Here is a 121896-nt window from a genome sequence, read left to right as displayed (position 1 = left end):
TTACTACTTCACGACTTTTCAGTTTCAGGGACTATTTATTATCGTCTTCCCCACTCCAACAACCCACTCACCCTCCTGGCCCCCATCCTCCCAATATAACCATATAATAATTTGGTTAGAGCAACAGTCGGTGTTTACATTATTACCACCAGGTAAACACTATTCCCATGTGTTTACACTATAAGCTATGGGATGTACTATGATTTCTTTTCATGCATAAATTTTTATTTTCCCTGGAGTTAATAATCATCCTCCCTCACCCCAATTCACTTAGTATTCTTTGTACTCAATGCCAAACTCTTCCAGTTGTTGAAATCTCCCCTCAATACCTTTAGATGATGTTCTACCAATTTCATTTTCTTGAAGCAATCTTTCCTGGAGCTTCCTGACCTAACTGGATTTAGGCTGGGTGCCCTCTAGGCCTGTTGTGTTTAATCTAGCAATCTCTCCTCACCAACATCCTGGGGCATTCTCTACACCTCTCTCCTGAGTCAGATTCCTCTTTCCTGTTGTCAGCCTTTTGCTTGGTTTACAAACTTATTTTGGTGAAACACATCCTCCAGTAGCCTGTAAAGTACATGAAAAAAATTTTTTGATCAAAGATCATTTAAGTGACAGAAACTTTTTTTTTTTTTAACTTTCAAACTTGATTGATAGTTTGGTTGGATATAAAATTTTAAGTTGTGGGTAATTTTCTTTTTCTTTTTTTTTCTTTTGGCCTTGCCACTCAGCATGTGGGATCCTAGTTCCCCGACCAGGGATCAAACCTGTGCCCCCTGCAGTAGAAGCGCAGAGTTTCAACCAATGGATCGCCAGGGAAGTCCCAAGTTGTGGGTAATATTCCTGCAGAATTTTGAAAGCATTGCTTAAGTGTCCTCTCACTTCCTCTGCTTCTGTTGAGACATTCAAGCCATTTTAATTCCTGACCTAATCCCTCTCCCTTTGGTGAGATCTCTTTGTCTTCCGTGTTCTGAATTATAATGATTTGTCTTGATATGGGTCGTTTATTTTCATCCATTATGTCAGGTGCTCAATGGGCCCTTTTAATTTGGAAGTGCATGTCCCTCAGTTTTGGAAAAGTTTCTTCAAGTATTTATTTGATCATTTCCTCCACTCCATTTTCTCTGTTTTCTGTTTTTGTTTTTTCCTAGAACTTGGTTTCTTCATTTATGAAACAGCGAGAGTGATACCAACCTCAGACGACCATTGTAAGAGTTAACAGACATAGCATTTAACAGGTTCAGCAGGGTGCTCCCTACATGGCAAAGCTCAAGAAAATGGTGACCACTGACCATTATTTTTATGGACATGAAGATGCTTTGTATCCTGTTAAGTACTTGGTGGGCATCACCTTTTGGACAGCCCAGCATCTAAATCCCCCCTTCCTCCATTGAGTGAAGGCCTCTCCTTGCTATCCCTGTCCCCTGGTCCCTGGTGGCTGTCATGACCAACTGCATGCTCCTGCATGCCCTCCTTATTTTGGCAGCAGGGACTAAGGCAGCACCAGACCCACTGGCACAGTGCCTCGGATCCTAATCAGACCCAACTGGCTCTCTGCTGCCATTCGCCCTTGGGCTTTGCCCATTTTCTCATTGTGGGTTTCCAGCCTTCGTGATGATTCTGTGAGCTGCCTGATATGTTTCCAAAAACAAAACAAAACAAAACTTTTCCACATCATTAGCAGGATTTGGTTTCTATTTCTTGTTACCAGGAACTCTGCTGAATAAACCTGATGCCAAAGGCAAAGCAAGTTATCAAAACAAGGGTAATGAAGTTTGAAACACCAATGGGACTAGGAAACAAAGTGGTCCCACCTGCTCTCCTGGTTAATCTCATGTGTTAAGAACAGGCAACTTGTGAAAAGTGAAAACAAACGGTCAACAAAAAGTTGAGCCTCAGGAGAAGACAAAGAACTCCGAATTAAAATAGGTATCATTTTCTCCTGTCCTACTAGCAAATGCACCTACATACAGGGGTGTGTGTGTGCGTGTGTGTGTGTGTGTGTGTGTGTAATTAAAGTGTAATAGGGACTTCCCTGGTGGTGCAGTGGATAAGAATCCGCCTGCCAATGCAGAAGACACGGGTTCAATCCCTGGTCCGGGAAGGTCCCACATGCCGCGGAGAAACTAAGCCCGTGCACCACAACTACTGAAGCCCGCGCACCTACAGCCCATGCTCTGAGACAAGAGAAGCCACCACAGTGAGAAGCCCGTGCACTGCAATGTGGAGTAGCCCCTGCTCGCTGCAACTAGAGAAAGCCCACGCGCAGCAACGAAGACCCAATGCAGCCAAAAATAAACAAAATTAAATCTTTAAAAAAAACCCCCAAAACAAAACAAAAATAAAAGTGTAATAGCGGCTGTGGGCAGGGGAGCAAAGTGTCCCACCCACGTCACAGACAGTGCTAGCCCGCCAGTCCCAAGGGAGTCTAAACAAGGGTTGTGACCTCACCAGTGGAGAAACACTTTAAAGATCACTTCCCACTGCCTTGAACAGTTTTGCTATAGGACAAGATGGGGAACAGTAATCACTACCATGTGCATGGATTTGTTGGGAAGTACGACTTGGCTATGCCTTTAAAAAAATTGTGATAAAATATACATAACATAAATTTACCATTTTAACCATCTTTAAGGGTACGGTTCAGTGGCATTCCGTACATTGACGTTGTTGTGCAGCCGATCTCCAGAACCCTTTCAATCTTGCAAAACTGAAACTCTGCATCCATTAGACAATAATTCCTCATTTCCCCCTCCCCTCAAGCCCTGACTACCATAATTGTACTTTCTGTCTCTATGAATTTGACTGCTCTAGGTACATCCTATAAGCAGAAATCATACAGTATTTGTCTTATTGCGACTGGCTTATTTCACTTAGCATAATGTTCTCAATGTTCATCCCTGTTGAGGCATATGTCAGAATTTCCTTTCTCTTTTTTTTTCTCCAGTTTTATTGATTTAATGGACACACAGCACTGTATAAGATTAAGGTGTACAGAATAATGATTTGACTTACATACATGATGAAATGATTTCCTCTATAAGTTTAGTAAACGTCCATCATCTCATATAGACACAAAATTAAAGAAATAGAAATTATTTTCCTTGTGATGAGAACTCAGGATTTACTCTTAACAACTTCCATATATAACATACAGCAGTGTTAATTATCTTTATCATGTTGTACATGACATCCCTAGTACTTAGTTATCTTATAACTGGAAGTTTGTAACTTTTGACCACCTTTATCCAATTCTCTTTCCCCCCACCCTCTGCCTCTGATAACCACAAGTCTGATCTCTTTCTCTATGAGTTTGTTTGTTCTTGAAGCATAATTGGCCTACAACACTATGTTAGTTCTTGGTATACAATATAGTGATTCCATATTTCAATGCATTTCAAAATAATCACCATGATGTCTAGTTGTCCTCTGTCACTATACAAAGTTATAACATTGTTATCGACTATATTCCCTACACTGTACACTTCATACCCATGACTCATTTATTTTGTAACTGGAAATTTGTACCTCTTCATTTCCCTCACCTTTTTCTCTCCTCCCCCAACCCCCCTCTCCTCTGGCAACCACCTATTTGTTTTCTGTATCTATGACTCCATTTCTGTTTTGTTACATTTGTTCATTTGTTTCTGTTCTTATTTTTTTAATATTTATTTATTTATTTAGCTGCACCTGGTCTTAGTTGCAGCACGCGGGACCTTCGTTGCAGCTTGCCGGATCTTTAGTTGCGGCATTCGGGAACTAGTTCCCTGACCGGGGATCAAACTCGGGTCCCCTGCATTGGGAGCACCGAGTCTTAACCACTGGACCACCAAGGAAGTCCCTGTTTTTAGTTTCCACATATAAGTGAAATCATACAGTATCTGTCTTTCTTTGACTTATTTCACTTAGCATAATACCCTCTGGGTCCATCTATGTTGTTGCAAATGGCAAGATTTCGTTCTTTTTATGGATGAGCAGTATTCCATTGTATCTGATATACCACATCTTTATCCATTCATCCATCAGTGGGCACTTGGGTTCCTTCCACCTTTTGGCTATTGTGAATAAAGCTGCTATGAATGTGATCACACAAATATCTGTTAATTCATAGCCTGGGTGTCAACTCAGGTCATCTTCCTTTGAGACTTCAATAAAATCAACTTGAGGTACACCTACAGCCCTTCACCCCTAAAAGAAAAAAGAATGGACGCCTTCCTTGATGTTGTCACGGTACCTAGGAGCCCCCTCCTGCCTTCCAGAGACCACAATGACGCTATTTTTGGAGTGCGAGGTGCTGTACTAGGTGCTAGGTGCTTCACAGCTCTTACCTCTTTTTAGTACTGACGGCAGCCCCACGAGGTGGACGAGGACCGCTTCTGACCCATTTGGGCCTTTTTACAAATTAGGTCTAGATGCTCATTCTTCCTGGCAGATCCATAGCTCAGCAAGCAGAGCAGGATCTAGATGGAAGTGTCCACTTGGGTCTTCGGCATGGCCCCCTTGTGCCAACCACAGCCAATTATATATACAACACAACTATATATGAGGGCCCTGAGGCAGGTACAGTGGGTAACTGGGTAACCTGGGTTTATGGATGAGGAAAGTGAAGCATGGAGGTGAAGGGGTTTGCCTGAGGTCATAGGGAGCCAAGGCAAGCTTAGAGCAGAATGAGGCCTGCTTTAAAATGTAGACTTTATTTAGGTATGATGAGGCCAGCAGATCAGGAGACGATTGTCACTGAAAAGATAGTATATGTACAGCATGGTGACTATTCTTCATAACACTGCATTGCATACTTAAAAGTTGCTAAGAGGGAATTCCCTGGTGGTCCAGTGGTTAGGACTCCACGATTCCATTGCTGGGGGTTCAGGTTTGATCCCTGGTCAGGGAATTAAGATCTCACAAGCTGCGTGGCGTGGCCAAAAAGAAAAAAAGTTGCTAAGGGAGTAGACCTTAAGAGTTCTCATCACGAGAAAAAAAATTTTTTTGGTAACTATGTATGGTGACAGATGTTAACCAGACTTATTGTGGTGATCATTTTGCATACACAGTCATCCCTCGATATTTCCTGGGGATTGGTTCCAGGACCCCTGAGGATACCTAAATCCACGGATGCTCAAGTCCCGTATATAAAATGGCGTAGCATTTGCATATAACCTACACATATCCTCCCGTATACTTTATTTTTTATTTATTTATTTATTTATTTATTTATTTGGGCTGCGTTGCGTCTTCGTTGCTGTGCGCGGACTTTCTCTAGTTGTGGTGAGCGGGGGCTACTCTTTGTTGCCGTGCACCGACTTCTCATTGCGGTGGCTTCTCTTGTTGCGGCGCGTGGGCTCTAGGCGGGCAGGCTTCAGTAGTTGTGGCATGTAGCTCAGTAGTTGTGGCTCGCGGGCTCTAGAGCGCAGGCTCAGGAGTTGTGGTGCATGGGCTTAGTTGCTCCTCGGCATGTGGGATCTTCCGGGATCGGGGCTCGAACCTGTGTCCCCTGCATTGGCAGGCGGATTCTTAACCACTGGGCCATCAGGGAAGCCCCTACCGTATACTTTAAATCATCTGTAGATTACTTATAATACCTAATACAATGTAAATGTCATGTAAATAGTCATAAATACAATGTAAATGCAATGTAAATAATTGCTGGTGCAGCAAATTCAAGTTCTGCTCTTTGGACCTTTCTGGAATTGTTTTGTGTGTGAATATTTTTGATCCACGGTTGGTTGAATCCATGGTTGCTGAACCCTTGGATACAGAGGGCAGACTGCATACAAGTATTGAATCATTATGTTGTACACCTGAAACTAATATAATGTTACACGTCAGTTAAACCTCAATTAAAAAAAAAAGAAAGAAAAGATAGTATATTACTCACAGTTCCCAAGAGGAGGGGGAACACTATGCAGGGTCACGCCAGGAAGCACCAGGGTCAGTCAGTCAGGAGGCAGGAGGGGAGAGGGAACATGGGCAAGAGCCTTTATTGTGGTTTCTGCAGGAAACACAGGTGAGACAAGTATGCAGCCATAGGACTGACTAGTTTGAATAATTTCAGTGGGCTCTGGGGCATAGGGCTGCCCCTAGTTGTCTGATACCTGGTTCTGGGATGACTAGGACAGGGAAATAGTCACCTAGAGTGTGAGAGTTTGTAAGGTCTTGATAAAGAGGATGGTTGGTGTATGGGCTCTGTCTGAATTGACTAGTTTGCATATAGAAGGTGTACTCACTGGAGAGCCCTTTACTATCTTTCGGAATTGGCTACTCCTGAGAAGCACAGTCTCTTCAGGGTCAGCATAGGCCCCAAGATGTCAAAGCATCAGAATAAGAAGAGATGCTTCCTACAAGGCTGATGCCCAGGTTCTTAATCACTTTGCCTTCCCTCCTTAATACCTTCTCTCATTGATGACTTGAAATTTTACCTTTTTTTCCTTTTGGCTGTGGAACTCTTTCTCCAAATGAAATCTTGAGGCTGTCCAGTTTATTAAAGACTGCTACTCTGATGCTGACAGATGGTAATTAGACTTATTGTGATCATTTCATAATGTATAAAAATATCGAATCATTAGGTTGTACACCTGAAACAAATACATTGTAAGTCAATTATATTTCAATTAAAAAAGAATGCCGCTGTGGCTGGTGGGCAGGGGTAGGAGGGCACAATATTAAGCCCCCGGTAGTTTGCACCTGCTCATTTCGGAGGCAGCCTAGAGGCCCTGCTGGCCCCTCTTATACAGAGCAGAAGGGGTGAGAGGAGGCTGGCCAGGAGGCAGGTCCTAGAGTGGCCACTAAGGCTGTGTGACCTTGGGGTAGTATTTCCCTCTCACATTCATTCATTCATTCATTCATTTATTTATTATTTAGTTGTACCACACAGCTTGCCGGATCTTAGTTCCCCGACCAGGGATTGAACCCGGGGCCATGGCAGTGAAAGCGCCGAGTCCTAACCACTGGACTGCCAGGGAAGTCCATCTCACTCTCTTTTTTAAAACAGCTTTATTGAGATATCATTCACACACCTTACAATTTATCCATTTAAAGTATACAATTAAGTGGCTTTTAGAATATTTAGAGTTGTGCATCTATCACCACAATCGATTTTAGAACATTTTCACCACCCCATAAAGAAACCTCATACCCATTAGCAGTCACCATCCAACCTTCCTATCCCCCCAGCCATAGGCAACCACTGATTTATTTTCTGTCTTTATAGATTTCCCTATTCTGGACATTTCATATAAATAGGATCACTTAATATGTGGTCGTGTGTGATCCTTTGTGAGAGGTTTCTTTCACGTAGTGTAATGTGTTTGAGGATCATCCACATTGTACCATGTGTCAGTACTTCATTCCTTTTTGTGGCAGAATAATACTCCACTATGAGTATGGCACATTTTGTTTATCTGTTCATCCACTGATGGACATCTGGGTTCTTCCCACTTTTTGTCTATTACAGATAATGCTGCCATGAACATTCATGTACAAGTTTTTGTGTTAAAATATTCTTGAATTCTCTTGGGGATATACCTAGGCATGGAATTGCTGAGTCATGTGGTAAACCTATGTTTAACCTTTTGAGCAACTACCAGACTTGTTTTCCAAAGTGGCTTGTTATGGACTGAATGTTTGCCTGACCCCCACAGTGCATATGTCGAAGCCTTAACATATTAGAAGGTGGAGCCTTTGGGACATAATTAGGTTTAGATGAGGTCATGAGGGTGGTGCCCCCATGATGGGATTAGTGTCCTTTTAAGAAGAGGAATAGATACCAGAGCTTCCTCTCTCTACCATGTGAGGACTCAGCAAGAAGGTGGTTGTCTGCAAATCAGCATGACGACCCTTACGAGGAACTGAATATGCTAGCACCTTGATCTAGGACTTACCAGTGTCCAGAACTGTGAGAAATGAATGTCTGTTGCCTAAGCCATACAGCCTGTGGGTTTTTGTTGTAGCAGCTCAAGCTAAGACACAGCTGAACCATTTTACAGCTGTGTATGAAGTTTCCAATTTCCCCACCAGCAGTGTATGAAGGTTCCAATTTCTCAGCTTCACAAACACTTGTTACTCTTCGTCTTTTTGACTGTAGTCATCTTAATGGGTGTGCGGAGGGATCTCACAGTTTGGGTTTGCATTTCCCTGGTGGCTCGCCTTCCCTCTCATGAGCCACACCCTCCTCCTTTGCTAAGACAGGATCTAGAGGTTCTTCAAAAGTCCTTCTGGGGATTTCCCTGGCGGTCCAGTGGTTAAGACACTGCGCTTCCACGGTAGGGGGTGTGGGTTCAATCCCTGGTTGGGGAACTAAGATCCCCCATGCTGTGCAGCACGGCCAAAAAAAAGTAAATAAATTTAAAAATATTAAAAAAAACCCAAGTCCTTCTGGCTTGACATTCTGAGTTCTTTATGTGTTTCCCTTAGAACCCTGAAGATCCACTGCTGTGGGTGGGATTAGAGAGTGGGGTGAGGGAGAGGAAAAGGAAGAGACAGGCTGGGATAAGAGCGCTTAGAAATCCTTCTAAAGAGCCATGGTCACAGGATGCCAGAGGTAGCAGCACGTTTGCCTTCATCCAGTCCAAAGTGCCAAGCTATTTTATAGGTGAGGAAAGTGAGGTCCCGAGGGGTGACAGTTACCTAAAGGTGCTCAGCATGTCAGTGGCAGATCAGAGAATCCAGACTTGCTTAGGGGTGCTGGAGAGCCCTGGGTTTGATTCCCACTGATCTGCGTGACTGTGGGCCACTTTCTGAAGCACAGTTTCCCCATCTGTGTAATGGGGGTAATACCTACTTTATGAAGTTGTTTTGAGGATATAATATATATATATATATATATATTTTTTTTTTAACCCAGATTGGGACTTGAACCCATGGTCTTTTTTTTTTTTTTTTTTTTTTAGTTAATTTATCTATTTAATTTTGGCTGTGTTGGGTCTTCGTTTCTGTGCGAGAGCTTCCTCTAGTTGCGGCAAGCGGGGGCCACTCTTCATCACGGTGCGCGGGCCTCTCATTGTTGCAGCCTCTCTTGTTGCGGAGCACAAGCTCCAGACGCACAGGCTCAGTAGTTGTGGCTCACGGGCCTAGTTGCTCCGCGGCATGTGGGATCTTCCCAGACCAGGGCTTGAACCCGTGTCCCCTGCATTAGCAGGCAGATTCTCAACCACTGCGCCATCAGGGAAGCCCAAGGATATAATATATTTAACATAGTAAATACTCTGTAAATAACTTATTTAATTTTGGAATTTTTTTTTTTTAAAGTAAGTTTCGTTAACATCCATCACCTTACATCATTGCAATTTTTTTTCTTGTGATGAGAACTTTTATTTTTTTTTGAGATTAACTTTATTATACAACATTACCAAACTGTTATTATTATTTTTTGTTAATTAATTAATTTATTTTTGGCTGCGTTGGGTCTTTGTTGCTGCGCGCAGGCTTTCTCTCTAGTTGCGGCGAGCGGGGGCTACTCTTCGTTGCGGAGCACGGGCTTCTCACTGCAGTGGCTTCTTTTTGTTGTGGAGCATGGGCTCTAGGCGCACGGGCTCAGTAATTGTGGCTCGTGGGCTCTAGAGTGCAGGCTCAGTAGTTGTGGTGCACGGGCTTAATTGCTCTGCGGCATGTGGGATCTTCCAGGACGAGGGCTTGAACCCCTGTCCCCTGAATTGGCAGGCGGATTCTTAACCAGTGCGCCACCAGGGAAGTCCCTAATTTTGGAATATTTAATATCTACATACCTATAATAAAAGAAATTCAAACAGTATACAAAAGAACATACAGTGAAAAATCTCTCTCCTCCACCCCCTTCTTGGGAGCCACCACTTTTACTAGTTTCCTGTCTTTTCTTTCAGATATATTCTGTGCATACAATAGAAGTTATTTACCACACGGGTCCCTTAGGGTCGGTGGAGATCATTAACTTGCTGCTTTTTTAAGCTGGTCTTTCCCACCCTGGCCCTTCACCCCCCCTTCTCCTGCCAGCACACAGAACTGTGGGGCTCCCTTATTTGTCCAGCTCCCCTTTCCCAAGCCCCATCCACCTGGTAATGATTTCCTAGAGAGTCTCCCAGGGGTCTCCATGGGGACGTTTCCTGCTCCAATCTCCATGGCAACTCTTCAGGTTGCCATGGTGACACTTAAGTGATTATTTGGAGACCCTTAAATAAATCACCCACGGTGGTATATGCTAGAAGCATTTGGCTCCGGCTCTTATGTTTGGGGCCAGGCTTGGGGCCCAGGCCTGCAAGCAGAAATGGGAGGAGGGGAGGAGGCGGTGGTCCGGGCCCCTCGCCCTTGGTTCTAGCGCTACGAGAGGGCCTCCCTCAGCAAAGGTGGACTTGAGCCTTTGGGAAGTGGTGCAAGGACAAGCAGCAGTCAGGCTCCTGCAGTCCCTGAATAGATCCTGCAGCAAGCAGGAGATGCTTAACGGGACTGGGGGCTCAGGACGAGAGGCAGCTGCGAGGAAGCTGGAAAGTGACGGAGCAGGGATTCAAGTCCACGCCTGCTGGGCTCCAAGCCCCTCACTCCCTGACTCTACTGAGAGGGAATTTCAGATTGGATCCACCCCACTTATTCAAAGAATATTTTTAGGGAATTCCCTGGCGGTCCAGTGGTTAGGATTCTGTACTTCCACTACTGGGGGCACAGGTTCTATCCCTGGTTGGGGAACTAAGATCCCACATGCTGAGCGGCACGGCCAAAAAACAACAACAACAACAAAAAACCACAATATTTTTAAAGCACCTACTACATGCCAGGTACTGTGCTAAGCATTGAGGTTACAGCAGTGAATAAAACAAACAAAAATACCTGTCCTTCTGGAGCTTACATTCTACTGGGGGAGATATAATTAGCAAAATAATTAACTCTGTAGGCTAAACGGTGGTTTAAGCGCAGGGTTAGGGAAGGGGGCTAGAGAGTGCCAGGATAAGCGGTGGCATGCACCGCCACAAGGGCTGGGGCTCCTGGGGCCCAGCTCTTGGGACAGCGGTCTTGGGACAATTCGCCCAGGGGACTAAGAGTGAGGTGTGAGAAGAACTGGCGAAGACTGGAGGCTCCATCAGTTGTGACCGGCTCCTTCCATGTGTTCTGGCAGCACAGTTAACAGTTGAGTCTTCCAGTTTCCTGGATTCCTCAGAAGACGCATTAAAGCAGACAGGCATGGCTGAGGGTTTAACGTCCATTTTACAGACTGGGGAACTGAGACCAAAAGGAGGAAGCAGCGTGCCTAAGGCAGTGCTGCTAATGGCAGGCAGAGTGAGGACTACAGCTTGAGTCTTGGATAGTCCAGGAGTATTTCTGCTGGACCAATGGATTTATCAGCAAACCTGCAAATTCGTACCTACCCTGAGTACTGTTTTACAGAAAACTGAAAAAACCGCTTGTCTTGAGCGCCTGGGAGACTGGTGGAGTCTATCTGGGGAGTCCGGTTTATTTTATTTCTAATGTCAACCTCAAGTGCTATGTGATGGCCCGTTCTTCAGCGGTGGTGCAGACGGAAGGGCGCAGTGGCGTGATTCTTCTCACTCCTGGCTTCCCCTCAAGGAAATGGAGAAGTTTGGAAGCACAGGTCCAAGGCACACAGTGTACAGAGTGCATACCAAGTGTTACTCTGTGCCAGCAAGCTTCCTAAGGAGGTGGTGAGAGGAGTCCTTCTACACTAGCCTCTCTCTGACTTCTCTGAGTGTAGATTATCCACCTTTAAATAGGCCTTGGGAACAATTCCCTGGCGGTCCAGTCGTTAGGACTCTGTGCTTTCAATGCTGAGGGCACGGGTTCAATTCCTGGTCGGGGAACTAAGATCCCATAAGCTGTGTGGTGCGGCCAAAAAAAAAAAAAAAAATAGGCCTTGGGTTTGGGGCCAGGTTCAGAGGCAACAGAAAATGATTTCAGGCCAGTTTAAGCCTCAAGAGGTATTCACTGCAAGTTCCTCGGGCAGTGAGTAGAGGAGCCGAGTGGGCAGCTTCAGGAGGGACAGGAGGCCGTGGGCACTCTCTGGGGCCTGGCCTCAGCTCAGACCCCAGGTCAGAGCTCCTGGAGATGATGTGGCTGGTCTCCCACTGGCGGCCCTTGGAGGGCCAGACTCCCTCCTTCCACAGGCCTTCCTGCGCACTGGCCCCTCTGCCTGGGAACGCTCATACCCTTGCTCTGCTCATCCTTCAGGAATCAGCTTTGTCACTGCTCACAGAGGCCTCCTCTTCCTTCTCCATCACTGCAGCTGTCTCCTCTTAGCGCGGTTTGTAATTGTCCATTTGTTTACTGTCTTGTCCAGACTGCTTTTCAATCTGAATACAGTATCCCCTAACCTCATGTGGGCTCTGAGAACTTGAAACTTGAGATGTGCTGTTAAGAGTAAAACATACACTGGATTTTGAAAACTTAGTATGAAGAGTGTAAAATACCTCATTCATAATTTTTATATCGATTGCATGTTGAAATATTGTGGATATGTTGAATTATGTAGATTATTAAAATTAAGTTCACAATTTAAAAAATGTGGATACTAGAAAATTTTAACTTACATATGTGGCTTCTAGTATATTTCTGTTGGATAGTGATGTGACTACATTAATTCCGTAAGGAAAGGAGCCATGGAAGTGTTCACCACTTAATACCCTGCACCTGGTACTGGGGCCAGGACATAGTAGGCGAGCAATAAACAGTGTTATTTATTGAATGAACGCTTGACCGTTACATTTTCCATCAGTCTAGAGACATCTTGAACAGTCTACTAAGGAATGTGATCTAATTTAAATGTCAGATTTTTTTTTTTTTAATATTTATTTATTTGGTTGCCTTGGTTCTTAGTTGCAGCACACGGGATCTTTGTTGCCGCGTGCAGGATCTTTAGTTGCGGCATGTGAACTCTTAGTTGCAGCATGTGGGACTAGTTCCCTGACCAAGGATCTGAACCTAGGCCCCCTGCTACTGGACCACCAGGGAAGTCCCTTAAATGTCAGATTATTAAACAACAACAAAAACTCAGGCATAAAATTTGCAAGAAAGGGAAAAGAAAGGGGAGAGTGAAGGGCCGGCGGGGGGGTGGGGGGGCTGTCTCAGTCCCTTTTGAAGAGGAAGAGGTTCCATGGTTGCACCCCCCAGCAACATTCCAGTTCTGAGGGGTTTAGGGAAATTTCCCAACTTTTGTCAAGCAAAACAAAAAGTCCTGATACTCCACAGGCAGACACAATTGTTGCCCACTTCTGCTCCTCTCCATGCTTTTTGCTAACAGAAGCCCCTACATGGCCACCCAAAACCCAAAGACCATCTTCCAGCCTCCTTGGGAACTCGGTTTGGCTAGTTCCAGCTGAGGGGATGTAAACAGAAATGCCAAGTTAACTTCTGGGAACTTTCCTTCAAGGGAAGTGCTACGCTTCTTCCCCCTTTTCTTCTGGCTCTAACGCCTGGTGCTCAAGCAGCCACCTTGGACCATGAGGAATGAGGGCTGGGCCGTATCCTAGGGCTGGTGGAAGGGGAGGTTGGGAGGGGCCTGGGTCCCCCACAGCTTTGTGAAACTGCTATATCAATCCTGGAATGCCCTCTGTGGTCTTTTTATGTCAGAAAAGAAAATCCTAGGTATTTAAGGCAGTGTTAACTTTTTTTTTTTGGCCGCGCCGTGCGGCACGTGGGATCTCAGTTCCCTGACCAAGGATGGAACCCGCACCCCCTGCAGTGGAAATGCAGAGTCTTAACCACCGGACTGCCAGGGAAGTCCCAAGGCTGTGTTAACTTAGATTTCTTGTCAACTTATCCTGATAACGATGTCCTCCTCCCTGAATATCTGGTGCCTACTTGATTTATGTTTATATAACTGGAAGGGATCACTCAGCTATTTTCAGGACAGGACACTCATCACTTTCCAGAACAAAGTCCGCTCCGAGATGACTTGATTCCTTTACCATCAGATATTGATTTAAAAAGAAAAAAAAGGGCAATACCTAAGTACTTAAGTACCTAAGTACAACATTAGAAAGGAGTGGAAAGTAAGTCACCTCATGCCTCTACCCTTCAGTCTTCCAGTTTCTATCCCCAGAAGTGGCCATTATTACCAATTTCTTAATATATTCTTTGCTGATGATTTTTCAATGGCAACCTCTCTTTTAAAGAGAGGGACACCCTGTTATACAATACACCTATGTAAATAAATATGTCAATATCCACATCTCTGTATAAAAAGTCTGAGTTATTTTGGACTTACTACCCACAACCCTTCAAATGAGATCACATTTACTTCATGGCCTAAATGAAAATGTTCAAGCCCTCAGCCACATGACTGCTAAATGTCTGTTCCCTTCCCTAGCCTTCTTTGTCCCTCGTGTGAAATACTTCCCAGGAACTGACTGAGCAGAGAGTGAGCCAGGAGTTATGTCTAGGGAGACCCTATTTCCAAGGCCGCAAAAGACAGCTCCATCTGAGTGAATTAAAAAGGGTCAGAGGACTGGGTTTTACTTGTGAATTCGCAAATCATATTTTTCAGTAAAAATAGTGATAGTCACCATAATTGCAAACATACTTAATGAGCATGTTCTCTGTGCCAGGCACTGTACTAAGACCTTATATGCATAATCATGTTGAAACTCACAATGACCCTATAAGTTAGGTACCAATAAACGGCATTCCTATCTTATAAATGAGTGAGGCAAAGAGGTTAAGTCATTAGCTCAAGGCCACCAGATAAAAAGGGGAAATTTTGATTTGAATTCCGACAGTCTGAACCCAGGCTCTTAACCACAAGACGACCCGGACGACCTGATCAGATGGTAAACCCCATGCATGCAGGGACTTTCTCTGAGGGCTCAGGACACCACCTGGCACAGAACGAAAGCGTAATATCCACTTATTAACTTTATGTTGGTGGTGGGATAAGGATAGCTGCATCCTTTCCCAGTTAACTACAGGCTCGCGTCCTCTGCTCAGGGAACACCCTCCAGAATCCAGGCCCAAGGGAAGGCCAAATGGGGCATGGAGGGCCTATATAAAAGGGTTGGAACCTGGGGGCTGTGCTGGCTCAGAGGGACCATTCTCTGCCCTGGTGAGGCCTGAGGTACTGAGCCTGCCCAAAGGAGCCAGGCCCTCAATTCTGCATTTTTTTTTTTTTTTTAATTGGAGTATAGTTGCTTTACACTGTTGTGTCAGCTTCTGCTGTACAGCAAAGTGAATCAGCCATATATATATATCTCCTGTTTTCTGTATTTCCTTCCCATTTAGGTCACCACAGAGCACCGAGTAGAGTTCCCTGTGTTATACAGTAGATTCTCATTAGTTATCTATTTTATACGTAGTTATCAATAGTGTATATAGTTATCAATAGTGTATATATGTCAATCCCAATCTCCCAATTCATCCCACACCCCCTTCTCTACATCTGTTTCTGCTTTGCAAATAAGATCTTTACCATTTTTCTAGAGTCCACATATATGCATTAATATACGATAATTTTCTCTTACTTCACTCTGTATGACAGTCTCTAGGTCCATCCACGTCTCTGCAAATTGCACAATTTCATTCATTTTTATGGCTGAGTAATATTCCGTTGTGTATAGGCACCCCATTTTCTTTATCCATTCATCTGTTGATGGACATTTAGGTTGTTTCCATGTCCTGGCTATTGTAAATAGTGCTGCAATGGACATTGGGGAGCATATATCATTTTGAACTATGGTTTTCTCTAGAAATATGTCCACTAGTGGGGTTGCTAGGTCATACGGAATTTTGCAGCTTTAACCCTACCCTGTGCTGGACACATTTTTATCAAGTTTGCTCCACCCGCTTCTGCTGAAGAATTCTTTTTAGATGCATTAGTATCAGATTTACCTGTTTTGTCTACTGCTGTACTTTTAGTACCTATGACAAGACTCTGGACACAGCAGGCCTTTACTAGTCGAATGAATGAAAGAACAGTTAAGCTAGACACCTGATCCTGGCCAGGTGGCATCTCCAGGGCACGGGTGTGGGGGTCACTTTGCTGTGTCCCACTGGGTTTGAATTAGCTACACTGGGGTGGGGGAAGCGCTGGGTGCTCACTGCTTACCTCTAGAGGTGGGCTTGTGGCGGGAATATTATCTTGGGAGTTACAGCTCACATGTATCCCAATCACCCTGTTTCACAACCCACAGGGATGAACTGCTACACTTTTTTGTATAACAAGTTTTCTTCTTTTGAGTTTTGGTAGAAAAAGAGAGTTCTGCCAAGAGACAACAAAAATTCAAGAAAAATCATCATTCCACATAGTGTCAGATTCAATCAGACATGAATCAATGTGAATACAAATGGATAAACCCTGAAATAGAAACACAGCACTGTAATTTATTTAACTCTGACACAGACTCTGAAAGACTCCAGAATGTCTCTTCCGCCCCCAAAGTCCTGAACAAAGTGGGGAGAATGGGGGGGTAGGGGGTGGGGACCGTAACTGAGTCAGTCGCTCTTTTGAGCCCCTGGTACGAAGGATGGAAAAAGGGTCAAGAACTGGACAGATCACCAGTCAGAAACATGTGTCTGCTAATGGATGAGACGGAATTTAAATGTGTTTTTCTTATTTCTTCCAAACAGGCCACAATAAAATCCTAACCTTCTATTGAGCTCACTCTTGAGAATACACTGCTATCTGGTGTTTGAGTTCGGTGCTTGCACAAAGTCCGAGGCCAGGGCAGGGCGGATGATCACATTAGGGAGAATTTTAACTCCCACCCCTGGGACGCACAGTGGGGAACCTGGAGTAGGGTTTACTGGCCAGCGCTGCCTATGGGCCCAGCAGGGCTGGCAGTACCACGAGGAGGGTATCTCACTCCTCACTGGGGGTGTGCCCCTTCCTGGAACCGCGTGCTGCTCTGAACCCGAGCCCGGGCCTGCAGCCACTGCAATTACAGGTCTCACGCAGGGAGTCAGGGAGTGCTCGCCGAGGCAGGAGGAGGCTCCTGGCGGTGCTGCCTTTATTTTTTTATTTAAAAACATTTTTTTGGCCACCCACAACGGGTGGCATGCGGGATCTTAGTTCCCCGACCAGGGATGGAACCCATGCCCCCTGCAATGGAAAGCACAGAGTCCTAACTACTGGACTGCCAGGGAAGTCCCAGTGCCGCCTTTATTACTCACAGCAGCACATGGATGCCACGGTCCCTCCCCCCCACTTCACGTATGTGTCACACAGAGCAAGGTGGGCACTGGTGTTCCCTCCCGCCACCCAATTCCACCCTCCCTGGCCCTTGCGTGGATTCCAGCAGTCCTGGATCTGATCAGCTGTGGCTTACTTCCCAGGAAGCCAGCCGTGTGGCTCTGTGGCTCTTGGCAGGTTGGGTGAGAGAAGCAGAATCCGTGGTGAGGCTTCATGGGGCAACCCTGAGTAAGCGTGTTAATGCACTCAACACTTTGTCTTCAACCAGGCCACCTTAGTTCAGAGATGTGGGGGGGCCTGAATGTGAAAAATGGCCTTTTTTCACATCACTGGCACCCTAAGAGAAACCTGTAGGTTAACCTCATGGGCGTGGGGATCAAACTAATTTTAACAGAATTTAAGCCTGAGCATTGACGAAAAGTCACTCAGGTCAGGAATTCCTAACTCAAAATCACATCAGTATGGGAGGGAAAGCACTCATCCCAAACACAGACCCAAGAACCAAGGGTTAACGCTAAGTGCCTTAGTGGCACTAACTCAGAACCTGGGGAGTCAACTAGGGAATGACCAAAGAAGGTAAGTACATTATACTGCTTGAATTCTCTGACTCTCCCCTACTTTTTCTTTTACCACATCCATCTCTTTAATCATCCAAACCATCTTCTTGCTCAACAGATGCCCATCTCTTTGGTTTGTGTTGTTTCTTCCAGTGGCTTGATACACTGAGATGAACAGGCTGTCATTTCAGAAGCAGACCTTCCTTCTCAAGTGCATGGAGCCAGAAAGCAGGGTCAAAGCCCCACTTTTCACTATTGTCTCACTTCCAACCAAGCAGCCTTGGTTTTCCAAGGCCTCATGGGAGGGAAGGAAGAGCCAGAGCGATAAACTTGGCTCTGGGCAGGGAAGGAAGGAGGAAAGGATCCATGGAGCGTTCTCCAGAGGGAGTAGATCTGCAGCTGCCGCAGTTCCTTCTCCGTGGCCCTGGGCCAATCCCCAGGAGCAAATTCAGCACAAAGAACCACCGTCTCCAGAAGCAAACCCCTGTGCTCTCTGGAAGACAAGCTACACACATTTCTTTCCTATGTCGCACAAAACCCCCTCATAAGCCTTGAAAAACCCACCAGTCATGGTGCAGTCACTGGCAGAAGCCCAAGCAGGCAGTTAAACACAGGTTTTCCTGGGATGCCCTGTTGGTTATCTCCTCATAGCCCGACGTGTGCTTTCTACTGTCACAGATCTCCTCTTTGAGGAGCCTGCTGTGCTACCTGGGGTGCGTCCCCAACCCTAGCTGGCACCCACCCCTGTGCAGGCCTTCGCCCTTCCTGTCTGGGTGAACGCTTCAGCCCCGAGAGCTGGTGTCTGCTTGCACCCTCCGGGAGGACCCTCTCCCGCCACTCCCCTGGGACACCTTCTAGGCCCCCGGCTCTGCAACTGCCCCGCGTGCTCTTCGGCCGCAGGTGGCAGGGCACACATGCAGATTCCGCAGGAGGGTGTGGATGCCGCCCAGGCGGTGTGTGGGCCTGGACCAGCTTCACTCCTCCTCTCTGTGTACACGACAGTCCCCACCTCAGCAGGCCCCGCACTCCAGCGAGGCGTCTCCAGGCCACGAAGGATGGGTGTGCCTCTTGTCATGAGGTTCAGCCCCGACTATGGGGGTCGGAAGTAGACAAAAAGAGGGTAGCTGGGAGGTCTGCAAAAGATGTTTCAGAGCAGCGCGGCCTCACGACAGTTTCAGCTCAGTTACAAATCCTACACGGTCCCATTTGCTTAACCAGTTTTTCCAGTGACGCTTCAAAGCTGGCTTTCTTGATTTCTATAGCTTCTTGGTTTCAAAAGGAAAACCAAAATAACAATAAAAACTCCAAATTCTTCAAAGTGGACAAATAAATAATAGTAACAATATTTACATTAGTATGTCACACTTGGAGATGGCAGCATGACTGGGGAACGGAAGAACCGAGAATGTGCCCTGGCCCTGGGGCTTAGACCTGGCTCCCGATCAGGGTGGGACACCTCTCTGAGTGGATGGAGGGGCAGGTGAGGTGGGAACGAGCAAAGATGCTGGGCTGGGGGCTCCTCGCAAGTCCAGGGAGGTGGAGTGGACAGGAGGTGCTGAGCTGTCCCTAGATTAATTAGGTTTCAAACAAACAGACAAATCCCGGTTCTCCCCAGCAACCACTGTGCTGTGGTCTGGGTCACTGGGTGAGCGGCTCCTAGGATGCCGGGGGCCTTCTCTGACTGCCAGCATGGTGGGGACGGCAGGGCCTCGGTCCTGGGGAGCACAAAGCTCACGAGTCAGCTGCTGGCCTCCAGCCCCTTTCCAGACGACAAGGAGCCGAGGTCAGGAACGGTCCCCTCTTCCCTGGACTATGTGACAAGGGGGATGTGGAATTCGCTTGTGTCGAAGATCAGGGGCCTCCTGGGAGGGCTTGGGTCCCTGTCAGCCTTGTGGAGCAGCTTGAAGAGCCCGGTTCCAATGTTCATGGGGATCCCCATGATGATGCATTCAGACACCCCTGAAACCAACCAGAAAGGAGGTTAGAGGGCTTCTCGACACACGGGTAGGTTTTCAGGACAGAGAGACTACTGACTTGGGAGTAGTTAACTGGGCTCGGAGTCCCAGCCCCACTACACATCGACGGACTGAATCCGGGCTGCTCGTTTCACGCCTCATCTATAGATGCTGAAGGCGTGGCATGGCGCTCCTGGACGGGTTGGGGGAATTCCAGCGAAGGGCAGTGCCCGCCCACAGCCCCGCTGCTGGCTCAGAGGTTTCTCCATCTGAGCCAAAGGCACCGTGTGGGCCTCACCTTCATGAGCACTACACTCAGACAGCAGGGATATACTGAATGACATTCAGGAAACCCCAAGTTTGCCACCCAGCGCTTCCTTAACTTAGGGCCCAGGAGACAAGCAAATGGGATCATAGTAAGCAGATGCCAATCCCCCTGGAGACAGCAGCAGAGACTTGTTCCCTGGGCCCAGGGGTCAGCGCGGCTTAACAGAACCCCAACCTCGGAGTCCACAGCCTGAATCAGAAACACTCAGAAGGCAGGGCCCTCGTAGAGTGACAGGAGTAAGGTGACAGTGCAGATTCTCCAAGCTCCTTTTCAGATTTTTAATATCTAAATGTTGGGCTCTGCGTCAGGCTTCTGGTTTTACAACAAGCAAGTGTGTACCTGCTATGTTCTGGGCTTTGTGCTATCAGGGCACCAGAGAGGCAAACAACCAAACTAAAAACCAGCACGTAGTAAGGGCTGACGCTGAGTTACAACATTTAAAGGACCAGGAGATTTCAAAGTTGGGGTAGGGTGACCACACTAGATGCCCAGAGGGGTCAGTGGTAGAGAAGGGGCGGTGGGCGGGGCCACAGCAGGGCAGCAGCAAAGACCAGGCCCAGCGTCCTGGTGGTAGAGCTGGGGAGCTGGGTCTTAGCCCTGCTGTCAAGCAGACTCGCTCTTACTTTTGCCTTGGCCTTGCCCTTCTCCTGCCCCAATCTCTGCTCCCTTTTCTTTCCTTTTACCTTTCATTATCTTAAAGAATCATGTAATTTCTCTTTCCCTCTATTTGCAACCTGTGACCCTTGGGAAAGAAAGAGTTTATCTCAGGAGCAAAAAATAGGCATATGCCGACTGGGGCCCCACCTGACCGTCATCTTGGCTGGCCAATCCACACAAGGAGGTGAGAGGGGAAATGGCCACTAGGAAGCAGAGCTCTGGCGGCGGGGATGAAGGCCAGGCCTGGCGTCGCTGTTGGAGCCCCAGGCCCCCACAAACTCCCACCTCAGGCCACAGGGTCTTGCTGCGGCATGAGAAAGTCTAGAGCAAAGTGGGCACTCCGGGTGGGTGGGGATCCGCTGTGACAGCCGCCCCTCGTGCTCCCTCTCCCCCAGGCCCGTCAGAGAGGCGCTGTGTGGTGGGAGAGGAGGCTAGGGCAGGGCAAGACGCTAACAACAAGCGAGTCAGTTCCCTCGGTCTTCTCACCGAGAAAGGGTTCGATACCTGCGCCTCACTGGTGTGCCGAGACGCCGTACAAGGTGCCTGGCGCAGGCATGCTGGCTGCCTTGCTCAGGAAGTCAGGACAGCGGGTGCCTGGGGCAGGGTCCGAGTGGCCGACTGTAATTCTGAGGACTAGAAAATTCCTACATGCCCAGCGGCGATCTTTTCTCTGTACTGACAGAGAAGCCTTCTACAAATGTGAGGGATGCAGGCTGCCACGGTCAGGCTTTGGAGATAAAAGATAGGTCAGTTCCAATTCCACGATCTGTGACTTTATTCTTAAGTAAAAGCTCTGCCTGCTCAGTGTCTCCACCTCCTGAGAAGCCCCGCCCACGGTCTAAGCTGCATCAACAAAGGCCTCTGGGGAGGCTGCTACGAACACCAAACCTACCACACACGGAGTCCTTCTGCCCGAAGTAGGCGGCGTCAAAGAGGTGGTCGGCCGTCTTCTCGAAGGAGGCCAGCATCAGCACGCTCTCCTTCATCTTGGCCAGGCCAAACCTAGTAATGCCCAGGACTTCACCCTGCGCCACGGGAGAGAGAGCCAGAGTGGTGCTCATGCCACGTACAGAACGCATGCCCCGCCTTCCCTCAACAGAAGCAGCAAAAATCAGCAGAGCCGCAAGCCACAACCTCAGGTTTAAACAGGACCCTAACAGCTATCTGTCCCACCTGTGTCCCTCTGAGGCCATCAGCCACTGACAACACAGATCCTTACACTCACAGCCGGGTGCCACTGGAACAAAGAATCAAGAACTGAGAAGTGAAGAGTGGAAATATGTATATGTATAACTGACTCACTTTGCTGTACAGCAGAAACTAACAAAACATTGTAAGTCAACTATACGCCAATAAAAATTAATTAAAAAAAGAACTGAAAAGTAGGGAATTCCCTGGCGGTCCAGTGGTTAGGACTCTGCGCTTTCACTGCTGAGGGTCTGGGTTCAATCCCTGGTTGGAGAACTAAGATCCTGCAAGCTGCACAGCACAGTCAAAAAAAAAAAATCCCTGAAAAGTAGAATTAAGAATCTAACTTTTAAAAAGGCAGTACTTCTGAAGATGTTTCTTATGGTTCAAAGAACTCAAAACTCAAATAATTTAAAAGCCTCAAAGTAGAAAAAGAGTTATGTAAATTTAGGTGCTTTCATTTAAAGGTATGTTGTGCCATCATTAAAAAAGTTTATTTATAAAACTATGTAACAACATGGAAAACATTTATAATGTTAGAAAAAAGCCAGAATAAAAATGACATGCTTGGGACCTCCCTGGTGGTGCAGTGGTTAAGAATCCGCTTGCCAATGCAGGGGACAGGGGTTCAAGCCCTGGTCCGGGAAGATCCCACATGCTGTGGAGCAACTAAGCCCGCGTGCCACAACTACTGAGCCTGTGCTCTAGAGCCCGTGAGCTACAACTACTGAGCCCGCGTGCCACAACTACTGAAGGCCGCATGCCTAGAGCCCGTGCTCCCCAACGAGAGAAGCCACTGCAATGAGAAGCGCGCACACCACAATGAAGAGTAGCCCGCACTCGCCGCAACTAGAGAAAGCCGCGCGCAGCAACGAAGACCCAGCACGGCCAAAAATACCAACCTCAGTTCCCCCCCTCAGATTATGTTAACTTGTTCTTTAACCTGGAAATGGCTACAGAAGAAGCGTGATGAATGGGTTTAACAGGGAATAAACCTCAGTTTGCCATGGAATCCTTGGGCTTTTGGCAATGGCTAGTTTTCTTTTAGGATAAAATTTCTAAAAAGGACAAAAACCATGCTCTGCCTCCTGCCATGAGGTTGTAATTTTCACGCTGGAATTTTACCAGTACACCCAAACCTGACCACTACCCTTTGGTCTTGGGGTAACGGTGGTCATCACAGTTGGGCACGCTATGTGTCCTACAAGCTTCGTGCTCCCGAGACTGGGTTTGCGACGCCTGGCTGCCAGGCCCCCACGAACCTTGTAGGTCATGAGGTCGGAGAGCAGCATCACGTGCCGCCGGTCGATGCTCATGCCGTGGTTGACCATCGTGTACTGGATTTCGTTGATGATAGTCGTCCGGGCAGCTTCGATGCCCAGGGTTTTCTCCACCTGCGGAGGGCTAGGGTGAGCAGGGGCAGCCGCGTCCTCCTCTACCCTGCAGCTCCCGGCACCCCGTGCGCTTCCCCAGAGATGGGAGTGCAGACCGAGAGCAAACGGCAGGGTCGGAGGAGCGTGCCAGGAGGGAGACGGGACGACGGCAAGGTGCCCCTGGCCGGAAGCAGTACCTCATATGTGTTGTTAGAGGTGGTTCGGGTGCCCTTCACACCGTGGGTGGCCATGACTGCCCGCAGGTTATCACCCTCCACCAGGAGCTTGTACTTCTCCTTTCCGCTCTGCTCGTCGATGTGGATGACAGCTCGGGACACCTCCGGGATGCCCTGCACCACCACCTGGACTCACAGACAGATAAGTCTCCAGACCCCACAGTGCCTGTGGCCCCCACCCACCCGGGAGCCTGGGAAACCACAGCGGCTGTGAGAACTGGGAACGTCAGGGCCTGGGTCTGTGACCTTGATCACCCCATTTTCAGTGGTGATTGTCAGCAACATGCCAAACTTGGGAGTGCCTGTGTGCTGTTCTAGTGGTTGGGGGGAAGCAGAAGCTCAGGGGACCATGCCCCCTTCCACCACCAGTTTTATGAAAGAACAAAGAGAAAACGAACAGGCAGAGTTGGTGTGGCAGTGCTAAGAAGGAAAGCGGAACCTGCCTGACTCCTTAGGGGTGCAGCAAAGAAAAGAAGAAACAGGGCGCCACCCTCAGTCTCAGCAGTGACAACGCCCTTGTGGCTTCCTGACACCTGGCTCTTCAAGTCAGAGGTGAGCGCGGTCCCTCCCTTTACGCCTCTCCAGGTATTAGGCTAGACGCGGTCCTGGAGAGGTGACCTGTGTCTCACCTTGGGGAGATCCTCTTTCAGAAACTGCAGCACGTAGTACATGGAGCTCTTGCTGTTCTCTCGGGGGGTGACACACACCACAGCCTCACCATGCACGGCCACGTCGCCAGGCTTCACGCGGAGCTTGGACATGCAGATGGAATACCTCACCGTCTCAGCGTTCACCTGTGAGGGACCGCACGCCCAGGACATTACTAGCAGGGTGTGGAGGCTGCGGTTCCAGTGTTTCTTGGTCTTTTTGCATCGTTGCCCCTCTAAGAAGCCTTTTCTGTCATTTTCCCCCCGATCTCTCTCCACATCACAATATTTTAATACCAGAGATATACTGTGCATTTATGTACTGTAATGTATACCTCTGTCTTATTCATTAAAGAGTAGATCCCCACCCCCTAACCCTTTTTTGCCATTGCTACCTGTACATAAACACCCATGATAATTAAGCCAGGTCAATCCACGCATCCAAAAACATCTCCTGAGCCAGCCAGGTACTGTGCTGGGGGCCCACAGGTGAGTAAGACACAGATGGCACTACGGTCCTTCCAGATGCTGTAATGCTGTTATCACGGCAAATGGGTATTATGGCCTGCACAAAACCTCCACTGATTTCCTGTGTGCCCCTGGGTGGCAATGTCTGTGCTGGGGTCAGGTGTAGAGAGAAAATGTGAAGGTACAACAGACTCACAGAACAGACACTGAGTGAAAGCCTCTGCAGGGTTTCCTGTGCCTTGCGTAGCTCTTGCCCTAGTTTATCAGCGCCTATCTTGGGGCTAAAAGAGGATGACTTCCTCCACGCATTTAATTACGTGACTCACTTCCAGCCTCAGAAGTCTGATCCGTTCCAGGGAGAGCTTGACGAGAATAAAGCAATCGTCAGGAAGAAACACTTCTTCAATGTACTCTGAAATCTGTGGTGTCAAAAGATCAGAATGTTCATCAGTCACTTTCCCTTCCCTCAGAGCATACAAGGCTCACTCTGTTTTTTTAAGGATACAGAGCAGTGTGGACACACTGACTAGCAAATGCACTACAAGTGGTTCTTACGCTTACTGGCAACACTGCTGGTTTGGTTTTCTTATTATTAAGAGGGATTTCTTCTTACCTCTCCCAAGAGGGTCTTCTCAATTCTCCCTTTCACGAGGCGAGCGTAATCTGCATCATCGTCCTTGTCCAGCTGTGCTGTGATGATTGGAGTGCTGTGGGAAGGAAGGGCAAATGATGACAGCACAAGGAATGAGGCTGTTTGAAGACCACCGCTTTGTTAAGCCCGGGTACCACTTGCAGTCGTCATGTTAACAGCAACTGCAATTTACTGAGCGCTTACTGCAGTCAGGCATGCCACTGAGGGCTTCACATACACGTGCTCATGAGGCAGCCCACTCGATCAGTCACTGAGTGATTTTCACAACATTCTTCCTGGCCAAGAGAACCTACCTTTTCCTCTTTGGTCCTAATGAGTAGCTATTTCAGTTCTGTTCCCTGAGTAAACTGACCCTTCGTGTACTGCAGCTTCCTCCACTTCCACTGCCACCCCTACCATCTCCTCTTCAGGACACCTCCAGCTCCTCCAGCCACCAGCTAGGAGCTTCCATCCTCGCTGTCCTGGACGGCATCCCCCGAACGCACATTCCTGGGAGATCTGACCAACCTAGAGGAGGTAGGCAGAACTCCTGCCACCCTGGACGTCTACAGGTGCTGTCCTAGAACCAAGTACAGCTTTCTTTCATTTAATGTTATACTGTCATTTCGTTAGACTCGGATCAGAGGTGAAACGTGATTTTGTCACTGAATGCGCTATAAGGTATTTCTATCTTTCCTAGTCTCACATCACCCACAAATCCTATCATGAAATCACCGGGGCAGGGGTGTGGGCGGACAGGGAGTGTGTCACAGCATATGACCATAGCTCAAGTGGTAGACACGTCAGTCAGGCCTAGTGAGGCTGGGAATAATGACACCAAAAGGATGAAATCTACACTGACACATGGTTCCAATTTTTCCAGGCATTTTTTTTAAGGTTTCTCTCTTTCATGTGACTTGTGGCCATAAAGAACCATTGCATCAATTTTGACTCTATCCAGTTTGGACTTATTTTTTTCCAGTCTGGGTTTTTTAAAAGGCAAGATATGATTAACACAAGCATGCGTCACTCCGGAGTTTGAGAAACTGCCCGCTAGCATCTCTCTCTCTCTCTCTCACACACACACACACCCAAGAGAAACACTGTTTCTCAAGGATCATGACAGGTGAGTGTGAGAACAAGAGGGACACGGATGCGGGCACCTGATGGCTTTGGAAGCGTTGATGATCTCTTTGATGCGGGGCACACCCAGGGTGATGTTCATGGAGGCCACGCCCGCGAAGTGGAAAGTCTTCAGGGTCATCTGGGTGCCCGGCTCACCAATGCTCTGGGCACAGAGTGCGCCCACCGCAGAACCTGGCTCCATCTGTGCCCTGAAAGGACAAGGTAGGGATGAAAAGTCCAGTAAAACTGCTAAGGAGACGGGGATGAAATGTACAGCATGGGAAATACAGACAATAACGATATAATATCTTTGTATGGTGGCAGATGGTAAAGTAGGCTTATCGTGGTGATCCTTTTGCAATATATAGAAATATCGAATCGCTATGTTGTGCACCTGGAACTTGCACAGTGTTGTAGATCAACTATACTTCAATTAAAAAGACAAAACCAGGAATTCCCTGGCAGTCCAGTGGTTAGGACTCCGAACTTTCACTGCCAGGGCCCGAGTGGGCCCAGGTTCAATCCCCGGTTGGGGAACTGGAAGTAAGATCCTGCAAGCCTCACGATGTGAGGGGGAAAAAGAAAAAGGGGCCAAAAAAGACAAAACCAAAAACTGCTGGGGAGGCTTCTGATTATCTCCTTTCAACAGAAAAATTACAGATGCCATCAGGGCCAGGAAGGAATTGGCAAGGACCCAGGCTAGGCTTGTGATCGAGGAAGCACCCGGCACAAATCAGTTACAGGTGCAGATGAGGGGACGTGATGCTCAGAGGGGTCTGATGATGACAGTGAATACCGCGTGGCTACCGGTGGTCAGCGTGGGATGACTGGAGAGGATCTAAGAGCTCTGCTAACAAATGGTACTGAATGTGGACAGAGCAGCTGGCAATTGCCAAATATATCGGTAGTTTCTCTGCGGGGAGAGGGCAGTAGGAAATTTCTTTGCAATTATTTCCACATCTTGGAGCACCCAGCCTGTCAAGCCACTGGAGTCCCTAGGGAAGAGGTGACAGAACCTGCTCAATGCTGGCAGTCAGTAAGCGGTGTGGGCGCATGATTTTGTTTCCTGGGGAAACAGGAAGCATACAAGAGACCCACGTGACTGCCGGGCAGTCTAAGACAGTTAGCATCCTTACCTCATGTACTTGTCCCTACACGTCTCCAGAAACTTTTCTATTTGGGTGGGGGTGATCCGGTCCAACTGGTACAGCACCCGGGGCTGGAAGGAAAAAAGCCAAGTATGAGTCAGGGCTGGCAGCAATGGAAAATACCTCCATGTCCTGACACATCTGGGAGGGCCGTTACCTCTGTTGTGCCGTTATCGTTGATGCCATATTTATCTCGGGTTTTCTTGATCTTCTCAGAAACCTCCTTAATAAATTTTTTTATCTCCTGAAAGATTACACAACAAACATCAGATACATATTTCTCAGCAATCTGGATGACATGATTCGTTTTGTAAACTTCAGTAACGTGACGAGTCCATCCTATTTTAGTGGCAGCTAAATATGACACTGTAAAGGGTACGAAATGGATACAGGTTCTATTACAAAATGTTTTTCCAAGGAACACGACACACCATCCACACCCCGGACACATCATTCATTGGTTTAGTGTTTCTAAGGCCTTTTTACTCTGATGATGCTTCATATGTATAGAGTGACGGCAGGACAGCCCTTCCCACTTGCCGCCTTCTCTTCTCTCCCCTGGCACACCCTGCTGCCCACATTCACGCAGCCCAGAGTAAGTACAATTGAACCACTTGTACTTTTAGTCTCTAGACTGATAACTTTTTGAGGTTTCTTCTGCAGTTGTGCTGGTCAATTTAAATACTACGAAGTATGGTTTTGTAGACACTATGTACATTTCAAATACTTGCCTTCATTTCAAAGGAAACACTCCCAAGTCCCAGCTTTGTCTCTGACCCTCAGCTCTGCACTGGTCCCCCATCATGCTCCCTTCCCCAACACAGTCAGAACTTTGTAAGGTCTCCAGGAAACCACTCTCCAAGCTGGAAATGAAACATTGGCGTATCTGCTGTTCCCACTGTACTTAAGAACAGCACTCTACGCCCCGGGACGATGACAAAATGGAGCAAGAAAAAGGGGAAAAGCACACCATGTGGAGGATCCATAGGGCACGGCTAGAGACGACAGGCCTAAGTTTTCTAGAAACTGCTCTGAGGGGAAAACCCATCTGCTTTACAATTTATAGTGTGTCTGTGAAATAAACCCAGCCTCAAGGTCACTCCTAGAACCAGGATCAGCTAGCATCTCCTCTCGGGGAGTTCTCACGGAGGGTATGGTACACTTTCACGAAGCACACCCATCCACGTCCTGCTGCCAGGGGGCCAGCAGCGTGGGACTGACTGTTTTTTTTTTTTTTTTTTTTTAATTTTTTTTTAGACGTTACATTTGTTTTAAAAATATTTATTTATTTATTTACTTATTTATTTTTGGTTGTGTTGGGTCTTTGTTTCTGTGCGAGGGCTTTCTCTAGTTGCGGCAAGCGGGGGCCACTCTTCGTCGCGGTGCGCAAGCCTCTCACTGTGCAGGCCTCTCACTATCGCGGCCTCTCCCGTTGCGGAGCACAGGCTCCAGACGCGCAGGCTCAGTAGTTGTGGCTCACGGGCCTAGTTGCTCCACGGCATGTGGGATCTTCCCAGACCAGGGCTCGAACCCGTGTCCCCTGCATTGGCAGGCAGATTCTCAACCACTGCGCCACCAGGGAAGCCCCGGGACTGACTCTTAGAGCACTTCTCAGGTGAGCTGAGGGCACACCCGGTGCAGTAGCAGTGTCCTTCACAGGCTGCTCATCGGCCGCTCTGGTTTGATCCAGGGGCGTTGTTGAGAGTATGGGAAAGGGTGGAGAGACTGCACTTCCCCTCAGCAGCCCTCAGGGGAATATAATTCCCCTCAGTGGTTTCGGACAAATTGTGCGGGCACTCTGGCCAACTACAGGCGCCCAGCTGCTCCGCGCAGCAGGCTGAGGGTGGATCCACACACCCGGACAGACCAGTGGGCGGGCCCGAGGACTGGATGCATGCTGTAGTGGCTGCAAAGCCTCATGAGGTCTTGATTCTTGATTCCGAGGCCGGCTGAGGGGCCCCAGGAAGACCAGCATGCCTGCCCAGAGTCTGCTCAATCTATATCACATAGTTGAAAACATCACAAGTTTTGTCTGAAACAAATGTTTCAAAAAGCAGACTGAACAGAAGCCCACTTTTGCAAAAACAAAATCCTCTAACGCAGGGGTCCCCGACCCTTGGGCCACGGACCGCTACCAGTGCGCGGCCTGTTAGGAACCGGGCCGCCCAGCAGGAGGTGAGCGGCGGGCGGGTGGGCGAGCGAGCGATGCTTCATCTGCTGCCCCCCGTTGCTCGCATTACTGCCTGAACCTCCCCACCCCCGTCCATGGAAAAACTGTCTTCCACGAAACTGCTCCCTGGTGCTGAAGAAGTTGGGGACTGCTTGCTGCCATAAGGCACCTACAGAGAGCCTAACACTTAACTAGCCAGGTTTTATCCTAACACTGCAAAAATAAATCTCTTTAGCCTCCCATAGACTAACGAGCAATTTCTAGTTACTATCTTTGCTGAAAGCAAACCACTAAAACTTCTGAGGTCCACATGGTCCATGTTCACAAGCTCTTCTTCGTCAGCTGCTGCCCAGCCTGGCAAGCTCTCCCTGTGGGGCGGCAGGGCACTGGCCCCATCGCTCTAGAGCAGAGGCCACTCGGGCTGACTAAGGTCAGGGGCTTGGCCAAGACAAGAGGCCCCTCTACAAAGTCAAATGCCTTCTCCACAGTCTGCTCTCAGGGCAGGGGTTTTCTGCATGTCATCTTTGCCCACTGGGCATTTCAGTCTGTCTCCTAGGAGCCCAGGTGATCAGGGGGCTTAATGGGTGGAATCTAACACATCTTGGCTGCCCCTTGCTCATGAACACAGGTTTCCCATGACTGTCCTTGTTGGGCAACTCTCCTCATTGACAAAGCGTGGAAATACGTGGAGGGTTACCATGCCGCTCAGCCATCATTCTATGCAGAAAAGACTTTTATTTAAGAAAGGACTTTTACTAATTTACAAGAACTTGAAAATTCTCAAGAGACTCTTTAAAGAGAAACTCTCCAGGCTTACTTATTAATTACAGGTTTGAGGCCACGTTTTCAGATACAGTTAGTTATTACAAACCACAGGTGGAAATTAGAGCTGGAGAGGGCAGTGGGACAATCTCTCCTGGTGTGGCTCTGCCTAAAACTGTGAATCTTCAAAAGCGATAATACCCACTTCCACTTAATTTTTCCCCTGTATTATTCAGTATTAAGAGCCTCCTTTACATGGGTGACGTCCTCCCTGAGCCTACTTGTCTAGCTGTGGTTGTGTCCTTTAGGGCGAACTTCTGAAAGCCCTCTTGAACCAGATGTTGCCATTCGATTGCCAGGTGTTCAAGGCACAGGCTAACCAGATGTTGCCGTTCGATTGCCAGAGCCTAAGGCCAAGCAGACCAGGGGGTTTTCATCTGTGAGAAACTCCGCACACATGAGCAGTCAAGAGCACACACCTCAAACCATTCCCCAGCTCAGGTGCTGGAAAGGACAGTTTTCAGCTGCCACCCACGTGGACATGCTTCTGGTGGCTTTGCTGAAAGGAATGACTTCCCTTACACAAGAGTTAGGGCAGATATTCTGGAAGTTAGGTTAAAAGGAAAAAAGCTCACTTTTTGGAAATGAAAACTGAAATAAGCTACTAAGAATTCAGCTGGACCAACCCATGCATACTACAGGAACTCAGAACACGGCAGCCGGCAGGCAGTTAATCACACAACTGACCAGCAGCTAACTCTCACACTCAGTCCACAGTGCGTCTGTGAGCACAGCTGTCGGCCTCTGGCAGGGCCAGGGCTCAGCACCACCCAGGAGCTGCCTCTGTCTCCTCAGCTCTGACACGGGCCATGGCCGGACAACATTTCAGCAGCTCAGAAAAATCTGCTCTGGCCAGTGGATTTCGGACCCTCTTGGCAAATCAATCTGAGCCCAGATTGTGAGCCACTGGAGGGCGAGGACATGTTCAATCACCTCTGTGTCCCTGTGATCTGTGGGGCGTACAGTACGAGGGGACGGCTGAACAAGTGCTCACTGAACCCACAAGTGCTGCTGGTCAGGGGGTTACCGTCAAACCGCGTCTAAGACAAGAAAGGACCAGTCCAAGGTGATGAACAGGGAAGTCCTGTTTGCCAGAACCGGGACAGAAATCTGTGGTCCCCGGGCCTGGCAGACAGCTGGGGTGCAGCAGAACTACTCCTCCACGCTCGGCAGCCACAGCACGTTAAGCACATTACCTCGTTATATTTCTCATAGCCTGTCTCAGTTAAGGTCTTCAAGGAGAAACAGAAACATAAATAAGTAAATACAATCGTGAAGAAAAATGAAATCACACTTCTCATTTGTTACTTGAGAAAAAAAAAAAAAGAAAAAAAAAGCTATGAAAAAACCAAACCAAAACCAAAACAAAGGCACTCAGCCTAGCCAGACTCTTAATTTTAAATATATTAAGATCTGGAAGAGTCTCTTTTTCACCTTTCACATCTTGTCATGTGAACGAACGGAGTGAAGTGCTTGTAACTAAAACATTCTTATTTACGTTTTTTACTATTTTTATTTTTTATATACTTCAAGGGATACATTTGTGCTATATTTGAATCACCAATCAGTACACAAAGGGAACCAGGTACTGATTCCTGTATCCTTTTGCTTTTTGTTTTGGCCACGCTGCTTTTGATCATAACCATGATTATAAACAGGAAGGAGCAGGTCAGTGAAATAAAAATGAACCAAAAAAACCTTAAGAGGATGTCAAGGTAACAGGTTCCTGGAAGAAAATGGAAGGCTGACTCTGTGCATTTCTAACCCATGTTACAGTAAGAAAAAAAACAATTTAAAATGATAATGGTATTAAGTAAATGCTATGACATCATTTACTGTACAAGACACAATAAATGGCATTAAAACAATGCTACTACAATTACAAATGATTGGGATTCAGAACAACCGAGGAAGGAGATGGCCCACAGGATGAAAAAGTGGGTTGTAGGGTGTTGACAGGGACAGGGTTAAAAAAAAATCAGTTCTCTAACTAAAGCATTTTTCTTCTACCAGGGAAACACTTGCGCAAAAGACAAACTAAGAAAGACATGAGATAAATTCTTTATGTTGACTGCTGAGATTCTGCCTGGGCCAGTCTTAAATTTTTTAACAAGAAACACTCTTACATAAACACCCACCCAACTTATAAACTGCACTGCTGGCACTTGGTGAACAATTCCTTGGTGACAGCAGAGCCGGGTGCATGGCCCCCGCGGAGCTCACCTGCAGGAAGCTGTCCTGGCAGCAGAGAAACTCATTCTTCTTCGTGATGGACTCAGCAGTCAGGAGCAGCTCATTCTTACTGAGAGCAGGCTCGCTCTGGCACGGGAAGACGGCCTCGGGTATCAAAAGGAAATAGAGTGATGTGGGGGGCAGTATTGGAGGAAGGAATATACAAGAGACAAAACAACCTCACTCAGAGTGAGCTTTTAGCAACCTGTGATGTTTTTTTTTTCTTTCAAAACAAATTGTAGACTCTACCTTTAATATGAAGGTGAAAACGGGATAAACTGATACTCCATCTTAATACAAAGGCTTGTGGGCCATTCAGTGGGTATCATGCCATTTCTCCCCAACCTTCACCCCACCCCAGATTTGCACTAAAATCACAAATTGTTGTTTTTTAAAAAGAGCCCAAAATTTCGAGAGTGAAAATATTCCCCCACCTCCAAGCTCATGGGGTTTCCCCTAAAGTTTTAATGGTTGCACATCACCCTAATGGACGGACCAGTCTGTATTTGACCTGTCCTCCACTGATGGTCTGTGTCTGCTATAAACAATTCTGGAAGAACATTCTTGGCACATTTAGATCATTTTTGTAGGGCAAATTCCTGTAAGTGGAACTTAAATATTGGTCAAAGGCACCCACATTTAAATTCAGATCAGTGTTGTCCAGCTACCTCTCAAAAAGATTGTTCTAAATTATACCCCCAGTTAAAGTGTGTGAAATGTGCCTGCTTCTCCACATCCATGGCTTTAACACCGTCTCTATTACACTTTACTAGATACAGACAAGAAGACAAAGCCCTCTTCTATTGGCATTTGATTACTACCAATAACTAGACTTTGAAATTGAGAAACTATTTTTCCTTTAATACTTGGGGGAAATTATGCAAAGGAACACAAAAAGAAAAATATTAACTCAGTGGTTGGGTAGATATGACAGCATTAACTGTGTGCTATGCCAAAGGGCACCTCCATTCTAAAGAACTGGCCTTGAAAACACTGACAGATATAATGCTAAATCTTACTTTGATGTTGTCCAGAACTCTTTTAAACTCCAAGGGTTCATCTTTTCCCTCCATGGCTGCAGGATCTAAGCCATCTCCCCCATAAATGAACTGGATGATATCGCCTGTAGAGCTTCGGACTGTCAAATCATACTGTGAGCAAAGATCTTCAAGGGACTTTACGAGCCTCCTCTAAAGTAAAAGGAGGAGAGGAGACAAAAGCTCAGCTGCTTTGAGAAGACTACTCACGCATACAGAGGTTGAGATTTGCAACTCTGAGTTTCAAGGTTACCAGCGCTTTAATCACATAAAAACAATTTATTAGAAATCCCTTAAAAAGAGTCCCCTGACTGCAAGAACAGGCCCACAAGGGCCTCACTAGCCTGTGCAGTGGGATTTAGAATATGCTCCAGCCTCCAGGACTTCAGTGTATTAGAATACATGCAATTTAAACCCCATCACCCCCGAAGGACTCTGCAAACACTGTTTTCCTAGGCTGCTTCGCCTTCCCTCTCTGTCTCCCTAAGGTATAAATTAATGCAATTGCTTTGCATTTCTAAACACAACCTAATCCAGGATCCCTGTAGACTTCAATATGAATTACAGAGGATCAGGTGCAGGCCACCTTCTGGGACAGAGTGGGAAGAAGAGAGAACAGGAATGGCATTGCGTTTGAACCAGCAGGCAGCAGCGATTTCTCAAGTCTGCTTAGGGAGAACCTCCCACCAGCAGAACAGTCCAGCCAGCAATGTGATGGGGGCTCAGGGAGTTAAAAAGAAAGAAATCTTCCTCCAGGCAACTTCAAAACAAAAATCCCTCATGCCACAACTAATTTGTTCTAGGCTAACACATTGCTCTGGGAAAGCCATACTCTCTACTTCAAAAAAGGTGAAGACAAAATATAAAGTCAACAGACATTTGGGCAAGAGTGGTAAAAGCATTTCACAGGCTGTTAGGTTTCTGACAAAAGCAGCACACTCCAAAGCTAAAGGGCAATTTCCCATCAAAAGATGATTAAAAGGGAAGCAGTTATCAGTAATGCTACAGGAGGTCCAGACGAGGTTATGGAAATAGGTGTGTACTGACTCAGGTCCATTTCGCCCTCATCATTGTGTGCTCTGGCTCACTCATTCGCATCTCTGGTTTATCAGTCCTGGTTTCCCAGTAATGCAAAGGGCCGTGTTTCTCAATCCACGGTGGGGAGAAAAGGGACACAAAGCCACAGCAGTTCATGGCCTCGCAACTTGGATTGTTAACTTCATCATGTGTTGTAAGTAGATAAATACATCAAAAAATTAAAAACAAACAAACAGAGATTATGGAGTACAGAGTAGAAATGAGAATTAGACACTGGTGAGAAATCCTTTCCTTGTGGTCTTATGGAAGAACAAGGTAGGATGTGTTTTCACCCCTCTGCCATCAGGGGTACTTCTGCGGCAGTCTGAGAAGCACAGGCATAGAGGAGTGTCTAGCTCAGCCCTGTCCCCAGAGACTACTATCTTACACCTGTACATACAATGGAGAAAAAGCCAGCCCTCCAAGTGTGTCCAAGCCCTCCTGTGGGCACTGGAATAGGTTCTTGGAGTCTCTTAGAGTGGTATTAATAATGGGTTATATAAACAGTTGCACAGTGAGAAGCAGAGTCCTCTCAATTTGTAATCACGAGGTAGGTACTGTCACCCCACCTCCGTGTATTAGGAATCAGAGGCTCAGTGAGGTTCGATGACGTGCTCTGGGATGCACTCGGGTCCATGCTCTCCTCCAGCAATGCTTTGGTACATGTGGTTCCGGCCTGGTCTTCATCATTCGAAGGACATTGTGTGATTTGGAACATACTACCTTTGTATGTTGTTTATTTCTAGGGTACCCTACATCTCTCAATTTTTCCTTTTAAATACCAAGACTGGATAAATTAGAGCTCAGCTACAAAATAAGCAAACACTCAGCAGTCAAGATCTGCAGACCCTATCCTGCTTCATTGCTAATGGCCTACATTTCTTCAGGTTACCTGCATGTATCCTGTTTCAGCTGTCTTCACGGCTGTGTCAACCAGACCTTCCCGGCCAGCCATCGTGTGGAAGAAAAACTCGGTTGGTGTCAAACCTGAATAAAAGCTGTTAGCCACAAAGCCTTTGGCAGCTGGGAGCTAAAGAGAGGTAGGAAAAAAAGAAAAATCTAACAAAAAAGTTCAAGGTCCACAATTCCAAAGCCCATTCAAATCAGAAAATGCCTCAACTTCAGACTATAAATACCCAGCCAATGCACTCTCATGTTTTATGCCCTTTCCTAAAGGAGAAACAATTTAGCCCAGACCATCCTTACCAGAGACAAGGAGGGTGAGGCCCCAGCCAGGGTTGGTGCTGGTGCCACTGGCAGCCAGGTGGCTCGTGACAGAGAAACCAAAGCTTGGGCTGCTACCCCTAGACCAGGGAGGCAGTTACCAACCTCGGTTCAGAGGGCACCCTGCTGACTGTGACAGCTTGCCCCTCCCCTGGGAAACGACTCCTCCCAAGACACCCTTCCTGTGGGCCAGACCTGTCCACCTCCAAAACATAACCGTGTGCTGCTAATGTTTATGGGGATTCATTTTTGGGCTGTTGAAAATATTCTAAAATTGGACTGTGATGATGATCATACAACTCTGTGAACATACTAAGCTGCTGAACTCTACACTTTAAATGGGTGAATATTATGATAAATGAAATGTATCTCAAAAAAAAAACCCTGTAAAAAGAAACAAACATATATAAAACACCATATGAAATGCCAAATGGCCTTTGATCTGGATAGGTCTGTGTTCCTTGGAGGACAACTCAGATGAACAGGCTAACCTCCTGCTTCCCTGTTTCATTTAAGGGGCAGCTGGCATTTCTAGGCAGGCACCATCTACTCCGAAGTCTAGCACTGGATATCCCTGGCATCTCTTCTAAATTGGTCAGGCTTTGACTCTGAGCCAGATAAGCATAGTCAGGTACCTCTCCAGTGACCAGCTGGCTGCCTGACCTCTAGTGATTTCTGATCTTGGGCAGAGAACCTGAGTTGTTCCTGAGGCCGCCTGATACAGAGAATATCTGTCCGTTCTCAGTACAGTAGTCCTATCTCCCCAGGAGGGGCTGGACAGAAATCCTACAGTTCTACCGGGCAGGAGCAGCTAGGGCATCTCTGCTTCAGTGCGAATAACAGCTGACTCCATCCAGAATTTACTAAGTGACCAAATCTGCTCTAAGTTGTGCTCTGCTGACACTAGTGTCTAGACCACGAGGGCCAATGGAACCCAGGAGTCATTTACAAGCAGAGTTTAAGAATTCCAGAGAGGAAAACTTGGAATTTCCTGGTCGTTCTACATGTTCACTGTTTAAAAATCCTTATACTTTTATGTAACTGCCCCCCAAGTAAGCATACAGATTGAATGCACATGTTATGATAACTACACATTTTGAACACTTAAGGTAAGTTGGATGGGAATCTGAAATCCTCCCTCTTGGTCCAAACTCAAGTTATACAGCTCTGAATTTAACAAGGCTCCTTCTACAGGACTCAGGTTTGGGTTGCAGAGGGAATAACCCTGAGCGGCCGCCACTCTTATACACCAGCTCCAGGAGCCCCTTGGTTGGCAGGCCCAGAGCTTCCGTGACTCTCTTCTGCACTGCTGAAGGTTGTCCTTCAAAGTTCTGCCTCATCTGCTACTGCTTACCTTTGAGTGTTTTTCAAAGTGAGGCAAGGACCTGTTTTCAAAGCCATCTGGCACTCGAGAGCCACTGATGGCTTGCTGTCCCACACAGGCAATCATCTGTGATATGTTAATGAAGGAACCTGGGGAAGCAGGTCAGGAATGTAACATTCATTTACCAAAATGACATTAAATGAAGTGCAAGCAGATCTGTGGGATAAAACAGGAATACATGGCACAGCCCCCTATCCTCAACAAGTTCATAGTCTAGGGACAGTAAAAGTCAGAACTAGAGTAACACAGGGTAGAGCTGTCAGTAACACAAGAAAGGCTGAGCAGGGCTAGAGCTGCTCAGGGGTGAACGAGCACTTTGTGGCTGGAGGAAAGACTTCCAGGGGAGTCTTCCAGAAGGCAGCAGCAACCAGCTGGACATCTGGAGGACATTATGACTTAGACATAGAAGACGTGGGGGAGGAATTCCAAAGTGGGTGGGAGAGTGGGAAGCAAAGACACAGGATAGGAGTGTGGGGTATGTACCAGGAGCAGGGAGTAGGAGAATATGGGGTGAAAGGCGGCAAGATTAAAGAGATTGGACTTTATTCTGGCAAAAATTTACAGAAACAGGAAAAGGAGGAGGTTCGGAATTTGAGTGCATTATCATGAAACCTAATGCGTTTAGGTTCTGGCTAACTATGACATTTAAGTGTTCTTAATTATCATCAAACACATTATTTTAAAAATCCGCAGGTTTTCTTTCTTTTCTTTAAAAAATAACGTCAAGTTTACTCAAAGCACCCTCAAACTCAGAAACTCACACACATGACCAATAAGTTTCTCCAAACGGGTTAGACTTCTAAAAATGCAAATAATTAAGTCTCTTTCTCTATGTATTATTCAAAAAACTTCAGGCCTGGGCTTCCCTGGTGGCGCAGTGGTTGAGAATCTGCCTGCCAATGTGGGGGACACGGGTTCGAGCCCTGGTCTGGGAAGATCCCAGATGCCGTGGAGCGACTAGGCCCGTGAGCCACAATTGCTGAGCCTGCGCGTCTGGAGGCTGTGCTCCGCAACAAGAGAGGCCGCAATAGTGAGAGGCCTGCGCACCGCGATGAAGAGTGGCCCCCACTTGCCGCAACTAGAGAAAGCCCTCGCACAGAAAGGAAGACCCAACACAGCCATAAATAAATAAAATTAAAAAAAAAAAAAAAAAGAACAAAAAACCAAAAAAAACCCCCCAAAACTTTAAAAAACAAACAAACAAAAAACTTCAGGCCCTTATAAACAAAAGGCCTGAAGTTCTTTTTTTTTTGAAGCGCAGCTTGTGGGATTTTAGTTTCCTGACCAGGGATTGAACCTGGGCCCTGGCAGTGAAAGCCTAGAGTCCTAACCACTGGACCGCCAGGGAATTGCCAGGCCTGAAGTTCTGACTCGCATTTTCTAGAACACAACCAGCCAGCCCACATGCAGCGCAGTGACAGCAGCGGCCGGAGGGGGGCACTCACCTTTAGAGCCACACAGAGCCATGGTGAGGGGGCTGTTGCTCTTATCCAGCTCCCGGAGGCAGGCGCTGCCCGCGTGGTCGCGGATCACGGACAGCTCCTTCAGGATCAAAGCCTGGCAGGAGAAAGGGAGATGCGTGGTGGCTCTGTGATTACCAAAGTTCAACGAGACGTTTAAGGAAATGTGAAGAATTTCAGCAAGATGCCAGATTTCAGCAAGACGTCAGCAGATAAAAGGTTTCAGAGCCTTAGAAGACCAAGATAGCCTGTCTCTACAGACTGACATCTTCCACAGGCTGCCATAATCGGTGTGTAAGGAAAAAATGATCAGTAACAAAACCTTGGGAAATTCTTTAAACGGCCAATAAATGTGCTTGCTTGGCTTTGTGTACAGTACCCTACAGGGCAATATATCCATATATATGTGACTGTACATACTCATGCATGTGTATACTGTGTGTAAACAAGTATAATATCTTATACTTTATAACAAATTATGTAATATGTAGTAAAAGACAGTTGCTTGTGCTATTTGTAAAATTTGTCTCTCTGCTAAGAACACATTTGAATTACCACCAGTTAAGCATGTTATGGGGTGACTCTATAGGAATATTCTAGTCCATGAGCTCATCCAGATTGTGATCTCTCAACTCACAACTTACAATGCTGAAGCAGTTAGGAGTCATGCTTCCCTTAAAAATGAGTGCAGCTGAGGCCTCAAGTAATTTTCTATGTGAGAAACACCCATTTCTCTCTCTCTCTGTTTTTCTTTAAGAGTTAGTGAGATTAAGAATGAGCTAAATGCCATCCACCAGAGGGCAGACAGCAGAAACAAGAAGAACTACAATCCTGCAGCCTGTGGAACAAAAACCACATTCACAGAAAGAGAGACAAAACGAAAAGGCAAAGGACTATGTACCAGATGAAGAACAAGATAAAACCCCAGAAAAGCAACTAAATGAAGTGGAGATAGGCAACCTATCAGAAAAAGAATTCAGAATAATGATAGTGAAGATGATCCAGGACCTCAGAAAAAGAATGGAGGCAAAGATCGAGAAGATGCAAGAAATGTTTAACAAAGACCTAGAAGAATTAAAGAACAAACACCTGGAAAAATTAAAGAACAAACAGAGATGAACAATACAATAACTGAAATGAGAAATACACTAGAAGGAATCAATAGCAGAATAACTGAGGCAGAAGAACGAATAAATGAACTGAAAGACAAAATGGTGGAAATAATTGCCGAGGAGCAGAATAAAGAATGAAAAGAAATGAAGACAGCCTAAGAGACCTCTGGGACAACATTAAATGCACCAACATTCGCATTATAGGGGTCCCAGAAGGAGAAGAGAGAAAGAAAGGACCCGAGAAAATATTTGAAGAGATCACAGTTGAAAAATTCCCTAACACGGGAAAGGAAATAGCCACCCAAGTCCAGGAAGCGCAGAGAGTCCCAGGCAGGATAAACCCAAGGAGAAACACACTGAGACACATAGGAATCAAACTGACAAAAATTAAAGACAAAGAAAAATTACTGAAAGCAACAAGGGAAAAATGACAAATATACAAGGGAACTCCTATAAGGTTAACAGCTGATTTCTCAGCAGAAACTCTACAAGCCAGAAGGGACTGGCACAATATATGTAAAGTGATGAAAGGGAAGACCCTACAACCAAGACTACTCTAGCCGGCAAGGATCTCATTCAGATTCAACTGAGAAATCAAAAGTTTTACAGACAAGCAAAAGCTAAGAGAATTCAGCACCACCAACCAGCTCTACAACAAATGCTAAAGGAACTTCTCTAAGTGGGAAACACAAGAGAAGAAAAGGACCTACAAAAACAAACCCAAAACAATTAAGAAAACGGTAATAGGAACATACATATTGATAATTACCTTAAATGTGAATGGATTAAATGCTCCCACCAAAAGACATAGGCTCGCTGAATGGACACAAAAACTCGCTGAAAGTAAGGGGATGGAAAAAGAGATTCCATGGAAATGGAAATCAAAAGAAAGCTGGAGTAGCAATACTCATATCAGATAAAATAGACTTTAAAATGAAGACTGTTACAAGAGACAAGGAAGGACACTACATAATGATCAAGGGATCAATCCAAAAAGAAGATATAACAATTATAAATATATATGCACCCAACAGAGGAGCACCTCAATACATAAGGCAAATGCTAACAGCTATCAAAGAGGAAATTGACAGTAACACAATAATTCAGGGGGACTTTTAACAGCTCACTTGCACCAATGGACAAAAAATTAATAAGGAAACACAAGCTTTAAATGATACAAGAGACCAGACAGATTTAATTGATATTTATAGGAAATTCCATCTGAAAACAGCAGATTACACTTTCTTCTCAAGTGCACACAGAACATTCTCCAGGATAGATCACATCTTGGGCCACAAATCAAGCCTTGGCAATTTTAAGAAAATTGAAATCATATCAAGCATCTTTTCCGACCGCAACGCTATGAGATTAGAAATAAATTACAGGGAAAAACACAAACACATGGAGGCTAAACAATACGTTACTAAATGACCAAGAGATCACTGACAAAATCATAGAGGAATTCAAAAAACACCTAGAGACAAATGACAAGGAAAACATGACGACCCAAAACCTATGGGATGCAGCAAAAGCAGTTCTAAGAGGGAAGTTTATAGCAATACAATCCTACCTCAAGAAACAAGAATCTCAAACAAACAATCTAACCTTACACCTAAAGGAACTAGAGAAAGAAGAACAAACAAAATCCAAAGTTAGTAGAAGGAAAGAAATCATAAAGATCGGAGCAGAAATAAATGAAATAGAAACAAAGAAAACAAGAGCAAAGATCAGTAAAACTAAAAGCTGGTTCTTTGAGAAGATAAACAAAATTGATAAACCTTTAGCCAGCCTCATCAAAAAAAAGAGGGAGAGGACTCAAATCAATAAAATTAGAAATGAAAAAGGAGAAGTTACAACAGACACCGCAGAAATACAAAGCATCCTAAGAGACTACTACAAGCAACTCTATGCCAATAAAATGGACAACCTGGAAGAAATGGACAAATTCTTAGAAAGGTATAACCTTCCAAGACTGAGCCAGGAAGAAATAGAAAATATGAACAGACCAATCACAAGTAATGAAATTGAAACTGTGATTAAAAATCTTCCAACAAACAGAAGTCCAGGACCAGATGGCTTCACAGGTGAATTCTATCAAACATTTGGAGAAGAGCTAACACCTATCCTTCTCAAACTCTTCCAAAAAAGTGCAGAGGAAGGAACACTCCCAAACTCATTCTATGAGGCCACCATCACCCTGATACCAAAACCAGACAAAGATACTACAAAAAAAGAAAATTACAGACCAATATCACTGATGAATATACATGCAAAAATCCTCAACAAAATACTAGCAAACAGAATCCAACAACACATTAAAAGGATCATACACCATGATCAAGTGGGATTTACTCCAGGGATGCAAGGATTCTTCAATACATGCAAATCAATCAATGTGATACACCATATTAACAAACTGAAGGATAAAAACCATATGATCATCTCAATAGATGCAGACAAAGCTTTTGACAAAATTCAACACCCATTTATGATAAAAACTCTCCAGGGCACAGAGGGAACCTACCTTAACATAATAAAGGCCATGTGTGACAAACCCACAGCAGACATCATTCTCAATGGTGAAAAACTGAAACCATTTCCTCTAAGATCAGGAACAAGACAAGGATGTCCACTCTTGCCACTATCAGTCAACATAGTTTTGGAAGTCCTAGCCATGGCAATCGGAGTAGAAAAAGAAATAAAAGGAATACAAATTGGAAAAGAAGAAATAAAACTGTCACTGTTTGCAGATGACGTGATACTATACATAGAGAATCCTAAAGATGCCACGGGAAAACGGCTAGAGCTAATCAGTGAATTTGGTAAAGTTGCAGGATACAAAATTAATGCACAGAAATCTCTTGCATTCCTATACACTAAGAACAAAAGATCAGAAAGAGAAATTAAGGAAACAATCCCATTCACCGTTGCAACAAAAAGAATAAAATACCTAGGAATAAACCTACCTAAGGAGGTAAAAGACCTGTACTCAGAAAACTATAAGACACTGATGAAAGAAATCAAAGATGACACAAACATATGGAGAGATATACCATGTTCTTGGATTGGAAGAATCAATATTGTGAAAATGACTATACTACCCAAAGCAATCTACAGATTCAATGCAATCCCTATCAAATTACCAATGGCACTTTTTACAGAACTAGAACAAAAAATCTTAAAATTTGCATGGAGATACAAAAGATCCTGAAGAGCCAAAGCAATCTTGAGGGAAAAAAACGGAGCTGGAGGAATCCGACTCTCTGACCTCAGACTATACTACAAAGTTACAGTAATCAAGACGATATGGTACTGGCACAAAAACAGAAATATAGATCAATGGAACAGGATAGAAAGCCTAGAGATAAACCCACTCACCTATGGTCAATTAATCTATGATAAAGGAGGCAAGGATATACAATGGAGAAAAGACAGTCTCTTCAATAAGTGGTGCTGGGAAAACTGGACAGCTACATGTAAAAGAATGAAATCAGAACACTCCCTAGGACTTCTCTGGTGACGCAGTGGTTAAGAATCCGCCTGCCAATGCAGTGGACACCGGGTTAATCTCTGGTCTGGGAAGATCCCACATGCCGCGGAGCAACTAAGCCTGCGCGCCACAACTACCGAGCCTGTGCTCTAGAGCCCGTGAGCCACAACTGAGCCCGTGTGCCACAACTACTGAGCCTGTGCTGTAGAGCCTGCAAGCCACAACTACTTTGCCACAACTACTGAAGCCCGTGTGCCTAGAGTCTGTGCTCCGCAACAAGAGAAGCCACTGCAATGAGAAGCCCATGCACTGCAACAAAGAGTAGCCGCTACTTGATGCAACTCAAGAAAGTGTGCGTGCAGCAACAAAGACCCAATGCAGCCAAAAATAAATAAATAAAATAAATAAATTAAAAAAAAAAAGAACACTCCCTAACAGCATACACAAAAATAAACTCAGAATGGATTAAAGACCTAAATGTAGGACCGGACACTATAAAACTCTTAGAGGAACATATAGGAAGAACACTCTATGACATAAATCACAGCAAGATCTTTTTTGACCCACCCCGTAGAGTGATGGAAATAAAAACAAAAACAAACAAATGGGACCTAATGAAACTTAAAAGCTTCTGCACAGCAAAGGAAACTATAAACAAGACGAAAGGACAACCCTCAGAATGGGAGAAAACAGTTGCAAACAAAGCAGCTGACAAAGGATTAATCTCCAAAATATCTAAGCAGCTCATGCAGCTCAATATTAAAAAGACAAACAACCCAATCCAAAAATGGGCAGAAGACCTAAATAGACATTTCTCCAAAGAAGACATACAGATGGTCAAGAGGCACATGAAAAGCTGCTCAACATCACTAATTATTAGAGAAATGCAAATCAAAACTACAATGAGGTATCACCTCACACTGGTCAGAATGGCCATCATCAAAAAATGTACAAACAACAAACGCTGGAGAGGGTGTGGAGAAAAGGCAACCCTCTCGCACTGTTGGTGGGAATGTAAATTGATACAGCCCCTATGAAGAACAGTATGGAGGTTCCTTAAAAAACTAAAAATAGAATTTCCATATGACCCAGCAATCCCACTACTGGGCATATACCCAGAGAAAACCATAATTCAAAAAGACACATGCACCCCAATGTTCCTTGCAGCACTACTTAGCCAGGTCATGGAAGCAACCTAAATGTCCACTGAGAGACGAATGGATAAAGAAGATATGGTACATATATACAATGGAATATTACTCATCCATAAAAAGGAAAGAAATTGGGTCATTTGTAGAGATGTGGATGGACCTAGAGACTGTCATACAGAGTGAAGTAAGTAAGTCAGAAAGAGAAAAACACATATCGTATGCTAACACATATATATGGAATCTAAAAAAAAAAAAAAAAAAAAACGGTCATGAAGGACCTAGGGGCAGGACAGGAATAAAGACGCAGACCTACTCGAGAATGGACTTGAGGACACAGTGGGGGGAAGGGTAAGCTGGGACAAAGTGAGAGAGTGGCATGTATATATATACATACTACCAAATGTAAAACCGATAGCTAGTGGGAAGCAGCTGCATAGCACAGGGAGGTCAGCTTGGGGCTTTGTGACCAACTAGAGGGGTGGGATAGGGAGGGTGGGAGAGAGATGCAAGAGGGAGGAGATATGGGAATATATGTATATGTATAGCTGATTCACTCTGTTATAAAGCAGAAACTAACACACCATTGTAAAGCAATAATACTCTAATAAAGATGTTAAAAAAAAAAAGATGTGGTACATATATACAATGGAATATTACTCAGCCATAAAAAAGGAACGAAATTGGGTCATTTGTAGAGACATGGATGGACCCGGAGACTGTAATACAGTGTGAAGTAAGTCAGAAAGAGAAAAATATCATATGTTAACGCATATATGTGGAATCTAGAAAAATGGTACAGATGAACCCGTTTGCAAGACAGAAATAGAGACACAGATGTAGAGAACAAACGTATGGACACCAAGGGAGGAAAGCAGTGTGGGGAGCGGTGGAGGTGGGATAAATTGTGAGATTGGGATTGACATGTATATACTAATCTGTATAAAACAGATAACTAATAAAGTGAATTTAAAAGAAAAAAAAAGAATAAGCTAAATGTACGTATAAAATAGATAACTAATAGGGATCTACTGTATAGCACAGGGAACTACTCAATACTCTGTAGTGGCCTATATGAAAGAATAATCTAAAGAAGAGTGAATATATATATATATATATATATATATATATATATACACACACACACACACATATATGTATAACTGACTCACTTTGCTGTACACCTGAAACTGACACAACATTGTTAATCAACTATACTCTAATAAAAATTTAAAAAAAACCAAAAAGAATGAGTTAACTGTGAACACCTCACACAACGCTGCTTTCTGTCTGCTTTAAAAAGTTCATTTCATCAGAAAATTTCTTACTGTTCAAAAAACCTTTCTTGTCTGCTTAGGTGAGTTAAAGCTCTGAGCCCCAGGCTACTGGGGAGGCAGAAGGGGGCCAGGCAAAACCCTGGTGCAGGCGGACTGCTGAGCCAGGCTGCTTCAGGGAATATGCAGGACTCTCAGGCAACTCTGACTCTGCCATGTGCTGGCCCAGTTCTCAGCTAACCTAGCTCCACATGTGAGAGGGCAGCAGACTGGTATGTGACTCTCAGATAGGAATTAGCCATGTCTCTTTCAAAGACCATCCATTCAGAGAGCTGTGGTGTCAGTCTCTAGTCACAGGATGCTGGAAGTAGGAAGGGCAGAAGCACTGAAGTACCAGGTACAGAGGGGGCCCAAGCGTGATGCTGGAAGAAGAGCAGCCCCATGTGGCCAAATGAACAGACGGCCGTGTTTTCACCACCTAGAACAGGAAAGCTGGAAGAGATGTAACAGATCTAACGGGAGGCCCTCCCCGCTTTAGAACACACACAAGCTGCACAGCACGGAGATGGGCTAAAGCCACTGCCTTTCCTTCCCACTCACCTCTGCTCCTTCTCTTCAGGGCCTACAGCGCCACCCAGTGATGAAGTGGCTAAACTGACCCGAAGAGCCAGACTCACCTCCAGGGTCTCCTCAGCAGTGCAGCCAGGCTGCTGCTGCAGCTTGCCTGTGTTCAGGGCTTCAATGTACTCATCACATTTTTTGTAGCCAGCATTCAGCAACTCATACTTGGCCTTCAGCAGTCCTTGGCCAGGTGTGACGTCACCAATCCCAATTGAGAATCCACGGTTAGCTGCAGAATAGTTGCCCGGGAGAGCAGGAAGAGAGAGCCACGGATGTTAGTCAACCTGCTGCACAGAAACAAGTTTATACCTTCAGAGAACTTGTTACAACCCAATTAAACAAAATGTTCCTGTATCAGTCTCTAGGTAGTTATGCAAAAATGACTAGGACTCACTAACTCCTCTGAGACCTCACAACCCACAGTGATGTCCCAACTAACTACACTATAAAGCAGCCACTAAATAGTAAGGAGCGCCTGAGAAAGCCAGCTATGGAAAGTGGGCCACCTGACTGCTGGTTCTCAGCGTCGCAGAGACCTCTCTGCCCGATTCTCTTTTTCAGAAATTATTATTCCGAAGTACAGAGACTAAGAAACAAATGTAAACTGCACCGTTGATGGAACTATACAGTAATCCTAACCCTGATATCTGCCTACGAGAGGCTACTGGCTTAGTAGGGTGGGGAAGGGGATGCCTAAAAGTGGCTGCAGAAAGGAGGGCCACGAGTCTGGAAAGTCTCAGAAACAAAATCCTCAGGTTCTGTGGGAGGTAATGTAGGTGCTGGAAACGGGGAAACCCGGTGGAATGTTTGGACAGGCATACCTTGTTTTATTGTGCTTCACAGATATAGTGGTTTTTAAAAAATTGAAGGTTTGTGGCAACCTTGTGTTGAACAAGTCTAAAAGCACAATTTTTCCAACAGCATCTGCTTACTTTGTGTCTCTGTGTCAAATTTCGGTAATGTTCATAATATTTCAAACGTTTTCATTATTATTATATTTTTTATGGTGATCTGTATTGTGACTACTATGACTCACTGAAGGCTCAAATGATTAGCATTTTTTAGCAATAAAGTATTTTTAATTAAGGTATGTACATTGTTTTTTAAGACACAAGACTATAGCATACTTAACAGACTACAGTATAGTGTAAACAACTTTTGTAACCACTGGGAAACCAAACAGTTCACGTGACTTGCTTGATCGTGGTATTTGCTTTATCGTGGTGGTCTGGAACTGAACCTGCAATGTCTCTGAGGTCTGCCTACAAGAAACAGGCCCCAGATCCTTACCCCTGTGGGAGACAGAGTGATAGAGAAGATGAATTTGGGGATCAAGAATAGGAAGCCTTAAAAAAAAAAAAAAAAAAAATTAAAAGAAGGAAAGGAAAAGAAAAGAACTACCAGCAAGGGACTTCCCTGGTGGCGCAGTGGTTAAGAATCCGCCTGCCAATGCAGGGGACACAGGTTCAAGCCCTGGTCCGGGAAGATCCCACATGCTGTGGAGGAACTAAGCCTGTGTGCCACAACTACTGAGCCTGTGCTCTACAGCCTGTGAGCCACAACTACTGAGCCCCCGTGCTACAACTACTGAAGCCCATGAGCCTAGAGCCTGTGCTCCACTACAAGAGAAGCCACTGCAATGAGAGGCCCGTGCACTGCAACGAAGAGTAGCCCCTGCTCGCCACAACTAGAGAAAGTCCATGTGCAGCAATGAAGACACAATGTAGCCAAAAAAAAAAAAAAAAAAAAAAGAACTACTGGCAAAAAAGAACAAAGGTTGGAAATTAAATATATGATAGTGAAAAAACTTTTAAAAATCAATGAAGTTGTTAAAAGAAAACTGAATCCAGAAACAAAGAAATGGACAACAGGGAAAATCAGAGAATCAATCCAAAAACTCTACTAGACAATGAACAGAAATTCAAAAAAGAAAGAACAGAGAAAGTAAAAGGGAGAAAATGATCAGAAAAAGTGCAAGAAAATAACCAGAACTGAAGGACACATGTTGCAGATTAAGAGAGCTTATACAGTGCTCAGCGCAATGAGTGACAACAGACCCATCGCAAGGTTGTGTCACTGTGAACTTTCAGAATGCCAGAAACAAAGAGGAGTCTCAAAGCTTCCAGAATAAAAAGACAATTCAGGATAAACAACAAGGTCCTAATGTGTCTAGCACAGGGAACTATATTTAAAATCCTGTGATAAATCATAATGAAAAAGAATGTTAAAAAAATAGATGTATGTGTAGAACTGAGTCACTGTGCTGTACAGCAGAGACTGGCACAATGTTTTAAGTCCACTATTGCTTCAAATAAAAAAAAAAAGACAATTCAAATACAAAAATTTGGGAATAAGAACGGAAATACACTTTACAGCAACCGTTAAAGCTAGAACAGAGTAGAGCAATCCCTTCAAAATTCTCAGGGAAAATAATCTTCAGTCTAGAATTCTACACCCAGCCAAAGAGTCAAGTATAAAAGTAGACTAAAGATGTTTTTGGGCATGCAAAAAATCTCCTGGCCTGTGGTATGTTCAAAGCATGAGCAAGCAAAGGTAACAGAATAGTGCAAGGATGGTAGAGAAATACTGAGTAACACGGTAGGGCTGAACCGTGGAAGACCCAGAGGGTGACAGTCTTGCACAGGTACCTTGGAAGCAGCCCATGAAGGACCCTTTATGTAACAGCCCTACCTGATGGGCATTAGGGAGCTACTGTAGCTTTTGAGAAGAGAACTGAAAAGCAAATTCAAATCTGCAGCCAAACTAGTCAGTATCAAGTTAATTTCATTAAGAAAAGCATAAATAGTTTAGCCTGGAATAAATATCCTTTTCTTTGTGTGTGTGTATGTGTGTGGGGCAGGGGGATGAAACAGTAAAAGAAACCCCTGAAACACCAATAACTAGCAATAAAACGAGGATGCTGAGATACTCACACAGGTAGACGGGGGCCAGCCTGGCGAGCCGTGACATTGCATCGGCAGCTTCGTTCTGCCCCCAGTCTCGCAGCAAAATGTAAAAAATATTGTTCTTGGATCCTGATCCCAGCGTTCCTTTGTCCATGCTGCCAGTCATCAGCTCGCTGTTCTGGATAGTGACGTCTGGAAGGAAACAATGATTATGGACTTACACAATTATTTATTACTTTGCCTCATTCCAAAATGAATTTGAGGCAGTTGAGAAAATTTGTTCTCATATTAAAAGTTAAAGCAGAACAAATAGACATGCTCTTAAAAATTTTTTTTTTTTAAGGGGGAAGAAAAGAGAAATCTAGGAACTTTTGAAGAGCATGAAAGGTCTAGTTAGTTACCCTATAGCCCTAACTCTGAAAGGTACTAGTTGACACTCATTGTCCTTATCTGTGAACTGTGGATGACAGTATCAAGCTCTTGCCATCTTGATGTCATGGGGATGTTTTGAGCATCAATTCAATCATGTACAACGAAGTGTTGTTTATAAAGCACTTTGTTATTTACCTAAGACACTGAAGACTAACAGTGGCACCATCATGAAAAGCCTAAACAACAAAATGAAATTTGTATCTAGAAACAAACAAAACACAATCTAAAACAAGAAGCCAAAATACGTTAAAGACCAGAGAGTATATTTTCAAAAGAATGGTTATAAACCTGGGGAAAAATATCAGTGCTCTTCAAAACATTTATTCTTCATCATGAGACAGCAGAAAACTCTTGACCTTCAGAGAGACTCTGCAGTTCAGTTCTTTAGTACAGAGCCCTGCAGATCCACTTCTCGTCACTAGGCCTTGCTAGCAAAGCCCATTCTAAATCAGTGCTACTCAAAGCAGCCTGCTGGAGAACTGCCTGTTAGCAGCCTGGGACCCAGAAAGTAAATGCTGCCTGAACGGCATTGGTGTGTGGACCACACTTTGGGCTGAATCAGTCTAGGGGACTCAGATGGCTCGCATTTAAATCCTCTCACTGTGAGAGTAGCATTGACATATATACACTACCAAATGTAAAATGGATAGCTAGCGGGAAGATGTTGCACAGCACAGGGAGATCAGCTCGGTGTTTTGTGAGGACCTAGAGAGGTGGGATAGGGAGGGTGGGAGGGAGGCTCAAGAGGGAGGAGATATGGGGATATATGTATACATACAGCTGATTCACTTTGTTGTACAGTAGAAACTAACACATTGTAAAGCAATTATACTCCAATAAAGATATTAAAAAATAAATAATAAATAAATAAATCCTCTCACTGTTACACCTGATCTTCATGTTATCAAAACATCCATTGACCAGGTGAGGCAGGTTAAAAAAATTAGCCTCTTCAGTTATACTTTTTAGTCACACTTTTAGACAATGAACATGTTTTTGGACATAAAAGAGTAAATTAAATGCCTTAAATAACGAGACCTTTGTACGGCCAAAAAAAACAACAAAAAAAGGAAGAAAAAAGAATTTGCATTAATTGGTAGAAACGAGTCTCACCTGAGACAAAACACCAGCCGAACACTCTAATCATTGGGTTGGTCATGTGTCTACAAGATCTCTACCTTTTAGAGAAACACCACCTGCATCTCCCTGAAGAACAAACTTCCTGCCTAAGGCTACAGAGAAACTTGGGATTTGCTGGCTAAGCGAAGGTAACTGTTGGTCGCTTGCTTTCCTGACCCCCCGGCCCCACCCCATTGCTTTAACTCACAGGAGTCATTGACACAGAGGTCTTCTCCTTTGCCACAGTACTGCTTGCCCTTGGTTCGGAGGTTGGCCCTCACTGGGTTGTCATCGCTGGGTCTGAGGATGACGCTGAAGATCTGCTTTCCCGTCCACAGGGTGACAGGCTGAAGGAGGAAAGAAGCCAGAGCATCGGAGGGCTGAGCCTGGTCTCAACCACCCTTCATGCAGATGAGGCAAGATGGTACAGTGGTCACTCACCAACCGGGCAGCAGCGTGCATACACTAAGGCCACTGGTGCGTCCATACAGTCACACACACACACACACACACACCTGTGTGCGTACACACACAGCTCCCGCACAAACCTTTAATATTGTAGGGGGTGGGAGGCGAACTTTAATTTTCTCATCCTTGCCCACCAATATTGAAGCAATGATCTGGCAAGCCTTGGCTCGGTCAAAGAAAGTGTCCTTAAGAGTGAGGAGATAGGCACCTGAGGAAAGAAAAGGAATGAAATTGTGAGAAAAATCACAAGGTTTCAATTTTAAAATAAACGTGGACTATTACTAAAAGAGTGAGGTAAAAGTAAAACACAGCTGCTTCTTGGCTTTCTCCTCCAACTAGAATCCAGCCTCCACAGGGAAAGCGACTTTGTTTTACTCGCCGCCATAGCCCCAGCACTTAGAAAATAAAAATGTCTCGTGTATGGCAGGAGTTCACTAAATAACCAACCAATGCAAAATATCTCAAGTAGGTTCACAATTACACTTAGTAACCAAACAACAGAATTAAACACAGGCAATTAAACAGCTTTTCAAGTGGACACATGAACACGGTGAATGAGAATCCTCGTGTTCCAAAGTCTCCTTTCAAGTGAATTCCACAAACCCACCTGTCAGAAAATCCTGAATAGCAGCAATTAGTGGTTCTCCATTCCTTGGGGTTACAAGATTTGCTTTAGTCTGAAGGAAAAAGGAACACAGTAAGTTAGCCATCCTTGGATGCATGATGCAGCCCCAAAGACCTACACCACAAAGACTCTGAATTGTTATGAATAAATGAAGAGTAGCAGGAAGATGAGGCTGAGAACTGGAAACTAGGGTCCTTAACTGCAGCTTTGTCACTAACTTCCATCCCTTAATCTGTCAAGGGGAGAGAAAAATTACCAGCGAGACTGACCTCAGAGGTTCCTGCACTCAAATACTGCATGAAGTAGTTTTGAGTTTCTATGAAGAACACTTTGGGTATAACATGTTATTGTAATTAACAAATGCTCTCCTCCAAAGAAAATTTACTTCTGTGAATGAATGATGAGTAGCACTGTGTTATCTCTGAAGTCAGTCCATTCCACACTCTCTACAATGATGGCAGAATTGTCGAATTTCTCTTGCATCACACATTAAGTTTGAACAACAGGATTTTAATTAAAATGTAATGAGTGCCTACAGTGGCAAAAATGGGTGCTACTTGTTCAGTGCATTATTAACCAATTTAAAGAAGGTTCTGTGCATCAAAGTGCATTTGCTCAAATCTTTTAACTGAGGTGTAATTGACCATGATAGCCAACAGTCAAGTTTCTGCTATACCCTTGTCTTACCCTTTCATAACTGGCGCTCAAGTATATCTACTCTCCTAGGAACCCACATTACAGGTCAGAAGACACCCACTCCGCTCAACTCCCCACCTATCAGAGAAACTAACTCCCTGACATACTGCAGGGTGTTTGCAAACAGGACAGGCTCCCCTTTCCCTCTTTTTAAGGCGCTTTTCCTCAGAAGCTGGGCTCCACCACCCTACATACCCCCATGAGAACAAGGGCTTCTGCTTTAGCTTCTTCTGTTTGAGGAAGATGAAGGTTCATTTCATCACCATCAAAATCTGCGTTGTAGGGTGTACAGACACACTCATTAAATCTGAAGGTGCGGTGGGGTTTGACCCTGGCCTGTGGAATACAAAACAAAACAAACCAGGAGAAGGACTTAAGTCATTTATCTAAAACCTTCTTGGTGCCCATATGTTTGTTCTCTACATCTGTGTCTCTATTTCTGCCTTGCAAACCGGTTCATCTGTACCATTTTTCTAGGTTCCACATATATGCGTTAATATACGATATTTGTTTTTCTCTTTCTGACTTATGGACACTGTATGGACACCAAGGGGGGAAAGCTGGGGGGTGGGTGGTGGTGGTGTGATGAATTGGGAGATTGGGATTGACAGGTATACACTAATACGTATAAAATGGATAACTAATAAGAACCTGCTGTATAAAAAAATAAATAAAATTCAAATAAAATAAAAAAATAAAAATAAAAGCTTCCTAGTTTCAACATAAAAAAAATGGCTTACTGGAGAACTGGACACTTTACATTAAGGAAGTAAATTTCTAGTATGTTCTGGCCAGTAACATGTCACTTGTGGTCTCATTCAAGTAGCTTTATTAGATCAAAACAACACAATGAATTTGCTTTAATACTATGAGGCAAACGTCAACACAGAAGCCATGAGAAAGGGGTCCCCACTGGCCAATGATGTCACAATTTGCTATTAAAAGGTTACTGGCAGAAATTGAACAAAACACACTGACTAAATAAAAACTCATGATGACACTGAAAAAAGGGAAAGCCAAAACAAACAAAAACCCCAAACCAACCTACTTGGGAGAAACTGAGCACCAAAGTTTTATGCCCTAAACTGACAAAAAAGGAAAAAGAATTAGACGCTTATTCTTCCTTTCTTTTATGAATTCTATTTTTTGGGTAAGTAAATAGCCCTAATTAACAAGGGAAAATTATTAATTACAAGAGTGGTAGGTATTAAATGTGAAAGGAATGTTAAATTAGAAAATCACCATTTTGTGACCCCAATGAAATAATGTAGGCAATGATCATAAATGGAAGAGATCATTAGAGAAAAGGCTAATAAGGCACCAGGCTGAAGCATCTGAATCCCTAACCTTCTCAGCATAACTAAAGTGGGCCAGCCAGACAACGTGTGCCTCCTGAAATATGGCAAGAGGAAGTAGCCAGCACCACCTATGAGTTATTTTGGCCAAAAAGTTGAACCTGAATCTGATCATCCTTTGAGAGCTAATTTCCAGTTTACAGGTATAAAATGAAGCATGAAGGAACCCTTACACCACACACAAGCAGACAAACAGAAAACATGCGACATTCTTCAGGACAAATGACCTGGTTTTTTTCAACAATGACACTGAAATTAAAAGAAGGAGGTGGGACATTACCAGATCATTAAAGGCTTCAGACATGTATCAACTAAACATAATGTGTAGACTTTGCATCTTGATTTGAACAAACTAGTTGCAAAAAGATTTTGAGACACTTGGGGAAATCTGACTACGGACAGGGTACTAGACAATACCAAGGAATGACTTCATTTTGTGAGGTGTGACACTGGCACTGTAATTACGTGTGTCTTGCAGAAGTAAACTGAATACACATGGAAAAAAGACATGGCATCTGGGTTCACAAAGAAAAAAGAGAGAGAAAACTAGTGTGGCGAAATCTTGAAAATTACTGACTATAGAGGATGAGACTGTGAGTTCATCATAGTACTCTTTCTATTTTTGTATATATTTGAAAATTTTCAAACAAAAATATTTCTATGTTAAAATGCCCCAAAGCCAAGCAAAAGTGTCCAGAAAGGGAAGGCTTCTGTTTGCCTCCTAGATCTCCATAATCATAATTCCATAATCATAAACTGCATCTTTGGTATTTCCACCACTGAGCAAAAAGACTGATGTAATGTTTTCACAAACTACTAAAAAAAGGAATCTAGAAAAACACTACCTTAGGAGCCTGTTTAAACACTGTTTGCAAATGTTCAGGGATTTAATGGCTTTGCAGACGGGAGAATTTATGAATATTTAACAAATTAAAGTTGCATCTTGTTTCCATTTTAAATCTCCAAAAAAGGAACTGCTGCTGTTGCAAAAAGTAAACCACCCCATAAAATATGGTTCAAGGTCTTAGTTGGAGGACTATTGCAAAGAGAAATCCTGCAAACATTTTAGTTCCTTAGTTAATATGTTATTTTAAATCAGGTCAATTTTCTGCCATATCTATTTTACATAACTTCGTGCACACACATGTATGTATATATGTTGTTTGCAAGTGAAATCACGGTAGTCACTTTCACACTAATTTTCAATTAGTTCCTGTTTTACTGTTGTATGAACAGTATGTTACAAATATTAAAAACATTGAAGGGAAGTTTGAAATTTAAGAGTTTCACTCAAACTAAAAAATGAGAGAAGAGGAAAGCCGAAAGTTATGAAAATTTGAGATTACTGGCCATTTAAATTTTAAGAGTCTGGAATTTAGCATGGCACACACAGCAGAGTTCCACCCAACAGAAATAAAAACCAGTCTCGTGCTCACCAGATGTGCCATAATGCTCAATTTGTGCAGCGAAGGCTGCCGATTGAACAGAACCACGTCTCCATCTATGAGGTGTCTCTCCACAATGTCCCCATACTTGAGCTCCTGAGCCATCTTCTCTCTGTTCCCGTATTTCAAAAACCTTAACATACAATAATAGACATAATCTGTGAGAACAAAGTTTCCTCAGCAAGTTTCTCCCTCTTCATATCAGGATTCAGTCTCTAAAATGATCACATTTCATTGTATTTAAGGTGCCTCCATACGCCATTAATTAAACTACAACAACAACAACAAAATTTTATTTTATTTTATTTTTTGGCTGACCCGCATGGCTTGTGGGATCTTAGTTCCCTGACCAGGGATCAAACCCTGGCTCCCAGTAGTGAAAGCGCCGAGCCCTAACCACTGGACCCGCAGGGAATTCCCTAAACTACAACAAACTGCTTGTAAGATCTATCTTAATTTTAGAAATGTCAAGATATGATAAAAGCATGTCTTGGAATCACAGAAATAGAGTAATAAACCAGCTTCTCCCACACGGCCCTGGTGATATGTTTGAATCTCATGAGATAAAAAGGTACTGGTGATCAGCTCATCTCGCTGTGAAAAGCCGGAACTGGCAAAAGGCATGTCTCCTGGGTCATGAGCGCACTGAGGTAACCCCAGAGTGCCCAGGTGACAACAGAAAATGATCCGCTTTCATATCCCAATGCCTTCTGTCTTTCTAGATCCAATAACATTAAATGCTATGGAATAAATGAACACTGTTCGTACATTCAACAAGCCAAGCAGAGCAAACGAGCAATGTACCTAGGCTCACTGCAATTTAAATAGATATTTTCCACGTGCTACAATATCACAACAATTGTACTTTGGAGTGCATTCTGTGCTAAGTATGGTGACAGTAAACTTGGTCACGAGAAGATAGTTACATCCAACCAGATCGGGAAAGCATTACCTTTTCATCTGCGTGTGTCTCTGCTGAATGAAATTGGCTCCTGGGTGAACTTCAGGGCCATTTCGAACCAGCTTCCTCAAAAAGTTGATGTTTGCCTTGTTCACCTGGAGGACCACAATATAAAGCAGAATGAGATACTGTTAAGGTTTCTATAAGCTAGTACACTATACTCACTATACTGAACTGGATCTCAGTCTTTACTTTCCTTATGTTGTCGTAGGAGAAAGAGAGGCACCTGCAGGCATCCTGCTGCCAGGGTCTTGAGTGTAAGGACAACAACGGGATGGCACTAGGTTCAAGTCTGAACTTGGTCACTCACTTGCTGGGTGACAGGGCCAAGGCCTTTACTGGCCTTTGGTTTCCCTAGTGGTACAACGAGTGGACTGGAATGATCTATAGGGACCTTCCAGCATTCTGTAATCCTAAAAACAGGTGGCAACTTCATCTGCAGTGATTTTCCATGGGCTTCTAAGGTTTAAAAGTTGTGACACCAGCACCATAGGCCCTGGTCTGTACTGCCACGTCCTGTAGCCTCTTGGACAACAGTCTCATGGGGCACCACTTCAGAGAAGGAAACTCTGGATCATTAGTAACTCAACCGAGGACACTTTCTACACAAGCTTAACCAGAAGCCTCTGTGGTTTGGGCTAATTATGACTCTCAAGGGCAAAGTCAAGGCCAATCAATATCCTCCTGTTATCAGGCCTTTCGATTATCTACACCTCGGTTAAAAAAAAAATACTGTAGATACCAGTTTACACTCATGATGAATATGAATTGAGTGTAAAGCAGTACAGCCTTTCTGGTTATGCATCAATAGCCTTAAAATATTCAAAGCCTTTGATTCACTGATTCTAATGTTTTAAAAATAATAACTTATCCCAAGAAAATTAACTGGGCGTTGTGTTTATCATAAGTTACTTTAACACGTGAGGTATGAACTAACACAGACAGATGTCAAAGATGATATTATTTGGAAAAAAAAAGTTGCAGACTTGTCTGTTCAATGTATATCTGAGTATATATACATAAAGGCAAACACAGCTGTGGCTGTACGTGTTGTAGATATTACACATGGTGACATACGTATGAAGCAAACTGGAAAGATAAACACACATGCCAAACTGTGGGCTGGGAGGGTTACCGGGGATTTTCCACTGTCTGTTGTTTGGAATCTCAGAACATGACACAAAAGACTGGATTCGGACAAAATATTGAGCAGCTCAATGTACTTACCTTCTCAGGAAAAGTTAGAATTTTGGCCACGTGAACTGGCACAGCTACTTCATCAATTCGGAGGTTGGGGTCAGGTGAGATGACTGTTCTGCCGGAAAAATCCACTCTCTTTCCTGAGAGATTGCCTCTAAATCGACCTAAACAAATAACAATATATCACAGGCCTCCAAGCTACAACGTGTGCTGTTGGGGACAATGTGACCAGAAGGCCCAAGGAGAGTCTGTGACCTCCAACCAGATAAGGTGGACATACGTTCCCCAAAATGAAACAAAGGCAGTAAACCGTCTCCTGCACACATCTTTGGACACGTACCCTGTTTTCCCTTCAGGCGCTGGACGAACCCTCTGGTCCATTTCTTGGGCGCCATGTTGAGGGGAATGCCTGAGAGCTCGCTGTTAATGTAGAGGGCACACTGCAGCTGCAGGAAATCCCAGTCTTCCATGATCATCTGGGTCTTAGCTCCTGATATCCGATGCTAAGAATAAGCAGAGGATAAACAGAAACAAGCCTGGTCTATTTGACTTTCTCCATCAGACACTTCTGTTTTCATAAATATATTCCAGAAGTTGGGGCTTAGAAATGCTAATGGGAAGCACTCACCTTTTTAATGACATCATTTAGGAAAATGATTTCTGTCAATTTCATCGTCAGATCATCTTCATTGGTGCCAGACTTCAAATCGCTCACGACAGAGGGTCTAATACACAGAGGGGGCACTAAAAGTCGTGTGAGAATCAAATCGGAGGGCTTTCCAGCTTCTGGATTCATCAGAAGTAGAGGGACATCTTCAGCTGGGATTCGTTTAAATAAATTCAGAACTACTAAGGGATTCAAGTTTTCCTATGGAAAGGAGGGAAGGAAGGAGTGGAGATACACGTTAGTTTTCCACAGCTTAGGCAAAGGTTTACTTCTGCATGTTCTCTAACCTATCTGCCACTTAACTGATAATACGCACAAGTGATGACAGAGACTTCTGATAACATGCTACGTTGCAAGGGCCCTAAAAATGTTCATGCCTTTTATTCCAATAATTTAAGCCAACAATTCCACTCCTCGTAATTATTCCAAAGGGTATGATTTTAGAAATTAACACAAAGATTCAGCTACAAGGATGTTCACTAAAGCTGTTCTTAATGGTGAAAAGCTGGAAACAGCCTGACAGGTGACTGAGTCAATAAAATCATGGTACATCCATACATGGAAAACTATGAAGCTATTAAAAACAAACAGAAAAGAAGCTACGGAAATGTGGTTACTGCCACGAAAGGTGTTCACAAAATATTGGTAAATGAGATAAGTATGTTTACGATGTGATCTAATTTTGGGGAAAATGTACATCTATACAGAAAAGAGGAAATGGAAGAGTTTACCAAGGTGTGGACAGGGCTGTCTTTAGATGAGTGGAATTATCATCTTTTTGCTTCTTTTTTTACATTTAAACTTTCTGTAGTGAACTTATATTGTCTTTGTATTAACTTCACTTAATAGAAGTGCTAGGCTCTAACAACTTACTCATAAGAACTATGTAAATTATCATAGATATTCAAACATCACAGCTAAGAATGGTCAGATTGTGTCGTTGCTGGTTATTAAATTTTCTTGGGATCAAAGATTGTGACTGAGACTATATGTTATAAGCAGCATTTGCTATGCAATAACTTAATGAGAAGGGGAACAAAGTTAAGAAAGAAACGTTTGAACAGCCAGCTACTGCTCTTAGAACACTGCCAATGAAAAGTTTCTGTGGTCCCGCCCTGGAGGAGATGGCAGTGCAGCTGGGTTCTTCTAGGAATCCCTCTAGAGGTTTTCCGTTCTGGGTCCCTGTCCAGAGAAGAATGCCCCTCCTCAGCACCCCTGTCTCCCAGCGATGGGCACCTTGCTGCCACCAGAAGCAATCAGGGAGGAAGTCTAAAACTAATAGAATTCTAGAACGGCATGAAGGCCAGATGTCACCTGCAGTACCACAGTCAGTCCTAGATGAGAACATCATGGAGCTGAAGGCCGTCCAGGAGGGCAAGGAAGGCAGGAGGACTGGCAAGAGCCTGGAAACCAGTTCTCAGCAAGAGCAGTTACTCAAGACTGATAGAACAACTGCATCCCAAGAGGCACGTGGAAGAGGCTGCTGACTTATTGTTACGTGCCAGGAAACATCAGTCAGGGACTGATGGACAGTAGAGCAGGGCTCAGCTTTGTACATGGCGGAATACCCTAACAGCTTGAGTTCTCTAGCAACGCAGCGTGGCTGCCTCGGGTGGTGGTGAGACGACACGGCTAGAAGGACGTCAGCCAGGGCAGCCTAACACTCAGTCTGCAGGGATGATGCCATCTATGGAGAGACTCTTATCTGCAGGTCCACCACCCCCTGGATTTGTATTAAAATTGGGAATGGATATATGTTAGTCTTCTGGGGATAGAGTCCAGAGTTTTTGTCAAGTCCAGGTTGGGTCACGTGTCTAAGGTCACAGAATAAATAAGCGGCAGAGCTGGGCTCTAATCTCAGGTCTGTCTGACCCCAAAGCCAAAGCTCTTAACCACCACCCTAAACCACGTCTAGGGTGTCACCTGGGTCAGGTGGGCTGGGGTGGACAAGGAGATGGTGGCAGTGGGGGACACCCTGAGAGGCGAGCTAGACGCACTAGACAAGTGACTCCTAAGTGGGAGGGGGTCACCGCCTGGGCCCAGTCATTTAGGCCTAGTCACTTGGAGACTTTTCCAAACAAGATGCCTTCCAGGCCCCAGAAGAGAATTCTATTGCAGAGTGTGTGGAGCAGAGAAGCGGTCCTCAGCAAGTAAGGACGGTGGCCACAGGGGTCCAGCCAGAGAGCTGGCAGGGGAAAGTGGTAGTGGATGTCAGGTAGGTTGATCTTGGAGCAGCAGGGGAGGCTGCAAGTAAGGCCACACCCAAGAGAGCTGGGGTACCCCTCAGGCTCACTGACAAGGCTGACAGCCAGGCTTCTGACTGCTTTCTACACAGCCATCAGCCTGGAGGGTAGAATTCTCCTACACTCATGGCAGTAAAAGGACAAGATCAACTTTCTCAGCCTGCACCTTCACTTCCTCCGCAGGAGCTTAGTTCTAACTGCCTTGAAGACATCTCCACTGGAACGCACTGCTGATGCCCTCCCCTATTTCCAGGAGAACTACCATGCTTCCAGATGCTTGCGCACAGGCACCCGCTCGCCTCTGACCGCCCTCTCACACCCAGCGCTACAGTGGCTGGTCATCAATTCCTGTCCATTCTGACTGCATACGATGACTCTGCCCCTGGCTCCACTATCACTACCCAGGTTCAGGATCTGTTTTCTTTTTGCATCCCCATCCCCCAAATCAAGGCATAATTTAAATATAGAAAACTGCACAAATCTTAAAGAGACTGATAAATTTTTACATGTATACACTGGTACACATATACCACCATTCAAATCAAATAAAGAATATGTCCCTCTCTCCAGAAAATACCCTGATACCCCCTTTCCCAGTCAGTACTAAGCCCTCACCCCAGATCAGTCTTGCCTGTTCTTGGACTTGATCTAAATGCAATCATATGCTTTGTACTCTCTTGTATAAAGCTGCCTCCTCTCAGCAGGATCCTGAGATTCAGCCAGGCTGTGTGTGTCAGCTCCTTTCTTTCATTTCGGGATACTATCCCATTGTGTAGATCTGTGACAATTTCTACATTCTCTTGTTGACAGGCATCGGGGCTGTTTCTAATTCTGGCTTTTATTAATAAAGCTGCAATGAACATACTTGTACAAATATTTCTGTGGACATATGCACTCATCTCTCTTGGGTATACACCTAAGAGTAAAGCACCTGGATCACAGGGTGAGTGTGGGTCTTATTTTATAAGAAACTGCCAAACTGTTGTTTGGAGTGGTGGAAATGTTTCACACGGCCACCATCAATGCAGGAGGGCCAGCTGCTTCAGATCCTTGCCAGCATTCGGTTTTCAGTTGTTTTACATTTTAATTTTTCTGAGAGGGTATGTGTGTGTGTAGTTTTAATTAGTATTTCCCTGATGACTGATAACATTGAGCAACTTTTCATCCATTGATTGGCCATTTGAATATAACCTTTTGTGAAGTGCCAATTCAAGTCTTGCTTCTGCTTTCAAAAATCGGGGTTTTCTGGGACTTCCCTGGCGGTCCAGTGGTTAAGATTCCGCCCTTCCACTGCAGGGGGAACGGGATTGATCCCTGGTCGGGGAACTAAGATCCTGTATGTCGCGTGGTGCAGCCAAAAATAAATTAAATTAAATTAAAAAAAAAAATTCCGGTTCCCCCCCTTACTGATTTATAAGAACTGTGTCCTATATTCTGGACATGAGAGTCCTTTATCAGACAAATGAAGTGTGACTATTTGCTCCCACTCTGTGGCCTGCTTTTTCATTTTTGTAATGGTGTCTTCTGATGAGCAGTCAGGCTCTTCTAAAAATTCGTTATTTATTCATGTCCCTTCCCTGCTCAAAACCTCAATGGCTCCACATTCCCCAGAGTGGGATGCCCTCTGGAAAGCAGACTCAGCTGTTCGTCCCTCCTACAGCACAGGCTATGCTCCGAGGGCCTTGGCTAGGACTCTCCCTCCACTGCTCACTGTTATCTTGGGCGATGCTGCTGCACGGTTGCTGTGAGGATTAAATACAAGGCAATCCACAGAAAGAACTTGGAACGGTGTTGGAAGGCAAAAGCAGTCACTACCTGCAAGGTGCTTTTATTAGCGCCGTCAGGACTTTCCAACAGAACCTCAGCTTCAGAACGAGCCTGAACACTGCCACCTGGACGTGCTGAGCTCGTTGCCCTTGACTCTCTAAACCCTACTCAAGTTTAAGGACCAGAACAAACCACACCTTTCTTCACAGTCCTCCCCAGCCAAGTCCAAAGTGACATATTCCTCCTGATTTCCCACTGAACTCACTGTCCTTGCCATTCCTGTGACATTCACTGTGCCCCATGGTATTGGCTATGTTTTCACAGATTAGTGACCTACGACACATCTAAACCATGGGATCCCTGAGCACAGACCCACTGCCTTGCAGTTCCTGACGCTTCCCCGCAGGTCTGACAGTTTGGTACTCAGCAGCCACTCAACTAATTTCTTAGTTTGGTATACTATCAATTCCAGAAGGTACCAAGTGACTTAAGTGCTAATCAAATTCAGAACAAGACACTTCAAAAAATTCTACTAATTAAGTTTGTGCCAGGTAAAGTACCTACAAATTCTTCTATGTCATTATGCACGTGAGAAACACGATCGTTCGGTGTATGCCCTACACAGCTATAATTTAACAATCTCCTACAATGAAAATGTAACGCGTGTTACCTGTACAATTAAAAACGTGTTAATTATGAGGCTGGTGCACATTGAACTCAGTGCCAGATGAACGTCTGTCATGTGGAGTACTCCCGGAGATCCAGCTCCAGGGGACCTCTCATTCTGGAGGAAGCTGTGTACCCAGAGGGGGAGGGAGAGTACATTCAATGCACAGAGAGGCAGGCTTGCGTTCCAGGCTCACCTGTGCCCTCCCCAGCAGAGGCTCTACTTCTTTGTTATGCTCGATGGCAGTTTCGAAGGACTGAAGGAAATTTGACACGATAGGATCCACCACTTTCTTGTTGGTCTTGTATTTCTCATGGATTATCTTCAGTAACCCACATTTCTTTACAGTACCTGTAAGAGTTAACTTATTTTACCACGGTTGGAAAAATCAGGTTCTTGGTTAGGCTGGCCTGAGGTTGCGGTCTAGGAAATGCAGTTACAGAAACTGCCACCACGATGAAAGGTGAGAGGTGCATTCCACTCACCATTAAAGGCGCCACAATGATGGCACGTGTTCTTCTTCCGGCATTTATCAGAGATTTTCTTCTTCAGCCCTCGCTTCTGGAGGTAAGTCAGGCCGGGCCTCTTTAGATAATCCAGAAACTGCTTCTTCTCCTCCTGGGACAGCATGATGTGGCAGCAGGTTTTACAGATCATCTTTTAAAAATTAAACAAAACAGGTAAAAGGATAAGAGAGGATGACAAAGTCTTTTCTTTTTCTTATTTTTTTTTTATAATTTAGCATTTATCTTAGAAAATTTTAACACTTTCAGAAATGGATTCTCTCACAATAAGGCTTTTATAAGGTCTCCTCTCCCCATCCAAAAACAATCCCCACAATGACTCCAAGTCTTATAAGGAACTATTATCTTAGACTAAGCTGCTCAGAATAGTATTCTTATTTCCTTTCCACTATACTCCACAGTTCAGTGCAAAATGGAGAATTTGCTGTCCAAACCGAAATAATATGGCATTCAAGCAGCTCAAGCTTTAAGAATCAGGCCAGAACGTTCAAAGCCTGATGAAAAAAGACACAAGATGGAGGCATAACTACTATACAAACACAAAACTTTGGCCATTAATGGATCAAAAGTAATGGCCGATGCTCCTACTTTAAGCTCATCAATGTCACACTAAAAAAAAAAAAAGATATTTGGCAAAAATCTTCTAAATTATTTATCCCAAATTCTCAAATGGAAAGTTATTTTTAATGCATTTCTCTTAAATTTTACACTTCAATCACTCATGTTTTCCTTTTAAGACTATTCAGAAGAAATAGTTTTATTTAAACCTAACCTAATAAGTTTTTCCTCTCACACATTTTTACATAAAAGCTTACTAAAATCACAATTCTGAGGAATTTCTTTTTAATCATACAAACAGTATATGCTTAAAATTCAGGAAAGAAATTAAATCCTTTCTTATTCTATCTAGAATGATCTGTTACCAAATTTGTAAGAACTCTTTTCCCATAGCATTTACTTATAACAATCACAACTTATGAAAATTGTTATCTCAACTCCATGGTGAACTAGCATCCGTGTTTATTGCACATAGGTACTGCCAGTGGTCCCTGTGTGTCCTTTCAACAATGACAAACTCATCAGGGTTGCCAAATGCTTCACAGAAAGCTAATAAATCTTGTAGTGCACGCTCCTCAGTCTGAACCAAAGCCACTAGTTTTTTTCGACTTCTGATAAGAGCTGCTTCCTGCTGTAGTTCTTCTTCTACAATAGATGCAAAAGTGACTGGGGCCACCACGGAAGGAGCAGGCAATGAAGAACATAGCCAGGGATTGGGACTATCTAGAAGTGGTACATCTGAAATATGGTTGCCTTCTGGTCCTGGGGAACCATGAGTAGAACATCTTAGAACTTGTGGAACCTGGGAACTTTCAATTCCTTTAAAACAAACTTTTTTGATATGATCTCTTGAGCTTTGGCCAGTAATAGATTTTTTTCTAAGTCTCTTCTTTTTTAAAAAAAGCTACCATCACCCCTTGCCCAGGACACTTAACTACAATGTACAGATCTACATGAAGACACGCAAAGGCAGCTCATGTTCACCAGAATGCTGGCCATAGTCATAGCCAGCTGGTGGCGTTTTTGTTAACTTTTTTTTCTTTTTTGTGCTGTTCTGTACTGCTTGAATTACTAATATCTTTTACAATGTACATCTACCACCTACTCAAGGAAAACCAAAGAAAAAGAATCTTTAAGCAATTTAACTTATTGCAAGATGAAATATTATGTGTTTAGTATAAAAATGTTCCCTACATGTATCTCCCACCACTCATCATTCCCAAGCTCACTCCAATATCCCTAGATCAATAACTCCCAGGTTTATACCTTGGAGATGAACACATACATGCTTACCTGTAAGATGCCTATGACTGCTCGGAAGTACCCCACATGAAAACATGGCAATTCCAAGTCAATGTACCCGTAGTGGCCCAGACAGTCAGCCAAGTTCTTCCCACAGGTTTCACAAGGACGGTCCTTCTCACTCGTACCCTGTGGATAAAAGCACACCATGATCAATGGAGACCAGTGGACAGGAAAGTGGGACCAGTCCTCACAGGTGACCAGGGGACTCAGAGTCAGAATCACCTGGGAAACTGCAGGGTATTCACATCCGCCTGACCAAAGGAGGCTGGAGTCCCTGAGAGGCGCAGGGGAATGGGGGAGGTGGAAGGAAGCCCTTGCTTCTTCCTCTTTGGTAAGTCACCAGTTTCATCAGCAAGTCAAAACACATGGAACCGGGAAGGGCAGGGGTCTTACCATCCTGTGGTCCAGCACCCCGTACAGCAGCGGGGCATGGTTGTTGTCCTGGCTATACAGGTTCTTGCTCACAACCTGGATGTGAGCCTGCTGGCGCATCTCCTCAGCTGACTTCATTCCAAAACAGATGTGGCTTCTGCAATGGAAAGAGACAGGGGAACAGTTACATCAGAACCACTTTCCAAAAATAGCATGTATGCATATGACCCACCAGAAGCAACCTTACCCTTCCCACTCCCTCATATAGGCTCTGCTCTCTCATGATTAAATGTCACCTCATCCTGCCGACTCGTTCCCTCTTCAGTTTCTTTTGTGGTCTCTTCTACCGCCTTCTCTTAAATATCGGCATCTCCCCCTACCTAGGGTTACAACCCTCAAACTTTTATCATTCTACACGTTCTTTCTGAGTGGTGTCTGTCTAATCTCTATCTGCAGGCCAGCTACCTCTGCTCAGCTGGAGACCATACAGATACTTCTTCTGGACAGTTAACAGGCACCTCAAACTCAGCACATCTACAACAAAGCCCAGAACTTTCTCTCCCAAATCTGTTCCTTGTTCATTTTCCAAAAAAACTGGGGGTTTACGTATGATGTGCCAGGCACCATCCTGAGGGGTTGAGGATACAGATTAGATAAGACAGGGAATTCCCTGCCAACATGGGGCTCAATTTCAGGGAGGGTAAGACAGAGAATAAACAAATAGATACACAAAAGTGAATAGACGCAGGGAAGGAAAATGACGTGAAGCGGTAGAGGAGAGTCTGAGGAGACTATGTCGTGTGGTCAGAAAGTCTGGAAAGTTGACATTCCTGCTAAAATCTGAATAAAAGGGAGCCAGCTGTAAGATTGCCCAAGCAAGAAATTCTGTGCGTCAATCTCATTTCTCCCTACCCATCCCTACCAATCCTGTCAATTTCACACCCCTCAAACTGAGAGAATGGCCATCATCAAAAAGTCTACAAATAATAAATGCCGGAGAGGGTGTGGAGAAAAAGGAACCCTCCTACACCGTTGGTGGGAATGTAAATTGGTACAGCCACTATAGAGAACAGTATGGAGGTTCCTTAAAAAACTAAAAATAGAGCTACATATGATCCTGCCATCCCACTCCTGGGCATATATCCGGAGAAAACTATAATTTGAAAAGCTACATGCACCCCAATGTTCACTGCAGCACTACTTACAATAGCCAAGACATAGAAGCAACCTAAATGTCCATCAACAGATGAATGGATAAAGATGTGCTGTAGATATATATAGATATATGCATACATATATCTATATTTATATCTATATCTATATCTATATCTATATATATATATACACACACATACACACCCACCCACCCACACACACAGTGAAATATTAGCCATAAAAAAGAAAGAAATAATGCCATTTGCAGCAACACGGATGGATCTAGAGATTATCCTAACTGAAGTAAGCCAGACAGAGAAAGACAAATATCACATGATATTGCTTATATGTGGGGGAAAAAAAGATACAAATAAACTTATTTACCAAATAGAAATAGGACTTCCCTGGTGGTGCATTGGTTAAGAATCTGCCTGCCAATGCAGGGGACACGGGTTCAAGCCCTGGTCTCAGAAGATCCCACATGCCGCAGAGCAACTAAGCCCGTGCGCCACAACTACTGAGCCTGTGCTCTAGAGCCCGCGAGCCACAACTACTGAAGCCTGCGCGCCTAGAGCCCCTGAGCCACAGCAACTGAGCCTGCGCTCTAGAGCCCATGAGCCACAACTACTGAGCCCACGTGCTGCAACCACTGAAGCTTGTGCGCCTCGAGCCCGTGCTCCGCAACAAGAGAAGCCACAGCAATGAGAAGCCCACACACCACAACGAAGAGAAGCCCCTGCTGAACGTAACTAGAGAAAGCCCGTGTGCAGCAACAAAGACCCAATGCAGCCAAAAATAAATAAATAAATAAATTTATTAAAAAAACAAAACAGAAATAGACCCACAGACATGGAAAACAAACTTATGGTTCCCAAAGGGAAAGGTGGGGGGAGGAGGGATAAATTAGGAGTTTGAGATTAAAGTATACACATACTATATATAAAATAGATAACCAACAAGAACCTACTGTATAGCACAGGGAACTATACTCAACATTTTGTAATAGCCAATAAGAGAAAAGAATCTAAAAAAGAATATATATATATATATATATATATATATATATATAAAATTGAATCACGGTGCTGTACACCTGAAACTAACACAACATTGTAAATCAACTATACCTCAATTAAAGAAAAAAAAAAGATTCCTCACTGCCTGCAAGATGGCTCTGGAACAAAGCTTCAAATCTGCTTCCTTCTCATCACTATACTTTCTCCCTCCTGTAAGCTCCTGGAAGAAGGCTGTTCTGCCTGAACCCCTTGCCCACCTGTGCTGTCAGAACCCCCTATGCCTACCCTTGTCCTCGCACTTGTCCTATCCAACGTTGACTTGTCTACCTTCTCCAGCTAGACTAGGCAGTAAGGTCTTACTCATGTCATATTTTCACGTCTATCATCGGGCTCAGCACACAGTACCTTCCTCACTAAGCATCTACTGCAAGAATGATTGATTTGTTTCTCTACTGGAAGGTCTAAGGGGAGGCTGTGGCCTACTAAATTAGCTCTGAAGAAGGTCCAGAATAACAGCCTCATTTCTGAGACTGCTATCCATCTGCCTGTGATACAGCTTTCTAGCTGGCAACTCCATTCTTTTGGTCAGCAAATACTACCTCCGTGTCATGTGCTGTGCAGCAAAATGAGTCCCCGCCCCAGGTTGCTCCCATTCACTGCAATGACCAAAGATTCGCTGAAAGGGGTCATCGTCTCACCTCAGTAGAACTGGAGCTTCGGCCCATGGTGCACGGATCGCCAAAGTTTCCACCACATCCCCCAGGTTCCCACCACATCCCCGCTTCTCCGCCCAAGGAACCACCCGTGGCCTGGGTTCCCCAGGTCCTGAAAGCCCTCTGCCCGATCAATATCCATTAATCTAACCTGATACTCCTGAACTGTGCCCACACCTCCCACTGATTCCTGGCCCTTCCCTTCCAACCGACCTCACCTCTGACCCTTCCCTAACCTCGGACGCCTCTGCCCCTAATTTCTCTGCCCTTTGGGGAGTTTTGCTCCATCTTACATTTTCTTGGCCACATCCGTCTCCCGAAACTGCTCCTTCACCATGGTGACGGCTGCCGGGGCTCCCTCCTCGAGACTCGCGGAGCTAGACTAGAAATACGACGCTCTCCGCACCACCCCCCGGGACTAATTTTTGACTGGTTGCTAACACATCCCCAGCATTTTTTCGGCCACCGTAGCTCGCCCCACGTGCCCGCCTCCACTTCCGCTACTCGCCGGCGCCGAAGTTAAGAGAGGCTTCGAACACGCCGCTTTTCGCCTTCTTTCTACACTGCCATCTGGCGGCACCTCCTTGAAACTGTACCGAAACCTGCATGGTATTTTCAAAGTCCCGTTTCCGGTCCATTTCTTCTTGTCACCTAACACCTGCAAAGAAACTACAACACCCTGCCTCAAAACTTTTAGAAAACCAGAGAGCCAAAAATTGCATACAATGGAAAATCGCCTTACCAACATCAATACCATCTTAATTAAGAGCCTCTAATTATTTAAGGAAAGGTGGAGGCTAAAATGAACCTGCCCAAGGAACAGAGGACTTCATCTAGATTATCAACAAAGGAAGTAAACAGGGCAGAAAACACAGCCATGCATGCACCTCCAGTTCACAAAGTTATTTTGAAAAAGAAGAAGAATCAAACTTATATTATTGATTACAAAAACAGAAGATGAAAATCTGTGAGTTTAGTGTGAAAAGTGAGCCATGCTGAGCTAGGGAAACAAGATGAAGGGAGAATAGGAAGTGATTATTCATGTACTGAGGAAATAAATTTCTTGTCTCACACCTCACACCCTGTGGGAGGTGATCCTAGTGTGACATCTTAGCGCATGATACTAGAAAGAAAACCATTCCACCATAGGACTCAGTGCTACAGAACCTGAAACTTCTTTACTATTTGTGAGAAACTCTAAACAGAACCCAATAAAGTGGTTCAACACCTTTGAATTTTAAGGGATGCTGTCTTCAGACTTTATGGATCCCCACTAGTAAAACACATATGTCACAGACAGAAAGCAAAGCAAACCAGATTTTCCTAACCTATTTCAGCAGTTAATCAATATGTCTTTGAAGATTTGGTGAGTGACTTTCATTATCTAGAAGTTAAAAACAAAGGTTCTGGAACCACAGTATCCATGGGTGTTTAGACACTATTGCTTAAAAGTTGAGCGACCTTGGGAAAGTTCCTTAACCTCGTGCTGTCATAGTTTCCCCATCTATAAAAGGGATAAGTAATATGTACCCTAATTCTTAGAGTTGGTGGGAAGGTTAAATGGCAAAATAAAGGTAAAAGTAATCAGAAAGTAACAGACACATAGCAGCCATTCAATGAATATTAACTATTCTTATTATTCTGAAGAATATAGCAAAGCTGCTCTCAAAAGCCTGCAACCTGATTTGTCGGTCTCTGAACCTGCATGCTTATGTTCTTTATTGTTACACGTATGTCTCACTGTAAACTAACAAATTTCTGTATCAAGCAGATACTTATTAAAAGCTCACTTTTGGGGCTTCCCTGGTGGCGCAGTGGTTGAGAGTCTGCCTGCCAGTGCGGGGGACACGGGTTCGAGCCCTGGTCTGGGAGGATTCCACATGCCACGGAGCAACTGGGCCCGTGAGCCACAATCACTGAGCCTGCGCGTCTGGAGCTTGTGCTCCGCAACAAGAGAGGCCGCGACAGTGAGAGGCCCGCGCACCGCGATGAAGAGTGGCCCCTGCTTGCCGCAAGTGGAGAAAGCCCTCGCACAGAAACGAAGACCCAACACAGCCATAAATAAATAAATAAATTAATTAATTAAAAAAAAAAAGCTCACTTTTGTAGGGATTAAGATTTTTCAGAAAAAGACAAATTAAAGAATTTTTTATTTTTAATTAGAAAATCAGATTCTCTAAGCTCAGAAAAAATAATAGCAATAAATTAAAACGGTCAGTTTTGCGTACTTGAAATAAAAGTTTGAGTCCGCGTTTCTACAGTTTCCCTAGAAGTAAAATGAGGAGACTGGTCGAGAGGACCTCCAAGGGTGCCTTCGAGCTTTACCAACCTCTAACGCGGGTGGGGAGGATTTAACTTTAATCCGGTTTACCGGAATTTTAAGTAGAGACAGTTCAAGATAATGAATTGAAGTGGAACACGTGCTTGCGTAAACCTGGTCGGCCCAAACTGTTCCCCCTCCGGATTGGCCGTTCACGTTCCGGGGGTGTGGCGAAAGAGCAAAGAAACCAGGTCTTAGAGACTTTCAATCAGGCATTGGCGCGGTCGGCCTCGCGGTCTGGCCACGCCCCCACGCCGGCGTCTCCCGGGGTCCTTCCGTGAGCGTTGATATGATTGGCCGGCGGAAGATAGTTCTCTTTTCCTTCCTGGCTGCTTGAAGATCAGCCGCCATTATGGTGAGTCTCCGCGGATCTAAGGATCATCCGACGCATATCTGGGCCATCCTCCGTCACCTGGTCCCGCCGTTAGCACTGCGGCCGCCCGAAGCCCGATTGCTCTTCCCTGGCCGTGTCTGACGGAGGCCGGTTGCTGAGGGCCGGGGAGCCGCCGGCGGGGAGTCCGGGCTGCGCTGTCGACCCAGACATGCCGGGCTTCGGAGTCCAGGGAATGGGGACTGCGGGAGCGGCTGCTGCGTTTTTCGACTTCGTGGAGTCTAGTGGGTGGGGTGGGGTGGGGTGGGGTGGGGTAGGGTGAGGAGAGACACATCGCACTTGAACGCTTAATTTGGGGTAGGCGGTTCGCCGGTGAAGGCAGCCCAGGAGGAGAAGAGGGTGTCGGCAGCGCCCGGGCGAGTTGCGACGACTGAAACCGTTCCCACGTGTAAGCTAGAATATTGTCAGCCGAATGGATCCTCTTGTTTCACAGGGGGGAAACTGAGGCCCCGGGAAGAGGAGCCACTTTAAGGCTTGCCCTGTCATGATTAGTTCATTAGAAGGTTTACCTGTTTTTAACCCCACTCTATTTGCGAGCTGTTTTTCTCTTGACCCTTACTTTCAAGAATTGAATATTGTTGAAGTGAACTTAGTGTGGTGTGGTTTTTCAGACTGCAGTCGAAAACTAGCAACCAATCTACTATGAGAGCTCCTCTTCTCCTTTTTGGTGAATTTTTTTAGTCAGTGTAAGCACGCTGAATGCCCACATTCCTTGGTAGTCACTCATAGTGTAAAAGAGCAACGGAGCCATTGAGAAGGGGGTACAGTTTTTTTTGTGGGGTGTAGCGTTGGTCATTCAAGAAGGGTAGTTTACAAGAAGGTGGTGCAGTGCTTGTCACATCTGTGCAGGATGCAATAAACAGGGTGCCGTGACAATAACATTTATAGAATCACAGCTTTACTTCAGGGAAGTGGGATTTAACTGGGGGTGATTTTTGCCTCTGAGGGGACAGTTGGCAAAATCTGGAGACATTCTCGGTCACAACTGGGAAGCGTGGGTGCTACCGGCATCAAGTGGTTAGAGGTCAAAGATGCTACTAAACAGTCTACAATGCACAGGACAGTCCCACAGCACAGAAGTAGCTGGACCAAAATATCGGAGGTTTGAGAAATCTTGCTGCAGAGTGATTTCTGTAATGAAGTGAAGTAAGACGTTTCCAGATTTAAAATCTTGACAGCTTCAGAATGTGGCTGTTGAGCGTGTTTTCTTGATGCAGTTTTTGTGATGGGGTGACCTGTGAGTTAGGCACTGTGCTAAGTGGGTTAGGAGGAGATGGGAATTTGTGCTTTTTTTTTTTTTTTTTTTTTTTTAAGCTTTCTTGCCCCTAACCCATGTGGCTCCTGAATATTTGAAATGTGGTTCCTGCAGGTGAGGAATTGCGTTTTAAATTTTGTTTATTTTTAATTAATTATCCACAGATGGATAGCCACAGGGTCTACTGATTTGGACATTGCAATTCTAGCTCTTGGAAAATCACAGCGGGTCAAGAAAAGGTTGAATAGTTTTATTAACGAGTGTTGTTATGTTTTCAGAACGACACGGTAACTATCCGGACAAGGAAGTTCATGACCAACCGACTACTTCAGCGGAAACAAATGGTAAGGAAGGGTACGTCAAAGGTTGGTTGTTATTCAGTTTTGAAGATGTATTTCATTATAATAAACACTAAACTTGATAATCTTTTTAGGTCATCGATGTCCTTCATCCTGGGAAGGCAACAGTACCTAAGACAGAAATTCGGGAAAAACTAGCCAAAATGTACAAGACCACACCAGATGTCATCTTTGTGTTCGGATTCCGAACCCATTTTGGTGGTGGCAAGACAACTGGCTTTGGCATGATTTATGATTCCTTGGATTATGCAAAGAAGAATGAGCCGAAACACAGGCTTGCAAGAGTAGGTGTCCTCGCTCTTCAACAGCTGCTGAAGACATTTTTTCAGTAACATTGTGTTGTGGGTACAGTGGAATGAGCAAAAGCAAGCAGTCTGCGGGGGAACAACATACTAAAAAACTCTTAAGGGGTTGAGAGAAAAGGTTCTTTGATAAATGCACAGATAGAGTACAGGAGTTCAGAATGGGGTCTGCAGGATTTGAGGAGGTGACATTTGAGCTGGGTCTAGAAGAGCAGGTAAAGCAGTGCTCCTGGAGGTAGGAACTGGAAGTAGGTAGGGGGATGAGTTTAGAAAGGTAGGTTGGCACCAAATTAAGTGAAATCTTTATTCCCAAACGTCTGAGTTTGGGCTTAACTTCATAGGTTGCCAGGAGCCATGAAAGCTTTTGAATCACTTCCTGAGTACCAAGCACTACACAATGACCTACAGTTGACTGTTGAACAACACGGGTTAGAATTATGAAGGTCCACTTAACGCGCAGATTTTTTTCAGTAGTAAAATCTGTAGTACAGCGATCCGAGGTTGGTTGACTACACAGATGCGAAGGGAAGTGTGGATGTGGAGGGCCAGCTGTAAGGTATACTCAGATATTCAAATGTGTTGAGGGTTGGCACCCATATTCGCGCAGTTGTTCAGGGCTCAACTGTACAGCAGTAGACCGGGCAAACTCCCTAGCTTACATACTAAATTGTGAATGAGCAAATGGATTGTTACTTTGAAATAGTTCTTGTTTCTGCCCCCTTTTAACTTTTTTTTCTCCTTGCTATTAGATACAATCTTTCCATTGAATAGATATGTGGTAGGTAGATGCTGCATTCTTAATTGGGTGGTCTGGGAGACCTGGCTGAGGTGAAGTGAAGCCGAGATCCTTGTAAAGATTGGGGAGCATTCCTGTAGGCAGCAGGAAGAGCAAATGCAGAAGTGGGCAGAGTGAAGATGAGTAGCTGGATGTGGTCTCCGTGGGGGGTGTAGAGTTCTTGGGAAAGATTCCTCTGTCAGCTATGAGTAGTAAACAGGGAGTTGAAATGGAAGAGACCCTGAAAATGTGGAGACCTAGCGAACTGTAGGCTCAGAACCATAACAGCATGCACGGAGCGTTGAGTGCACACTTTTCCTGTGCTGTTTTCTGTTCGTGCTATCTCTCAATTTGATGACCGTTTCTGTTCTAGCACAAACAAGTATTGTTAAATGTACTTGAAGAGTTTTGACTTCTGAAGCTGTATTTCTTGAGCTCCAGCCTGGTCACTTTCCCTACCAAATTAGTATGTAACGATAAGTTGATGTTTGCAAGTCACCTATATATATATATATGTATTCCTTTCTTTTTCAGCATGGCCTGTATGAGAAGAAAAAGACCTCGAGAAAACAGCGAAAGGAACGCAAGAACAGAATGAAGAAAGTCAGGGGGACTGCAAAGGCCAATGTTGGTGCTGGCAAAAAGGTATAGTTTATCAAGGGAAATACAGAAATGTCAATTCCAGGTTTTTAGTTTGTAGTAAGGTGGGGTTTTATTTTCTTAATAACCTTTCTTAATGTTTCTTCTTTTCTCACTTCTTCTGGATTACAGAAGGTAACCTGTTTTGAGAAGCCACGTAACGTAGTATCTTAACACCTCAGTAGAGTAGCTTTGCCCACCCCTTGTCAGCTCACAGATTAGCACAACATGGGGCCACATCGGTTCAGTGATAGGTAGAGTGATCCTGGTGGGTGCCTTGCAAGTCCTATCAGGAAAGTTTTCATTTTACTGCTAATTACAAAGATTGTTAAAGGGGGAGCCGATCTAGTTTCCCAAGACTTATTTTCTTAAAATTGACAGCTGATTGAAGAAGCAGGTGAATCAATGTGGCCCGTGTTTTCCTGGCATGCTGGAGAGGTAGCACAGTCCTCCATTGCTTTCCTCTCCAGTTAGTCAGGACTTAAGTGATTTTAATGATCAGCTTTTTACCAGCTTTGCTAGCTAATTGTAAATAGTTGAACGGAATTAAGGTGTTGGGTTGTTAAATTAACAAATAATCAAGTGTTCTGTGAACTTTTTTTTTTTTTTTTTTTGCCTTTTCCCTCTACTTTCTTGGAATTCTTGTTCATCAGAAATGAAGTGCCTAGCAGGTACTGAGATTGTGAGCACGGTGTGGGGATGCATCACCTTCACTAAGTTTGCTTTGATGCTTTGCATGTTGGCTTTCGGAAGAGAGTTTTGTAGTGTAGTCTATTATAACACCACTGCTATGGTTTAAAATAGTATATTGTGGGCAAAGGAGAAAAATTTTAAATGACGTTTATTTTGGAAACTCAAAAATGCATGTTAAGTTGTGAAGTGCCCCAGTGGAGGAAGGTAGCCGCTTTTAACTGGCACTTGGGAAATGCTGTGTTCCAGAGCGCCACATACCCAGGAAATGGCTTTACTTAACACAGGGCTTGGGAAGGGTTCTCTCATCCAGTCATGAGCAGTTTTTCCCTTGGGGACTCTGGAGATTGGTTGATTCTCTGGCAGCTTTGGTGATAAACTGGTCCAGAAAATCTGGCAAAGCCTCTGTCCGGGAGCACACACCCGACGCTGCCTTTTACTGTCTCCTTTACTGTCCCATTGCTTTTTATTAGTTGATCTCCAGCTTTCCACCTGATGCCCTTTTTTTTTTAATTGGAAAATTTCCAAGATAATTGAATATTCACATTAAAGCCTTTGATAAGTACGCTTTTCCCACAGGTACTTAAATAATTTTGCACATCTGAGCAGCCTAAACCAGTAACATGTAAAGTGGGCTGAGAGTGGGTTGGGGCTGGTAAGGTTTTGAAACAGTGGTGGTCTCCACTCCACGTGCTTCCTCTCACCGTGACTCCCCGCCAGACCAGGCAGTAAACCTGGTGTGCCTGCTCCGGGCTGTAATCACATTGACTTCCGGGTGCCACGGAGTTGTGGTAATGGATTGCCTGAGGAACTGCTTGCTGCTTAGTTAGAAGAACCGCTCCCTGTTTGTGAGGCTTAGAATACCTGTTGACAGAAGTTCCAGAAGTTGAAAAACAGTCAATATTTGTGTTCTGATCTAGATCTGAAGAACTTTTTTACACATTGTTTTCTTCATTTGGCCTTTGAGTCCCGTGTGTTAGTGCTCAGCGGTGACGTGCAGAGTTTAGCCCTGTGGGGACCTGAGCTATCACTATTCCTGCTTCAGGTTGCACTAGTGCATTTCGCTAGCACTGCTCTGAAAAGCGGCTGGAAAAGGAATGCATAAATGAGCACGTGTATTCTTTGGCTCAAATAAAAAAAGGCATAGTAATGTCGTTTGAACTTAGATGTTGGAATTCAGACGTTGGAGTTGCACCTTTCGGGTATAATAGAGTTGTTTTAAATTAAGGAATAGTCTCATGTTTGAAGAGCAATTGAATTTTTTTTACATCAGCTGAGTTCTGCCTTTTTAAATACTAATTCACACTACTTGTGTTGATTGTGAATAGTGGCTTTTAAAGTACTGAACTGAGACAGGTTTTAAAAGACTTGCTTGATCATTTAGAGCTCTCCCCTTCTGGTTAAATTAGACTTCAGTCTGCGATGATTCTCAGGTCTGTTGATGGTGCTAGCATGCCCAGCACGGTGTTGCTGAGCAAAGCAGAGGCGCCTTCATTTGTAAGTAGGCAGTGGCAGCCTACGAACCATAGTGATCAGGCAGGCTGTTCTCAAAATTGGGTGGAATAAAATCAGTGAGTGTGTCTAGGGAGTGCTCTATATACAATTGCAAAGAACAAAGTAGTCATTAAGGTATCTGATTGCATGCAGATTATTTAGGAGTTTGAAAAGGGACTATTAATGAAATATTTCTCTTCCCTCTTCCCTCCTTTCCCCCTTCCCTGCCACTGATTCAGTGAGCTGGAGATTGGACAACAGGTATAATTCAAGCTTTTCGTTTAGATTGCTAGACTCCTTGGTTGACAGTCATTAAAAATAGAGCATGTGAAATGATTTAGAAGTATATTTACAAATGCTCTCAAGAGTTGTGCCTCTTAAAAACTAGCAGTGACATGGTTTTGTTGTCAAAACTTTTGTCTCATCCCTAACTTGAATGTTTGTGAGTTTTATATCTTGATGCTTACATTGTATTAAGATCACACAAACTTAATATGGTCTAGGTTACTAATGTTCGTTCTGCATGAGTGTCATTAATTTTGGGGTTTGTTGAAGACTTTGAACTTTAATTTTAAAGGCAGTTGCTAACTAAATTTTTCTTTTTCTTTAATTCACAGAAGGAATAAAGACTCTGCAGTGACTGTGTCTGTGGTGATTGTGCAGATTTTTCATGAGAGAGTTAATAAACTAAGACTTTTTACATATCTGGTTGTTTGGAATGTATTTGAAGTTTACTGGGAGTGCTGTAAAATTTGTTTACTGTTCAACAGATTTAGAGTGCTGCCCAAGTTCACATGTTCCATTAAGCATTCAGTGAAAACTTGCTTTTTGGGGTGGTGTTTGTCCTTCCCTTTAATGGCACAAAGATGTCAGGGTGTAGAGTATTGGCAACGTGGGAGCATGTAGGGCCAGTCTGGTGTGCTCATGTTAATACTTGGTATTATAGTTGGTCAGTCTCTGAAAGAGACTCTTGAAACCTGAATTCCTTTTTGGTCTTACTAGAACCCCACTTAGTCTTTGTTACGGAAAAAAAATTTGCTGGCCTTGATAGAAATTAAGTTACTAGATTGCATTCTCATCATTTATCCTGAAGTAAACAGGATCTGTCAAAATGGTTATTTGTCTATTGCGGGCTTGTGCTTATGTGATAAATGAGTGGTTTATTGTGGGTGGGGAATTTGAAAAAGGCTCTAGAGTGGTGAATACTTGTGTGTAATGTGTAATTGCTTGGTAAATCTGATTGTGCATGGGTTTTATGAAGCATTGAGGGTTATCTAGTGCTACTTTTTCTTTGCCAGATGCTTATTCTCACACTGGCTTTTTTAGGTGTCAAGGTTGAGAACCTGAAATGTGGGTTATTGGTCAGTTGTGTGGGGTTGGGGGATTTGGGGAGGGGGTTGTTTGAAGGTTGCTGGGGGGTTGGGGTGCCCTTTGAGAGGATAGGAAACATGAGTAGGAGAGCTTGGGTGTTTGGGAGGGGACAGAAGAGGCATTAATGGTTTATGGGTTTTGGGTGTCATTCTTCCCGGAGGTTGGTGTGTGATTGGTTTCTCCCTTAAGTGGGTCCATGTAGGAGTCAAGCTTATAAATGCTATTAAGAACTATATCAGTGGATGAAAAGCTTCAGAGAAAACTCAGGAAGCAGTAGAGGACTGCTTGGCTGGTTGGGTTGAAAGGGGAACCAGGAAAAAGCAAGAATCATGGTAGCAGAAGGCATGTGAGTGTTGCAGGAAGGAATGGTTGAATATTTTGGAGAGAGCCTGGTGAGAGGCCTTGACTTGAAGAAGGAGCTATAGCCTGGGAGGGCAGGGATGTGACCAGGTAAGTGAGGAGCCTGAACCTGCTGGCCCAGGGTGCAGAGGGCGGGGTGGGTGTAGTTCCATGTGTGGCTCTGCTGAGGTTGCATACTTGGGTTTGTGGAAAGCATGGCCTTGTGGGTTCCATTGCTAGGGAATCTGCTTTGTGCTCCCTTAATAGGACCAGGAAATAAGATCAGATGGTCCACTTGTATAGGAAGAGTTTGGAGGAGTGGGGGATTTAGGTCTGCACACTTCCGTTTTCACCAAAATGGCTAATGGGTGGTGTGGAATCCCTAAGGGATTTGAGGTGAGTGGCATTTTTAAATGGGCAGTGCATGGAGGCCAGAGATCATCCATGCCTGGTGGAGATGCAGTTCCCCAGGACTGATCTAGGGTGTAGGAGCAGAGATGGGCTGGTGAGCAGCATGTAGGGCAAGGAGCAGAAGATGCTGGGAGAGGTTATATTTGGGATGGCTCAGGACAGGGCAGGAGATGAAGCCGAGCAGTGGTGGGCGGGGCTGGGGGGTGACCCCAGGGGCCTGTGGTCACAAAGTTCAGGAGCAGGGCTAGAAGAAGCAATGGAGCAAGAACTGAAGGGTAGGAGGTGGTTTTCAGAGTGAGGTACTAGGGGTTGGTGTGAAGACAGGGCACAGCTGCAGGGAGCCTGATGAGGTGGAGTTTGGCAACCAAGTCACAAGATGTGTAGGCTTTTCCATTGGGATATGCCCGGGGAGGGCGAAGTTTGCAGTCATTCAGCCAGTAGTCTCTTTGAAGGGAATCGTGATTAACTCTGGTTGAGCCTGTTTTTCTAGGAGAACTGCCTGGGCTAGGATATTACAAACGTCACGAACTGGCAGTCTTGTCAGTAAGCTTTATGGACAGGCAAAGCATTTCAAAATAGGACAAACCGTACATGAAGATCCAGGTTCCTAGCCTCTTGAGTTATCAGAAGAATCAACAGGCCCACCTTCCTGCATGGTGACAGTTGGCAAGGTTAGAGGGTGGGCTGTGCCTCAGGGTAGGTGTTTGTTCTGTCGTCCCCTGTGGCCTCTGCTCCTGCAAGCTAGCCTGCGCCCTTGTCCACCTGCCCGCTGGTCTTGTGTCCCCTCTGCATGCCGCTTAACTTCCATCTAGTCCAGCTGGGTGTCTGAGCAAGTTGCTTGGTCCCCTGATTGGGTTAACTTCTCTTTAAATTGGGGCCCCCAAGGGTACCTTCTCTGCCGACCTGACTCACAAGGCTATTTTGAGTCTCAGATGATAAAGCACCTGTGAGAATAGTTTGGAAACTGAAGTGCTGAGCAACTGTGTGACGGGAAGCAAGGACTAGCGTTCAGTTGTGCATAGTTGTGCTGTGGAACTCTAGGATTGGAGATTGAGCACTTTGTTGGCCCTGACATTAACCAGACCATACAGCTGTCAACAGGCTTTGAAAGAGCCTCCGTGAAAATGCAAAGTTGACTTTACTCATCAACAGTCAGGGAGGGCACATCCCTTCCCTCAACTTGACACTTGTGAGAGGCTGTTGCTTCATGAGGATAGCAAGGAAGAGTCTGGCAAGAAGTTTAGAACTGTACCCCTTCGTTCCACTTGTAGCTGCATGTGCCCAGGTAGTCAGCCAGCATTTAATTGCTCTGCTCTCTTCCCTCCAAAGAAGAGGTTAAATGGCAAGTTGGTTATTCTGGGCTCTCCTTAAAGGTAGCATCTTGACAAATACACCATACTCTTGTAGCTGAGGCAGTTACTGTATAAACAATTACTTCCTTTAATCTGTACAATAATCCTAAGAGGCAGGTCTCATTGGACCCATGTTGGAGAGGGTTTAGAGCAGTTAAGCAACTAAGTAGTGGGGTGGGATTAGAATGGAGTTGTCTGACTGCAGTCTTTGTTGTCATGCATTTACCCATTGTGAAACAAATGTTAATTGAGCAGCTTTCCTCCACAGGGTGTATAATGGTGTGCAAGACTATACCTACTACGTACTGTATCTGTCTAACTAGTAGTTAGGGTGCCTGTTGCCAGTAGTGTTACTGAACAAGTCATAGATGACCATCTGAATTCCCCATTTACTGAACGGCTGTGTGCACTAGTCCCTGTTCTGGTAGCTGGGGAGATGGGTGAAGAAGCTGTCCCTGCCCCCAATGCTCAGAGGGGCTTAAGCACCTTGTCTGGGGTCTCATGGCCTGGTTTCTGCTCCTTAGCATGAAGCAGCAGACTGTAATTATGTTAAGTTAGGTGGTGGGATTCCAGAGGCGAGAAAGTCTTCCAAGAGTAACACTAACTGGGGTAAGATGTGATCTGATCAGGGCACACGGGAGCAAGTGTCTTACTGGGGCTATGAAAGTAGAGAAAGGTCACACGGAGATGCACCAGTTATCCTGCAGGGGAAGAGTGGGGATGAGGTGGGAGCATGCGGGAGCAGAGTACAGGTAGGCTTTGTCATCCTCAGTGAGGTGCAAGGTGCTGTGGTGACTGGTGGCTTCCAGCAGAGTGTTGCCCAATGCATTACTGGTAAGAGAAATCCTATTTCAAAAATAGACTTCAGGTTGGCTGCAAGAGCACAGAGGTGTAACGATTGATTGATTTTTTAACATCTTTATTGGAGTATAATTGCTTTACACTCGTGTGTTAGTTTCTGCTGTGTAACAAAGTGAATCAGCTATACATATACATATATCCCCATATCTCCTCCCTCTTGCGTCTCCCTCCCACCCTCCCTTTCCCACCCCTCTAGGTGGTCACAAAGCCCTGAGCTGATCTCCCTGTGCTATGCGGCTGCTTCCCACTAGCTATCTATTTTATATTTGGTAGTGTATATGTGTCCATGCCACTCTCTCACTTCGGTCCAGCTTACCCTTCCCCCTCCCTGTGTCCTCAGGTCCATTCTCTATGTCTGCGTCTTTATTCCTTTCCTGCCCCTAGGTTCTTCAGAACCATTTTTTCTTTTCTTTAAGATTCCATATATATGTGTTAGTATACGGTATTTGTTTTTCTCTTTCTGACTTACTTCACTCTGTATGACAGACTCTTGGGTTTATCCACCTCAGTACAAATAACTCAATTTCGTTTCTTTTTATGGCTGAGTAATATTCCATTGTATATATGTGCCACATCTTCTTTATCCATTCATCTCTTGATGGACACTTAGGTTGCTTCCATGTCCTGGCTATTGTAAATAGTGCTGCATTGAACATTGTGGTATATGACTCTTTGAATTACGGTTTTCTCAGGGTGTATGCCCAGTAGTGGGATTGCTGGGTGTATGGTAGTTCTATTTTTAGTTTTTTAAGGAACCTCCGTACTGTTCTCCATAGTGGCTATATCAATTTACCTTCCCACCAACAGTGCAAGAGGGTTCCCTTTTCTCCACACCCTCTCCAGCATTTATTGTTTGTAGATTTTTTTTTGAAATAATATTATTGGGATCTCAGAATTCTTACTGAAATATAGAACTGTACTTCTTTTTAACAGGACACAGAAAAGAATGAGGGATTATCTCTAATGCTGAGGACTGAATTGTTTCAGATTTTCCTAAAGATTATAAGAAAAAGTATTAATCATATCATTGGTTCCAACCGGTGTGAGGTGATCCTCATTGTAGGTTTTTTTTTTTTTAATAAATTTACTTATTTTTGGCTGCATTGGTTCTTTGTTGCTGCATGTGGGCTTTCTCTAGTTACAGTGGGTGGGGGCTACTCTGTTGCGCTGCACGGTCTTCTCATTGCGGTGGCTTCTCTTGTTATGGAGCACGGGCTCTAGGTGCGTGGGCTTCGGTAGTTGTGGCACATGGGCTCAGTAGTTGTGGCACATGGGCTCAGTAGTTGTGGCTTGCGGGCTCTAGAGCACAGGCTCAGTAGTTGTAGCGCGCAGGCTTAGCTGCTCCATGGCATGTGGGATCTTCCTGGACCAGGGCTTGAACCCGTGTCGCCTGCATTGGCAGATGGATTCTTAACCACTGCGCCACCAGGGAAACCCCTCATTGTAGGTTTGATTTGCATTTCTCTAATGATTAGTGATGTTGAGCATCTTTTCATGTGTTTGTTGGCAATCTGTATATCTTCTTTGGAGAAATGTCTGTCTAGGTCTTCTGCCCATTTTTGGATTTGGTTGGTGGTTTTGATATTGAGCTGCATGAGTGCTTGTATATTTTGGAGATTAATCCTTTGTTTGTTGCTTTGTTTGCAAATATTTTCTCCCATTCTGAGGGTTGTCTTTTCGTCTTGTTTATGGTTTCCTTTGCTGTGCCAACGCTTTTAAGTTTCATTAGGTCCCATTTGTTTATTTTTGTTTTTATTTCCATTTCTCTAGGAGGTGGGTCAAAAAGGATCTTGCTGTGATTTATGTCATAGAGTGTTCTGCCTGTGTTTTCCTCTAAGAGTTTTATAGTGTCTGGCCTTACATTTAGGTCTTTAATGCATTTTGAGTTTATTTTTGTGTATGGTGTTAGGGAGTGTTCTAATTTCATTCTTTTACATGTGGCTGTCCAGTTTTCCCAGCACCACTTATTGAAGAGGCTGCCTTTTCTCCATTGTATATTCTTGCCTCCTTTTTTATCAAAGATAAGCTGACCATATGTGCGTGGGTTTATCTCTGGGCTTTCTATCCTGTTCCATTGATCTGTATTTCTGTTTTTGTGCCTGTACCATACTGCTGTGATTACTGTAGCTTTGTAATATAGTCTGAAGTCAGGGAGTCTGATTCCTCCAGGTCCGTCTTTTTTTCTCAAGATTGCTTTGGCTGTTCAGGGTCTTTTGTGTTTCTATATAAATTGTGAAGTTTTTAGTTATAGTTCTGTGAAAAATGATATTGGTAGTTTGATAAGGATTGCTTTGGGTAGTACAATGTTGATTCTTCCAATCCAAGAACATGGTATATCTCTCCATCTGTTTGTATCATCTTTAATTTCTTTCATCAGTGACACTTGATTTATTTATGCTGGCAAAGCAGAGGCTTTCCTGAGTTCTGGAGCCCTATAGTGTGAGCCTAGGGAGTAAAGACACCTCACTTTCATTTGTCCTTCCCCTTCCACTCACCCTTGAACTTCCTTTCCTGTATGCTAGACATTGTGGAAGTGAGACCCCCCAGAACAACAGTGTCCACGGTCTGGTTGGGAGTTAGGGACAAGTGAGGTTCTGGTGGGAAATGAGGCTGGAGGGGTCAGCAGGGAACAGGTCAGGGAGGAACCTTGTATGCTGGGCTAAGGATGTATCTTGTTCAGTATTTTGGTTGAATAAAAGAAAACTTTAGAGATAAGATGTTCAGCAGTGGATTGACTGTCTTTGTCATGGTGAATTCCTTTGCATGGAGGGTACTTAAGCCCTTGGACTGCTCATGTATGTTGGAGAGGGGATTTGTGCAGGAGGTTAGGGGTTGTTGAGATGGCATCCAAGCAGTCTAGCTTAGTGGGAAAAGGACTAGACTGGGAATCGGGAGACCTGGTTTCTGATCCCTAGTCAGCTGACAGCTGGCTGGTGCCCTGGATGGGCAAGGGGCTTCCCTTTCCTGGGCCTCCATTTCCCTGTGTTTAGGTGAGGTACAAGGGCCGGATGCGTGGGTCCCAAGCGTGGTACCTGGGGGCTTGTTAAAAATGCAAATGCCCATGTCTCTTGTCCCAGTTTCCAGAGTTACTAGTTCTGGGTGGCACCGAAGCATCTGACGTTTTAACAGCTTCCAGGTGATGCTACTGACGAGCTAGGTTAGGGAAACTGGACTAAAAAGTCTAATGTCCCTTTTGCCTCTGAGAATTCTGTGTCCCTGAGGGAGATGTGATCTCTGTCCTTACTTAAGAAGCTGGCAAGTAAACAGTAATACTACTGTTACTACTGCTAATAAAAGTAATACAGAATAGCTAACATTTATTGAGTGCTTTCTATGTGCCAGGTATTGAACTCATTTCTCTCATTTACCTTTTATAACCACTACCAGGGAGGTATTCTCATCCCTGTTTTACAGATGAAGAGATTGAGGCTCAAAGAGATTAGTGCATTTGGTCAAAGTTATGCAGGTTTGACTGCCTGTGGTACAGCTGGGGACATTTGTGGAACTTCCCAGTAAGGAGCTAGAATTTGCACTGAGTCTTGATGGGTGCAGAGAGATTAGCTAAGGCAGTAGTTCTCCAAATGTAGTCCGACACTGGCAGCATCTGCATCCCCCTGGAACTTGTTAGAAATGCAAATTCTCAGGCCCTACCCCAGACCCACCGAATCGGAAACTGGGGGACCAGCAAGCTGTGTTTTAACATGTCCCCTAGGAGGTACTGATGCAGGTTGAAGTTTGAGAACCACTGAGTTGGGGGGAGAGAAGGACATTACAGGAGGCACAGTCGTGGAGACCAGGAAGGGCAGTGTTGCAGACTGGCCCATCACTGGCCTTCCCTTTGGTGGAATCAAGAGGTCACGTGAGCCACGCAGACTCCCACGAGGGGGCACTGTGGGCACAGGCTTGGATGCTGCCTGTTACGCTGTCATGGCCGCTACCCTGGTGGAAGCGTGAAAAAAGCCTGGTGCCACATCAACTGGAGAGGTCATTCTTTCTTCTCAGAAAAGGTCTAATGGGGGTGGTAATCTTGTTTATAGGATTGGTCCCTTGTAGGGAAGCTGAACCTACAGGGCCTTCTGCTGTTCACACATGCATGGGAATGTCTACCCGTCCGTGCTGCAGTGTCTCTGCAGATCCTGTGCAAATAGCATTCCTCTTGTAGCTCCCCAGCCAAGGCGCTTGCAGTTTCTTTGGAAGAAAGAATGCTTGAACCCCAGCTGCCCGATTCTAGTTCATTGTGCTCCCTATAGGCGACACCTCTGTCTGGTTCTTTCACAGTTTGGGAGTAGGGTGGAGTGCTGGGTCACAAGACCTGTCTTCAAGCCTTAGCTCTGCCCCAGTCATGCTTTGTGATCTCAGGCAAGTCCCCTTTCTTTGGGCCTCATTTTTCTTTTGTGTTAGATAAGGGAGTGGTATGGAGAAGGTGGCTTTCAGCATCTTTCTCTCCACATATAAAATGCTTCCCTGGGGGGTTGAGGAGGAGATAGGCTTGTCCTACTCGAGGAGCTGGGATTGCAGGGCAGCTGTAAGCCCTGCTGCATGACATCCATCTCCTGTATCCATTTAAGTAAGCCTTGTCAGGTACTTGGTACAAGGCAGAAGGTGGAACCTATCAAGTTGGATTTTTTTAAAAAAAGTCCAGATCTTTAGGCAAGGATCTGCCTCTATAGATTTCTGTTCTGCATATGCTTGGAAGAATGAGAGATTTACACCTTATTGTCCTCTCAGCTGCAGCGTGTATTTCTTCTGAAAATACATTGCCTCTGAAGGAGGGGCTGTGACAGTGTTGGGGGCTCTGGCATTCACCTCATTAATCAAGGGATTGGCGTCCAACACCTCATGGTGACTGCTCACCCAGCTGAGCTACTCTGCCTGGGCACTTAGTTTCTGGAATTGTGTTTTCAGAGAGCTGTAGATGTGCTCATCTCAGAGCCAGAGGGGATTAAAGAGAGGGTCTGGTTCAGCTCTCTTGCTGGCTCCCCCTTTATATGACGATGTTCAGAGAGCTTGGTTAGAAATTGCCCAGCCCAATAGGCAAACGCTGTCAAGTTGCAGCTCTCCTTGGTGGAGGAAGCTCGTTAAACAAGATGCCTCTTTCCATCAGGCCCCCTTGGAGAAGGAAAGAAAGCTCTTCAGTTGATCTGGCATCTCTGTTTTGCATGCACATAACGCTCCATTTTCTTCTGTTTTTGGATGAGGCCACTGAGGCATAGGTCAGGTGGCTTTTCCCAAGTCCCGTAGCTCATCAGTGTGGGGGAGGACTGAGCTTCAGGCCTCTTCACCTTGAGCCGGCTCCCCTCCTGACTGCAGGTGAGCCATTTGCTACTCAGGTACCATGTTCTCCTCCTCTTTTTTTAAGAAAATATTCCACCCTTAGGTGTTTGGGTTTTTTTCCATTTTATTGAGATGTAATTGACATATAGCATAGTATTAGTGTCAGGTATACAGCATAATGGTTTGATATGTCTATATATTGTGAAATGATCACCACAGTAAGTCTATTTAACGTCCATCATCTCACATAGTTAACAAATTTTTTTTCTTGTGATGAGAACTTTTAAGATTTACTCTCAGCAACTTTTTTTTTCTATATATATATATATATATTTTTTTTTTTTTAAGAGCTCCTGACTTATTTATTTATTTTATTGTTTTTGGCTGTTGGGTCTTCGTTTCTATGCGAGGGCTTTCTCTAGTTGTGGCAAGCGGGGGCCACTCTTCATCGCCGTGCGCGGGCTTTTCACTGTCGCGGCCTCTCTTGTTGGGGGGCACAGGCTCCAGACGCGCAGGCTCAGTAGTTGTGGCTCATGGGCCTAGTTGCTCCGTGGCATGTGGGATCTTCCCAGACCAGGGCTCGAACCCGTGTCCCCTGCATTGGCAGGCAGATTCTCAACCACTGTGCCACCAGGGAAGCCCAGCAACTTTCAAATATGTAATACAGTATCGTTAGCTATAGTCACCATGCTGTACATTACATCCCCAGAACTTACAGCTGGAAGTTTGTACCTTTTGACCACCTTCACCCATTTTCACCCACCCCCTGCTTCTGGCAACCACCAACCTGTTCTGTTTCTGTGAGTTTGGTTTGTTTTAGATGCCACATATAAGTGAGATCATACAGTGTTTGTCTTTCTGTCTGACCTATTTTACTTAGCATATTACCCCCAAGTCCATCTGTATTGTCACAAATGGCAGGATTTCCGTTTTTATGGCTGAATAATATTCCGTGTGTGTGTGTCACATTTTTATTTTTATTTTATTTTATTTTTTTTATTTTTTATTTTTTTCACATTTTTAATCATTCATCCAGTCATGGACACTTAAGTTGTTTCTATGTCTTGACTATCATAAATAATGCCGCAGTGAACATGGGAGGGCAGATACCTCTTTGAGATAGCGATTTCATTTCCTTTGGATATATACCCATGTTTGGAATTGCTGGATCATATGGTAGTTATATTTTTAATTTTTTGAGGAACGTCCATACTATTTTCTGTAGCGGTTGCACCAATTTACATTCCCACCAACAATGCACAAGGGTTCCCGTTTCTCCGCATTTTTGCCAACACGTGTTATCTCCTGTCGTTTTGATGACAGCCGTTCTAACAGGTGTGAGGTGATACCTCATTGTGGTTTTTGATTTGCATTTTCCTGATGATTAGTGATGCTGAGCGCCTTTTCATGTACCTTTTGGTTATTCGTGTGTCTTCTTTCAGAAAAATGTTCAGTTCCTCTGCCCATTTTTTAATTGGATTGCCTTTTTTTTTTTTTTTGGCTATTTAGTTATATGAGTTTTTTATATACTTTGGATATTAATCCCTTATCTAATATTTGGTTTGCAAATATTTTCTCCTTTTCGGTAGGTTGCCTTTTCATTTTGTTGATGGTTCCTTTGCTGTGGAGAAGCTTTTTTTATTTGATATAGTCCCACTTGTTCATTTTTGCTTTTGTTGCCTTTGCTTTTGGTGTCAAATCCAAAAAAATCATTGCCAAGACTGATGTCAAGGAGCTTACAGCCTGTATTTTCTTCTAGGAGATTTATGGTTTTAGGTCTTCTGTTCAAGTGTTTAATCCATTTTGAGTTGATTTTTGGGTAGGGTGTAAGATAGAGGTCCACATTCTTTTGCATGTGGCTGTCCAGTTTTCCCAGTACTATTTTCCTTCTGTTTTTAAGGTTACAGAGCACTGTAGTATTGTCTGGGGTGCTTCTCCACGCTGTCCAGCTCATTGCCCTTTGCTGTCTCACAGAGAGTCGCTGGTACAGAAGTGTTCCCTCAGAGGCCGAGAATTTAAGTTTTTTAAATTTATTTATTTATTTTTGGCTGCATTGGATCTTCATTGCTGCGCGCGTGCTTTCTCTAGTTGCGGCGAGCTGGGGCTACTCTTTGTTGCGGTGCGCGGGCTTCTCTTTGCAATGGCTTCTCGTGTTGCGGAGCACGGGCTTTGGGCGTGCGGGCTTCAGGAGTTGTGGCTCGCGTGCTCTAGAGCGCAGGCTCAGTAGTTGAGGCGCACGGGCTTAGTTGCTCCGCAGCATGTGGGATCTTCCCGGACCATGGGTCGAACCCGTGTCCCCTGCATTGGCAGGCAGATTCTTAACCACTGCGCCACCAGGGAAGTCCCGAGGCCGAGAATTTAAATGTCTCCTCCTGGTGCTCCCTGAGCCAGCTTTGTCTTTGGTTTAGATGGTATACTAGGTAGGTGGCCTTCAGCTGCAGGTAACTGAGAACTCAGACTGCCTTGAACAGTTACGACATTTATTTGCTTACATAAGGAGCCATCTAGATGCAGCAGGGCCTTCAAGGTTGCAGGCCCCTTTGCATCTAGATGGCTTCTTATGTAGATGCAGCAGTTCAACAGTGTCATCAGGACCTAAACATTTCTCTCTGCTTTGCTACTCACTGTGTTGGCTCCATTCTGCAAGGTGGTTGCCAAGTACCACTGGGGCTAACAGGGCTGGGACTAGGGTGGCGTGGTGAGACACTTGGGACGTGAAACTTAAGGAGGTGTTCACTCGGGGTGGGCACAGTGCAGGGTTAACGCTTTTATGACTCCAGGAGTACTTCACCCTGGTTCTGGCCCTTGGGGCTAACCCTGCCCTCCTTCATGTTCGTGGGAGAGAGACTGCCACTGCCCGCCGCCAACCCCCGCCGCCTCATTTCACTTAGAGTAGGCTAAACTGCTGCAACAAATAGGCCCCCAAAATGTGATTGGCATAAACACAATACAGACGTATTCCTAATTCTAGAAGTCCAAGGCAGGGTATTCCTGGTCAGCAGGAAGCTTTCCTTTGCGTGTGGTAATTCAAGAACACGGCTTCCTTCTGTCCTGTGCCTTTGCCATCTTTAGGGCCTCACGGTCACCTGCATCCGCCTGGCAGAGTGGGAAAAAGAGGTAGAGGAGAGACACCCATTCTCCACAAAGGCCTGACTAGAAGTCACCCACATCATTCTATTCCTACTCTGTTGGCTGGGACTTAGTCTCCTGACACACCTAACTGCAAGGGGGCTGGGGAATGTAGCCTAGCGCTAGCCCAGGCAGAGGTGAGGAGAGTGGTTTGGGGGGACATCTACTAGTCTTTGCCGTGTCAGGAAGAAGAAAATAGATGCTTTATGGGGACCCTTTGAGCAGAAGCCTCTCAAGGAAATGGAATTTATTGGAAAGCTGGAGGTGTCTTAACAACCAGAATGTAGGCGGTGCTGGTGGCCCCCATGGGAGTGGGACTGGAAAGTGTTCCAGTACAAATCACCTCTTCCCCCCTTCCCCCTCTATGAGTCTACTCCACTCCTTTGCAGGCCTGCTTCTTTTGCTCTCCTTTCTTTCCCATGGCTACCATTCCAGCTTCCCATTCCCTCCCATTCCAAGCATCCAACAACATTAATTTGACCCTGCATCCCACTTGTCACTTCCCAAGAATGAGACGCTGACTGGCCTGGCCTGGGAGAAGGGTCCCTTCCTGGTCCTGCTAGCTCATGGAGCCCACTTTCCACTTAACCAGGGCCGAGGGAGCACTTGCTGAGAAGGAATGAAGACAGAGGGGGCTGCTGATGTGTCCACAGCAGCCGCCCTTCGTGTTGCTAAGACTTGCTTTCCTTGTCACTCCCAGACCACCATGTTACCATTAAAAAAAAAAACAAAAAACCAAACCTTTATTTTTAAAAACTTTATTTAAAAAAATAGCTTTATTGAGATATAATTCACATACCAAAATATCCTTTTTTTTTTTAAATTTTATTTTTGGCTGCATCGGGTCTTTGTTGCTTCACGTGGGCTTTCTCTAGTTGCGGTGAGAAACTGCTCTTCGTTGTGGTGCACGGGCTTCTCACTGTGGTGGCTTCTCTTGTTGTGGAGCACGGGCTCTAGGTTCGCGGGCTTCAGTAGTTGTGGCTCGCGGGCTCTAGAGCTCAGGCTCGGTAGTTGTGACGCATGGGCTTAGTTGCTCCGCGGCATGTGGGATCTTCCCAGACCAGGGCAAACCCGTGTCCCCTGCGTTGGCAGGCGGATTCTTAACCACTGTGCCACCAGGGAAGCCCTATTTATCCTTTTAAAGTGTACAATTCAGTGGGCTTCAAGATTTTTGCAGAGGTGTGCAACTATCATCACCACCTAACTTTTAAACATTCTCATCATGCTAGAGAGAAACCCTGTGCCTATTAGCAGTCACTCCCCATTTACTCCAGCCTCTACCCCTAACCCTGGGCAACCACTAAGCTATTTCCTGTCTCTATAGATTTACTGATTTGGGACATACTCATTTCATATAAATGGAATTATACAGAATGTGGTCTTCTTGTGATTGTATTCTTTCACTTAATGTTTTTAAGCTTCATCCATATTTTAGCATGTATCATTACGTCATTCCTTTAAAAAAATATAGCTTTATTGAGTTATAATTCACAGACCATGAAATTCACCATTTAAAGTATGCAACTCAGTTGTGTTTTGTTTATTCACAGAGTTGTGCAACACTCACCACTATCTAATTTTAGAACATTTTCATCACTTCAGAAAAGAAACCTCTTAACCATTAGCAGTCTCTCCTATTCCTCCCTTCCTGGCCCCTGAAAACCACTAATCTGCTTTAAAGTCTCTGTGGATTAGCCTATTCTGGACATTTTATGTAAATGAAATCATACCATGTATATGATTTGTGTCTGGCTTCTTTCACTTAGTATAATGTTTTTGAGGTTCATCCATGTAGTGACAGACAGCAGTACAGTTAATACCTTTTAATTGTCAAATAATATTCAGTTGTATGGATATACCATATATTGTTTATCCATTCATCAGTTGATGGACATTTGAATTGTTTCTATTTTTCTGCTTTATGAATAATTCTGCTATGACCATTCATGTGCAAGTTTCTGTGTGGACATATCTTTTTCTTTCTCTTGGATTATATATAATACCTAGGAGTAGAATCCTAGGTCATATGGCAACTCTGTGTTTTAACATTTCAAGGTGCTGCCAAACCATCTTCCACAGAGGCAGCACCATTTTATGTTCCCACCAGCAGTGTATGAGGATCCTCATTTCTTCACATCCTTGTCAGCACTTGTTATTATCTGTACTTTTGACTTTAGCCATCAAGTGGGTATGAAGTAGTTTCTCATTATGGTTTTGATTTGCATCTGATAATCAGTGGTGGGACTTCCTTGGCGGTCCATTGGTTGAGACTTCACCTTCCAATGCAGGGGGTGAGGGTTCGATCCTTGGTCAGGGAGCTGAGATCCCATGTGCATCTGGTCAGAAAGCCAAGACATAGAACAGAAGCAACATTGTAACAAATTCAATAAACACTTTAAAAGTGGTCCGCATTAAAAAAAAAAAAAAATCAGTGGCACTGAGCATCTTTTCATGTGCTTGTTGGCTGTTTGTATGTCTTATTTAGAAAAGTGTTTAGTCTTGCTCATTTTAGAATTAGGTTATTTGTCCTTTTTTTTAAAATTGAAATATAATCGATTTACAGTACTGTGTTAGGTGTACAGCAGAGTGATTCGGTTATATATATATATATCTTTCAGGCTATTTTCCATTATAGGTTATTATAAAATATTGAATATAGTCCCTGTGCTGTACAGTAAATCCTTGTTACTTATCTGTTTTATGCGTAGTTTATTATATCTGTTAATCCCATAGTCCTAATTTGTCACTGCACCCCCCCCCCTCAGCTTTGGTAACTGTAGTTTTTTTTCTGTCTCTTTGAGTCTGTTTTGTATATGGATTCATTTGAATTATGTTTTAGATTACATATGTAAGTCATGCTGTATAATATTTGTCTTTCTCTGTCTAACTTTACGTAGTATGATATTCTCTAGATCCATCCATTTTGCTGCAATTTGTTGAGTTATAAGTATTCTTCATATATTCTAGATATAAGTCTCTTATTAGGTATATGGTTTGCAGGTATTCCATTCTTTGGGTTGTCTTTTCACTTTCTTGATTGTGTTCTTTAAAAGGCAAAAGTTTTACATTTTGATGAATTCGAAACTTTTTTTTCTTCTTTTACTTGTGTTTTTGATGTTATAGCTAAGAAACCATTGCCTAACCCAAAGTCACAAAGATGGATATGTTTTCTTTTATAAGTTTTATAGTTTTAGCTCTAACATTTAGGTTTATGATCCATTTTGAGTTAATTTTTGTAGCTGGTGTTAGGATGGGTCTGACTTCATTCTTTTGGCATGTGGCTTCTCAGTTGTCCTAGCACCACTTGTTGAAAAGACTGTGCTTTCCCACTGAACTGTATTGACACCTTTGTGGAAAATCAGTGTTCTTTGTAGCCACTTCCTGGATTTTCTGTCCTTTGAAACTGCTGTCAGGGTTCCCATGAGACTTTGAATATAAACAATAATGTCTTTCTTGTATTGAACACCTACTATTTACAGTGCTAGGCACATTATATATATTCTCTCTTGTCCTCACGATAATTCTTCAAGGTGAGTAGTATTATCCTTATCTCAGAGATAAGCAAATTGGAATTTAGGATTTCAGCCATTTGCTGAGGGTCCTTTAGTAATGTGGTGGAGCTGGGCCTAGAACTTAGATCAGTGTGGCTCCAAGGGCTGAGCCCAGCCATGTGCTGTGGTTATCTGTTCCCAGGAGGTCCCACCCAGCTTGGGTGTCATTTCTGGAGTTCTTTGGGGCCATGACTAGCCAGATATATGTATGGCAAGGATGATGGCCTGAAACCTGAATAAGATTATATGATTTCACAGTGTGCTTTGGATGTTAAAAAAAAAAAAAAAAAAAAAAAGCCAATTGTTGCCTCCAGCTGCCTCTGTAAGAAGTGGGCACCTAGACTGAAGGAATGGTGGGTGAGTCCTATTCTGCCCTGTCTTGTTGGACCACTCCTGGGAGTTATGTTATTTTTGGAAGCCATGAAGTAGAGCCCCTTGGAAAAAAGAGTATCAGGATGGTGGCCTGCCTTCAGATAATGGCCTGTGAGGCCCAATTGAAAGGTCTGGTGGTATTTAAGTTGGAAATGAGCCGAGAGTGGTGCTGTTGGTGAAGGGCTATCACGCAGAGAAAGGGTGAGATTTGTGCCAGAGTGTGGAAAATGTGGCAAAATGGTTTGGCTGGTCAGGAGGAAGTTTTTAAAACTCAGAGCTAATGGGAGGTGACAGGGGTTGCCTTGGGGAGTCGTGAGCTTCTTGTCACTGGTTTTATACAAACAGAGTCTAGCTCCATACTTTGTGGATTGTCCTAGAGGCTCTTTGGGTGAAGGCCTATGGGATTTTTTTAAGATTTCCTTTGACCCCCAAAGCTTATATGTCATGGCTTCTGGTTTTACAGGACTTCCTATCCTTGCAGCTGGGATTGCTCCCAGCTCAGATCTGTCATGCCTCACTCATCCCGAGGGCTAAATTTGGAGTTTAATAACAACACTTTGGCCTGTTTCCTTGGAGGCACTTCATCTGTTATCCCATTAATCCTCATAACATCCCTGGGCAGAAAGTGAGGGAGGGCCAGAGAGGGGAAGGAATCTGTCTCTGACTTCTTCACATCCTGAAGGTGAGAGGAGACGGCTGGTTTAGGAGCTAGCCCGGGGCTGGGGGCGTGGCCTGGATCACAGACCCTCAGGCTCCCCACCCACCCCCTCACTCCCACATACAGCCAGGTTGCACACTGGGTAAAGGATGTGTCTCCCCAGCAGGAAGCTCAGGTCTTGGGAATAGTATATTGGTGATCTGATTCCATAAAAAGTTTAAGACACACCCATGGTGCATATGGCTCCAGGTCAACTCAGTCAGGAGTGGGAATGGGTGGGCATGGAGGTGAGCAGATGAAGTTTGAGCCCCAAGGTGAGAGGGGGGAAGACCAATGTGTCCACCACTAACTTCTAGCAGAGGGGAGGGGCCAGAGGCAGCAGGAGGGCTTCCTCAGGGAGGGGATTTGAGCAAAGTTTGGAGAGTCTTGGCGAGGACTCTGGATTTACATTCTGGAGCTCAGAGTTTGAGTGGTTTTCCTACCAACTAGCCATGCGACGTGGGTCAAGTTCTTGCCCCCCACCCCCGGCTCACTCTCTCCAGGAGAGGGCTTGCCTAGGGTGCTCTTTGAGATTCTGAGCCTGTGAGCTGAGTGCTGTTGCATGGATGGCTAAAGAGCCTGGGCATGCAGAGGAGAGACTGTGGACTAGCTCAGGGAAGAGGTTTGCTGGAACCGCTGTGAAGGATGAGCAGGGATGAAGGGAAGAGGACCTCAGGTGAAGGGCTCTGCTTGGGCAAAGGCATATTGGCTTTGGGGTTCTTGTCTACTCCAGACCATGCTGTTTGTCACTCTTACCTCTGTTCAGAGTCTCACAGGCATCTGTCTGGCTTCTCCATCCCTCCCAAGCTCTTTCCCTTTAAGCCTTGGCATTTTGTTTCAGGCTGGCCCTCGGCGAGTGGCCCAGTCTGCAGTGGGGACACTCTTGTCTGGACTCTGAGTGCTGCTAGTCTTCCCTGGCACCAGGCAAGGAGGGCACAGAAACCCAAGGCTACAGACTGGAGACCACTGCAGCTGGAAGGTCCCTTGAAAATCATCTGATACTATACTCCCTGTCACCTTTTTGCAGATGAGGGAATTGGGGCTTGGAGTCACAAGCCTGGTGAGAGAAGAGCAGGTGCTAAGACCTAGAGGCAAGAGAAAGCAGATGGGTTTGTGAAAGGTAGAAGAGCTGGGACTGGGGAGTGTATGGAAATGAGGCCGGAGGGGTGGGCAGGACCGGGTAGTGACGGAGCTCTAGTAAGCCACAGGAAGATGTTAAGCAGAGGAATGGTTCCTTTTACAAAGGACACTGGCTAGAAACCGAGCCCCCGGTTTTCCCAGCGTCCCCTGTGCCTTGCTGGCCTTCCCCACCTGTGGATGGCACCTTCGTCTTCTGCTTGCTATGGCTGAAAACCTGGTAAAAGGCCTCGACTCGTTCTCTCACCCTCCACATCTCCAGTCCCTCCACAAGTCTTTTGGCTCTTCCTTCAGAATATATCCAGGATCTGACTGCTTTTCACCACCTCCACGGCTCCTCTGGTTCAAGCTCCCACATTTCTTACCTTTTTACTGCCTTGATCCACTTATTGCACTCTGATTACACCTTGGTCCCTTCAGTTTATTCTCCATGCAGCAGCTGGAGTACAGGGTGAAAGTCAGAGTCAGATGAGGTCACCCTTCTGTTCAGAGAACCCTCTAGGGGCTGCACATGTCATTCAGGGAGATGCCAAAAGGCTCTCCATGATCCACATGGCCCAAAACCTGGTCTCCCATTCCCCTCCCAGCTGCTGGTTCTGCTCTTCCAGCTTGTCAGCCTTGCTCCTGCCCCGGGGCCTTTGCATGTGTTCCCTCTGCCTGGCCCACTCTTCCCCCAGCAAACTTCATAGGTCATGCTCTCCCTTCCTTTTGGTCTTTGCTCAAGACTACTCTGACCTCCTTATCAAAGATTGTAACCTTCCTCAAATTTCCTTCCTGGCTTTAATATTTTCTTCTCAGCATTTACTTCTTTTTTTTTTTTAATAGATTTATTTTTATTTATTTTTGGCTGCGTTGGGTCTTAGTTGCTGCCTGCAGGCTTTCTTTAGTTATGGCGAGCGGGGGATATTCTTTGTTGCAGTGTGTAGGCTTCTCATTGCGATGGCTTCTCTTGTTGCGGAGCAAGGGCTCTAGGCACGCGAGCTTCAGTAGTTGTGGCTCACGGGCTCTAGAGTGCAGGCTCAGTAGTTGTGGTGCATGGGCTTAGTGGCTCCATGGCATGTGGGATCTTCCCGGACCAGGGCTTGAACCCGTGTCCCCTGCATTGACAGGCGGATTCTTTTTTTTTTTTAATTAATTCATTAATTAATTTATGGCTGCGTGGGGTCTTCTCATTGCGGTGGCCTCTCTTGTTGTGGAGCACGGGTTCTAGGTGCGCGGGCTTCAGTAACTGTGGCTCGAAGGCTCTAGAGCGCAGGCTCAGTAGTTGTGGCGCACGGGCTTAGTTGCTCGGCGGCATGTGTCTTCCCAGACCAGGGCTTGAACCCGTGTCCCCTGCATTGGCAGGCGGATTCTTAACCACTGCGCCACCAGGGAAGCCCTCAGAATTTACTTCTAATTTGTTTTTTTGTTTATTGATTGCCTACTAGAAAGGAAGCTTCATGAAGGCAGGGATCTTTTTTTAAATATGTGTGTCTAATTTGTTCATTGGTGCTTTATCCTGGCACCTAGAGCAGTACCTGGAGCTCAGCAGGATAAATACATACTTTCAGAATGATTGACTGACCTCATGGTGGCTGTGTGGGAGTGCATTGGGCTGGGGAGCAGGACTGGGGTGGAGTGGGGAGACCAGCTGGGAGGCTGTGGCAGAATCTCAGACAGGAGATGGTCAGGGTTCTTGGGTCTACCAAATGGCAAGGTTTAGCAGCTCTCCCCTTGCTGTGATGCATGAACTGTCAACTGAGAAGAACTTTAGGTTTAAGTTTGTCTAATCCCCTCTTTGATCATTTGGGGAAATTGCAGCCCACGAAAGAATTCCCCGCTAAGTTAGGGGCAGAATGCAGCCTTCCTGTTCCCCAACGGCATCTTATTAAAGAACTTTGGTCTCTGGGGGGGAGAGGAGAAGCCTCAGGGGCTGTGTGGCAGTGACTTGAGAGCAGCTGCTTTTGTACTCGATGGCAGGTTGAGGGCCTGCCATGGTGACTGAGTGCGTGTACGAAACGCTTTTCTTAGTGGTCACCTTGGGGTTGATGAGTAGAAGGGCATAAGATGGCTCCTGCCCCAGGCACTGCCAGTTAGGTTGAAAGTTGAGATGCCTGCTTAGCAGTTCATGAAAAGACAGATCTTGGAGGGTCTTCCAGTTGCCTCTCCAGGCATCCATTCTATCCCCCTACCACTCTCCCCACTTGTTTTTCTTGCTTGCAGGGGGTATGGGGTCTTGACTGGCTTAAGCCAATAAAAGTATGGCATCCATTTCTGCCATAGTGATAGCTTGGCGATGGGCAGTGACCCAGACCTAAGCCAATCAGTGTATGGAATCACCCCTGGCCAAAGTGACTGATTGAGGTTGGGCCACTCGGAGTTGGCTGGAAAGCTTCTGTTTGATGGCTGGAAGGAGATCTCTCCTGCTCCACGTGGTGTGATATGCAAATATGAGGCTTGGAACTGCTGCAGACATTTTGCTGTCATGAGGGAAGCCAGCCTGAGGACAGAGTTGAGATTTATAGCAGGGCGAGCCAAGAGCCTAGCAGGGAAACAGCCAGAGCCCTGCTCAGACCTACCTGGAGCACCTGTTGTCCCAGTTATGGGGGCTAGCACATGCTGTCTACAGTTTAGGGTAGTTTGAGGTGACTTTTCTGTCCTCGTCGTTGAAGAAAGCCTAACTGTTAATTGGTTGCTAGACAGTGATGAGGAGGCATGAGTGAACATGATGAGAGCCAGGTGTGGCTTTTGCTGGAAGCATGCTCCACAGCCCTGCCTGAGTCCCTCTGAGAAGCTTTCTATCCCACCAGGCCTTGAGGATAAGTACCCAGGAGACACTCTGAGCTCTTTCTCCTGAAAGTGGGCCAGCTGGGGCTGTCTGTATGGTTTCTAGCAGTACTGGGACCATGGAGAGATATCTATCTTTTTAGAGTCACTGGTTTTTTAACCCCCTTCCCCTGTGGATACGGGCCCTCTTGGTGGGGGTGTGTTGCTCAGAGAGGAAGGCCCCAGTCCTGCCTCTGCTAGTGGGCCATGCACACATCCATGTGGGTTGCTGGGAGTGCTTGCTTGCTGGACCACAGGTGACTCCATGCCATCCCCGCATTTGGGGCCTTTACCTTTTCTTTGCTCCTGGGTAGGCTGGTGACCAATGGCTCCTTCCTGGAATATTTATAAATGCATAAAAAACATGAACTTACAAAGAAAACCAATTCTGTTCAAATACACATAGCAAAATATTAAAAAATTGTGATGAAGTGCCATATATGCTTCTTTTTTTAAAAATTTATTTGGCTGCGCCACGCAGTATGTGGAATCTTAGTTCCCTGACCAGGGATCGAATCCGCACCCCTTGCAGTGGAAGTGCAGAGTCTTAACCACTGGACCACCAGGGAAGTCCCATATATGCTTCTTTGTTAATGCAATAATAAGAGTATCTTGTGGCAGGTCCAATAACTATAATTCAGAGTTGTCATGGTGAGCATAAAGGACATAACAAGATACCTGTAATAGCTGTGATGTTCTATGAAAATATTTGTGCTTTCTGTTGGCAGCAAAGTCACTGGATCTGATCAGACTACTGGGGGGTGTTGTCTACATTCATAATTTAAAAAAGAGATAGTGAAATAAAGATGTAATTTTTTCTCATCCAAGTTTACGGTCCCCTGCGTTCTATCCATGGACCCTATGGGGGATGTCTGTGGGCCCCAAGTTAAGAACCCTTGAGTAAAACAAAACACAACCAAAACCCTTACACACACACACACACATTATGAGGATGTGTGCATGTAGGTGCATACGAAGATGTAGACACCTGGGATCCTCATACCTGCACAAAGAGCTATGGAGGACACCTCCTACCTCCCAGGTGAACCTGTTGTGCGTGCACACACATACCCAGCTGCCGACACACCCAGAGAGACACTGTATATATGTGCGCATGGACACTTGCAGGTCAGACCCTTGGGACCATGTGTACACATCCCCCCACAGAAGTGCACACACATGCTCACACTTACACATGCTCACATGCACAAGTGTGTGGACACACACATCCAGCTTTGTACCCAGAGCCTTCTGTATAAACGTGCACAATCCTTAGCCTCAGGGCCTAGCATGGCCACTGCAAGGGCAGAAGAGGCCAGGTTCATGCCATCTGGATACTGCTACCCAGCCCCCAGGAGGCCCAGTCCAGGAGGACCAGAATTCTGTCTAACCCACTTTCCCAAGGCGTAAACCGAGGGGCCAGGAGGCCTCCAGAACCTTCCTTTGCTTGATGAAGTTCTGATCTGTCCCCTGATGGGTTGGGTGATGGGTATTTGGTTGATGTTGCTGTACCACCACGAGTGGGCTGCCAGGGAGCCCTCAGCTTTGGCTCTCTGAGCCCACGGGGGCAGCAGGGCGTGGGGCCAGCACAGTGCAGGGACGTCCCCAAAGGAAAGAATTCTTCACTGCTGATGCACATTGTGTCTGCAGAAGCTAATGGCCCAACCTCCTATTCAGTTTATGTAAAATAAAACAGGCCATATGCTGCTGCTTTCAGAGTTTGGGTGTTTAAATTAAATGTTGTTTAATGAATATTCAAACCCATTTGTTCTAAAGTTGTGCTCAGTGTGGTGGCGGCTTTCATCCTCCCTCCTTCCTTGCAGCCCCCTCCGTGCTCCCGTACCCAGGGTATTAAACCATTAGAACGGGGTGTGAACATCTAGGCAGCTGTCTTCCAACGGAAATTTGGATATTAAAATGCCGGAGCAGATGACAGTGTAAATAAAGACATACAGTGAGAGGCTTGTCTGGTTATTTTTTGTTTGGTAATTAAGACGGAGGAGGTTTTGACTTAAGTTCTGTCTTACTGAGAAACAGAGGTGGGGGCCGAGAACTCTCCACGTCTTCCCTCTTTCCTTTGCCCGTCAGCCCAGAGAGGGGCTTTTCACGCTGGCCTCCGTGTAACTGGTATATTGACAAGTGTCAACTTGGTGGCATAGAGAAGTGAAATGAGTTTATTTTTCTCCAGACACTGCTTTCTGCTGAACTCTGTCAAATTACCCTTAACATCAGCTCGAGTGGAGTCCATAGCTTTATGGTCATTTATGGTCCAGGCTGGTTCAAAACTACTGCCTCATCTCTGAATTGAACCCCTCCCCTTGGCCTGCAGTAGGCCAGACACTTCTCAGATGATTGAAGTGGGGAGGGGGTGGTGGTGGCTCTCTCATTTCCCCTCCAGCTCCAGAGCCTTGGGTCTCACTCCTTCAAATTCACAGGCAGGGACCATGGGCTGCGGAGGCAGGGTGTCCTAGGGAAGCAGTCCCCAGGGTTGTGGGAGGCATCTCTGTTTTGGCTTGCTGCCATGGCTGACCTGGTGGTCTGTGTGTAGATGGGGGGCTGACATCCTTGGGGCAGAGTCCATCTCATGCCAGCACCATCCATCACTGAAGATGCCCCCAGAGAGAGGCAGCAGGCCTCCTTTCAGCCCCATGAATGGTGCATGCCCCATCTCCTTTCTGGGTGGGGCACTGCTTCTTGGGATGTCCTTGGACTCCAGCTCATCTCTCCTTTGCATCTCCATGTGGCTTCACAGGAGCAACTGAGGCCCTGACATCCTGTTGCACACATTTAGAGTGAGGGTTTATGTATGACTGGAACCATTTTAGGAACATCATGAGGGTTCCCATCCTTCTCTCTTACCCTGTAAGACACCTCCCAACCCAAAGAGCTCAAATGCTTCAATGCCTCTGATTATCACCTCCACGTGGGAGACTTCCAAGCCTCTGTCAGCAGCCCTGAGCTCTCTGTGACTCTGTCTCCACTTGGACATCCCCCCAGATTTCATTATGCTCATATCTAACTTCCTCATCTCTCCTTCCCTTCTCACCTCCACAATCCAAACCAGCGTTTTCTCTGTCATGAGAACTTGCTCAACAAGCACTTAATCAAGCAGCTACTATACACCAAGTCCTGTGATAAGTACTGAGGATCCAAGGATGACTAAAAATGGTGCCTGCCCAATGGTGCCTGCCCTCAAGGAGCTCTTGGTCCAGTGGGGGCCATAGACCTAAGGGAGAGAGTCTCGGTATGAAAAGGTAAGATCTAAGGGATGTGGGTGGAGAGGTCTTAGAGGTTACTTCACTAACCTCTAAGCACTTGGGCACTCAGGAAAGGCTTCCTGGAGGGAATGATCTTTGAGCTCAGTCTTGAATTGTAATAACTAGCAGGGTAAGAAATGTAAGAAGGGCATCCTGGGGAAAGGGAATAGCAAGAACAAAGGCATGGAGGCATGGAATAGCATGGAATATGCTGAGAACTTGTAACAGTTCTGTGTTCCTGGGGTCTAATATGCAGGGTAGGCAGTGGTAAGAGACGGGTTGGTTCCTGTCTCTGTCCTGGCCTCTTCCTCCTCCCGGTCCTCCTCCAAAGAGTTGTGGCTGACACCTCTTCAAATGCCTTCACCCACTGCCATCCATCCCACCATAGGATGAATGATGGAGTGGGGTGGCTGATCACACGGTATCTTCCTACTTTGACATTATGCCACCAATAGGTAAGTATGGTTATGTCTTCTTCTGGGGGAGGTGGCCTGGAGGAACCATTTGAGGATGGGAAGCTATTTGGGATAAGGCAGCTATCCCAAGGCCCTCACCCTGACCTTCCTTTCAGCTCAGTTCTTGGTCTGAATTCCGAATCTCCTTGATTCGTGACTTCCCTTTGCTTTCTTTTTGGCCTCTGAGTTTGTTTCAGAATCTGGTTTCCAGATTCCATCTGATTCCTTGAATAGGCAGCCTAGGTAGATCCATCTCTGCTGGCATTGACATTTTGCACATGGTCGGACACACCCTCAGAGAAAAGGACCCACCTATGGGCCCCAAGTTATCCTTATAGATCCGTGCCTGACCCAACTCCCACAACCCCTGGCCTCTACCCAACTGTCCAGGAGGATTGGGATCTTCTAGGTGAGGTCAGCTTGGAGACTTTCTTCCCTGGCCTGATTGTGTATGCGTGTGCATATGAATGCGTGTTTGTGTCTGTCTGTGTTGAGAGAGATTGGCAGGAAGCCAGTGTCCCAGCTGAGAATCTGTTCCTGGGGCTCAGAGGAAGCTGGGCGTCCCTGCCCACTTGCCCTGGCTCCAGTCTTCTACATGTGCGTTATCTACGATGGGAGTATTACATTTTGGTTGGATAGAAGTCCTAGTCCCAAGCCCATGCGTAGGCCCCTGACTTTCCCAGGTGACAGGTGTGGACTTACAGAATGCATTTTCATGAAAACCAGAGACAAACAATTTGAGAGCTGAAGGTGCTATAAGGAACCCATTCATTTGTTTCTTCTTTCTTACAATTTGTATCAGAGCTTGTGCTGGGAATTGGGGGATAGCAGGACAAATAAGATACAGCTCCTGCTCCCAAGGGGTTCATAGTCTGGTGCAGGCTGGGAGAGTGGGTTATGTGATGCGCATGTTTAATGGCACTTGGTGTCACAGATAGCCACCTCTATAGGATGAGGGGGGGCCGATGTTTGTCGGGCCCTTACCATGCACCTGCCTCAGGGCTAAACTCTCTTGAATAATCCTCACAACTGCCTCATCAGATCAGTACTATTCCAGTGGAGGAAATATGCTTAGGGAGGATAAGCAAAGTGTCTAAGGTCACACAGGGGCAGGCTTTGAATTTGGACAGCCAATTTCTAGAGATGCCACTCTTTTTTAAAACATTTTTTTATTTCTACTTTTTTTTTTAACAGCTTTATTGGAGTATAATTGCTTTACAATGGTGTGTTATTTTCTGCTTTATTACAGAGTGAATCAGCTATACATATACATACATCCCCATATCTCCTCCTCCTTGTGTCTCCCTCCCACCCTCCCTATCCCACCCCTCTAGGTGGTCACAAAGCACCAAGCTGATCTCCCTGTGCTATTCGGCTGCTTCCCACTAGCTAGCTATTTTACATTTGGTAGTGTATATATGTCCATGCCACTCTCTCACTTCGTCCCAGCTTACCCTTCCCCCTCCCCGTGTCCTCAAGTCCATTCTCTACGTCTGGGTGTTTTTTTTCCTTTCCTGCCCCTAGGTTCTTCAGAACCATTTTTTCTTTTTAGATTCCATATATATGTGTTAGCATATGGTATTTGTTTTTCTCTTTCTGACTTACTTCACTCTGTATGACAGACTCTTGGTCCATCCACCTCAGTACAAATAACTCAATTTCGTTTCTTTTTATGGCTGAGTAATATTCCATTGTATATATGTGCCACATCTTCTTTATCCATTCATCTCTTGATGGACACTTAGGTTGCTTCCATGTCCTGGCTATTGTAAATAGAGCTGCGATGAACATTGTGGTACATGTCTCTTTGAATTATGGTTTTCTCAGGGTGTATGCCCAGTAGTGGGATTGCTGGGTCGTATGGTAGTTCTATTTTTAGTTTTTTAAGGAACCTTCATACTGTTCTCCATAGTGTCTGTATCAGTTTACATTCCCACCAACAGTGCAAGAGGGTTCCCTTTTCTCCACACCCTCTCCAGCATTTATTGTTGGTAGATTTTTTGTAGAGATCCCACTCTTAATTCCTGGTGGCTTCCAATCTACTTGTGGGGAAAGGTGCTGAACTGCGTCCACCTAAGCGTGGTTCTGTAGTTGGCAGAAGTGATCTGTTGTTCCATTGGGCAGAGGCTTCCCAGCCTGGCTTTTGGAGATCCACAGAGCCAGGGGTCCCTCTGAATGCCCAGGGACAAAAGGAAGCAGCTCCACGGAATTCCCTGGCGGTACAGTGGTTAGGACTCCGCGCTTCTACTGAATGGGGCACGGGTTCTATCCCTGGCCAGGGAACTAAGATCCCACAAGGCATGGCATGGCCAAAAAAAAACAAAAACAATAAAACAGCTCCCCAGTCCTCTCGGACATCCCTGTAGTCTTGAATCTGGAAAAGAGACAGTGCTCAAGACAGGGACAGCTGGTCTCCCTGAGTCTACTCACGGTTCCCTCTGGGCACAAAGCAGAATTGGGTCACCCTGGTGAGGGATGGAAAAGGCAGTGCGGAAGTCAGATGCTTTCTGTGAGTTGAGGATAGTAGTTCTGCCTCCCTTTGTATCCCAGAGTGGTTGTGAGACGGTATTTTAAAAGATCAACTCCTACAAAAATGTAAAACATTATTCACACTTCTACCTGAGTTTCTACTGTTTCAGCGGGTTTTTCTCTGTCATTAATGGGTTTATTAAAACCAGTCAACCAAGCAGCTGCCCCTGTCCAGACAATACCTACATGTTGCCAGTCACTTACAAAGAAAGGCAGACGGATAGACAACCTCTTACAATATTTTTAATTAGATACCTTATTTTGCTGAATCCTCTCCGAACCATACCAGTCAGATACTATCTCCCAGGAGATGAGAAATTTGAGCGACAGAGAGGTTAAGTTATTTGCTCCAAGTCACAGAGTTAGTAAGTAGCGGAGCCAGAATTTGAATCCAAGTTTTTGACTCCAAGTGGCTTGCTTGGCTAATGATGCAGTGGCCTTGAAGGGTTATATTTTTATTTGGTGGAGGAGACTCTTTCAGTTCCAGGAGACCAAAACAAACAATCCATCATGTTGTGGCTGCACTGAAGCTTTCTCAGCGAAGGGCAGTAACTCCAGGAATTTTTTTGTAGATATCTCCTCTTATCTCTAAACACAGCTCAGCTGTAACACCCTGAATTCTGCGGCTGCCTAATCTGCATACTGCCCAGGAACTCGGGAATGTCTTTACAGGCATGTGAGACTTGGGCCCATGGGAAGGGTGGAGAGAAGGACATTCAGACAGCCATGGAGTCTGATCCCTTACACCAGGGCCAAGAGGCTCCTGAAAGATGCACCCCTTCTCCTTGGCTGATGCCCTTTGGCATCATTGTTGTAGGTGGGGATCATTGGGTTGCATGGAACGCAATCCTTGTGAGCCAGCTCACACACTGGGAGTAGTAGGGCAGGGCATGGTTATTGGAGCAGTACGGAGTTCTTAGGTGGAAAGTGAGGCCAGCCAGCCCATGGGAATCAGATCTGGGACGCCCCCCGAGAGTGAGGCAGCTTGTCTCTGTCTCAAGTTTTCCATCTCTCTTGGGCTTTGCTCTTTGCCTCTCTCTTGTTTTCCTCTCTGCAGGCAGGATTCCTCTGCTTACTCATGGTTTCTCTGCTTGGCACACCCCTCTCCTCCAGCCTTCTTGCTTGGTTTTGCTGTAGGGCCAACATGACTCTACACAACCCCAAATGCCCATCACTGTCTAACGTGGTCCAAATTCTTGAGAGAAAAAAATCTGATTGGTCACTGATTAGCCAGTGAACTTAGATGTCCTTAGGTATCTATCTCTCGTCCATTCAGAACAGAACATGTGGTGCAAACATGGCCACTTGGGGCTGCCTCTTCAGCTGGGGATGTGGGCAGGGCAGGTATGCCTGAACACATCTGCTATGGAGGGCCAAGCTGAAGCCATTTGTCTCACTCAGACCATGGGCAGGAGAGCAGAACCAGGTTCAGTTTTTTTGTGGTCTTGTTTTCTCCACGTGGGCAGTTGCCTTCTGTAGGCTCTGAGCAGGGGAAGCCCACAAGACTACAGTTCACTGGTGGGTTTCTCTCTGAGTTCACATCATTTTGAGCCCATGAGGGAGGGAGGGCACGGTGAGAGACACGTATCCACATTAGTCAAGAATCTCATAATACTATTTCCCGAGCAGCTCCCATATACCTGGCACTGTGCTCAACACTTTACCCACGGAATCTCATTTAATTCCCATAACTCGGCTGGAAAAATGGGCCTGATTACTACCATCACACAAGTGAAGAAGAAACACGCATTTGTTCATCAAGTATTTATTGAGTGCTTAACAGTGCTAGGGCTGTGCTGGGTACCATTTCTGAAAGCTAACTGTAGACCAGAGACCATGTGAAGGGGGTGGTATATATTTTATCCCTTTCAATCCTCAGAACAATCCTATGAGAGAATTTCTGTTTTTAATCCATTTTACAGATAAGGAAATTGAAGTCCAGAGAGGTTGAGGTTAAGTTCCTTGTAGAAGGTCACACAGCCAGTAAGTGGCACAATCTGAATTTGAACCCAGGCCTAATGCCCTCTTATGTAATTTGGAAATTCTGAAAAACAGATTTCGCTGTTCAAGGGGTGCCTGGGAATTAATGTTCTCGTGACCTTTGCTTCAGCTGCTTACTTCAATTCCTGAAGGAGGGGTGGGGAGTGGGGTTCCTGGATATGCCCCTTCCACCTTCCTCTTTCATGCCCAGGGCTTCATTTCTGCTTCCTGGCCCCCTTCCTGCTCCTCCCTGCGTGGTGTTCCCCATTCTAGGTCACAAAGACTCTTGGCCCATTTGTAGGCTGCGTTGTTGTACCGTGTGCTACAGTCTGAAGGTGTGTGTCTGCCAACAACCCCCCTCCCCCCACCCACCCGTTCATATGTTGAAATCCCCAAGGTGATGCTTTTAGAAGGTGCTCGGCCTTTGGGTAGTGTCTAGGTCATGAGGGCGGAGCCCTTATGGACGGGATTAACATCCTTATAGAAGAGAAGGAGAGAGCTCCCTCACCCCTTCTGTCATGTGAGGACAGAATGAGAAGCCTGCAGCCGGGAAGACGGCCCTCATTCAACTGCCAGTGCCATGATCTTGGACTTCCAGCCTCCAGAACTTCGAGGAAAAATTTCTGTGGTTTATAAGCCACCCAGTCTGTGGTATTTTGTCATAGTAGCTCGAATGGACTAGGACCCTGTGTTCGTGTCTGGGAGCTCTGGTGGCCCAGCTGGCTGTGCAGGGCCATGTTTGTCTGTGGCTGCCCCTGCCGACCTTTTCTCCCATGCTCCTGTGGACCTCTCCTGTGTCAGGGTCATGTCTTCGCTGGAGAAACAAGCCGTGTGTGTGTGTGTGTGAGAGAGAGAGAGAGAGTTAGACATCAAAGAAGGCCTTAGTATCAGGGCATTTAATGGGCACAGTGACAAGGTGACTGTCCTTAATTGGCTATCACAACAGCCAACCAGGTCCTACTGCATCTATACAGGACTCCTGCTTCCTTGAAGGAGGTGAGCCAGAATCGGGCGGGGCTGGGGAGCAAGGGACAGCTTTCCCTCTGGCCCTGGGAATCCAGGAGACTTAAACCCAAGAGGGACTAACAGGCTTGGCCAGCTTTCTGGAAAGGGTCGAGGGCCTTCTCCCTCTGCCTGATTGCCTTCATCACTACATAGAGAAGGAGCTTCTGGCTGGGAGTTTTTAACTCCTAGGCTGTTATAACTAACTCCTTTATGTTATAACGAGCCCAGAAGCCATCAGGGAGAGCACTGATGAAAGAATGGTCCTATTTTGGATGAGTTGGGAGAATGAAAGCAGACCTTGTGGTCTCTGTTGGCTGAGGAGAGAAGACGTGGCAGTGTCAGAGAGCTGACCTGGCAGAAGGACGTGCTTTGATGTCATGGAAAGAGCATGAATATAGGAGTTAGGAGGCTTGGAGCCAAGTTCTAAAAAGACAGTAGCTGATAATAACGTAGCGCTTATTGTGGGCTGGGTACTTTTCTAAGCACCTTACGTGTTTTAAATTCACTTGAGGTTCACAACAACCCTATGGAATAGGTACATCCTTGTCTCTGTTTTATAGTTGATAAAATCGAGGCACAGAGAGGGTAAGTGACTTGCGCAAGGTCACATTGCCTATTAGTGGCTTATCAGACAGTCATGAGATGTGCAAGTCTGCTGCTTGACCTGGGGCAGGGCTTTGGCCTCTTTCTGTGTTGTATGTGTTGCAGTGCCCTGCCTGTTGTTGGCTGCTGTGTTTGGCCCTGGGACTCTCTGCAAGGGTGTGAGATGGTGAGGGGTGGAGCTTCTCTTTCTAGGGACAGAGGAGCTGTCCAGATGACGTCATCAACAAGCTGTGAGAGCCAGCTTGCACAGCTTTCCTGGTTGATCACACTAGTCATTAATCCCCATGTAAAACACAGCTTGGGACCAGGCTCCAGACCCCGTAGTCACAGCCATGTTTTCACATGCCTGATAGATGATTCTGCTGGAAGAGGCTTGAAGCGTATCTGTGGAGAGTGGTTCTCAGCAAGATTCTTTAAGACGTTTTTACACATTCCCATCCATTCTGAGGCTGCCCTGGGACTGAGAAATGAGAATGCAGCGTTGGGAAGCTGCACTCCAAAGGCCTTTGGTCTGGAGTCAGAGGATGTCTGTACAGTCTTCTCCCAGGAAATCAGGGAAGAAGGGCCTTGGAGAGCCGCATAGTCTGTCTTTTTCACTGCACTTGGGGGAGACTTGGGTCCAGACAGGAGAACGCAGTGGCTCAAGGTTGACCAGCATTAGTCCTTGTGCTGAGACTCTTAGGACAACGCTTGGCCTTTCTCCTTGCCCAGCTAACATATATGGAGCACTAGTGCTTTGCATGCATTATCTCTGTTTAATCACACCAACCGCAGGAGAGGAGTGCTATTAAGCCAGTTTTACAGATGAGGAAATTGAGGTCAAAGTGGCAGAACCAGGATTCGGCCCCAAATGCTTCCTCAGTATTCCTTGTGCTTCCTTTCAGTATATTAGGCTCTCTTTATATTTTCCAGAGCACGTTCTCTTCCATGCACAGGCTATCTGGTGACCATAATTTCTGAACCAACAATCTGGATGGCCAGTCCGACTTCAGACAGCCCAGGTTCAAATCCCAGCTCCACCATTTACTGACTGTGGCCTTGACCAAGTCAAACAGTTGTTGAAGCCTCAGTTTCTGTTGTAAATTGAGGATAATAATGTCTAAACCGGGCTTCCCTGGTGGCGCAGTGGTTAAGAATCCACGTGCCAATGCAGGGGACATGGGTTCAAGCCCTTGTCCGGGAAGATCCCACATGCCGCAGAGCAACTAAGCCCGTGCACCTCAACTACTGAGCTTGTGCTCTAGAGCCCGTAAGCCACAACTACTGAGCCCACGTGCCACAAGTACTGAAGGCTGTGCACCTAGAGCCTGTGCTCTGCAACGAGAGAAGCCACCGCAGTGAGAAGCCTGTGCACCACAACAAAGAGTAGCACCCGCTCACTGCAACTAGCGAAAGCTGCGCGCAGCAACGAAGACCCAATGCAGCCATAAATAAATAAATAAATAAAATAAAATAAATAATGTCTAAATCACAGGGCATTTTTTAGGGTGAAATGAGACAATTCTTGGAAGTCACTTATAATACCAAATAATGAAAGTGGTAGCCACTAAATTATTATTATTGATTAGGAATGCCAATATTTGATATTGAGTCTCGTCCTGGAAATCTGGAATTAAGTTTGTTGTAACCATATGCTAAAGCTTTTGGCTAATTTCTAAAGAAGGAATGGCTCTTATGATTTCTTTTATTAAAGTCTATGGTAGGCTGAATAAAGAACCTCCCAAAATGTCCACATCCTAAATCCAGACTCTGAATATGTTACCTTATGTGGGAAGAGAGACTTTGTAGAAGTGGGTAAATTAAGGATCTTGAGGTGGGGATGTTATCTAATAGATTATCTGGGTGGGCCCAATGTCAGTACAGGGTCTTTATAAGAAGGAAGCAAGAGGGACAGAGTTAGAGAAGCAGATATGATGATGGAAGCAAAATTCAGAGAGACAGAAAGAGATTTGAAGATGATTTGCTGCTAGCTCTGAAGATGGAGAGAGGAGCCATGAGCCAAGGAATGTGGGCAGCCTCTAGAAGCTGGAGAAGGCCAGGAAACAAGATTCTCCTCTAGGGCCTCCACAAGGTATTACATGCAGCCCTGCCAACACATTCTGGACTTGTTACCCATAGAACTGTAAGGTAATAAATTGGTATTGTTTAAGCCACTAAGTTTGTGGTAATTTGTTACAGCAGCAGTAGGAAATCAGTAAAAGATCCTTATTTAATATTTTCTACTCAAATTTCACAGGCAATGATAAGCACCTCCTCCAGGCCAGGCACTGTGCTAGGTACTTCCACCTAAATGGATTTCTGTAAGCACTGTGATGAGCGCGTGTGGAGAGTGTGGGCTTTGATGTAGAAGATGCGAGCAAGGATACCAGTTTTACTGCTCATTAGCAGTGTGATCTTGGGCCAGTCACCTGACCTCTCTGAGCCTCAGTTTCCATATCTATAGAGTAGGGTTCAACACATGAGAAATACTTGACATGGGCCCAGCACTCAGTAGATTCTAACCCAATTAATGTTGCTGCCTACTTCTGCCTGACTTGGATGCACCATATCCTTCTTCCCCAGGAGAACTCTCTTGTCTGGTGGGGGTCGTGTTCAGTGTCTCATGTTTTTTTGGTTCTCCTGAGGAGAGGTGGCCTGTCCCATGGACAGAGTTAGGGCCAGGCAGTGGGGAAGAATTCACTTTTAGCCAGGACTTTCCAGAGGTAGAACCAGCTCCTTGCTACCTTCCTTGTTTGTGGGAGGACCCAGGTGTTTTGACTGCCTTCCCCCAGGCCCTGTCCCACAGGGGCCTGGGAGAGACATTGGCTCAGGCCAAATTGTGAAGGGCTTAAGATGTGGACTTTGGATGTCATCACCCCATAGGGTCACGTATACAGTCGCAGAGCCCACTGGTGGGACTGAAGAAAAAAAACAAAAAGATGTGCATCTTGTAGTCTTGAACTTGTGTCTCTGTTCTGGCCTTCACTACTTGTCGTTCTCTGTACTTCTCAAGTATACCGGCTTCGTCGTGGTATTGGCACAAAAGCATATATAGATCAGTGGAACAAAATAGAGAGCCCAGAAATGAACTCACACGCTTATGGTCAGTTAATATATGACAAAGGAAGGAAGAGTGTATTGGGTTGGCCAAAAAGTCATTCGGGTTTTTCCGTAACATCTTATGTATAATGGAGAAAAGACAGTTTCTTCAGCAAGTGGTGTTGGGAAAGCTGGACAGCTCCATGTAAGTCAGTGAAAGCAGAACACTCTTTCACACCATATACAAAAATAAACTCAAGATGGCTCAAAGACCTAAATGTAAGACATGATACCATAAAACTCGAAAACATAGGTAAAACGTTCTCAGACATAAATCATAGTAGTATTTTCTTAGATCAGTTTCCCAAGGCAAACGAAATAAAAGCAAAAATAAACAAATGTGACCTAATCACACTTAAAAGCTTTTGCACAGCAAAGCAAACCATTAACAAAACAAAAAGACAATCTATGGGAGAAAATATTTGCTTATGATGTGACTGACAAGGGGTTAATAGCCAAAATACACAAACAGCTCAGACAACTCAATATTAAAAAACTGAACAACCCAATCAAAAAATGGGCAGAAGACCTAAATAGACATTTCAACAAAGAAGACATACAGATGGCCAAACAGGCAAATGAAAAGATGCTCAGCATCGCTAATTATTAGAGAAATGCAAACCCAAACCACAGTGAGGCATCGCCTCACACTGGTCAGAATGGTCATCATCAAAAAGTCCACAAATAATAGATGCTGGAAAGGATATGGAGAAAATGGAACCCTCCTACACTGTTGGTGGGAATGTAAATTGGTGCACCCAGTATGGAAAACAGTATGGAGGTTCCTTAAAAAACTAAAAATAGAGCTACATGTGATCCAGCAATCCCACTCTTGGGCATATATCCAGAAAAGATGAAAACTCTAATTTGAAAAAATCCATGCACCCCAGTGTTCATCCCACTATTTACAACAGCCAAGACATGGAAGCAACCTAAGTGTTCATCAACAGATGAATGGATAAAGATGTGAGATATATATATATATATATATATATACACATATATATATACACACACAAACACACACATATATATATCTATATATATACACACACACACAATGTTGTACTACTCAGCCATGAAAAAGAATGAAATATTGCCATTTGTAGCAACATGGATGGACCTAGAGAATATCATACTAAGTGAAGTAAGTCAGACGAAGACAAATATATATCATTTATATGTGGACTCTAAAAAATAATGCAAATGAATTTATATACAAAACAGAAACAGACTCACAGACATAGAAAACAAGCTTATGGTTACCAAAGGGGTGGGGGGGGAGGGATAAACTATAAGTATGGGATTAACAAACTCCTATACATAAAACAGATAAGCAGCAAGGATATACTGTATAATGCAGGGAACTATATTCAATATCTTGTAGTAACCTATAATGGAAAATCTGAAAAATATATATATAACGGAATCACTTTGCTGTACACCTGAAACTAGCACAGTATTGTAAATCAGCTATACTTCAATTAAAAAAATTCATTTTATGACTTCAAAAAGGCTTCATTTTATGACTAGTAAAATCACATTGCATTGCATTTTGTTTTGGATTGGTGGGTGAAAACAATATTTTGGTAAATGTACATGTTAAAAATTCCCTAATTTTTTTTTTTTTTTTTAATTCTGGCTTTGGCAATTCTTCATTTTTTACTCAGAGCTTCAAAAAATGGAAGTAGCCTAAGTTGATCTTAACTTCTCTAAGGCTTTGTCTCCGGCCAGTGTCTGAAAAAGAAGGAAAAAATATAAAAGTATTCGAATCTCCAGTATTTGAATAGAGTCTTCCTCCTTTGAAGCCCTGTCCCATTCATTATCTCCTGTAATGCTTTCAACAGCCTTCTGAGAGAGGTATTCTTATTCTGCTGCTCCGATGTTCAACCAGGGTGAACAGGTGAGGGTACGGGGCATGCAGACCATACCACTGTGCTCACAGTCCTGATCCTTTGCTGCCAGCATCCATTCTGATTGGTAATGTCTCGTGCTGCACTGATGTTTACCTGTTTGAATAGTACCCCTGGTTATCCCCACTTTACAGAGGAAAACTCAGGTGAAGGATGTATGCCAGGCTGCACAGCTGAACCCAGGGCCCCTGACTCTGAGAACCCGTGAGCTTTTGCTGCTTCCCAAGCTGCCCCTCTTTATGGCAGGTTAAATCATGCTGGCTTTAAAGACCCCATTGTAATACTTTGGTTTCTTTTCTTTTTACCACCTTGGAAGCAGCAGTAAAAATATTAAAACCAATTGCTGTCACCTTTCAGACCGCTGCGTTGATGAGACATAGATTTCAAGTGAATGAAAATAATCAGAAACTCCCTCCCCGTTCCATTCTATGGGGACATTTCAGATTTATACAATATTTCTGAAAGCTCTTATAATAGGGCATATGCACTTTAGGGCATTAATGAAATCGGCTCAGTGCTGGCTGGTCTCATTTCATGGAGCTAATTGTTAAGTGTTTTGCATACTTACAATTGAACTAAATTATTCCAAGCTAGCTGGTTTCAGGAAGTGTTAATTATATTTCAGTAAAGGAAAATCAAGGCTAAAAAATCATCCACTTAGAGCTTATCTATTTATGAACATCTCATTCTGGAGATCTCAAACATATATTTTAACACCATGTGAATATTGAGATTAATATTTCTTCACCAAAGAAACCTTTATTCCTTTTTCGAATAGGCCCCCTCTTCCCCCATCCCACCCTTCCAGCTTTATTCAGCAGCCTAGTCTGGAAGTTGAAAGAGGCCTTCCTTTGTATTTCTGGCCTTGAATCTTTAAGTTCGGTGCCAAGAACAGCATTAGCTCCGTTCATCTTGAGACCAACTGGCCTTCTGTAAATGATATTAAGTAAGTAATTTATGGGTCCTGCACAGGTCATTTAGGACCAAGTGCTCCCTTGCTTCTGGGGTTCTTTTTTGAGGAAGTTGTTTGGACAGGAGTTTTCACCTGGGACATGGGTTGGAGAGGCTGAGTGGCCAAGCCTTGCCACTCAGATGTCAGTACAACAGGGATGGGAATGAAGAGATAGAGAGAAGGTCTGAGGGGGAGTCTGCAACGCCTGCATTGTCCTTTCACACTTATCTTTCTACTCACTGGATCAGAAGGTCTGAATGGATACCTAACAAGTTCTCTTAGTTTCTTTTGCATTTGTTGCTCAATTTTTTTTCTATTTGTTTTTAACTTTCTGTTCATTCTCTTATACATGCATTCATTTGTTCATTCAGTGCACACATATCGAGCTATGGAAGGCCCATCACTCTAGAGCACTGGACCAAGGGCTGGGCTTGGAGAACTGAGGATGGCAGAGCTCCTACCTTCAGGAGCTCTCCTAATACATAAATAGACCAGGACCACCTGGAAGGCTTGTTAAAACACAAGGTGCTGGGCCCCACCCCAGAGTTTCTGACTGAGCAGGTCTAAGGAGGGCTGATAATTTGCATATCTAACAAGTTCCCAGATGATGCTGATGCTCTGGTCCAGGGGTTACCCTCTGAGAACCACTGCAGGAGGCTCATGGGATTTAGGAGGTTAAATCCCGAGACCATCTTGATTTGTATCTAAATATATATATACACCACTATCGTAGAGCTTTTTTTGGCTGGCAGATGAGAGGGGCATTTTTCTTCATGAATAAGGGGTTTTTTCCATTAAAAAAATCACTTTGCCTTATAAATAATAGAGTATAACCAGTATGCGTTGAGAAATGAATGTCAACTGGCTAGTTGGGCTCATGAAATTCCCCCTGCACACTAGCCTTCCAGAATGAGATTCAAACACACTTGTGCAAAATGACAAACACTCCTTTGCAGAGGCCTCCAGGGATGCTCGCATGTATATGGGACCTTGAGAGGAATTGATATTTAAATAGCAGTGCTATGGATATCATCTCAGTGTTAAATCTACACAGGTCCAGGTCTACCCAAAGCTTATGTAGGCCTGGGCTTGGGATCTGGGCACTGAAGAGGGCATGGTTAGGCTGGAGAGAGGAGAAGAGGGTCAGGGCAGGTCACAGGGGAGCTGCTGAGGGGACAGTGCACCTGGGGCTTGAAGGGTCAGTAGGAGTTTGCTAGCACTGTAGTGAGTGCAGGGTAGAGAATCGCTTTGGGCAGAGGGAACAAAGAGTCTTTGCAAGGCACAGAGGTGAGAAAGGCAAGGATTGTTCAAGAGCATAGTGCAGACATTGCTGTGTGACTGTGTGCAATGAGTGGGAAGGAAGAGGGAGAGATGAAGCAGGATTAAAAAAACTGTTAGGCTGAAAAGCTAGACTTTGTTCTGAAATACAGATGATAGAGGTCACTTGGTATTTTATTTTATTTTATTTTATTTTTTAAGAATTACAACACTGAATTTTTTTTTTTTAATTTTTAATTTATTTATTTTTATTTTTTTTTTAGCTGTGTTGGGTCTTCGTTTCTGTGCGAGGGCTTTCTCTAGTTGTGGCAAGTGGGGGCCACTCTTCATTGCGGTGCGCGGGCCTCTCAGTGTCGTGGCCTCTCTTGTTGCGGAGCACAGGCTCCAGACGCGCAGGCTCAGTAATTGTGGCTCACGGGCCTAGTTGTTCTGCGGCATGTGGGATCTTCCCAGACCAGGGCTCGAACCCATGTCCCCTGCATTGGCAGGCAGATTCTCAACCACTGCACCACCAGGGAAGCCCCACTTGGTATTTTATAGTCGAGGGAGTGACTCGAGACTGCTGTTGAGTGGAGAGTGATTAGAAAAGAAGCCAGGCAGGGCTGGGAGACTAGTTGGGAGGTAAAATTAATTAAAATAAAACAAGCTTCAGTTCCTTAGCTGTAGTAGCCATGTTTCCAGGGCTTCTGTGCCACATGTAGCTAGTGGCTACTGTTGGCCAGTGCCTATGTAACATTCCTGTGGAATGTTCTGTTGGACAGTGCTAGTCCGGAAGGGAACCCCAATGTCTGGGTAGGCACATCTCCTTGGATCCATGGACTCCTCACCACAGGGAGAGAGGGGTGTGGCAGAGGAGGGCCAGAGTGGAGCCCTCTCAAAGTGCTAGATGCCAATTTCAAGGGTAGTACATAGGTGGAGTGGAATCCATGCCCAGATGCCACTAGCAGAGTGTAGAAACAGTGGGAGTGGCTGGAGAGGGATAGTCAGGAGTCAGAGGAAAGATGGCTCAAGCTCAGTCCTAGAAGCCAAGAAGGACAGTTTCAAGAAGTAGAAGCCATTGGTGAGCCTAGCAAGAACAGAGGTGGTCAGGAGACTTAACCTGGGCGAGTTGGTTCCTTTCTCCTGGATATTAGAGTTGAGACACAGTGACTGAGCCCATTAACTGCAGGAGCTGAGTTGGAAGGTCATTAGCTTAGGGGATGGAGCTGAGGCTGCCATGTTTGGGATGCTACAAGGAAGACTGCGTGCCGGAAGATGAGAAGTCAGTCTATGGTGAGAGAGGAGCATAGCAGGTGTGTAGAGAAGAAGGGAGAGGCCCACTCCCCTGAAAGTAACAGCCTGAGAGAGTATGGGTCTGATCCCCCGTCACTTCCCACAAGGCCCTCTCCCCGCCCTGTGACACCTGGGCGTCTTCACAACCAAGGGAGTTTCAGTGGGTTTCCCTTTCTTACAACCCAGTGATCTCTAAGCACATAGACTCCCCATCACCCAGCCCAGGAAGTGGCACATACCAGGTGCTCAGTCAAAGCTTGTTGAGGTGTTGAATGAGCATGGGATTTGAACCACGGACAAGATGAGGGAAGCAGAGGCAAAGAGGAGGCCACGGGTTTCCTCTTCATCTTTCCTCCCGCCCCCTTGAATGCAGATGGAAATGTTGCGGGCAACTGAAAGACATTCCCTCCTTCCCTCACCCCTTTGGCACCTGGAATGTTGTGCCTCCTCCTTCCTTCTTCCAGAAGCTACACATGTAGTTGGCACTGTTTCTGATTTTTTTTTTTTTTAAACTAACTATTATTTATTTATTTATTTTTGGCTGCATTGGTTCTTTGTTGCTGCACACGGGCTTTCTCTAGTTGCAGCGAGCGGGGTCTACTCTTCGTTGCGGAGCGTGGGCTTCTCATTGCGATGGCCTCTCTTGTTGCAGAGCACGGGCTCTAGGCGTGTGGGCTTCAGTACTTGTGGCGCACGGGCTCAGTAGTTGTGGCTCGTGGGCTCTAGAGCACAGGCTCAGTAGTTGTGGCGCACGGGCTTAGTTGCTTCGCGGCATGTGGGATCTTCCTGGACCAGAGCTTGAACCCGTGTCCCCTGCCTTGGCAGGCGGATTCTTAACCACTGCGCCACCAGGGAAGCCCCTGTTGTCTTTTCTTGCGTCACCACACTCTAGCATCAATTCAGGTGGTGGTTTAGAGCCAATTAAAATTTATAAGCCATAGGTAGTGAGGGAAATCCCAAGGATTAATTTGCTCAGTGGAGTATTAATCTGTGTAATGACATAGGTGCTCCTTCAGCAAACTCGGCAAGATGGAGACGGAGGTACATCCCCTCCCTTGTTTTACTGTTAATGCTCTAGTTGGCCTCACTGGGCTGAGGGTGGGGTGTGGCTCCACTTACTCTGAGCACCATGAAAGGCCGAGGCAGCTATTTGGGCCCCCAACTGAGCTGCCTGGAACCCAGGCCCCCTCCTCTGTACCAAGCAGTGCCTGCCACCCCGTCCCTCAGCTGGCAGAGATGTGCCCTCTCCGGCCAGCAGTCCCGTGCTCTGTGCCACCTTTCCACACTGCCCCCGGGGCAAGGCAAGGCAAGGCAAGGCAAGGGAAGGAGCTTAATGGGCCCATCCCACCAGCCACCAGGACTTGCCACTTTCCAAGCTTTGTAATTAGAATCCTTCTCAATTAGGAGGCCAAATGAATCAGCATCCAAGTTAATATTGGCCGCACCCATCTGTCCAGCTAGCTACCTTGCCTTTAAGACAGCCCAAAGAGCAGGAGAGAGGATTTACTAATGCTGAGGCTGCAAAATCAGGGCTGTATGGTTGGCTGGATATGAACCTGTCCAGTAAGCTTAGGTGCTGGGTTTCAGGACATCTGGCTTCTAATTAAATTCCTTCCCCCACCAGAGCTTGGCTCATGAGAACCTTGTCTCAAGAACACTCAGTTTCCTCCTGGAGAATCTAAACTTCATTGTTGCAGTTACCATAGCTGGTGACCCTGGAGTCCAGAGGGGCTTAGATGGCTTGTCCAGGGACAGTGGCAGGACAGTGGGAAGCCATTCAATATAATGACTGAGATTTCTGGCTTTGGAGCTAGACAGATCTGGATTCAAGTCCAAGTTCTGTAGTTAGCAGCTGGATGCCCTTAGGCAGATTACCTAACCTCGCTGAGCTTATTTTCTTATTCCCAGAATGCGTATCACAATATCTACCTTACAGGGTTGCATGATGTATATGAAGTGTTTAGCACAGTGCTTGCACATAGCCAGCTCTTCAGAACGGCAGTTTTTATTATTATCGTTAATAGTAGTGCTAATAGAATAAAATGTCCTCATGTGCCCTAAGTCCCAGTCTCTCTGCTTTCCTATCCTTTGTCCTCCTTCAACCTCACCCGCCAATAACAAAGACCTGCCATGTCTACCTCAACCCGTGCATCGTGATAGTGAGGCAGGATAGTGGACAGCACAGCTTTGAAGAGGATATAATTGGCGCTTAAGCATAGGGATTATTGTTGCCAGTAAGCTAAGTAGACGCCCCAGAATCTTCCAGGGATGGCTAGCTTGTTCTGATGACATGGAAGTTCAGGACAAATGTTCCTCTTGGCTTCAGAGGATTCTGACATTGGGGTGAGCATTAGTCCAAGTTCACTGTTGCCAGCAACAGAAATGGACTCTGGCTGGTTTAAGTAGGAAAGGAATTTTCTTGGAAGAGAATATGGTATCTCAGAGAAAGCTGGGGAACCAGGGTAAGGGTGGCTGGCACCAGGACCACAGTCAGAACTGTGCTGCAGGGAAGGCTTGGTGTGGAGCTGTGCGACCTCTGTCCTCACTGGGTATGTGCGTGGGGCCACACACTGACACCTTGGGGACACAGGAGCTGCCTCTGCTTCTGGCAGGTGTTCTCTCCTGACCCTGCCTCTCCGTGCCTCTACACGTCCTGGGTATCAGATCCACTCTTCCTTGGTGATATACTGGACTTCAGCTGCACAAATGAGTAGGGAAATATTAAACGACTGTCAGGCCTTCATTGTTTTCTGAACTGGGAGGAGGGCTCTGCCTCCTGAAGACTCACACAGGTGGATATTACACAGTAAGAAGACTTGGTTGTGGGGCAGCCATAAAGTGGTGTATGTCAACGGCAAATGCTGGAGGTCTTCAAAATCTCCGTGCAGTGGACCATGGTGATGTTGAAACCTTACCTGGCACATTTCTGGTGTATTTCTGCGTTGACTGCTGCTTTTGTCCTCCTGTTGTGTTGAGAAAGGGGCTTGGACTCCTGGAAGTCCAGGCCCAGATCTTCAGATGACGGGCTGCTTGGGAGCTTGGGGTGGGTGAGGGAGCAGGGAATCGGTGATGGCTGGATCTATCCCTGCCTTTAAGGTAGCTGGTCAACAAGTTCAGGCCATGGGCAGAGTCCAGCTGTCTAGGGAGGCAGTGAGTCAGAGCCAAGGTTGCAGGGCAGCGGGAGAGCCGGCAAGGCAACCATGGTGGGAGCTGCCATGCTGCGTTTGTGGGGAGACACTTGGGTGTGACACCCGTCCTCACTGGGCCCTACTCTGTATGATGTAGGGTGTCCACTAGGGAGGAGACTGGCTGAAAATGTTCTTTTCCTGCTCTGACAACATTGCTCATGTCCTGGGGCTTCACCCCCGACCCCCAACCCCATCCCACGCAGTGGGTGACCACCATGCTCCAGGGAAATGACAGGTAACTTCCTGTCACCAAATGATAAGGCCTCTCCATGATATATTCTGGTTGTTTCCACAGAACAGCGTTTAAGCAGTCAAACACCAATTAAAAAAAGGAAGCGAGGCTTATCCACACCACAAAAAAGTAGCATTCGGAAACTCCCTGGCGGTCCAGTGGTTAGGACTCTGCGTTTTTACTGCTGAGGGCGCAGGTTCAATCCCTGGTTGGGGAACTAAGATCCCACAAGCCACGTGGCACAGCCAAAAAAAAAAAAAAAAAGAAGTAGCGTTGGTCTGTTCAAATCCGGGGTAGGTGGATGCTTGGGTGGGGGGCTGGAACATAGCCTTCCCTGCATCACCTGAAACAACACCATGAACCCTTAGGAAAGTGGTCCTTAAAGTGTTGCCTCTGTGTCAACAGCTTCAGCATCACCTGGAAACATGTTAAAAACACAGATTCTCAAACCCCACGCCAAAGTCGCTGAATCAGAAACTCTGGGGGTGGGGCCCAGCACCGTTGTAGCAAACCCTCCAGGGGATGCTGATGCTTGAGCTTGAGAACCACTGCCCTAGGATTTTGAGGAGATGTTCTCCTTCCCGAAGGGCCAGTTTCCCCATCAGTAAAGTGGAGAATTTGGATGATTTTTTAAACTGCAAAATCAAATAATTCCTGGAGTGGGAAAACCTGGGTTCCTCACTCTGTTATCAGCTGAGCGTCATTGGGTAAGTCACAGAATCTCTCTGGGCACAATTTACTTACCCATCAAAGGAAAGGTATTCGATGGCTTCATGGAGGAGGTGGTACCTGGGGCATGGACTGGACAGATGACTTCTGTGGGCCGACTGTGGACCTGGTGTGTGCCATGATGTGTTTGCAGGGGGTCTTCCTGCAGCTCTGATTTTTAAAGCACCAGACTGGAAACAGCTATGGATCCGCAAATAGGACACTGGTTAAATACATTGTGGTGCATCCATGCAATCAAATATTCTGCACTGCCAAAAAGAATGAGGAGAATGTGTGTGTATTGATTTGGGCCAATCTCTCAGATACAGTCAGTGAAAAAAACAAGGTAGAGAACTGTATATATAATATGCTAAAATTTGTGTGAAGAAGATATAAATACGTTTGAATATATGTAAGATATCTCTGGCTATAGGAGATGCCTCTTGGAAAGGGCATTTTAGGGACTGGTGTTGAAGGTGGATGGGAGTGAGACTTACTGGTCACTGTATCCCCTGTGGTACCATTTGAGCTTTTAAAGCATATATATGTACTACTCAAAAAGTGAAAACACAACAAAAAGGAGCAACAACAGAGGACCACAGGCCTGTCTAGCCCTCTGGTGTTTTGGTCCTTGGAGTACTGGCAGCCAAGGCTGCAAGTCAAAGACGAGCAAGGCTTGTGTGGTGCCCAGAGAGAGAGGAGGAGGGGGAATGTGGCAGCAGGTGTTGGCGGAGTTCATCGTTACATGCTCACAAATGGCCTAGCTCTCCAGGCCTCTGTCTGCACCTTGCAAAGGAGAGGGAGATGTGGAGGCCCAGAGGGCTCCTGCTCGTAGGCTGTGGAGTGAACTGAGCAGGGAAGCTCTGGAGGACAGAGCTGTGCTTGCCAGGCAGTCAGGGCACTGGCCTCACCATGGACTCCAGCCAGGCCCTTCCATGCCAGAGCCCAGGACCCCAGAGGTGCCGGGGGCATGAGGCTATGCTGGAGCACAGGGCTCTGGGTTCACCGTGCCCTCCTTGCTGCGTGATCTTCATGCCTGTGATGGGGGAGTATTGCTAACCCCTATCTGCACATGAAGAATTGGGGGCTTGTTTGTTCCAAGGCCCTGCCCAAGATCGCATCACAGGTAAATGGCTGAGCTGGGATTGGAACTCAGTTTACTGGCTCCATATCCCATGTAGTGAATGGTGGAAAGAGGTTGCCGATTACTTGGGCAGGGAATGAGTGTCACCCTCTTCTGGCCCAGGCTGATAGACCTCAGGGTCCCAG

The 121896-nt window shown here is 45.3% G+C and overlaps 2 protein-coding genes across 8 annotated transcripts; one reads left to right on the top strand and one right to left on the bottom strand.

Annotated features, from left to right (window-relative positions):
* Positions 1-16267: 16267 nt before the first annotated feature.
* Positions 16268-69149, bottom strand: POLR3A (RNA polymerase III subunit A). 4 transcript variants are annotated; one of them, XM_036828759.1, is made up of 32 exons: positions 68947-69119; positions 65791-65926; positions 65386-65523; positions 63496-63667; positions 63207-63361; positions 58295-58534; positions 58007-58169; positions 57694-57830; positions 56458-56561; positions 55497-55638; positions 52901-53041; positions 51992-52061; positions 51465-51592; positions 51125-51263; positions 49393-49557; positions 46516-46688; positions 38800-38911; positions 37325-37443; positions 35639-35776; positions 33652-33822; positions 32624-32737; positions 31597-31632; positions 27566-27652; positions 27397-27479; positions 26299-26469; positions 25118-25211; positions 24831-24923; positions 24019-24183; positions 23351-23515; positions 23043-23174; positions 21485-21617; positions 16268-19611 (listed from the first exon to the last, which is right to left on the bottom strand). In XM_036828759.1, exons 1-32 carry the CDS (start codon positions 68988-68990, stop codon positions 19463-19465), a joined length of 4209 nt encoding a protein of 1402 aa, XP_036684654.1. In that variant the 5' UTR covers positions 68991-69119; the 3' UTR covers positions 16268-19462. The 4 variants fall into 4 exon arrangements, with proteins under 4 accessions (XP_036684654.1, XP_036684658.1, XP_036684656.1 ...); XM_036828763.1 differs by lacking the exon at positions 68947-69119 and adding an exon at positions 68301-68371; XM_036828761.1 differs by lacking the exon at positions 68947-69119 and adding an exon at positions 66017-66154.
* A 2093-nt stretch (positions 69150-71242) lies between these two features.
* RPS24 (ribosomal protein S24) lies at positions 71243-77582 on the top strand. 4 transcript variants are annotated; one of them, XM_036829136.1, is made up of 8 exons: positions 71243-71328; positions 72898-72963; positions 73053-73262; positions 74590-74700; positions 74827-74829; positions 75348-75365; positions 77118-77139; positions 77496-77582. In XM_036829136.1, the coding sequence occupies exons 1-6, from the start codon at positions 71326-71328 to the stop codon at positions 75351-75353; spliced, it is 399 nt and encodes a 132-aa protein (XP_036685031.1). In that variant the 5' UTR covers positions 71243-71325; the 3' UTR covers positions 75354-75365; positions 77118-77139; positions 77496-77582. The 4 variants fall into 4 exon arrangements, with proteins under 4 accessions (XP_036685031.1, XP_036685033.1, XP_036685032.1 ...); XM_036829138.1 differs by lacking the exon at positions 74827-74829; XM_036829137.1 differs by lacking the exon at positions 75348-75365.
* Positions 77583-121896: the final 44314 nt, after the last annotated feature.

The sequence above is a fragment of the Balaenoptera musculus genome, chromosome 16 (assembly GCF_009873245.2).
Source record: "Balaenoptera musculus isolate JJ_BM4_2016_0621 chromosome 16, mBalMus1.pri.v3, whole genome shotgun sequence".
NCBI lineage: Eukaryota > Metazoa > Chordata > Mammalia > Artiodactyla > Balaenopteridae > Balaenoptera > Balaenoptera musculus.
This window is presented reverse-complemented; position numbering and strand designations above follow the sequence as displayed.

Coding starts and splice junctions, on each gene's coding strand:
- POLR3A (XM_036828759.1), bottom strand. CDS start 68,990: ATGGTGAAGGAGCAGTTTCGGGAGACGGATGTGGCCAAGAAAAT. Junction 52,062..52,900: donor AAGCCCTTGTTCTCATGGGG/GTATGTAGGGTG, acceptor TTTTTCCTTCAG/ACTAAAGCAAATCTTGTAAC. Junction 25,212..26,298: donor AACGCTTCCAAAGCCATCAG/GTGCCCGCATCC, acceptor TCCTTCCCACAG/CACTCCAATCATCACAGCAC.
- RPS24 (XM_036829136.1), top strand. Junction 72,964..73,052: donor TACTTCAGCGGAAACAAATG/GTAAGGAAGGGT, acceptor TAATCTTTTTAG/GTCATCGATGTCCTTCATCC. Junction 73,263..74,589: donor CGAAACACAGGCTTGCAAGA/GTAGGTGTCCTC, acceptor TTTCTTTTTCAG/CATGGCCTGTATGAGAAGAA.